The following is a 144179-nucleotide window of genomic DNA, read 5'->3' on the forward strand; positions in this document are numbered from 1 at the left end:
AGATCGAGTATCCGTGTGCAAATGTATAAACACACATGGGATACTCTGCAATTAACAGAGTTCTTAGCCTTGGTTCATAAATCATGCTAAACCATGAGTTGCTTAACTCTAGTTTATTGATTCGGCCCTAATTAGCTGGGTTCACATTAAACACTATGCAAAAAAAAGAGAGAGAGCATGATTTAAAAGCCACTATGAGCAATTGCGTACAAGGTCTAAATCTAAAGCTGAGTTATGCAAAATGCAACCCTCCAAATGTCATTGAGATCCAGCCCCTATCAACACTAATCAGGGGCTGACAGGGAGGCATAATTGGAGCTGTAATGCAGAAAATTCTAGAGGGTCATAAATTGTCCAAATTAAATTTTCTTTTATTTCTTAACTCCATAGTTTCTTCTTTCTTATCCCTATTTTCTGTAGCACATCCTTTTATTTCCTTTTTGATTGTTCTAATCAAGGTATCACTTAGCTGTGCATTCCTCCCAGGAATTAATGTAATTATTATTGTTTTTATGTGCCTTGGTGTATCTATAGGGCATGCATATTGTTTTAACAAGAGACTATTAGCAGGGTGGTTGTAGATATAATACAGAGGAAAAAGTTATACATTCACTATTAAGCTTAATTTTCATACACATACACACTGCCAAGGCAATTAACTTAGCACTGAAGCCTGTGTTAGAAATTCCAAATGTTTTTCTTTTGAAAATAAAAAGAAACAAAAGAAGATAACAGTATTTTCTATTTGTAGATTCATACAGACAAATGAAATACGGTTGGCTTTTAAAGCATAAGGCAAAAGCTGAGGCATTTTTTAAAAAAAACAGCAACTCCCTCTGCTTGGTTTGTTGTTTTGCTTGTGAACAGACAAGCTGTTGTCTTTCATAAGGTGAGAACAAACTGCTGAAAGGGAAAAAATAAAATAATCTCTCACAATAAAATGAGAAATATCTTGGCAGAATCTACCACCAATAATAATTTAAAGCCCAAGGGAGATTGAATGAAAGATCTCTTTAGTCAATAACGGTTGGTTCACTGTTAGACTGATAGTTGGAAACAATCCACAAAGCTTCTGGGGTTTGAAGCTTGCTGTCCACATTTATTGTTTGCCTCGAGGAGGCAATGGACAACTTTTTCATTTTACTGGCAAAGAGGAAACCAAAGGCCTCTGAGTTAAGAACTCATATGCATAGATATGGGTTTTATAAAAGTAGGCATGGGGTGGAGAAAGTGAGTCATTCCTTTTCCGCTTACCCCTCTCTCATCGCACTAGAACTCATTAGTAATAGAAATTGATGGGCAGTAGATGTAAGACAGAAAAAGGAATTTAACACAACCTAACATTCATTTACGGAATTCATTGCCATTCAGGAAGATGATTACATTGCTTTAAAATAATATTAGATTCGGCAGAAAAAATTGTCAACATTTTTCAGTCAATTCACTTCATAGAACAAGTTAACTTGAGGACAAAGGGAGAAGAATCTTGCTTTTGTGAACCTGATGGAGAAGCTTTTCAGAAGTGGGTAGTTGGAGCACTAGCTCCACAAAACAACTGAACTTCACTTTTAGCCAGTTTTTAAATAAACTACAGCTGGTTGTTTGATCATGCTGATCCATATACATGATGGTTGATTTCACACAAAATGTGAAACTCAGTGAAGTCCATACTATTTACAGAAATACAACAACATGATTTAATATTAAAATAGAATATTATTGCATTATTACTATTTATTAATATTTATTTTTATTGCATTTATTATTGGACTGTGAACCACCAAGAGATGATTGCAAATGAGGCAGTATACAGTCTTATAAATAAAACAAAACAAATCACCATATTACTTAGCATAATATGCAAACCACAGAAACAGAATGCCAGATGAAATTAAACTGGTCCAGTCTAGTCCATTTAAGGACTGGTCCATTTAAGGAGGATCTCCTTAAATGTGTGATTATTTCCTATAAAACAAATATAACATTTCCTCAAAAAAGATTTCATTTGGAATAGCCAGCTTAAAGAGCATCTCTATTGACCATAAGAACAAAAATCCATATTATGGCGACATTTTTATGTGGACAACTAAAATGCATAATATAATGAGTGAGTAAAAATGGAGACGAAACTATGGTTGATATTCAAAGGAGTGTCTAAGGTGGATCAAAAACTCAAAGTGGTAACCACAACTAAACCCACGAAGTATCTTCCTGTTCATATGTTGCTTCAATTCCAGTGTTTGGCCCATGACTGTATATTTTAATAGACTAATTTCCAGTCACACCTTTGCAACCATCTTGATTTTTTTTTAATTCCCTTGCAATATCTAGCCTCTGTTGCAGTATCATTCTATTTACCCATTTCTGACTTGCCTATGCCTATATTTTAAATTTCCTGCTTTTAAAATGGTGGCTTGATTTTGTTTGAGACACTGCATGGAGGGAAATAGAATTCTAAAACTTTGGCTAGTCAATTGTTACAGAAATTCAGTTCTGAGCTGTATGAGTCATCTTGATTACTAGTGATATTTGCAGGGATTTAAGGTTTAGAATATCTATAGGTTCCTCACCCCTTGTATATTGTAAGCTTTTTATATGTCAAATGACAATTTATATTTCCATGATATGCCTATGTGATTAACTTAGCCAGTGTTAATACTGGTACACTCTGCACAGCTCACAGGGGCTGAAATATATCACAAAACACTTCCAAAATAGCTTGGCATATAAAAGTTAGGCAGTAATACATGTTAGGTTCCAAAGTTCCATGGATACCAGTGTTTTCGCTAGACCTCCAAAAATATTACAGATCACAAATATAATTACATTCAAATTCTACTTCAAGACATTTTTCTTTAGCCAACAAAACTGCCATATATTTGTCAAAATAGGCTCTCTCTTTTTTAAAGCAGGCTTTTAAAAAATAACTAGAATTGAAATTAAGATTCCATTTATATTCATATTTGCTTCTGAGTTGCCAAAGATCAAATCTGTGGACACCCACAGGGTTATTTTTGACAACACAAACTGCAAATGTAATATAAAGATTTGTTGGATTCTAATTTGGTCCTGATTTTACAAAATGAAAACCTGAAATCTGAGTTCAGTATATTCTTTTGGGAAGCAGAATTGGAAAAGATGAAAACTATTTTTACCGAATATCGTAGACTAGTTGGAAGAAAAGTGCCCTGAGTTTCCCCAAAGAATCAAATAAATAGAAAGAACATTGCTTATTACCATCTTTGGATTTACAAGCGGGTTGTTTGTTTGTTAGGTAGGTAAACAAATAAATAAGGAACTAATTTATGCTTTACATAAATAAACCCTCCCTTTGTTGTGGGATTCAGCTCTCCCAACTGTTCATCTGGCTTACACCACTCTATGGTAGCACTAGCACAACACAAGCCATACAGGGAGAACTGCAATTTGGCTTTTGAAGGCAGACAGGAGGGGCATTGGTGGGAGGTTTATGAACAGTTTGCTGCAGCCCTGATCCTATCATTGCCAGATGGCTTCAGCTGTATCAATTACTGCTTTTTAAAAAAAAAAAAAAAAAAGGTACTGAATCCCACACTCTTCAGTTGATAAATGAAGCTTGAGGATAATACCACTACCAAATAATTATCCCTCTTCAAGGTAACGTTGATTAACCATTTAAAGGGATTTTGCAATAGACAAAATTGTATAGTGGGCTGCTAGACAGTTTGCTTTGGCCATAAAGGCACATTCTTCACCATCCACAGATGTACTGTCCCCTTTGATGAGGCTCCACGGATGATGGGCAAGATGATTAGATAAAATTTATTTCTACACGTGATCAAAGGTAATGGCTATAGCACTTTTTTTTGTAGTTTTAGAGTTGGAATGAGCTCCAGATTTTTGGAATGCAGCTCCATCATCCCTCAGCACCATAGCTATTCACGGAGTGTAATTAACACTGGATCAGAAATTGCCAAAATATGCTTTTATTGTTCATTTATTCTTGGATATTTAAGAATCTCCTTTCAAATTTATTCTGATGTTCTTGTACTTACTTATGGCTGGAACTACTACTTCAAGCATTGTTGCTTTGTTACACAACTTTCTAATATTTGGAAACCTGCCTGCTTGCCAATACTTCTCAATCAGAAAAATTGCATCAAAATATATTATTTTAATATTTAATTGGAACATGGAATGCTAAAGAGCCTATGAACTACCAGAGAGGAGAGGTGATTGAAAAATGTGAAATACAGTATTTGCTCTTTGGTGCAGCAATGTCACACACTATATAGGAAAATTTCTCCGAAAGTACCTCCTCTTTTTAGAGACATCTCGAAGTAAAAAAATGTATCAAGTTAATTAAGCAGTATTAACAGAGATATTTTTTTATGTGATACAAGCACACTGGGTTGCAGATCTATTCGAGTACATACATTATTCAAAGAACTCAAATATCTTTTTTGCTTGCTTTGTTGAACATGTCCTCCTTTCTCACTTAAATATTGATCTGGAGTTGTCCATGAGCAGTTCCTAAGCAGCTCGCTGAAATATAAAGATGCCCAGATGGATGTTCTCAGAACTACTGTACTGAACTTCTCCAACTTTGGATGCATTTTTCTCCAAAAGCTCAAAGTAATGCTACTTCTGGAAATATATCTGTTTACTCCATCTGTTTAAAGGAAAGGCTTAAGTTCAAGGGCAGAATCAAAAAGTCAGGATGATTTGTTTGTTCAGCATGAATCTTTCACAATGGTACTTTTATCTCTAGAGAATATAGGAAATGTTGGCCTGCTATGATCTCATGGAGAGCGTTTAGGCTGAATTGACCTTATCCTTAAACTTCCCATTCCTGATACTATCTAACATGCTAAGTCAGCAGATGGGTGGTGCCACTCTTTCCCAATTGATTGATGAGGGATGAAAACCAACAAGGAAAGGAAGGTACCAAGTTTGGGGAGGTTGCACTCTACATATATAATATCTTAAGATCACTTTACCAGAGTTACTGATCATTGCATGTTCCAAAGATCAAATTATCAAATGCCATCTTCCAGATGTCCTTACCAACTTGCTGTTTTTGTATATTTATTTTGCTTTTGGCTATTTGTATAATCTTGGATTGCTTTCTGACATTCTCCATGCCATTCAGAGAAGTTTGATTATGGATTGAATAGAAACGGAGTATAAATATATGGAATGTGATTTAAGTAATATCACTTCCTTCCCCCTTGCAATAATATATATATATCTATGTATTTTAGCACTTAAGACGTAAAACATCTGCCAAAGGAAACAGTAATACAGTATACAATTACTACTCAAAATTTGCCTTTTTGCCATATGAAAATGTATCTTCATCTATTGCCAGAAATGAGGCATAGAGCCACACTAAGTTCTTAGTGTTCCATGATCTGTTCATAGCTAAAACGAATAACATTCAATCCTTAGATAACACAATTTTTAAGATGGCTTTAAATGTGATTAAGCTTCCTGGAAAAGATCCATATTTTTTAACAGAGGTCTAGATGGTACAGATAGATTTGGTGCACTTTGGTCAATATTAAAGCTATTGTCAGTCCTGAATGATTTTTCTATTTTTTTCCTAATAACAATTATAGTATGAATAACAAAACCAAAGAATAGGGCATTCTATGTATCAAATATAATCACAATCATATATACATACACGTTATGCTATTGTTCTGATAATATGATGGCATAACTCTGGACAATTCTTGCCCTCCAACATCCTATTCTCTATTTTCTACTTTAAATCTGGAATATCTTTTAGAAAAACCAGTCATTTTTGTCATTTTGTTTGGGTTTTCATAGTACAGGTGTACTAAAGTTTCTACAGTGTTTAAATTTTAATTCCACTCCTTAAATTTGGTGAACAACTCTTAATATTTAAGTTCATTCTTCAAGAGCTAGAGTTCTAACAGTTGGGGGGGGCATTTGTAGACAACAATGAATACCAGGTTTCCTTAATTTTATACTAAGCAAAAAACAAGAAAGGTTTTCAAGTCCTTCCCTGTGGCAAATTTCTTATACATACTTATGCACCATCGACCACAGGTCCAAGGAAAATGGAACATCTCAAAAGCCTAAACGCACTGTGAACAGTGAATCAGATATATTCTTTTTGTATGTTCCACTTGGCTAGTAGGTAGTTTCAGCTCTTATTTTTCTGTATGTTCCCTTAGAATAATATAGCTGGAATAAGCCATTTAGATAGCAGAATCACATTCTCTATCCAGCATCAGTAACAGATGGTGACCAGTCTCTGCTTGAAAATGAGTCCACCATCTCATAACATAATTGGCTCTATTGTCAGACTGCTCTGATTGGACCTTTCTTCCTCTCCTGAGATCAATCATGCTTTTGCCTTCATTGTATATTATAATTTTAGCATCTAAAGTACACCATTCATAAGAAACCTTCTACTGCATAAGGAATATTCTACTAGATCGTTAGTTTTGTAGTGATTGACTTGGGATTATTAATCAGGACACAGCTTTGCTTATTTTGTTTACTAAAAATGTAGCTCTAAATGATGCCCCCTCCAATTCAGTGTTTGTTGCTACATGTATCTTCCCTTGGTACTTGCACAATGCACCCCATCAAGTCTTATTCCTGGTTAGAACACACAAAAGCATCTCATGCTGTGAATTAACAGAAAAGATAAGAGTTCAGAATAGAGCAAAAAAACAGCGTGAGAGCGCTAAAATAACAGCAGACTTATTTAAGCTTTGACTGCTTTACTTCCTAGTGTATTTTGTTAATTTTTTATGGATATGACAATTTTCTAAGTATGAGTCATAATGGGATAGGACAAAAGGTTGTCCTAGGCTACAACAGAACTGAGAAAACCAATACATTATTCTTGCTTGCAATTTAAGCATTTTATGTTTTATGACACAGGGCATTTTTTGGATATAGAAAAATAAGAAGCCTGGAAGCCTGCAATTATTTTTCCCTTTCCTGATTTTATCATTTAACACTCTTTCTTTATAGACAACAAGCTCCTGCCAGAACAGAAATAAGTGGCATTAATGAATCGGTGGACATGTTTGGTAGAATAAAACAATTTCTCCTCCTGTTCTGAATTGTCATCAAACCCTTGTCATCTTAGCTTTTTCTTATTGAGAAATGGACTTAGGTTAAGAGAAACAAATATGGATTCAAAAGTATGTTTTGGGCTATTTCCTATACTAATTGTACTTCTATTATCCCAGGCTACTATACTTCTGTTAAATGAACCATCCATCACTCTCCCTGATTAAAATGTGTCTCTTCGCTTGAAGTCACAGAAATAAAATTTTCCTTCCTTGCTTGGAAGCAGTCTCCTAAGTTACTCAGGATGCACATTCTTAGTCTTTTTCCTTTGGGGAAGAAAAGGCCACACAGATCCCTGAAGAGGTTGCCTTTCTTGCCCTTGAGCCTATGGCTCCCCCAGGGAGGTGATTGCCAAAACCAGCCTCGCTTTCCAGTCAAATGCCTCCCTGAAGAGAAGGCAAGGCTGGTGATGTCAAAGTCCGTTTAACTTCTTGCAAGAATGTCTGCATCTTCCAAGTAGAAGCTGAGGCAAGAGACTCCCTGAGCAGTTATAGCTGCTCTTGCAAATCCAATGGGGATGAAATCTTTGTCAAGTAACAGCAAACCTTTTGGTAAACAACCCAGCTTCTTTTCTTGGCGTAATTACAGCAACCCTTTTATTCATACCTAGAGAAGCAGATGTGATGCATTGCTAACAAATCTTGCTTTCTTATTCAAAATGCCGTTTTAAGCAGGGAAACTGGGTTTACTGGAATCTTGCCGAACATGAGTAGTGCAAGCCTAATGGATAAGGCTTCAAGCAAGTTTAAGATCTGAAAAATTGCTGTGATACGTAAAGGTTTCTTTGTCTTCCAAGGTCAAATGCAATGATTCCATGTTAATCTGTCTCTTACAATGGAAGATCCATAGTTGTAGTCTAAAGTGTTAGCCAAAATGCAGAAGCCATTAACTATTCCTTAAAATGCTAACAAGGGGCAAATCTATTTAGAAAGATGCCAGGAAAAATGGTATTTTAGCTGGCTACTAAAGTCAGTTTTTTTAGGCATCTTTGCTGTGACTGTGTTGATCAGTCTGTCATAAGTATGACAATTACTTTAGGCATCTTTTTAAAAATATTATAAAAAGGAAGTTGAACATTCCCACCTGAGTCACCACCACATATGTGTCATTTTTGGATCAAATTTTTTTGCTGAGAAAGAGTAAACATTACTGAGCTATAGATTTGTATTTGTATTTGTGTGTGTATGTGTGTGTGTGTGTGTCTGTGTTTTTTTAAAAGAAAAATCCCAGAACTCCTACAACACTGCAGGATAGATCAATATTATCCTCATCCAGTTCACAACAGGGATGATGGAAGGGCAATAAAACATAGCACATTTCTGTTGGAGGCAAGAATTTGCACAGGTTTCCAGAGTCTTAATTCAACTCTTTAACACTTGTCCACTAATAAGGATGATCATTTCACTCCTGTTTTCAGTATGGGCTACCAGTTCCAGCCTAAGTTAAGCTCAAACTGCTCTTCTTTCTTGGTATTTTCTATCTAAAGAATTTCCTTTTCTCTATACTTCTGCTTGTTAGTATATAGATCACTTGCTCATTAACTTCTTTTCTGGTTTGCTCTGCTTCATGATTAAGACTCGCCTATTTTCACCTTCTGGAAAACTTCTGCCAGATATAGGACCATTAACTGACACAGTTCTCTATTAAGGCCATTTAAAATTGAAACAGTTCTACCTGAAGGACTGTCCCATTTATCTGAACATAAAGATATTGGGCTCCACTTTCACTAGAGTTACCCCCTATTTCCATTTTATACGGCAGCCACAACTTCTCAAAAGAAATGAACATTTTCTAAAGCAAAGTCAAGGGAAGAGTGGAATCAAAACTTAAAACCAAGCCACTGGTAAAATAAAAGTGAGATAACAAGGAAAATTATTTGGGTCCAAAAGGCTAATTAAAGAATCCAGTGAAAGCAAAGCATGTCCACAAGCTATAAAAAGTTTAATCAGCTTGAAAAGAAAGACTGAAAACTGAAGTTGGTGAGCAGGGATATCAAATGGGAAAAATAAATGAAGCCCTAAAAAAGGAGCAAATTTAAATTTCTGTTCAGGTCCTCCTCATCACTGTGCCAACTAGGTGGCAGTATGTAACTGGCTGAAAAACTAGGTAGATTAAATCTGGTCAGTATTTCTGTGAAAGACCATCACAAAGCCAAAGTTTGTGCACAAAAAAATCTCCCAGAAACCATCTCTGTAATGGAGGAATATTTTATCTTTACTTCATTGCTCTAGTGAGGCTAGGCAACATTAGGCAAAGGAATTTGAGGACATGTCCAAAAAAGCGCTGCATCAACTGCACTCCCGTTGTCTAAAATGCAAATCTTATGCTTATCAACAGAGTAAATTGTTATAATTAAATTGGAGTAGTGTTCCTCCATATCATATTACTTCTCTGCTTTTCTTTAGGGATTTTTTTTCCTCAAGCTTAGAGATAAAATGAGGATCCCATAGGACAGACTCTATCCATCCCAAGTGGTATGCAGTATCTCTACTTGAGGTATCGATAGGTTGAGAGATTCAGATACTTATCTTTTGAGCCAATTTCCTTTGTAGAAAAGGAAAAAGATAAAAATACAAAAAATAAAATACTGAAGAACTAATACCTGCCTTCATGTCCCCAGAGAGGGCAACTCTCAGAGCAAGATCTTACCAAAGTATTAAACCAATACCTTAGCAGCTGCTCCTATCATCCCTGGATGTGAAATATTTGCATCAATAAAACAGACACATAGAACTAAATCTAAACTTGGAGAAAATGGTTTTAGAAAAAGAAAAGAAAAGAAAACCCATGAAGACAAGACATAGCAACGCACAGTACAAAAGAGTAATTATACACACAAACACACCCCAAAAAAAACTCAAAAGGAGAAAAAGAGCTTTACCACAATTTTGGAACATTTTACCTGTAACAGAAAATGGGCTTAAAATGAAACAGGACCAAATTTTCTACAAACCAGTAGATGAATACAAATACTCTGTTGTTTTTAGCAACTCAGAACAGAAATCTTTGACACGAGTATTCATGAACAATTATTTTAAAAAAAAAAAAAGATTTGTATGTGGAGGAGGAATCACGGGAGTCGAGAACCCAAAAAAAAAAAAAGGAGAGGAACAAAGCTCCCACAATATCTAAACAATTAACCATTGTTCTTGGATATCCCATTCCAAGTGAAGAGGAACCACAATGGTTCCTGAAAACTGATAATGGCTGTCTCCATCCTACCCCTGTCTTCCAGAAAGTATATCCTAGAGCAGTCCCTTTATCAGCATTTTTAAGAAGCTTTTTTAGACAAGATTTATTCATCTGCTTCTTTCTTTTCCATCCCAATTCATGTACAAGACACAGCAATCATCTCATCATGGCTGGACGGTAAATGCAGAAATCTCAGTAGGGTTGGAAGGTCTGTCCTTGTTTCAAAAATCTTTCAACAGAAATTCCACTGATGCTTCCTTTCATGGGATTTGGTTTGCCATGGCCAACTCATTTCCCCCATTCCCCACAATTGATTTCCCAAAGAAAGGAAAATGTCTTCTTTGCTCCAAGCATGCCAATTTCTTCTGTGCTATCAGATGAAGAAGCCTCTTGTAGTTTTTTTCACTTTAAATTCCATTTAAGATTGTGGAATTGTATGCCTAGTCAACTTTTAAGTTCTTGACTCAGCCATTCAAAGGAAAACACACAGAAAATGCAGCAACAGAAGGTTGAACAATCCCCTTTCCCAAAGCGTATCCCTCCCCCGTTTGTCCCAAAGTTGACTTGGTACTGGTTTTTGTTTTGTTTAGAAGTCTGCATGTCCCAAAACACTCTTTCTCCCAACCCTCCCTGACCCACCCAAAACAAAATAAAAAACTCCACAGGTTGCACCATCTACCTGATGGTCAAGTTTGGAGAAGCAACTGCTTCTGTTGCTACTTCAATTTTTTTTAAGAAAAAAACAGACAAGAGGGTTGTGCAGTGGGGACCCAGCCTTAGGATTGCTTCAGTCGTTTGCGTGGGGGTCCCAGAAAGGGGCACTGTGCAGAGGCCAGTGAACGGTATGCCTCTGCTACCAAATGAGGGTGAGATACTACCATCGACTTCCAGCCTGCAGTCTCCATGACATCAGAAGCATGGCTGAAAATAATAATTAAGAATTCAAGATTACCAGACTGAAAAATGTTAATGAAAATCAACTATATCTCAGCTAAATATTACCAGTCTAAAAATGTGTCTCGACACAAGAAACTGTATTTTGCACTACACACCTTTTGACATTATTCTTTAATAAAGATGTCTCTATTCCTGTACAACTATTTTGAGGCATATTTATTTATTTCTTTATTACATTTTTATGATCATCCAACTCAAATATTTGCGACTCTGACATACAATAAAACAAGGTAAACAAAAAAGGCAAATAATCTTAAAGGGATGAAGCAGAATTAGTATTACTGCTGTTGCCATCTTCCTTGGCAAAAACAGTTGAACAAAAATGTCCCTTTCCAAAAAGGAGCTTCATCTATATGTGCAGTAGAGCTGTTGGATGATAAATTCTGAGAGCTGCAGCTCTGACACAACTGGACAGAACCATCTTGAGGAATGCTGTAGTAAGAATCTGTTTATTCAAGACAAGAACAAACATTCGAACAGCTGCTGGCTATTTGCCATTTCTCCAGAGTTGACATCTTTAGGGTAGGAACAAATCTTGACACAGAACTTTTAGCTACTCTTAGACACAATCGTTTTCCCTGGTAGCCTGCAGAGGATCTGAATGTAGGTTTCATCATCCCCCTTTGCTAAGCTGAGAAGAAGAATAAGAGAATTCTAAGGTATCTCTAGGGTGCAGACTCTGGAAAGACATCCTAACTTAAATAAATAAAGAAAAAAAGGTTAAAGGTTTCCCCTGTCCAGTCGTGACCGACTCAAGGGGGCGGTGCTCATCTCCGATTCTCAGCCGAGGGAGCCTGCGTGGTCTGAGAGACGCTTCCGTCATCATGTGGCCTGCATGAAAGTACGGAACGCAGTAACCTTTCCCACCGAAGCGGTACCTATTTATCTACTCGCATTTGCATGCTTTCGAACTGCTAGGTTGACAGGAGCTGGTGTGAGTAATGAGAGCTCACCCCACTGCGCAGTGCTCAGATCTTGAACCCAGGCTATCAGCTTTCCAGCTGACAACCCCAGCATCATAATCGCTGAGTCATCGCTCCGCCCATCCTAACTTAAGTAAAATGCCAAACTTTGCTTTGAAGATTATCCTTGCTAGATTTAACTCACTAGAATAAATAAAAAAAGCCCACTTACTAGTTTATGAAGTCAACTGCCTGAGTTTTTAGCTGGTCAGCACTGTGTAGATCAGCCAGAATTAGGATCTCTGCTGCATTCTCCACTGACAAATTGCTGCACAAAGCATCTTCACACATCACTTTCAAACGTTCCAAAGCATACTGCAAAAAAAAAGAAAAAGAAAAAAAAAAAAGGACTGTTTAAACATGCATGCCAAGTTTTTCAAAACTTTCTGGCAACATGAAACAGCATCAGAATCCAGGCCACAAAGCATAGTGAGTTGGATAATCATACTTACAATATAACTAGTATATATATATGGGGATTTAAGTGGGGCTTCAGTAAACATCCATTTGGAGCTAATCCCATGCCACATTATATAATAGGAATCTCTAAGAACTAATACATGCACAGTCATGTATGCTAGGCATCAGTCACTGTTGCTCGTAAAGAATGAGAAACCATATTTCTTAAAGCAAATGACAACAAATTAAAAGCAGAAACAATGCTGCACTTCACATTGCTGTGTCTCTTTTTAACCACAAAATATTCAAATTAGGGCCAACTCTCGATCCCAGAACTAAAATTTAAAAAACACACTGATTAGTTAGCAGAAATTATTTTTTGGGCTGAACTTTGAAGAACTGAGCACAGGGAATATGCATGCTTACATGTGAACCTATATTAGTTCTTTAGGTACCACAGCATCTCAGGATCTCTTCCCATCCTCCTCATAAACATTGGAAAGACAAAAATGAACTCTCTAATCATATCTTCACCCAAGAGCCCAATGGCAGATCTCTGGGGTTTCAGATAGGCATTGCATTTTGTTTATAGAATAATTACGTATTTTTCCCAAGAGACTGGAGGAAGACAGAACAAACTGTTCCATAACCTCTTGGGCAAGTATTAAGAGGTTTTATGTGCTGCCATAAAAGGTTTTGCTTTCTGTTTTCAAAAAGACACCCAGAGATGTTTAGAAAAAGGGAACTATATAAAAAGTCACAAAACCTCTTCAACAATTAAGCCCCCATTCAGTACCACCACTCTACTCGTGTTATGTAAGTGTTGCTGCAGCTAAGTGGGTGTTAAACATATTTATTACAGAACCATGCTGGAAAACCAAGGTAGCTTTTGCTGTGCAAATACAAATGGATGAATGGTGGAAAAATATGTAGAAGAAAGGTTAGGGGGAGGAGTGTTCTTTAAAATGTTAACGCTTCAACTGCCATATTCTAAATTCATGTGTGCTTTCTTCTCTTAAAATATGGCTTGGATCTCCAGTGGTTTTTTTTTTAACTGATTACTAGAGAATACACAAATAATTCATGTTTCTGGAAACCCATCCTTCTCAGTTATATCTCTGCTTCTAGTTCCATACTTGCAGCCTGGCTATTTCCTGATGTGCTGGGATACAATTAAGTATACAAGTTGGAAATTCAGGGAGAATATTAGATTGGAGGCAGATAGCCAGCGTGGAGTTTGATCAGAACAATTTTAAGTTATTCACTGAAGTATATACAAAGAAAGAGAAATGTAACTTGGTTTCACTGATATCTACCAATTTAATCTTAGCACCAGAATATTGTGCTATGTGAAACAATGGTTACGTGGTTGCAGACCAGCACAGATGATTTGGAGGTTAGAATGTGCTGTGATGGGAATTTTACATGTTTTTTTAAATCCTGACTGGTCTCCTCTGCCTATGTTATCCTCTGACAATAGATTTATGGGTTTGCTACATTCTACTTCAATAGGGTCAGCTTGTAATATTGGGGTTCCAAAAGATAAAAACTTAAGACATGCCTACTCAAGATTATGAGCAGGTAGAGATAAACAAGAGCTAAGATGGATAATATAGAAATACCCCAAATACATTGACATCATGAGTCTATTCTAGCCTCTCCCAATTTTTATTTTTCTACAAGATAACAGCTAACTTTCCCTTTTACCTTGTCAGCAGCTGCAAGCAGATCGTCAGCCATTTTGTCAAGATTAGGTGCCTTTCCCGTATAAATGAAGCACATCATTTCTTTGAAAACTTCAGGTTCCACATCATTGATTTCAACTCGATTCTGTACCAGAGAGGAGAGGAAAGTTATTATTCTGAGGCAAGAGATACCTTTCCTAGCCTAAATCTCTCTTTCAGCAAGAATAACTCTGTATGCAGGGGTGCATCCCTATATTTATATTGCTGCTTATCTCATTTAGTGATTCTGGGTGTCTTCAGACCTTTTAGGTTGATGGCTGCACCTGACCTCAGGTGAATGACAACGATTGCCTTTCAAAAATATAAGTTAAGGTTAAGAAAACAGATTAAATTTAATTTTTGTATCTTATTAAAAGTCAAAATAACAGTTAATTTGTAAAAATATGTAATACTTTTCCCACTATATTACTGAAAAAATGAATTTGATGATAAATTTTGGAATGTTCTATGTGCCAGATCCAAGATTTAAGGGCCTGTATTTATAGAGTCTGCTGTAAACTATGTATATGCAAACATAGGTTAAGAATATGTGTCCCTTATAGCTCTACAAGAAGACAACTTCTGCAACTTCTTCCTTAGCCTGTTTTTTCCACCAAGTCTACCGGTAATAAAAGAAATCAATACAATGATACAATAGCAGAGTTGGAAGGGACCTTGGAGATCTTCTAGTCCAACCCCCCTGCCTAGGCAGGAAACCCTATATCGTTCCAGACAAATGGCTACCCAACATCTTCTTAAAGACTTCCAGTGTTGGGGCATTCACAACTTCTGGAGGCAAGCTGTTCCACTGATTAATTGTTCTAACTGTCAGGAAATTTCTTCTCAGTTCTAAGTTGCTTCTCTCCTTGATTAGTTTCCACCCATTGCTTCTTATTCTACCCTCAGGTGCCTTGGAGAATAGTTTGACTTCCCCTTCTTTGTGGCAACCTCTGAGATATTGGAACACTGTTATCATGTCTCCCCTAGTCCTTCTTTCTATTAAATTAGACATACCCAGTTCCTGCAACTGTTCTTCATATGTTTTAGTCTTTTAGTCTTTAGTCTTTCTCTTTTCTGCACTCTTTCTAGAGTCTCCATATCTTTTCTACACTGTGGCAACCAAAACTGAATGCAGTATTCCAAGTGTGGCCTTACCAGGGCATTATAAAGTGGTCTTGATTCTATCCCTCTGTTTATGCAGCCTAGAACTGTGTTGGCTTTTTTGGCAACACAGTTCTAAGCTACATAAACAGAGGGATAGAATCCATTGTTAGTGATATCACTAGCAATGGATGTTATAGAATCATTCTAAGCAGAAGACCAGCTTTTTTCCCAGTCACTTTGGAAAGGAAGATGAGCAGCATATAAATTTAATAAATAAGTAAACAAAATAAATACATTTCCTATGTGTTATTTTATTTAGTTGCTATTTTAAAGAATTATTTGCATTTTTTCCTTTCTCTATTTTCTCAAGAGTTTACACCATAAATTATATTATGCTTATCTCTACCATATCATATATATAACAAGTAAGGTGAAATGTTTATATATTTATTTAGACCCTGACTCTATTCAGTTTCACAGAGACTACAATCTCAGATTAGCATCCACTGCTTCAGATCTAACTGCTGGAAATAAAGAACTTAAAATCAATTGCCCAATAACACTGACAGTTTGTTTTCATGGGCAATGATGGATCTCTTGTCAACCCACTATAGAAAACTAACTATCCAAGTTGCAATCTAGATTCATATCTCTTCTCTGTTCCCAGAGCAAAATGCCTTGTCAACCTTGACACCTTAACAAGACTATATTTCATTGTGCCTCTCTTGTCTGAGCGGGACCTTTGTGAGTTGAGGTCAAAAGTCTGCAATACTTTTCAGTTATTAGCTAAGGTTTTCCTCCACAATATCTTCCTGTCTGGGCAGCTCTTCTTACCTTTTTACTTTCTTCCATCTCATGTTCAAACATTGCACTGAAAACTGGAGAGCGGGCTGTATGCATGGTGGATTGGCATAAGGAAAAATGGAAAAAAATACAGTGTTAAACAGATATTCTTTCTTTCTAGAGAGAAATTGATATATATCATCAGTTCTTCTAATTCAAGCAATGTATAAAATGGACAAGTAAAAAATAAACTGTATGCTTGCAAGAGAATCAAATCAAAATTTCTGCCCAAGGGAATATGCATATGTTTTCCCAGCAATTTATTCCCATCTATGCAATGAGACAAAGAGAAATCCTGGAATTCAACTATTTCAATTTTCAGGTTTCCTCAATTCCATTTCTTCTTGCTACAATATTAGAGATCCTTTTGTGTTGTTGTGCACTTATCAACATAGAATATAAATGCTTTGTGATACTGTACTAAATTAAGAAATAATCAAACACAATAAACATCCACATATATACTGTACCACCCAACATTTGCAATTTGGTGGCCAGGTGGTGGGAGAGAGGGAAACTGGGACACACTAGTGGTGGGCCAACATACACGTGCAAGTGCCCGTAAGCCTGCTGCTCATGCAAGTTGAGCTGTGTGTGTGCATGCATGTGCTCCATCCAGCCATTCACATGGACCAATTCCAAATAAGCCATGGCTTAATAATGTGCCGTGAGCTGGGAGTTGGGGACCCCTGCTGTACCAGATAGAGATGGATTCTGCAATCTACATAAAATATGGAAGCTGGAACATCTATCTTGCAAAATCTATTCTTATTTTGCAGCCACAAGGATAAATTCTATATAGAACCTAGAAATCTTCCAATAACTACAAACCTTAATCTTTTGATCTGTGGAATTTCAGAAGAATTTAAAACACAGAATTTAAAATAGTTATGGTCAGTCCATAAAACTGAAGTGCACGTGTGATCACATGATCAAAATTTGAGTGCTTGGCAGCCTGCTTACACTTATGACTATAGGGCACTTCAAGTCCTACCACCTACTTCCCTTCCATCTGTGGCCCCTGCAATCCGTGCTTCCTATAGTCCCACACTCTGCCACCTCAGTTGAAGTTTGCTGACTTCTTGCTCCTGCTGCTGACCATGCATGCCTGGCCTGACCTTCTGCGAAGCAAGTGTTGGACATGTGAGGCCTTCGTCTTGTGGTCATGAATAATAGTTTCTTCACGAGTCCTATTTTTTCCTTCTGCTCAATTATATCCAATTCTCAGAGACTGTTGGACAAGCCCCTGCAGTTTTCACAAGTGGTTTGCCATTGCTTCCTACTTAGGGTTGAAAGAAAGTGACTGGCCCAAGCTCACCCAGCTGCCTTTCTGCTCAAGGTGAGACTAGAACTCACACTCTCATGGTTTCTAGCCTGATGCCTTAAACACTATAACAAATTGTAGTCAATACCAACCTGCTAATATGGCTTTGTGAGCTTGAAACTCTTGGCCGGCTACACACAGGGAGCAGTCCGTGAAGCGAGAGTTTTCCCAGAGGCCTCCCAATTCATCAGCCAAGCGGCATTCAGGTACCTTCACCATGTTCATGGAATTCTGACCAGAGATGTTGACAGAATCCTGTACTACACTCACCTGCAAGGAAGTATAGAAGACCATGCTCTTTATAAACATACTGGTAATAGCAGTAAAAATATATAGAAAAACTTCCCCTATCAAGAACAAATTCCAGAGCAATACAGACCTTTTTGTAAGAGAACCCAGAAACACACAGGAAAAAAATTGAGTTTTCCCACCCCCCTCTCCAAACCACACTGAAATGAAGACAAATTATCAACCATTTCAAGACAATATATGAAATAAATCTACACATATATACAACATTGGGAAAAAACTCAGAGACAGCACAGAAAACCTATTTTATAGGTTTTACAACAACATATTCAATTTGCTATAATCCCTCTCTGCCTCTCCAACAGAAGACCTATCAGGTCTTCTATACCCCACCCCTAAATGGTCACTTAATAAATAGGGGATTGGTTCACACAATGCACTAGGTTAGATAAAATGAGTTCATGTAACTTATGGTTCAGGGTATTGTGGGAACCTACCTATTTATCAATCTATGTGAAGAAGCCTTTCAAATTAAGCCATAATATAGTCTGTATGAGCAGAGCATTTGGAGAATATAGCTGTTTCTACTGCAATCCTGGATTTAGAATGTTGTATGAATCTAAATAGTAAACTATCATATGTGCAGATAAATGAAAATTCAATTTTATGCTAGTTTGGGCCAAATCTCCCAAATGATTGATCAGATGTGGATGTGCATATCTTAAAATTCTTCTCCGTTAGGCAGCAAGTTAATACTAAAACAGCAGGCTGTGTTTATCACTAGTCACATGTCTTTCTGAGCTGGCGTACCATCTGATGGTCCCCAAGAAAGAACAAAACCCAGACTCCAGTAATGGAACACAGATTCACAAATTAAAAGCTAACTCATTTTTTAATATACAGAGGAAAAAATACTATCTCTAATCAAATCAAAAATCCATTTAGTCTGGCAGATTATGTTGCAGAATGCTTGATCTGTAGGAAGAACAAACTCAAAGCTAGGGTGAAAAAAAACCTGTTTTCCAACTGCCACTTCTCAGCCCAAAGTGTTCAGAACGTATGAAAAGGAAAGTGTCATTGTGACTGTTAGCTGTGATTTTACAACTATGAAGAAATCTGAAATCAATCTTATATTTGGTTCTTTTACAAAAGTATACCCAAGAAGCAGATCTGAAAGTTATTGAAAAGGTACCCACCCTTGGCAACTGCAACTGAGACCAGAATTTCTCCAAGTAATGCAGTTCTAAAGTGCAAATCATGTGAATGCATTGCTTAGCGAAGGCAATCCCAGCAGTCCCTTATTATTTTAATTAAAATGGTTAGGCCAACTTCAAGTCATCTCCATGATTTTAGAACCACATCCACGGAGTTTCTTAACAGCAATGTGGAAATGGCTTGCCACTGTATTCTTCCAGATACTCATTGTCCTTAGACTGGCATTCTCTGAATGAGTCCCGTTCAGTGCAAACCAGATCTGACCATCAGGGTTCCTGATGTTAGCTTTTGTTTTTCTTTACTGGTTGAAGTTGGGGAAATGTAATTATTAGAGAAAGTATTAAAGGGATGATATATATTTATTTAGAGTGGCTGCTTAGACTTTCTAGGAGTGGGGCAATTTGTTAAGAGTACTTTTAGAAGTCAATGAAAAAGTTTTGACTTGGGGGGAAAAAGTCTTAGTCAGTGTAGAACATTCTTCTCCATTTTGATAAACTGTAGATATACTACTAACCTGATATCTAATTCTGAGGCAGCACAAAAGCTGCCCTTGTTACCATGGAAATTTTGGAAGATGCTATCCCACATTTGGAAAAGGCTACAATAAAATATTATATCAATACTTTTGCTTGTTTTAAAGTAAATTTGTGCTTTAGAATACAATTTACTTATTTACTGCATAATTTACTTACATGGCATGTGGAAACCTTCCCAGAAAATGTATTTTTTTAAATTTTTAATTATATATTTCAAAATCTCAATTTCATTTTCAATATCTCAAAATATTCTCTGAGTACCACAGTGGTGTAACTATCTTAAGTGTTTTGATTTTCATATAAAGCTAGATAAAATTCAGCACTGAGAGGAGGGTGATTCCAAATAAAAGTTTATCCATCCCAACACAGTGGAGATATTTAAAGTTCCACCTCCCCCAAAAGTCAACTTTATGATGAACAAATTAGATTTATGATAGGAGCCAAGACAACAAACTATTTTTATGAACACCTTCCCAAATGAAACCATGAAGTTCTACATCTTTCCTTACCTCACAGAAGAGAGTGAGCTTGTCATCTGGAAGGAGCCCATTCGCCTCATCTAGGAGAAAATCTCTTCTGATAAACTTCTTGAATCCCCAATCTTTGCCTTGCACAAACCGATAGGCTCTCTGGCTCTCTGGCAATGTACAAAGAGGTTAGCAATTAAAAAAAATAGAATAAATAAAAAGAAATTTGAAGACACACCAAACAGAAGTCTTTATTTTTTGCTCTGTTTGGGTATGAATAAAATATAAGTACCCAGTTACTGGCTATGCATACCCATTGCTTTAGTTTCTTCTCCTTTTGCATTCAAAATAGAGAACTTGAATTTGGCTCGGACTTCACTCTTTGGACAACTGACCAGTAACAGATAGAGGGAAAGATAATCTTTACTTTCTTCATCCAAGCCCTTTGGGTTCACACGCAAACACCTGCAAAAGCAGAAAAAACATGTTCAATCTCTCTATATAAATGACTCAACTACAGTGAAACAACTTTCTATCTACAGATTTTCTTTTCAAAAATTGTATCATGAATTATGATTATGCTTATTACATTTTAGTCTGCATTTACTAAAGACTATTGAACAATGAAATTTTGATTTCTCGCAGTTGATCATAGAAAATTGCTAAGACACACTTACAAATGGGTAACTAAAATTCAAAAGTAAATGCAGCACTTTCTTTCCTCAACTGTTTCAAAACCAACTTCATCAATCCAGCCTTTTACTGACACATTTTTACAGGTGACAGTTCTGAAAAGTAGTATTAGTAAATTCAGCAATAGCTATCAATGAATATGAACCTAAAGTATAACTTTAAATCTAGCTTTGAGAACCAATGAATCTTCTGCTGCATCCTATCTGGCATTTAACTGGTCCTTACCATTTCAATTTATCATTAGCTCCTGATGAAAATGTTGAACTTTTGATGACCTCACCCATTTCCTCTCGACAAAAGCTGAAGTTATTGATGGTCCACATGTAGGAAAATTTGACCACTTTAATCTTTAAAAAGAACAGGAGAGAAGGGAAGTATTGGTTAGAAATTTGCATACATTGTTACAAAAAACAAGATCACCAAAAAGAACCCCCATGTTCGAGAATGAAGGAAAAATAAATTTAAAACTCCATCCTCTTGAAATATCATAAATATCTCTTTAAGAAACTGTAATATGTTGTTTATCAAAGGCTTTCTACAATATTTCTATTCTTGTCCTTCTCTATCAGAAGTCTGGAGGAAAATTTATAAGGTTATTAAGTTAGTATTTTTTGTCCGGCACGAATTTATGTGAAAAAGACAGGAGTATGTCCACTTTGAGAAAAGATTTGCTACTACTGAATTCTTTTGCAGTAGCCCTTTTTAATGACCTGTGATTTAGTGGATGTTCAAATTTATGATGGCACTCCTTATAGTTGTAGCGATCACGGAGTCCCCATGGTCACTTGACCGCAATTCCGGTACCTAGTAACCAGCTTCAATTATGACAGTCACAGTAACCCGAGGCCCTGTCTCAACTGGAGATGCCTCTTAGTCATACCACTCCAGGTGCAGGGAAAGATGTCCTTGACTCTGAATGTTATTTAGACTATATAACTCCCATACTCCAAATAATCCCCTCTCATTTTCCCACAGCATTTATTGTGGCAGGCCTGAATGCAAAATATGGCTTCCAGGCCTGACAGGTCACATGATCACCAATTGCAATCTTCACTACCGGCTTCCAACAAGGACTAGTTTGTCCCAACTCTATGGGATGCTAACGTCATGTGGGCTTTACCTAATAACACAATTGGGACTGCCATCATAGTTGATGGGGTCAGATATTGATGCATTTTTTGATCACATGTCTTAACAGAATTGCCAGTCCCTATTAATGTCAGTAAGCAAGGACTACTTGTACTTGCATTCATGAGGAGTACAATTTGATGAGTTTCATGTATCTTGATTCCAGAACGGAATAGGAAAAGCTTCCGTTCTGCCTGTCCCTTCACAACCCTTTGGTTGTGTTAAGAGGAGTTCTGATTTCAATGATTATTAATATGTGCACAAAAGATTACAGCATAACAATTGCTAACATAACTGCAGGTAGTCCTCAACTTATGACAACAATTGAGCCCAACATTTCTATTGTTAAGCAAGACAGTTAAGTGTGTTTGTCCCATTTTATGACCTTTCTTGCCAGTTGTTAAATGAATCACTGCAGTTGTTAGTTACATGGTTGTTAAATGAATCTCGCTTCCCCATTGACTTTGCTTATCAGATGATCGCAAAAGGTGATCATGACTCCGGGACACCGCAACCGTCATAAACATGAGTCAGTTGTCAAATGTTTGCATTCTGATGATATAACTATGTAAGAACAATCATAAGTGTGAAAAGTGATAAGGCATTTTTGAGTGCTGTTATAACTTTGAATGGTCACTAACTGTTGTAAGTTGAAGACTACCTTGAATGTATTTTTAATGCTAGGTAAATGTCAATGATAAAGAAGAAAATATAAAAAGCAAACCTATCACATTGGACCTTTCCTGTTTCAGTGTAAAGTACATTTGTGTAATATTCTAGTTATAAGGCCCCTCAAAAGTTGCTACCCAAGACAAAGATGGGCACAAAATGTTATTAATCTGATCCTCACTTGATTTTGTTGAGTGGATGGATATCTTAGCTATTCTAAACCTTAGATTGTTGGGAAAGCAACAACAATAACTGGCTTCATGCTCTGCAAGTCTGTTTTTTTGTGAACAATTTTCATATGCCAGAGGTTCTTTGAAAACCTAACATAGCTTCTAGATCAGTGTTTCTCAACTTGGTGACTTTAAGTCCTATGGACTTCAACTCCCAGAATCCCCCAGCCAGCATAGCTGGCTGGGGAATTCTGGGAGTTGAAGTCCACAGGACTTAAAGTCACCAAGGTTGAGAAACACTGATCTAGATGACCACATGGTTACCATCTATCCCTGAGAAATCTGGCAAGAACAATATATATAAATTTGGGAATTCCACACTTTCCAATTACAATTACTGTACAAATTACAATTACGCACAAATATTACAATTTATCAAGTTCAGTTATCTTGAAATCATGTCACTCTGTAAAACACTTGCTTGAATCCAATTGAAAAGAGAGGAAAATAAATGCCAGCTGATCTAAAGTCATTAGTTGATATTCCAAAGTGCAAGCATACTTGAGTGTAACACCAGCTCTCAGCAACAGGTCCGCTTGACATCTCTGCCGGAGGAGGAGGACTCGGTACCCTTGACATCGCCAGCTTGGAGATCAGATAGGATTTCACAGGTTAAAGAAATATGCCAATGTAATCTTCACCCTAATTGCACAGGAAGGGGGAGGGGGAGAGAAAGAGTTTAAATATGTAGCAATTTCTGTTTATACAGCAAGATACCAAACTTAGTTTATGGTGTTTCAGTTATGCAATACCAAATCATCTCCTTCTTGCTGTGTTTTTGTATGAACTGTATACTTCATTCTATACATGCCCTGTCAAATTGTTACACTTAATGAAATATCAAAATATGGTTGGCTGTTCCCCAGGCTTGGGACATTTTCCAATTTCCAAGTCCCTAAGATCTTCCTCTAACTTATTTACTATCCTCATTTAAAGAAAAAACAGAATTATTGCCCAAATAATACCATTAGAACTGAGGGCCAGGAAATCAACTGCTAATTGCCAAAATTGAGATAAGAGACTATTTAAAGGAAGTGTCACTCTCACTTAAGAATGATGGATATAGTAAAATGAATGTGGAATTGGTAGTGACCAAGGATGGAGTGGTTTGTCCACCCTTGGTCACTACCCATGTCTTTTTCAATTCTTCAGAAATGGTGACTTTTCTTCCATTCAGTTATCAATTTCCTTATCCTTCCATTATCAAATTCCTTACTCTCCATTAACAAATTCAGAATTCTTCCTTTGTTGCAAATATTTCCATGATGTAAATCCATGATAGGAGTGAAAACTTTGCAGTATTTACTCTGACATATTAGAGGTCAGAGTGACTTGGCCTTAAAAATGAGGTGATAAAGAGATTCAGCAAGATTGCACGATGTAACTCATTAACTGAACAGAGAACACAGAATAACCTTGAAAGGGACCTTGGAGGTCTTCCGGTCCAACCCCCTGCTCTAGCAGGACACCTTGCTCCAGTTATGAAGCACCCACAACTTCCAGAGATAAGGAATTTTACTGATTGTTCCCAATATCAGAAAATTTCTCTTTAGTTTTAAGTTGGATTTCTCTTTAATACTCTTCTAGCTGTTACTTCTTGTCTTGCTCTCAGATGCTTTGAGAAATAGGTTAGCCACCTCTTACCTGTAACAGGCTCTCAAATATTGGAAGACTGCTATCGTATCAACCCTAGTTTTTCTCTTTAATAAACTGGACATACCTAATTCCTCAATTGTTCATCATATAGTTTAGCCTCCAAATCCCTTATCATCTTTGTTAATCATCTCTGTACTGTTTCTAGGTCCCAACCTCTTTTTTAAAGAAGAAAATAATTTGAAAAGAAAAAAATAGTATGAGTAAAATGAGTTTGGGAGCACATAAATGTTGGGAAAGACTACCCTTCCTATGTATATATGACAGCTTGAAGTAACTTTATTATGTTCCTTTCAATGTATGTTGGTATTTCCTATGATCAAGCTATCATCAAAAAGACTTTTGACATCAATAGCAGCTTAATACATACAATTCAAATACATACTGAAAACAAAAGGAAGTTGACTTGAGCATGGGATATAATCATATAGTACTACAGTAATCACTGAAACTTTGGCCCACAACCTAGCTTACATTGGTTATCATAGTTAGAGGCATTCAGAAATAACTGTTTGTTGAACTTACATGACAAAACCTAAAATTGTTACCATTACCCTATTATTCAATATTAACATAACCCATAGCTAAACAAAATGAAATAATTTGGTTTTGTAAATCAGAGTTGGGTGACATTTGAGGCCAATAACCTCACTAGTGCTGTTGCCAAAAAAAGGCCAATGCAATCCTAGGCTGCATCAATAGAGGGACAGTTTCACAATCATGTGAAGTAATAGTACCACTTTATACTACATTGGTGAGACCACATTTGGAATACTGTGCTTTTAAAAAACCTGATTATTATCTATTATCCTTTCAGGTGTTATTACCATATCATTTCCAGGTAGAGTTCTTGGCCTCAAATGTCATCCAGCTCTGATAACCAAATTATTTCATTGGATTATGTCAATACTGAATAATATGGTAATGGTAACAATTTTAGATTTACTTCGTCATGTAACATCTAGCACACAAAACAATTCCAGTTATTGCTGAATACTTCTGACAAATATAACCACTGTGAGCTAGTGTGTGGACAAAGATTTTTTTAAGGTTTTAAGAGTTTATGGGGACCAGGGGGAGTTAATACAATAAGTGAATAAAGCCAACTAGAAATGAAACACCTATACAATCACCCATTTTTTAAAAAGTGGAAATTCACATCTCAGTAAAGCATAACTCATTGACTAAGTTAAGTAGGAAATTTTGAGGAGATTCTGAGATAATTAAAAAAAAAGGAATGGAACCAAATCAGAGTATGGATAGCCACCTCTTTTATAAAGCTTATGCAAAGCTCTTTCCATCCACCCGAAGTGGCAGCACGTTTTATAGCTGTGTAAATTGAACCAATGCGAAATGAGTCCTCTTTGGTTGAAGATTGATTTTAATAGGCTAATTTAAGAGCTTTGCCAGCTCCTACTGCATCTATAGTATACCCATGTGTACCATCAACCATATTTGTGAGAACTCACTGCACAGTGCAGAAAAAAAAAAGTAGGCAAAGGGAAAACGCTGAATTCCACTGGCAGATGAGAGAGTAGACAGTCAGATACCTAAATGGACTAAATAGAAATACAATTATTCTGAGAGGAAAAATTAATGCAGCATTGCAAATAATAAAGGAAAGGGTTCTTTAAACCATCCTGCAATCATTATTCAACATTTCCTAACCTTGCAACATTTCTAATGGCTTGGCTCTACGGAAAAGAAAAAAACTTACAGTAGAAGGTGACCGCAAGCTATTAGCTTAGGAGTACCTGATATCTGTTCCAGTTAGAAAGCGAAAAAGTGTGGCTGGATTCATGTATTTTAGATATCAGCCCGCTCCCACCACCTCCTCCCCATTCACATACTTTTAAAAAGTTTACACAGACCAAACAAAAAACCGTTCACTGCCTTGTGTAGCATCTGGCAAGATATGCATATCTACCAGCCCCGTAAAACTCTAAAATAAAAAAAATAAAAAATCAAGAATACTGCCACTAACATCAGAAGTGTGAGAGTTAAGCTAAGAAAAACAGATGCTACCGCAGAATTGTGCTTGAAAATGGGGGACGAAAGAGAAGAGAAATAAATATCGCTTTTGGAAAGCAAGCTTAAATATTTCTGCCCACTTCAAACGTGGGGGGGGGGGGAGGAAAGGGAATTCTTGTAAACTTTTCCAATATAATTGTAACATTTTTTATTTTGCACAACTCACATAAACTTATCTTTTCTAAATAGTAAAAATATCCTAAACACTTGAAATAATAGACATATAGCTATATGACAATTACCGCTCCTTAAAAGTTTCATTATCAAAAAGGCTGGCCACACAAACAGTCAATATTTGTACAATTTTTAAGATATAAAAAAGCAGACAATGCAACAATTCAAAATATTTAGGATTGGCTTCACACAACTGCATTAATTTCAAGTCTTAAAGTCAATCTCCATTAATTCTCTGCACTAATAGAAGGAAGAACTATACGAACCTTAACCACGAGCCACTTTCCCAAGAACTTTAGTCTTCTAACTCTGATCTGTAGCGGTCTTGCATTTAAGTCCCTTGTGAGCAGCAGATTCACTCATTTATTCATTCACTAGCCTATCATTTCAGAGGTCAGTGAAAGAGTACCGCCCCTTTTCCTTATTTCTGTATGCCTCTCCCCGCCTATTCAAGGACAGGAATTATTAGTATCTAGGTTTGTTATCTCCAGGTGTTTATAATAACCTTGGGAGTCAATCTCTCATATCCATTCAGTGCAATTTAATTTCTACATCCATATAGGGGCAGTCTACAGCAAGGATGAATAACCTGTGTTTTTCCAATTATTGCTGAACTCCCAGAAGCCCAGCCAGCATGGCTAATGATGAGGAATGAGGCTAGCTGTATTTCAGCAACATCTGGACTACAAAGAAGATACAAAGGCATAAATTACACGACAATTACACAGTTTAATGTGGGTTGTTCAGTTCTGGTCTCAACGGTTATGTGAACTCAACCATTGTAGCTTGTAATGTGTGATTTAAAACTTAATGTGCAGCCTGAACTCATCTGATTAAGTTTATTCAATAAACCATGAACGAACCATGGATTAGCATAACATGTAAACTTACTGAGATATACCTTTATATGATGGCATCACAGCATTTATTCTGCTAATATGCTTAACATAAGAAACTGCTGGTTCATGTGTAAATCTTTATTCTATGGTGGCTTAGTGGATGACTCTAAAAAGGTCATAAGAACGGATTGGAGTGTAATAACCTTCTTCTACTGTTGCTTCCCTGCAACCAGGTTTTAAGACAGCTGTGTGGGTTCAGCAAGTAGCAAAGAAACAAATGGTAGTAACTACTGATAGCTTAATGTTCCACAAACCTCTCCAGTCCTTTTTAAAACTTTCAAATCGGTTGCCACTGCAATTGTTGGCAATGGATTCCAGTTTAACAATGCACTGTATGGGGCAACATTTTCAGTGGTTCTTGTAACATTTCATATTCACTTCAAATATATAACCTTAAGATCCAATGTTGGGAGAGCAGAAGAATCCTTCACATTAATTATTCCTTGAATATTTACCTGTTGTATCGGCCATTATGCTCTTTTAAAATTAAAAAAATGTCTTTCCTTGTATAGGACTATTCCACTCTCCTGATCATTTTAATTGCCTCTTTTTTTGTAACTTTACTAGCTCAGTAGCATTCCTAAGGTGCAGCGATCAGAACTTCACACAGTCCCACCACAGATTTGTGAATTTGATTTATTAATACTACATACTACTATTTTGATACTTTAATGAACTGTCCCTTGTACTTCAAATCTCATTCTTGATCAATCATTGCCACCTGCCAATTGCATGGGGGTATCTGCCCTCTTATCCCAGGCAATTGCTAAGGAATTCTGGTAAGAACATCAGAATCCTTTAAAAAATTAAAATATTTTTCATTTGCTAGGTCACCCTTATCTAAATGCTTGTTGGTACATCTTAAAATCTACATTGGCAAGATAAGCCTTAATTTGTAGAAGCCATGTGGCTTCTTTTCCAACAGAGCTCATTTTGTATTTGCTTATTTTCCTTTTAATGCTATTTTCAACTTTTCCTCCTAATATTAATCCAAATTAGCCCATAGTTTTCAATCAGAATTCACACTGGCTGTTTTCTAGTCCTCAGGAATAGATCTCAAGCTCTTTGATGGAAACAGGACTTAAGGAATTATTTATATGTAAATTTATAAATTTATAAATTTGGCTTAGAATGTCATAGCTCTCTGTCCATTTCAGTTTATCTATTCAGTTTTTCCCTACTATGGGGGAAAAAAAACTGGGGGACAGGCAACTCTCCTACGTACCAACTTCCACCAAGATCAACAGCATAAGTTTATCCAATTTCTTTTCTAGTCCCTTATTCTCCTTTAGCATATGACTAATCTGTGTATGTTAACCCTTCAATGCACCCTTCATGTAAATACAGCAACATATTTATTACATTTTACTGTATTTTTAAAAATAATACTAACATGCAAATATGTTTGATTTTATCGACCATTTACATTTTTATTCCTGTGAGAAGTTGTCATAGGGGCCCAGTACACTGCTTTGCCCAGGGCCCATAATGCTGTTAAGACGGTCCTGCTCTGAATGATCTTCAAGCAATGTGGGAGGAAAATGTAAACCCTGATGCTTTCAACTTTCTTCATACAAATTTCTTCCTTTTCTTTTTTGTTCTTCTGAAATCATGTCACCAAGTTCCACTTTCTTAGTAAGCATCCATAGGTACGCATTCTGTTTCTAGAATTATAATTATTGTTCCCAAACAATTTATCATTTGAATTTTTGAATAAAAATTTGGGCACTACTCAAAATTAATTCCAGGGCTGTATTTTTATTTGTTGGTTCTATGAACAGCTATTTCAGAATACAATTCATTTATTGTTCCTAGAAATTTGATCTCATCATGCCCAGAATATACATTTCACAATCTATGTGAGAATAAATAAAGTCAATCATTATTAGCTCTTATCTATATACAACAGTCTAATTTCTTTTTCAGTCAGATGATAATATTTTGTTTCTTGGATATATGGTTTATTTGTATTATTGTATATCCATAGAATTAATTTCACCTATTTCTAAGCTATTCTTTAGGACACTACATGCTGCCTCTGATGAATAGGACAACTATGTTCTTAGTATGCCCTTTCCTTTCTTTTTTAACAGAGGTTACAGGGAGTCCTTGACTTATGACTGTGATGGAGCCTGGAAATTAAGGACCTAAGTCATGAAAGTCACATAACCAAACACATGTTTATGACCTTTTTATGACTCATTAAGTGAAGACAGCAGACATTAAATGAATCCATTATTCATTATAAGCTAGTTTTTGCCAAAAGTGGAAGTAAATGCCAGTTTCCAGCAAAACCTTTGTAAATCGCAGTCATATGACGGTGTGTGTGTGTGTTGCAAATGGGTCTACAGGCAGACCAAGTACCCAAATGCAGTCAGACATTAAGGATGGCTGTTAGAAATTCAAATCCAAGAAGTATATTCAGAGATAACTATACCCATTGGTTGCTTCCATTCTACTAGGTTTCTGTAGTAGTAAACAATTTGGGATCCCCCCCCCCCCGCCAGCACCAAGTACTCTAACTCTCCCATCTTAGATCAGAGGCACCTACTTGCACATAAGCACTCCCTCCGTTCTTTCTCCTCTTCTGTTTAATATTCATCTGAGGCTGCTAGATGAGATGATACATTAGTTTGGGGTGAGGTATCATTAATATGCAGATGATAGCCACTTTTCATCTCTCTTTGAGTTATGTTATGGATGTTCTATCTCAGTGTCTGGAGGCTGCTGGGGGACTGGATGGGGCAAAACGGGCTCCAGATCAACCTAGATAGATAGATTGGCTGTGGATATTTGGATTCTCCAGAAACAAGGTTCTTTCATTTAGTTTTCCTGGATGAGGTTGCAGCACCCTGACAAACCTAGTGTACAAGCTGGGGGTCCTCCTAGGCTCGCAACTCCTCAAAGAATAGGTTGAAGTTACAGCTAGGAGGGACTTTGCACATCTTCAAGTGGTATGCCAGTTGCATCCTATCTGGGCAAAGAGTAATCTCTTGTTTAGACTACTGCGGCACACTCTACATGGGGCTGCTCCTGAAGAGTATTCTGGTGGGTAGTGAAAGAGGTTAGATATATGGCACGTCATACTAATTCTGGATGAGCTGCACTGGTTACTGGTGTGTTTCTAGATCCTGGTGGTCATCTTACAGGGCTTCAGATCAGGTTACCTCAGGAATCAACTTTCCCAAGAGTCTCTACTCATCCAACTCAATCTAGCAGAATAGGCATGTTGCAGATGTCATCAGCCAGTGTCGGCTGGTAGGACAAGGGCTTTTTCCTGCAGTAGCTGCTTTTCTATGGAACATCCTTCCTTCAGAGATTAGAATGGCTCTAACACTGTTCAACTTTCTTAAGGCTCTAAAACCCTGGCTATGTTCCAGAGCCTGGAGTGCTGAAGGTGTTAAAGGTCCAGTTTCCTGGCTGTATTGTTAACGGACCAAGTATCTTGCTGCTATGTATATTTATTTTGAGTGTTTTTATTGTTTATTGTTTTAAGTGTTTTTAGTGTTTTGATTTTTTTTGAATTTTAAGATGCCAGTGTCATTGATTCATATGAGAGGCTATAGAAATTAAACAAACAAATGTATCATAGACATAGCATGCCCAGCACACTGTGCTATTTCTTTAGTCCCTGGGGATGGAGAGGAAGAGCTACCTCTTCATCCTTTAAATACTGTGGAAGGGATCCCTTTGCTCGTCATTGATGATTTCCAAATCACTTCTAGAACTGCAGAGGCATCGCAGCTGCTGAAGGCATCAGAGACTGAGATCGGCTACCTTATACTTGAAGGTTATCAACTTCTGCCTCTCTTTGTACCACCAAGGATATAGGTCTCAAAGGAATGAATTTACTTCCAAAGAATCAGGAAATTGCTGCAGAATCAGACAATAGTAACTTTTAGCCAAAGAAGAGATAGACAGGCATATCATATTTAGGGCAATACCGTTCCTGTTCATGTTCCTGCTTCTAAGTTGATATTTGTTATGATTAATGCTTAACGTTAGGCAAACTTATTTTTAGTTATAAAGAAGCACTGATGCTTTATCAGTCAGGATTCTCTTGTGCTTGAAAAACTAATTTCATTAAAAGCAATTGCAATAAATTTACAATAAAATTGTACTAAACCAATACAATTCAGTTAAACATTGTAAAAATAATCCTATAAAACAACAAAGGTTTAAAAGTGAGAAATCGGGTATAAAAAGTAAATAACATGGGAACCTTAGTGAAATAGATATGTCCCCGCATATAAAAAAGAGAAAACTGTAATAGGCAAATTCTACAATTTTAGGATACCAAATTGATCCCCCTTCTGATGTCTGCCAGTTTTATCTTCAGGCACCTCTGATGCCTGTCTTAAACAAGATATGGTCAAAGAAACTGGAAGAAGATGAGGGCATCAAAAGACTAACATTTATTAGATGGATCATTAATGTTAACTAATTAAAACATATTTAAATGTGTACTTTAATATTGCCAATATCTGATCAGGGGCATTGTCTGACCCAAACAAATTTCCACTCTGCTTTTAACCACTCTGCAAATCAATAATTAAGTCATAACAGACATCAGATAAATCGTTTGAAACCTTACATACATTTCCAGATACTATAGTTCCAGTAAAGTCAATAAAGTTGGTGAGAAGCATTTTGGCATCTAAAGGTAATGTCTAGATCTAAGGATATAACCAAAATAACATTCTGAGTTTTCAAAAGAAAGAGCACCCCATTTTAAATAAGTTATTTATATCTTGACTATTCTGTGCACAGTATGAAATTAAATTGCCGACTGCACAGTGCTTGCTATATCAGGTGCCTTAAAGTATTCATCCTGTTTACCTTCATAATAACCTTGTGAAACAGGTCATGATTATTTTCATTTTGCAAAACAGAACCTGAATAGGGAAGAAGTGCTTTCAAAAAAGACAAACAGAAATCCAACAACTTTAATCTGACTTTTCTATAGTCAATTTCAGAGAGTCAATATCATTCCCTTTTACACTAGAAGCTTCTGTTTTTCCAAATCCAGCCTCTTGGTTCCTCCATCAACATCTCTGCTGCCAATGAGGAGGCTGACTACAGATGAAATCTAATGGAAGATTCAGTATCTGATTTCACAGGATGGATGTATTGATATCAGTGAAAAAATATTTATATAAAACTGAGTTTTGACAATTGGTAATTTACATAATCTTATGAAAAAATACATTATTAAAATCGGTATCTCTCAGCAAACTGTAAAAAAATATATCCATGTCAACTAACAGAAGGTGTTAAAAAAACATAACAGAACAAATCTGCACGGACTGTAGCCAGTAAGCCAATAAGAGTATTATCAATACAACTCTGTATTGCCACAAGAAAATTGAATAGATTTTTCAAAAGACAACAAAGCTTTCAGAAACACTGCAGATATCAAGATTAGCCTAGCACAGAGAGATTAACATCATGTTTTGTTTCTCTCTACCCACCTTCGCGCGCTCTCTCCCCCCTCCCTCTGTGTGTATGTGTGTGTGAGAGAGAGAACAAGTTTTTATATACTATTACATTAGGGTATTACAACTTTGAAAGAATCATTAATTTGATTTTTCCTGTGGAGAACACTTCTAAAGCAGCAGTTCTAGCTTTTATACAACATTATGATATACAATTTATGGACACTTGCTGTGATTTAGCAATGAAGAAACAAAACTTGTATAAGCTCAGAGGTTAATCTCCTTGTACATCCAAGGTTCCATGGTGCTGACAAAGAGTTCCAATGATGACTGAAAATCTTTATAAGTACCAGAACACAGTTTGTTTGTAAGTGACTGTTCTCCATCCCAAATCCTGATAGACATACAATACAAAAAATTGATGCCCTACACTAGGCCATAATGTTCATCTGACTTTAACTCAGTGATTATTTCATTTTAAATTAGCATTATAAACGAAGCAGGCTTGTTTAAAAAAAACACAGTTAAATGTGCAATGTGAAAGCCAGTCACCCACAGCAATTTGGATTGCAGCTCTAAAATTCTATAGTATAGTATAGCATCTATAGTAACGTTTACCAGCAATGATGGAGCTGCAATAAAAAACACCCTGAAAGGAAATAATTGCCTATATTTGGACAATATTTTATATCTGGACATAAAATTCACAGAAAAACTCTAGATCAAGAATGCAGTTATAGTGATTGTCTATACTCACATACTTTACCCATTTACTACAGATACTTTAGTATTCAGGCTTTCAATTTGAAGCATTTATGCCAACCTGAATGGGACTCAATTGCAAATCAACTGGATGGTCTCTGAGCTGAGAGTCTATATAACCACCGTAGTTTATTGGTGACAGAAAGGGCGATAATGTACTAAAAGAGAACCAGCACATCTTCAAGTGAGGAACAAATGTAAACGTCTTTGGTACCTAATATAAGTAAATACTTATTTGATTCATATTTTCTTCCTTAATGTTTCATTGTTGGCTTTTACAACCATACAAAAACAGCTTCTCAAAAAAATAGCACCTAGCACTTAGCCTTATATACCATTCCATAGTGCTTTACAGCAGTCTCTGGGCAATTACAATGTCAGCCTATTGCCGCCAACAATAGAAGGTTGAGTAAACCTTAAACCCCATTATGATCGAACTCCATTCTGTGGGCAGAGTTTGCTTGCAATATGGCATTCTCACCATTGTGCCACCAGGACTCTTCTTAGGGTGTGGGAGAAGAATGTTCCTACTGCGCAATGCTCAAGGCTATTTCAAACACAATGATTTACCCACCTTCCCTGTTCTTCACATCCATCATCCATTGATCTATACATGTAAACAAACATGCCCATTTTTTCTTCCTCATCGAGGCCAGACTACCAATTCTTAGTCTATGAAACCTTAAATCTATGAAAAATAGCAAACTGTCCATGGGAAGCAAAAGACCTGCTTTGTAATACAGTGCAGTACAGGCCTTTAACAAATATAATAAAATTCAGATTTCAAAGTAACTTATGTGCTAGGCCCATTCTGAGTTGGGACCATGAGCTGGAAAGTCACCCAGATATTGAAAGTTAAGGGTAACTTCAAAGTGAGAGATAATATGAGAGGCCCTCCTTTGCATATGAGATAAGGAGAACAATTTGAACTTGAATGAGAGGAAGTTAAATGATAGGACAATGTATGGATTTTTCCATTTAATTTCACTATTTTAAATTACAATACAGATTCTGGTTCTGGTAATTATTTTTAAATTTAAATTGATTCCCTTAATGAAAAAAAAACCAGAAATGTAAAATATTAGATTCCATATCTACCACTATGCTGTTTCAAATGATAAACGGACAGATTCTAGAAGACAGTATTTTAAATATTAAGCTAAAATCAAGGACACAGGGGCATAACCCCAAATTGACAGAAGGGAAGTTCAGAAATAATGTTAGAAAGTATTACGTCACCGAAATAGTAGTGGAAGCTTGGATCCAATTTCCAGTAGAGGTAGTCAATCATCAGAAACTGAGTTCAAATGTCCTTGGGATAAACAGATGTGTATCGTCCCACAAAAAAATAATGAATGAATAAATATTTTTTTAAAAAAATCTTAAAAGGTAGACTTAATGAACTAGAAAAGTTTTTTTCTGCAGTCACCTTTCAATCTGTCTGTTTCTAGATTTCACTACTAAAATAACCAGGATTGGAAAAAATATGTGATAGTCCAGTTTGACAGGAATTTAGGCACATTGGATTTTCCAACTCCAACCAAAAAGCTGCCTTGCTATATTGTTGTCAATTAGCCAACATAATTCTCTATTTTTATGCCAGCTTTATATGTTTTTTTCCCTTCAAATTGACAACAAGCTCTTTCTACTATTTCCAGCACAGACCACTGGGCGGTGCATAATTCACAGTCCACACTAGTATCTTCATCATCTTGCTCAATTTTTTTATTTTTAAATATGCAGCTATCTACTTTAAATTAATGATGCCATAATATAACAGAGCCAATAAACATAGATCCAGTAGCTTGGCAAATGTGCTCCTTAATATCATGTTGCCACAATTCAGGGATTTAGAACATAAGTACAGTGTATAAATAGTTACACCTTTCCTATATTGGAAAAGCTAATTATTTACCTATAACTGGAATTATTTGAATTCCACCTATAGATTTATACATATAAGTATGATCCTGGAAAGAGACTGCTCAGAATCTACCAGAGTCCCACCTCGTTATGTGACTATAGATTGCCACTTCTGGAATACTCAGTTTCTATGAGATCCACACTGTAGGAACACAGACATCACCAACATGAGGTAGGTGGGCAAGATGTATGAATTCAGACAATCGCTTCAATTATTTTAGCTGCAAAAATTCTTACCAAAGTTTTTACAATTCAACAGAAGGGATGGTGATGGTATTTAGTTTATTATATGAAAAGTCTCATAGACATAAATGAGCCGAGGTGGCGCAGTGGATAGAGTGCAGTACTGCAGGCCACTTCAGCTGACTGCTAGTTCTGCAGCTCAGCGGTTCAAATCTCACCGGCTCAGGGTTGACTCAGCCTTCCATCCTTCCGAGGTGGGTAAAATGAGGACCCGGATTGTTGGGGGCAATATGCTGACTCTGTAAACCGCTTAGAGAGGGCTGAAAGCCCTATGAAGCGGTATATAAGTCTAACTGCTTTTGCTATTGCTATAAAGTGATTTTCTTAAAAGGACTGTCATCTCAAACAATGTATTCCTCTGGTAGGAAAGACAAAGATAATAACATGACTGCAAGTAAGATGCTAAGCCAAAATAACAGTTTGGCAAAGTTCAAATAGATAATACCATGAAGGAGGTTTTTATTTTTGTGAAATTTGACAAAGGTTTTAAACCTAGTTGTGTAAAAAGCTCTTACGAAGGCCTTGTAACAAGCCAGGAAGACCTCTTTTAGTTTGGCTGTCAAGATTTTGAGACAAGATCAACTTCAATGTTTATTTGTTTTTGTGAGTTATATCCAATCTTTTGTACAGGAGCTGTAGCAGAATGTCAACTAGCAATAAAATATTGTTGAGACTCTTCACAAGTGGTTCTGGTTGCTTTTGCCTGACATTAATTTCGGCTCCTCTTGATTTCTCTCTCTCCAGCCTAGTTGAAGAGTCTATCACAGGAGCTCAAGGTGCCTATATAATGCCCCCTCCATTTTCCCTCAACAGCCTTTAAGATAGGTTTGATTGAGAGAAATATAGAGGATAGACTAGAATCTGTGTCTCTACACTCCTGGACCAATATCTTAATCAATATGTGGCTTGGCTCACAAAGGCACTTGGTACAGAAAACAGCTGTGAACTGAAGTGAGTGACTCATTCAATGATTCATGAGTGACTGACTGGGTACAGTTGAGCTGGTCAATCAGAACACTTATGGTCTATTGTCTATAGTATGCCAAAATAAAAATGAAATGAGGAATACATCAGGGCCACATCTACAGTGAGATGTAAAAATGAAGCAGATTTTACATCAACTTTTTTATTGAATAGATAACCATAATATTGGCTAATACAATCAATCTACAGTTTGATCCAGAGGAAGCTTTTAAAAGCTTTGAATACCCTTAAACCATTAATAGATCCAGCCCACTGATATACTGAAATGCTCCCAGAACAGAATAAGCTCCTTGGAATAAGGATTCCCTTCTTGGACTACTGTAATGCGCTCTACATGGGGCAGCCCTTGAAGAGCATTCGGAGTCTTCAGCTTGTCCAGAATGCAGCCGCGTGAGCAACTGTGGGTGCATCTCGGTACACCCACGTTACACCTATCCTCCGCGAGCTGCACTGGCTGCCTGTTGGGACTCCGGATGCGCTTCAAGGTGCTAGTCGTTACCTTTAAAGCCCTACATGGTATTGGACCTGGGTACTTGAGAGACTGCCTCCTGCCGATTACCTCCCTACGACCAATCAGATCCCACAGATTAGGCCTCCTCCGGATACCATCAGCTAGCCAATGTCGACTGTCGACCCCCCGGGGGAGGGCCTTCTCTGTGGCTGCTCCGGCCCTCTGGAACGATCTCCCCGTGGAGATTCGGACCCTCACCACCTTCAGGCTTTCCGCAAAGCCGTCAAGACCTGGCTGTTCCGGCAGGCCTGGGGCTGATGAGTTCCCAGCCCCACTTGAATTGTTGCCATAGTTGTGTAGCTTTTAATCTGTTTCTTGTATCTTGTTTTTGTCTGTTCGTTTTTTGTATTTCCCCCTTCCCCACTTGTTTGTTAGCCGCCTTGAGTCCCTCGGGAATAGGGCGGCATACAAGTATAATAAACATAAACAAACATAAACACAAACATATAGAAATATATGTAATATCAGACATATATCAGAGAAGAAACACAAAGGTACAGCCAAGCCTTGGTAAGATTATCTGTGTTAATTATTGACACGAAGTTGAAGAAAGATACAAAATTAGTGATAACTGAATTTAAAGAGATGGTGTGCATGTACCAAACTTGTAAGGGGCAAATCTGAAGATGGGTGAAACACAGAAATACTTGGAAATCAACATAGTCCTTCTCCTGTTGTTGAGAAGATAAACATGGTTAGAAGGAAAGTGACTGTCCTGGAAGCACAGAAAAATTGCTCCTAAAGCCATTAGATTTCAACAAGGAACTTTATCAAAGGCTTTTTGAAAATTCAAGTATATAGTTCTGATGGAATTATCTTCATCCAATTGTATATAAACACTTTCAAAATCTCAAAGTTTGGTCACACAAGATTTTTTTTTGTAGAATCCATTTTTCTTCAGAAACACTTATTCTAGCAATTTATATAGAAGACACACTAACCTAACCAGCCTGTAATTCTCTGGGTTTTTCCAGGTCCCTTTTTAAAAACTAACGCCACACTATCTTCCAATTCTCAAGCATTTGAGAAATATTACCCAAGCAACCATTTTTAGACAGAATGTGACGCTAACAATTGCCCTGCCAGTTCTCATTATAGGACTAGTACAAGATTCTACAGAGTTACTATCATCTGCTTCCTAATTACAAAAGGAGCCTCAGATCCTCTTCAGTAAGACTTCTTGGATGGATTTTATGTCTAAGCAATAGAGGGAAATAAAGAGAAGACAGAACTGCTTCATTTTTTTTTATTTCGTTAATTGCTTGGGACTATGAGATAGAGTGAGACGGGGAACCTTTATCAATGATAGGTGACTGGAAGAAATTTGATGGGAGGGAGGAACTGAAGGAAAAAGTGGGCAGGACATAGGCTGACTTCCCTTACTGTCAGGTGGCCTCCTACCTTGGGAAGTCAAAGCAGGACACCAACCTAAAGGCAGTGCTTTGTAACTTCAAATTCAGCTGCTCCTAAAATATGCTTATATAGGATTTAATCCTGAATGACAGCACTGACCTGCTTTATGGAGATCTGGCTGAGTGAAGAGGAAAGAAATACCTTCTTATTATAGAGACATTTGGAATCTGCATTTCATCACTCCCCTTTTCCTCCCCCCCTTTTAGCAATTTCACCCTTTTTTACAGCCAAAAGGTGAAATTCAGGAAATGCTAGGAGTCTGAACACAGCTGAAGAAGCTATAATAGTTGTAGAATCCGCTGCTTAATAACTTTTCCCAAAGACTGGCTCACAAATGGATGAATTATTGCAATGAGTCTTTTTAGCAAATGTTTGCAGGGTAGACAGCAGTCTGCTGCACATTCTTTCTGAAAGCAGAATGGGGATAAAGACTGCCCATCCAAAGAAGGAATTGTATTTTCTTCCCTGCCAGACTTAGCCTAGCAAAGCAAAAGAAATGGAAGCTTGTTACTTGATCTCCATTTCCATTGACAAACAAGTCAATCAACAACTATTAAGCACAATAACTAAAGGAACTTGAAAGTTCAGAGGCAACACCCAGATACTAAAGACAAACAATATCCGGTTAGTTCCATTTAGACCCAATAGTAGTGTGCTTTCAGGCCTTGAGCTGCTATGGATAGAAAGTCTGGCCTAATTCAGCAACACACTTTTACAGGATGCGGATAGTGATATGCTCAACGTTTCTACAGCTATTTCAACAGCAAGAGAATCTCCTTCAGTTCACTGGTTATTCTGCAGGCAGAAGATACAGTTCTTGGTCTGTTCATGACACTACTTACCTGTTAGATTGCTCAACAGATTGATTCATAAGGCTATCTACAGATTCTGTCTTCTAATGACCCCTCCAATTTTCTCCTTTGCGGGTACAATTCCCACAATTCAAAAGGAGGAAGAAGGAAAGTCCCTATGAAGGAAAATTGTTGCTAGACTCTCAATTGATATTAATAACTATTGGATAGTGTCCAATAGTTGATACTTAGTCAAGGTAAAAAAGCAGCGCTCCAGCTGCAGCTCTCAGATGAAGAGATTATCTTGATCTTTCCCAGTTTCAGTTTAAATTTCAATATGGAAAGCAGATGTGCCCTTGAAGATATTGTTGAAAAACAGAACGAGAAAAGATAGGATTCTGGAAATTTCAGCTTTTCACCATGACCATGTTATATTGTAGGAATACATGGGAGGTCTTCTCTGTATTTATCTTTCTGGATGTAAACAGAAAATGAAAGACAATTTTCTGTATATTTTGTGACGCAACCTGGGAGGTTCTATCTTCAAGGCTCTATCTTGCCTCCACGTTATTCTCCTTCTAATAAAGTAACTAGGAAAGATCATTTGCAGGTTTGAAGGTAGTTGTCAATATGCCAAAAATACTCAGGTTTATTTTTCCTTTTCTGTGGATCCAGAGTTGGACATCTCCAAATTCCCATTGTCTCTAAACTACAAAGAACTCCTAAATAAATGGACAGGAGAGTTCAGGGAGCAGTTTATGAAGCAGTCCATAGCAAATTAACAATTGTCTTAATAAATAAATGATTTAAACCATAAATTTTTATCTCCTGAGGGAAAAAAACAAAAGGAAGTATAAGCCTTTAAAATGATGTGCCTTTACAAAACCAATGAATACCAATATGAGTTACAAAGCTTGTAGCACATTTGTGTTCCTTTCTTAGAACATTCAGACATATATTGGCAGTATCCCTTGAAAAAGAAATCAGAAGACTGGAGGAGTAAATGCTCACATTTTAACTTGTAAGAGAAAATGAAGTTTTATCTATTCAAAAGAAGGAGACTCTACAATAGAAACCAATAGTGCATCATTTCATAAGGAAGACAATCTAACAAAATAAGCCCACTGAATATGAATGAGAAAGAGATGCAAGAGATAGGCAAGATACTCTGCACCACTGGACTTTTGAAATGGCTCTAGGTCTTGGCAGAATAAGAGATGGGAGAAGTACCATATTTTTCGGAGTTAAGACGCACCAAGATTTTGAAGAGGTCATTTTTTAAAAACAGTTTTTTCCCTCCCCGGCCCCAGGAGTACACTGCAGGCCTCCCAAACCCTCTGAAAACTGAGGCATACAGAGAGTTTGGGAGATCTGCAAAGTGCTTCTGGGGGCCGTGGAGGGCAAAAACATGATGAATGGGGGCTCGATCATCCTAAAGGGTAAGCCTAAAGGGTAAACAAATCTTTCCGTGTTTTATTTTCCCCCCCTTTCCCCTCACCGGCAACCACACAAAGCTGCTTGGCCCAAGGAGCGGCAGTCATCTCATTCCTTCTCTTCTATGAGGAGAGAAAGACACATGGGGACTACTGAATGGCTACTGCTGCGCTCCATTGGGAACGGCCCATTGGGCGAGGAGGGGTGGATCCCTTCCATTTGGATTAAAGGTTCCTCGTGGTGGTGCCAGAGCAGCAAAAGGGAAGCCCAAAGAATACGACCTGGCAAGGCTGCCTCCTTGAAAAACCGAGCTTGTTCACAGCCCTCTTCCCAACCCCACTTCCTTAGTCTTGGCATAAAAGCAGGTGCCAGGCTCCCAGCTACCATATCTCTTTGCTGCATGATAGATCTGGCAGATTGGAGGTGGGGGTGGAGGAAGAGAAGAGGAGCAGTCTCCTCTCCATGAGGCTTTTCTCAGGAAAACTTGGAATGGGATACAATCAAGCTCCTGAGATAGCTTCACTGCCACCTCAAAACACTGTTACCACAATCTCTGCTGCCTGGAACTGTCCGAGAAGGGACAGGTGAAGTGGGTTCTGCAGAGATCGCTATAACAGCATTTTTGGGTGGCAGTGCAATGATCCAAAGCTAAAGCCTTTGAATCAGGTTTGATTGTACCCCATTCCAGGTTTTTAACTTCCCAATCTAGCGTCTCTGAGGCAAATGAGAAATCTAGCGTCTCTGAGGCACCTCTCATTTGCAGGAGAAGGAAGAGGGTGGCAGTAACTGGGAAAGAAAGCTGCGCCTGCAATCTGCTGAAAACTGCTGCCCAAAAAGCACGGCTTTCTTTCCCAGTTACTCGGAGGCTTTTGTAAATGCCACCCTCCTCCTCCTCCTGCAAATGAGAGCTGCCTCAGAGATGTTAGATTTCTCAGGATGTTTGATTGGGAAATTAAAAACCTGAAATTGGGTACAATCAAGTTTGATTCAAAGCCTTTGTCCCATGGAAAAAAGAGCAGCTCCACTCTCGCGCTCTTCCCACTGATGCTGCTCAGCCTGAAACATGAAGATCATGGAGGAAAGCATTTTCAGGCCGAGCAGCAGCAGCAGAGAGAACGCACACCTCCTGAGCTGTAGAAAGCGTCTGCCAGCGATGACCTCAGAGCGAAGACATTGTGAATGAAGAAGGCTCAACCCCTTCAGGAGCCACCAAGCCATTGCCACCTCTCTGACACCCATGAGGATCGTGGAGGAAAGCATTTCAGGCGGCGGATCCCCTCCCTGATTCAAAAAATAGTGCATTCGGAAGGCACTGCCACCTGAAAGCTCTTTCCTCCACGATCCTCACATTTCAGGTGGTGGATCTGGCCAGGAGAAAATAGAAGGCGTGTCTGCGGTGGGAGGAAACTCAGCGGATGTCAGAGGGGTGGCAAGCACCTGGCGGCTCCTGAGGGGGCCTTCAAAAGGCTTTCAATACAATTCCCTGGGCCGCTTTGGGAATCAGACTCTATGTGGAAGTGAGGATCCACGATGCCTGGAACCCCCCAAAAATCCGACGCACGGACAAGACTGGTGGGGCTACATTCGGAGTATAAGACACACCCAGATTTTCACCCTCTTTTGGGGAGTAAAAAGGTGCATCTTATACTCCAAAAAATATGGTACATTGCTGAAACATACTAACCATCTAGGACAGTAACAGATTCCTGGTTAGATGAAGACATCACGTCTTTGAAAAACAAACCGTAGATCTTTCAGAGGCATGAAATTGTAATAATAAGAAACTTCAACTATGCCACCAGCTTTTTGAAAACAAATGTGTTCTTTAGACAAAATTTTTATCTTAATGATAAACCTGCCTCACATATGTACCATATTTTCCTGCAAGTAAAACATTTCCAATACTGTTATTTGTGGCATATCACTGAAACTGAATTACAGCTAGGAACTGCATAGATGATAATATCATAGTACCATAAAAGCAATATACTATGTACTTACATAAAAGCTCATCCACCATGGATGCATATGCATAAAATTTACAAAACCACTCCAAAACTGTAAATAAAACCACTTAAAATGGACAAGAATCTGGTCAGTATTTTCCAAGTACGAAAATGGGAAAAGCTGGATAACAAGATCATGGACACCTAAAGTCAGTTATGTATCAACTGCCAAGTTCTATTTTTCATTGTGATTGACTTAAAATTGCTTATTGGGAAATTCTAATTCTTCTACTGCCCCTATAACAATGAAAACAAGTTTGTCAAACATTTAACTATTTGTAACCCTAGAATATTGTGGCCTACAGTAGGGACTGATTCCTATCTAAATACTATTAATAAAGAGTTTCTGATAATTTAATGAAAATAAACAGATAAATAACAAACAAAAAAATCAAATTCTTCACTGAACACACTGAATCAATATTTACTGGCCTTTTATGAGTATACAAAACTTACGATTTAATAACCAGTGGTATTTGGCCTATTGAACAATGCCTGCAGATATTTTGGCATTCCTGTTTAGACTATCCTACTTAAAATGCTTCATTCAAATTATGCCATAGATATCAGTTAACTTAAAGTTACAGTTTTGCTTTGGCTTTGTAAATGCAGTTTCTTCTGCTACATCCATTCAGTTTGATGAATTTGTGTATTTAAAATTATTGTCATGACAAAGGAGTCACATTTGTTTCAAGTTTACCTTTCAGACAATTACCCTGACATTCTCTTGTAGAATTTATTGGTGCAATCCATTAATTAATTATTCAGTTGGAAAAATGACAGAATGGACAAAGTTGTCATAGCTTGGTACAAAAGCAGCAGTGAAAAGCCTCTATTTCCTTTCTTCTTATATCTTTTCCAAACAAAAATGTCTAAGTACTATATATATCTGAAAAAAACTCTATTAGTAAATGCATACACAACAACAAAATTATTATTGTTCCATGCATTTCTGCCAGATGCTTAGTTTGGGTTTGATATTTGTGTCCACTTATCAAGTCCCTCCCAAATATCTTGGATTATTAAAGATTCTTTATAAAACACTAATAAAGACGGCCTTTATTCCAGTACTAAATTTAATTATGATGTTTATCACATCAATAACATTCCAATGGAAGATAATATTTGTAGCTCAGGACTAAACTGTGGAGTTGGTGCTCTCTGAGCTAGCTGTTTGTTTGCAAATATTTCATTACCTAATATAATTGATAAGGTTACCTAGTTTGGGTAATGAAATATCTGCAACCAAGCAGCCAAGATAAGAGCATTAAGAATTCTATCAATAACATTTTTGGCTTGATAAATTCAGAAGAATTAGCCCCTTGATTCAAGATGGATTGTGTATATATAGTACTAGCAAAAATTAAGGAATTTTCTTTTGCGAGGAATGTTCATTAAAAACAGAAGATATTCAGAAGTTCTAAACATGTAAAAAAATGGGAAAAGATGGTTCCCTAAATTAAATCCACAAAGTCACTTTTTCAATCTTCATGTTTCAGCATGCCTTCTATGATGAGTAAAATTAAACAATATCAGAATTGGGAGAGAAAATATGCCCATTAAAAATATATATATGATGGACCTATTTGGCTAAATCCATCATCTAAGACAGGGGTGTCAAACTCAAGGCCCGGGGGCCAGATCCAGCCCGCAGGGTACAGTGAAGGACTGCCTTGCAGTGCTTCTGCCAGCAAAAACAGACCTCCATTTTCACTGGCAGAGGGTTGCAGGAGGACATGGCAGCCAAAAATGGAACTCGGGTTCCTGTTTTCGTTGGCAGCTCGACATCATAAATGATGTCGAGCTGGCCATGCCCACCTCGGCCACACCCACCGTGGCCTCAATAAAATTGAGTTTGACACCCCTGGTCTAAGAAGACAAAGGAAAAACATTAATAAAATTACAACATTCTAAAGACAATGTTTTAGAATGGGTTGACAACATTCTAAAGACAACATTACAACATTCTAAAGACAATGTTTTAGAATGGGTTGACAACAATATAGGAATTAAATATAAAACATACATAGTATGATTTATGCTTATTCAACTGCCATAAAAAAGGAAAAAAAATGGTTTTAGCAAAAATAAAAAAAACTCATGGAAAACATTTCATAAATGTTATTTAATATCAAGAAAACTTAACATGGTGAATTTTACTGTAAATTTTATGTAATGGTGGAAATGTAGAGTAATATATACATATACGGTAATCTTGTAAATGTCCAACTGTCTGGGACTAAAATCTTTATTAAAGTAAGACAAATTGCAACTAAGAATATTAAATCCAAACCTAACTTTATTAAACTTTTTGATAATCCAAATGATACGTTAGAGTATAATTTTTAGATGGTTTTATTAATTACAGCCATAGAGGCTGTCTGTGTGGAACACAGGGAAGAATTTCAGGATCTCCATATGGTGGCAATTATGTTGGAAAACCACTCTAATTCAAAAGTTACCCAATAAAAGATATCAATATTATAAAAATATAGGTAAGAGTTAAAACGTATTTTCACCAGGCAAAATGAATGACTAGTATGCACTTCCAGTTTCCTAGATCAGTTAATTAAACAAGGCTAGATTCATATTGCATTCTTCACAGTATTGTAAATAAAATATTTAAAATGTAAACTGAATAAATTATATGGATGGATGGATGGATGGATGGATAGATAGATATTTAGATAGATAGATAGATAGAGAGAGAGAGAGAGAGAGAGAGAGAGAGAGAGAATAACTGCATTTATTCTAATTTAGATCAAAAACTCAATTTTAAGACCACTATGCTGAATTGACATTAATACTTGATTGAATGATTGTGTATTAAATTGTACATTTTGATACCTCGTTCATACATATTTAAACTTATTTTTCAGTGCCCCTTTGTAATTTTGTTAATAAAACATGTTATAGATCTTATTCTGTACAGAAGAAAATACCTATTATGACAAAAGTGAAATGACTACTTACATTCCATTTTGTTGCCATTATAAACTTTGTACCTTATGTCGCCTTTCCCTGTACTAATACACCTAGCAAAGAACAAAATCTTTGTATTTTTAATGACTTTGGGAGAAAACAAAAATCCTACTAAGGTTTAGTCCTTGCTTTTCATTTTAATTAAACAGGCTCACTTTGACCTGATTTTTTTTTATAAAATAACATATTTCTGCCTTATCCATAATCCTTATTTCTGTTAGTCAACTAAATTAACATTATTTTTCAATGTTGTAGTTTTTTAAAAAAATAAAAATAAAAAGCCTTGAAATTTCATATAAGATATTAAGCTTTCTAAAAGCCATCTAAACATTAAAACATTTTATTCCTGGAGTATTACATGAATTGTGTTAACTGAACAATAGATATTTTCTACTGCAGCATATTCACAGTATTCATTATTCAGGGGGCTAGATGTAAGATAAGAAAAAGAGAACCTTAATCAAAAACCACTTGCAAGATCTATAAAATGACATAAAATAGGTGGTTTTGGTGCCTAATGAGGGTAAGGAATACACTTCTTTACTTCACAAATTTCCAGCACTAACTTCAATACTAAAACAAGTTACTGATACAACTTCTTTTTAGTCATCTAAAAAGAAGCATATCTTAATGGCTGTAATGCTTCCAACCATATTGGAAAATATCGCTTCGTCCAGAAAAATTGACAAGAGAAGCGTGCCTTCATGGATTGCAATTTTATACATCTCTACTCAGAGTCCTATGGGCCTTACTTAAAAACAGAAGTGTAGTTGAACTTGTAATCCATAAATATGCATGCAAGCACACATACATATTAAGAAATATGCTACAATTTACAAAAGCTTATGCTTTTAATAACATTTGTTATTCTGAAAATGACCGTTGGCTTACCTGAATGGTCGTTCTCTAGGTGCTGTGGGAGTGTCCAAACAAGCATGGGTTAACTTCAGCTTGCTGCCCAAGGACTGAGTTTAAATATTTAGTGTAGCCATGCCTCTTGCTCCCTTTGGAGGTCAGTTTGAAAAACGAGGATGTGGAGTCCAGAAGATGTCATAAGAAGATGAACTATATCATCAGAAAAGGTGACTCGGCTCTGCTAGATTACCCCAGGGCGGGGTTGGACATTCCCACAGTGCCTAGAGAACAACCATTCAGGTAAGCCAACCGTCATTCTCCTAGGCGTTGCTTGGAGTGTCCAAGCATGGGACACACCCAAGCTATACAGTCCCAGGGTGGGAAGCAGAGATATCTCGTTGTTCTGGAGCCGCCAGGACCTGCTGCAGGACTCTCCTCCCAAAAGTGACCTCCGCAGCTGCAAAGGAGTCCAATTTGTAGTTACAAATAAATGGGGATGGCGAGTTCCAAGTTGCTGCCCTGCATATTTCTTGGATGGGCGCCTACATTGCCTATGCAGCTGAGGTTGTGGCGCTCCTCATGGAATGGGTGGATATGTGAGGAGCAACCGGCTGGGCCTGATGTTCGTAGGCCAGTTTTATGCAGGCATACAGCCAACGTCCGATAGTCGAGGAGGAAACCTTTCTGCCCATTGAAGCGGGCTGGAAGGAAATAAAGAAGGATTCGGACTTGCGGAAGGAGGCTGTTCCCTTCCTGTATATGCGTATTGTCCTTCGTACGTCCAGATTGTGCCAAACTCGCTCCCTGGGGTGCTGGCAAAAGTCAGGGAGAATCACCTCTTGCGACATGTGAAACAAGGTGTTAACTTTTGGGAGGAAGGAAGGGTCAAGACGAAGAATGACCCTGTCCAGATGCACAATGCAGAGGTCCTCCCTCACAGATAGGGCCGCCAGTTCAGAGATTCTGCGAGCCGAAGTGATTGCAATTAGAAAGCCAGTCTTAAATGATAAGTGGCGCAAAGTGATGGAACGAAGTGGTTCGAATGAAACTGAGGTCAATGTCTGCAAAACTACCACCAGGTCCCAAATTGGGTACTGGTGGACCGTCAGGGGACGTAAGTTGGTAGCTCCCTTCAGGAAGTTGCGATCCCTGGGGTGTCTGCTGAGTAGTGTACAGTCGTCTCTGGACAAGATGGTGGCCAAAGCAGCTGTCTGCCTCTGAAGAGTGCTGGGGGCAAGATCCTTGTCCAATCCGTCCTGAAGAAAGTCAAGAATCTGTGGAATAGTTGCTGCAGTGGCGACAATTCGACATGGCAGACACCAGAATGAAAAAGCAGTCCAGGTTGCGTCATAGATGTGCACTGTGGAGGGACGTCTGGATGCATGGATGGCCTGGATGACCTTGTCCGAGAAATTGTCTTCCCTCAGGAGGTCCCCCTCAAGTGCCAGATGGCCAACTGGAGCCACTGAGGGTCCGAGTGCTGAATGGCCCCCTGGCTGAGGGAGATCTGCTCCTGAGGAATGCGCTAGCATTTGGTCACTGACAGGTCGACAAGGTTGGTGAACCAGGATAGTCTCAGCCAGTGGGGTGCGACCAGCAGCACTTTGGCACCTTCCAACAGGATTTTCTTGATCACCTGGGGAATGATGTTGAGAGGCGGGAAGGCGCAAAGAAGAGCTGGAGGCCAGGAGCATCAGAGGGCATCCGCCCCTTACGCTCCGGGGTACTGAAATTGTGAAAAGAATTGGGGGAAGCTGCATGTTCCAAGGACTGGCGAACAGATCTACTGCCGGAAGGCTGAATCTCTCGGACAGTTGGTGAAAGGGAGATGGATGAAGTTGCCATTCTGAGTTGCTGATCGAAGTTCTGCTCAGCCAGTCTGCAGTTATATTCTCCTCCCTGGAGATGTGGTCCGCCTTCAGTGACCCGAGGTGGCGTTCGGCCCAACACCTGAGAGCCTCTGCCTCCAACATCAGGGCTTTCGATTGAGTGCCGCCCTGATGGTTTATGTACGCTTTGGTGACAATGTTGTCCATCAGTATTAGTACGTGTGTGCCCTCGACATGCTGTCAGAAGTGGCGAAGCACCAGCCTGGCTGCCCTAAGCTCCAGCCAATTTATATTGTGGGCGAGCTCCGCTAGCAACCATCTGCCCTGTGTCACATGAATCTAACAATGGGCACCCCAGGCTGGCATCCATCGTTATGACAAGGCGCTCTGGATCCTTTGCAAAGGATCCACCTGAGCGATGTGATGACTCTCGGAGGGACATTCACAATCCTTTTGGAATTGCTAGCCTTGTGTCGTTGAACCAGGAGTAAGAACCACTGGAGCTCCCATGCATGCATTCCAGCCCAGGGAACTACCACAATGCACGAGACCAGCTTCCCGAGAACGTCCCCTGGACGTCCTGATGCGTCGAGCAAGGGATGTAATGCTGTCCGCTCATTGCTGCGCAAGGAAGATCTTGCAAATGTTGGAGTCGATCACCATGCCCACATATTGAATTCTGGAGGTTGGAGTCAGGTGACTTGTCTCCCGGTTGACGGAAAAGCCATGCCGTTCGAGGGTGCGCATGGTGAGATTGAGTTCCCGATGTCCTTGTGGAACAGACGACGACAGCAGGAGTATGTCGTCCAGGTAGTAAACGAGTCATACAGATCAGGATCGAAGATTTGCTGTGACTGCGGCCAGGAGTTTTGTGAATGTCCTTGGGGCCGATGAGAGGCCGAAAAGGCCCTACACTGGTAATGATGGTCTGCAAACTGGAACTTCAAGAACTGGCAATGCGCTGGGTGTATGGCGATGTGCAGGTATGCCTCCTTCAAGTTGATCGATGTCATGAGATTGCCCTGCCTGATGCAACTTAAGATGGTCTGGAGCGATTGCATCTTGAAGCGCCTGTACGCTAGGTGGATGTTGAGTTTCTTGAGGTCCAGTATTGTTCTTACCCCCCTCCCCCCGATGCTTTGGGGGCCAGGAAGAGGATCGAGTAAAACTCCCTGCCCTCCTGACCCAGGGGTACCTGCTTGATGGCCGCTATCTCCAGTAAATGTCTGATCTCCGCCTGCATCAGCTGGTGCTTGAGGGGCGATTCGGGAATGGGACAGGGGATGAAGGTCCATGGGGGCATCGAAAGAAACTCTAGGGTCAGACCATGCCAAACCGTGTTCCGAACCCAAGCATCCATTGTCATCTCCTCCCATTGGTCGGCATACAACTGTAACAACCCCCAATGGGAGGGGACCGGTGATGGTCACTTAGTCTGCTGAAAGGAGTGGTTGGAATACCCCCCCAGAAGGCTCTGTGGTTCCCCTACTGCATATTCTTGTCCCTGAACGAAGACCTCTCATGGGAGCAGTCCTGCGTCTGGGCGTAAAGTCTGGTGTATCCCCCTGAGGAAGAAGGGGTGTCAGCATTACAAAAGGGCTGGCTACGAAAAAACAACTGTCCCTTCTGGTCCGGCTTTTTGGTAACAGCCTGCAAGACCTTGCGCTTATCCTTGGACTCAATTAAAACCGAGTCCAAGGCCTCCCCAAAAAGCTTGCCACCTTTTAATGGGGCAGAAGCAAGCTTCCACTTTGCCTTCATGTCCGCCTGCCAGTGACGAAGCCACAGCAGGCGACACGAGGTCACATTGGAGGCAAGGGCTCTGAGAATTTGGTGGCGTTAAGCTAAACATCGGCCGAATACTCGATCCCTGCAATTATTTTTGTTAACATCTTGGTGCGACCTAATGTCGCCAGCTGGGAGGTTGGACAGCAATTTGCACAGCCAAAATAGGGCCGCCCTACTGAAGTAGGAAGAGGAGGAGGAAGCCTTCATGGCCCACACTGTGGCAAATGAGGCCTTCTCCGCCCTCTTATCCTGTTTTGAGTCCTTCCAGCAGATCAGCTGGGAGGACCAAATTCGAGGTTAGGGCCACTATGGGGTCATCAACCTGGGGAAGCTTCAGGAGATCCTCTATGCCAGCTTCCATAGAATAAAGCTTCTTATGCACCCCACTGGGATTAGCCATGGAGCCCGGCTGGGCCCATTGGCATTGTATAAAGTCCAGCAATAATTGGGGAGCTAGGACCAGCTCCTGAGGAGGGGTGGTCTCCTTGAACAGCCCAGCACCTAGATCCTGAGATCCAGCAGTTGGCTTATTACCCTGTTCGGTAGAATTCTTAACAGATTGCGCGGGAAGCCCCATCTGAATAGAGGCCCTAGCCTTGGTAAGAATGGCCCGAAACATAGAAGGCTTGAATAACCCCGAGAAGATGGGAATGTCAGGGGCCAGATTCTTGTCCTCCGACAAATCTGGGGCATCCTGACCGCCCTCCTCCTTGTCAGATGCTTCACTGATGGCTGAGGAGGCAGGAGGGGAGACCCTGCCCTCTTGCTATGGGGGATTAGCAACGCTCGCTTTGGCTTTGGCTCGGCCTGGGAGAGGTAAGGTAAGGCCCAATTGCTGGATACCATCAGCAATCCCCTGAGAGATAGCCCTTGCAATCACCTCCTTCATAGCTGGGGATAGCTCAGGAGTGGAATCTTGGTTCTGGGGCAAATCCCTAGCTACAGCACCAGGAGGAGGAATTCTCTTTTCCAACAGGGAACAAGCCTCCTCCATGTATTCCTCCTCTAGAGATGAGGCTAAGGACCTGGGAGATGCCCTAGAGGGGTTAGGGGAGAACCCTAACCCCTCCTCTACTACAGATGGAGATTCTTCTGGTGGAAGATCTAAAATGGAGGGATTAGCAGGAGCCTCGGCAGGCACAGCGAGATCCTTTTCAAGCCCCTGGTTGCTCTGAGCCTTCTGAAATTGCTTTTCTAGGGCTCTCTGGCACCTCTCAGCCAGCCTTTCTTCTGCCCTGGACACCTTCCTTGGCTGTTTGCCTTTAGTTGGGCATGCTGCACTAACACCCTTGGCCGCAGGATTGGGCCTGCTGTGCTTACTGATGATAGGTCCTGCCTGCTCTGCAACCTTCTCCACACCTTTGCTGGCCATGATGGAACTTCCAGTCCCCAAACATCATTATTCAGAAAGGGTTTGGAGAAAATGGAGACCCAAGTTGTAATGAAATCCTGAGGCAACAGCTCCGGCAGGTGATGCAGCAACAAAATGGCGCCAAGAAAAAGCTCTTACAGCGCTTGCAGATCCGCGCTGGTAATATGAAGATAGGGAATGGCCTGGAAAGCCAAACTCCCTGTAGCTGCCAATCAAGGTCTTCAGAGGAAGGGGAAGCCTGCCTGGAGACCCAGAGCAAGGCCACTTGACCAACACCCCTCCCAGCGGCTGATCTGCTAAGGGACCAGGCTGCAGCACAGAAAAGAGAAAAAAGCGGCTTGGATTTAAAGCGCGCACTTCTTTTCTCTTCCAAAATGGCCACCACAAGTTTGGAGCAACACCGGGCTGCCGTTGGTGATCCGGAGTGCTCAGTAGAGCCTCCAGGACTAAGAGGGTCCTCCGACGGTTCACAGGGGCTCCTGACTCTCCTACCTGGACCCTAGGCTTGCCAGTAACCGCTGATGAGCCTCTCAGTGCTGTCAGAACCACATGGACGCACGAGAGGCTGGAACACTCCAAACAGCCTGATCCGTGCTGAGGAAGGTTAATTAGGCAAAATAACTTCTTTCAAGGGTAAAACAATAAACCTAGGTCTAACTAAGGCTACAACTGTGAAAACAAAAGGCTACACTAAACTAAGTAGGAGAAATCCAGCTTGATATCCAAGGACTGGAAATCCCCAATACATGAAATTATACGCCCCTCAGAGAGGGTCCGCAATTTGGGAGTCCTCCTGGATCCCCAGCTGACTTTAGAACACCATTTGTCGGCTGTGACCAGGGGGACCTTTGCCCAGGTTCACCTGGTGCACCAATTGCGACCCTACCTGGATCGGGAGCCCTTCAGACAGTCACTCACGCCCTTGTGACCTCAAGACTGAATTATTGTAACGCACTCTACATGGGGCTGCCCTTGAAGAGTGTTTGAAGACTTCAGTTAGTCCAGAACGCGGCCGCGCGAGCGATTGTGGGTGCACCCAGATACACCCACGTCACACCTATCCTCTGCGAGCTGCACTGGCTACCCATTAGTCTCTGGACCCGCTTCAAGGTGCTGGGCGTCACCTATAAAGCCCTACATGGCATCTGACCTGGGTACCTGAGAGACCGCCTCCTGCCGATTACCTCCCATAGACCGATTAGATCTCACAGGTTAGGTCTCCTCCGGATTCCATCTGCCAGCCAATGTCGGCTGGCGACTCCCCGCCTTCTCTGTTGCAGCTCCAGCCCTTTGGAACGACCTCCCCGTGGAGATCCGGACACTTACTACCCTCCCGGCCTTCCGCAAAGCCACCAAGTCCTGGCTGCTCCAGCAGGCCGGGGGGCTTGTGAAATATCCAGCCCCACGGTAACTGTGAATGTTGCGTATTTTAAGGTGTTGTCTTGTTTATTTATCCCCTTCCCTTGTTTATTGTAAGCCGCCCGGAGTCCTTCGGGAGTGGGCGGCATACAAGATCAATAAACTCAACTCAACCTCAACTCATCCTTTTAGGGCGACTGAGTTTTTCAAACTGACCTTCAAAGAGAGGAGGAGGCGTGGCTACACTAAACATTTAAACTCAGTCCTTGGGCAGCAAGCTGAAGTTAACCCATGCAGTGCCTAGGAGAATTTGCTTTCTTATTTCTTTTGATTTTTGACATACATATACAATAAATGGGTATGTAGCACCATTTACACAAAACAAGGCCCTAGTATAACATGAAATCATGTCAGAACACAAACAATCACTACCTTCTTTCTTACATGACCTTGCAATGTTAAACCTCTATCAGTAAATTTAGCTACATTTCAAATTTCAATAACAAGGGAATGGAGGGAAAATTTAACAGTTGGCAGCATTATGTTCTTCTCCGATGGAAGTTTGCCAAAGTTCAAGCGACAATATGTTGCCTAGAACATTTGAGAAAATCAACACAAGGCAAATTCCTCCAATGTAAATTTCATTTAAAAAACATTTCTTTTCAACTTGTATTATGCAGTAAGATTTTAGACTACCGTATCTTGTTCTGCACAACTTTAATTTAACACATGTCCTAGAACATAAAAGTTTTTACAGTTTATTGTGGAAGAGTATAAGGGGAAAATGCTGCCTATTTTAGATAACAATTGTAACTTGAGTCACTGCAGTGTAAGGTCTGCATTTTGTATCTTTATCTGTAAGATCTGAAGCAAAAGAAAAATAAGAAAGCCTTGATACCTTCTGCACCTGGTCAGCTGGGTCCATAGAATATTAGCAGACAGAAATGGAAATGGATCAGGGAGACACCCACGCCAGAGACAGCGATGTCACCTGTAATATCAAACCTTTAACAAAAGAGAAAGGTGTTAAAGAGATTTTAAAAATAGAAAAAAGTGGGAAAATTGCAAACTAACTAACTGCTACATACTACACAACCAGTAAAAAAAAATGGCAAAAAAAATTGAATATAATTTGTAGAAAATGCATACAGGGTAAAATAGGACAATCAAAATAGAAAATCAAGCTCTAAAAAATCCTAGGGCAGGGGAAAAAGAACAGTCACTTAATGAATTAGAAAGAAAAATAGTTATGATTTAAACAAAAAAAGAATTGCCAGAGCTTTATTAATTGCTAATGGGCAACTATATATTAGAGTAAGATAAAGTACACACACCTGGGTGCTTAAATGGCACTGAGGCAATATTCTGGAAGTTCTCTATGAAAATAGCAAAAATGAAAGTTTAGCAGCACTGCTTTTGACTGTTCTGAACTGAAGAAAACTAGACGGTGCTCAAAATAATATAGCCTTCCTGGGGAGACACATTTAGCTCCAAAATAGAAAGAATCAGAGTCAGACTGAACAGAGAGAAGACAAAAGCAATGAGTCAACTGCAAAGTACAACATTTCAAAATACATGCACAAGAATGAAGAATTGCTTTTTTAAGATTTTTAGAATTTGAGTCAATTATTAATATAATTAAATATACCATAATTTACAGCAGGAGAAGACAAGTGGGAAATTCCTTTCTTTACAAAAGATATTCTTTTAATCTCACACATATATCCTTTCAATACAGTGAAATACAACAATCCTTCCACTCCAATATCAACAGGCAAGGCAACACTATTATGTAGCGTAATATATATATATATATATATATATATATATATATATATATATATATATATATATATATATATATATATATATATATATATATATAGCGTATTATATACGCTATATATATATATAGAGAGATATCTATATATCTATATATCTATATATCTATATATCTATATATCTATATATCTATATATCTATATATCTATATATCTATATCTCTCTCTCTCTCTCTCTCTCTCTCTCTCTCTCTCTCTCTCTATATATATATATATATATATATATATATATATATATATATATATAGAGAGAGAGAGAGAGAGAGAGAGAGAGAGAGATAGATATATAGATATATATATATATATATATATATATATATATATATATATAGAGAGAGAGAGAGAGAGAGAGAGAGAGAGAGAGAGAAATATTATTTAAACAAAAGCATTTCCACTTCATAATCAATGTGCCAATCTGACAATGAAATGGATACATGCTCTCAAATTAACTCAGAGAACCAAAGTTAGAACTTGTCAAGATTCCACTTAACATAAAAATCATCAGCTCTTATTAATGACTACTGTACTATGTTAACTTCATATAAGTATATATGCAACTAAAATAATAATGCACATATGTACAGTGGAATCAGTAGCTATATGCATGCCTGAAATCCCTAGTATCAGGAGTAGCAGAAATATATTTTTTATTTGTAAATCTTCAAGTTAAAATATCTGCAGTATTTAGATTTCGAGTTTCTGGAGTCACAGACCATAGTCTTAAATCATGCATATTAAATTCTACAGAACCATCTTCTCAATGGCTGCAATTATTATTTGGTAGCATTTGCACCAATTTTCCCACCACCACCATCAAATCCCACAGACTAGCTTTAGATCAGAGGTAGTATTCAGCAGGTTCTGACCAGCTCTGGAGAACTGGTAGCGGAAATTTTGAGTAGTTCAGAGAACTGGCAAATACCACCTCTGATTGGCCCCACCCCCATCTATCCTCTGTCTCCCGAGTCCCGGATGATCGGGAGGAAATGACGATAGAGGTAGCCATCAGAACTAGATTATAAATACATGGGGAGGGGGGGTGTCGAATATAACTTCAAGATGTCACTAAGCAATCCATCGTAAATTGAGGATTACCTGTAGTTTTATTCACCAGGAATTTCTTCACCTGGTAAATATGGCCTGTTGCAAGAACTCCTTGCACTAAGTATATGTTAATAATCACTGAATCCTGGCAGATACCACTCAACTTTCTGAGTTACAATACCAGCATTCCAAGGGACAAGGTAAGTAAGCATGCCTAGGGTAACAAAGAGTAACAGAGTGTAAGGTCCTGCCTCACCAGTCTCAAGAAAGCAGAACTCTTGAAACAATTATCATTTCAAAAGGAACTTTTATTGAAAGACAGTGATAGCAAAGGAGATGCAGTATCTGAAGTTTCCCGCTCAAAGTTTTAGGTTAAACTACTATAAGCAAAGCCTCTCCTAATGTCCAGTTCAATATCGAATCAATCTCAAGTGCAAAGATGTTTTGAGAACCTTGGTAGAAAAAATGATAACTGTTAGTTCCCAGGCACTTGGTTTCTCTTTCTCTGGTGGTGAGATAAAGCAGATGGTTCAAAGCACATTCTTCTCTCTTTTCTTAACATAACCCGAGGCATATTCCTTTCCCCTCCCTATTTCCCACCAGGTAGAGCAAACCAAAGCAAATGAAATCCCATGCAGAGAATCTCCCCAAGTCTCCACCTCCCACTAAAATTGCAGCACCCTGATATGGGACTTTGGGACCCTGGCGCAGAGGTAATTTAGCGAAGACAGTCATAGGATTTCAGTTTTCATTTCTTATTCAACTGTCAAAAGGAACCACTTATAAAATTACTTTTTTGCTTACTTGGGGATAAAAAAGGTTGATTAGTGCACTATTGGTTTAGCAATGTAAATTAGTTATCCAATAGGAAGCTCCTGACTTAGAAAAGTAATTGTTAGCTTCTATGTAAGATAAATGATTCTTGGATTTCAGAAAATTCTCAGGCTTCTGCTGTGCCCACAACTAAACTTATGAGGTATAAGAAATCACGTCCAAGACTTTAGTTTTCAGAATAAAGGAAGCAAGGTAACTGTATGAAAGTTATAAGCTTTTAGTCTTTGTCATAGTATAAAGCATAATAAAATGAAATTACCATTTCCAAATTCAGTGACAGCTGGTAGTCAAAAAGCATCCTGAAACTGCATACCTTCCCTCTCTGAACATATCTCAAATAAGCATCATTTATTTCCAGAACGTAGATTTATCTTTAACAAAAACACTTTTGTCATGTCCAGATTTAATTTCAGCTTCTTCTCCCTCATCCAGCCATTATGAAGCTTAGGCAATCAAGTAATTGCTTCCATATAGCTACAAAGGAGGCTATACTAGTATTAGGTTTCATCAGCAAAAGTTCTCATGTATATATCAAACAACACAAAGACAAGTTGGGATTCTATGAAATACTGTGTAGGACAATTATGCAGGTATCAATGAATTAAAGACCCAGTTTGATCTAGTGGTTAAGGCACCAGGCTAGAAAGCAGGCAACCATGAGTCTATGTCCCACCTTAGCCAAGAAAGCCAGCTGGATAACTTTATGCCAGTCACTCTCTTCTCATCTTAACTCCCCTCACAGGATTTCTGCTGTGGGGAAAAATGAGGAAGAAGGTATGTCGGTATGTTTATCACGTTGTGATATTTTTAAAAATAATAAATGACAGGATACAAACAAATTAATATTAAATAGAAATCACTGCTGAGGACAGAACTTTTGCATTGGACTAGAACCACTGCAAAAGAAGGTTCTCAATGTCCAGACAGTCTAGAAGGATATCCTAGTTGGAAGTATCAAAACCCACCAAGATATCCTGTTAGTTCTAACTCCCCTCTCTATTTGTAGCACAGATCATCCATCGTGATGGTCAAAGTAGTCTCAGTACCATATGTTGAAGGAAACAATGTTTGAGGTTGATCCAGAAAACTGGAATTGCGAGGACACCACTTTCTCAAACAACTTCCCCAAGAATGGAATATATGAGATTAGTCTGTAATTAGAAAATCTGAGTCAAGGAGAATTTTTAAAATAAATATGCTATAATTATTTCCTTTTAGCTAGAAGGAACACATCATGCACTTAAAAAGGCATCTCACTTAACCATGGCCCTAGTAGCCAACCCCAAACAAGCTGGCTGAATCAGAAAGGAGGGTCAAAGGTTAATCAAGCTCTCATCTCTCTGCCTTCACAATATGGACAAGCAGAAAGAATCAATATGAATAGGTTATCCCTGATCTGCTATCCTCCACAATTCCATCTTTTACATATACTGTACAATATACAGTATATGACAGAAGTGAATACACCCCCTCACATTTTGGCTACAATATAAAGTAGTGAGTATACAGCTTGTATAAATGTAAATGTGCTGTCCCCCTCAAAATAACGCAACACACAGCCATTAATGTCTAAACTGCTGGCAACAAAAGTGAGTAGGCCCCTAGTGATAATGTCCAAATGGGGCCCAAATAGCTGGTTTCCCTCCCTGGTGTCATGAGATTCATTAGTGTTACAAAGTGTCAGGTGTGAAGGGAGAAAAGGTCTGTTAAATTTGGTGTTATCTTTCTCTCTCTCATACTGATCACTGGAAGTTCAACATGGCACCTCATGACAATGAACTCTCTGAGGATCTGAAAAAATCAATTGTTGCTCTACATAAAGATATACTTAAATACTTACAAAATATGAGGGGGGGTGTACTCACTTCTGTGGTATACTGTATATATTGGTACATCATTTTCAACAATTTTTGCAAAACTCTAATACACTAATCATTTTCTCAAGTTTTTTTTTTAAATCCAGAACAGCCAGTTCTTCTTTTCTTGAACTTAATATAGCACCTTCCTACTGTAAATCTAGTACTCAGGCTGTGGGACAAGTGTCTATTTCTATGAAAATATCACTGCAGGACAAAACTTTATTTTAGGAAGTCTGGCTAATTCCTCCTTTCACATCCTTGTTTTATGAACAATTTTTACCTAAGCACAGTGGATCATGATTTAAGATGCTATCTTAGCTGAGTTTAGATATCATATTAAGCCAAGCAAACTCAAATTATGTGTCCTGAGCAAACTGAGGGGACTACAAATTGGGGGGAGGGGAGGCTTGAATACACAGTTATCCAAGCAAAACCTGAAGCAAGTACCGACACAGTTCATTTTGTATATGCAAGCCTTTTGGCTCCCCCCCCCCCGCGTTGTCCAGAATAAATGCCCATCAGCCCAGATCCACAGTTTACACTACTCCATGTTCTCCCTACTAGTACACACCCATCTTAAAACAACAAGCTCCCTTTTGTCTGATTCCCTTTGCTTATTTCATTAGCAGTTATATGGAGATATGGAGGTACCAAAAAAAAAAAAAAAAAAGACCTGTGATCCCAATGCTTAGCAACTGAGTTAGAAGGAAGCTGCATCCAAAGCAGAGGCATTAGCAGCAGTTTTGAGGGAAAGATGGGGAGAGAGCACAATGATGGCCCAGTGGCAAACAATGGACTGTCACTACATCTGATCGATTTCCTCTGCTTAGGCTGGAAAATGAGTGTTCAACCCCAATCTAATTTCTAGGAATATTAAACATTTATAACTTGAAATGCCCCATGTTTATTGTACTTCCCAATGTACTGAAGTGCATCCTTCAATTTCAGATCAAGTTTCCACAATATGATTGTTTCCCATCCTCCAAATACCTATATTTTTTCCAGTGTCAAAGGAGATATATAATCCAAATATAGGTGCAAAATGATGGGGGAGGGAGGGGAGAGACTCCAAATATTACAATCACCTGCTTAATTTCACCTTGTAACCTAGAATCCTGCTCTTTTTTTGCACATACAGACATAAAACACACAACTACATATCCAGATCACAATAAGATGCAACACTGTTCTAACTAGAGCTAACACTAAATGATAGCTATGGCATTGGGCTAGGAACAAGGCGAACCTGGTTTCACTCTGACCTTAACGACAGAAACCCACTGGATGACTTTGGATCAGGTACTCTTTGATAGCTTTTTTTGTAGCTCAGATCTGGCAGCCCTAATTCTTATTCACACCAAATTCCAACTATTTGGGACTATTCAGCCTCATAATCAGGCAAATCTGTTAAAATATGCCAGCCAGCCAGTGCTTGTCATAGATAGAGAAGGTCCTTGTTGGTTGCAGGTCAAAGATAGTACTTGACTGCCAATTTATACTTTTTTTCCTGTTGGAAGTTGCTGCAGCAAACAGTTATAGAAACATCAAGTTAATTAGCTGTTGCTATCAACTGGCACAGTGCATTATCAGTAGAAGCAAATGTAAACCTTACTGTCATTCCTTTAGTTTTATGAAAGAGAAAGGGAATACAAGTTTCCTAAAACCTAGTCCACCAAAAAGATAAAAAAATATTGATATGAAGTGATCCATTCTGGGCCTTTGGGAAGGATCTCTGGTGGCAGATAGGCCTATCCTACTGAAGGCATGATTGAGTGGTCCTTCAGTCTTCAAACTCATTTGCAGCGGCAACTGTGTTTTGCTAAAAGGTGCATAGAAGCATTTCATATTCCTGCACTTGCTTGCATATTGGTTTGACTATTGTCAATGCCAACAAATCTTTTTAACAGAGCAACTTATTGAGGTTGTTTGGAATGATTACCCTAGACACAAGAGGTCTGGACTTCCCTTGAGCTTTCTGGGTTTGCTTTTCCCTAGGCATGAAGCCTGACAGATTTATCTGGCTTTGCTTGTAGAAGCCTGATGGCTTGCAAACACAAAGCTGAATTGCTATCTAAATTAGTTCTAGTTCTGCATGGACACATCAGATTTAAAGTTAGATTTTCTTTTTACAACTGTTTCCATAAACAACAAACATCAGTCCAAAATAAATGTTTTTATCTAAAAATAAAAGCTAGATTCCTTGAATTATGCAAATTAGTAAGTTTATCTTTTCCATTAAAAATGTTTTAAATTGAACTGTTTTATTGTTTATCTCACACTTGTGAGATTTTATCATTATTTCATCTGCTAAATATTAAAATTCAATTATGAATAGTGGTATATTTATTTAATACAAATGAATCATTACAGATTCATTTACCAATTTGAGGATTCCTAGTCCACATAATTTTAGAACCTTCACATTACGCCATAATCTAACTTGACTGGTTTTGGTTTAGATGCTGTATGAACTACATATTGTGTGAATGCCCAACCAATTCTAATTTATTCAGTAAGGCATGCAACTTAATGCAGTATGCAACCTTCATGTATACAGTAGGGAAAAGATAGAATACTATAGACAAAGCAGAGAAATAAGGATGTTTTAGAAATACTAGCATGAGCCATGGTGGCGCAGTAGAATGCAGTACTTAAGGCTACTTCTGGTGATTGCCAGCTGCCAGCAATATAGCAGTTCGATTCTTACCCGCTCAAGGTTGATTCCAACTTCCATCCTTCTGAGATTGATAAAATGAGTTCCTAGATCAATGATGGCTAACCTTTTTGTTGTCATGTGCTGAAAGCAGATGTGTGACAACACGCACACAGGTCCGCATCCATAATGCAATATGCATGCAACCCCCCGCGTGCCATGCCCCCTGCACATGCATGTGTGACCACCACCCCTCCACCCACCCCCCGCATTTTGGGCCTAGTAGGCCTCCCTGCAGCCTCCTGGGAGCAAAAATGGGTCATGAGCCACACACACACGCGCATGTGCGTGCACCCTCCCTCCGTGCATGCAGGTGCAATCCCCTGCCCCCATAGAGGCACCCCGCCCCCACATGACAGAGACCTGAAAATTAGCTGGCCGGCAGAAGGTGAGCAAGCATGTGCGGTGGAGCTGAGGTGGGTGACAGCTTGCATGTCCGCAGAGAAGGTTCTGCATGTCACTGTGGCATGCGTGACATAGGTTCTCCATCACAGTCCTAGATTGTTGGGGGAAATATGCTGACTCTGTAAACCTCTTAGAGAGGGCTATAAAAGCACTGTGAAGTCGTATGTAAGTCTAAATGATAAGGCATATTTATTTATTTATTTCTAGCCTGTCTTTATTATTTTTACAACTAACTCAAGGTGGTAATACACCTTTCTCCTATATTCCTCCCAACAACAACCCTGTGAGGTGTGTTGGACTAAGAGAATGTGACTGGCTCAAAATCACTCATCTGGCTTTCATGGCTAAGGCCAGACTATAATTCATAGTCTCCTGCTTTCTAGCTTTGTGTCTTAACCTTAGACCAAATTGGCTCTTAGCTAAGAATGTTGAAGAAACTGATAATTATGGTTAGGGTATGTAACATGCAATTCTAGGAAAGATGAACTAAATGTATTGGTTAAAAGTAACGGGGAAAAGCCAATAAGGCGGCTATTTTATTTTCGGAATTGTTTTTCCTTTAAATGCTAATGCCTGTTAGAGAGCCCACACAATTGTCAAAATTAATCTCAACCAATGTTTGTTCTGTCTGTTTGATTAACTGGTCCCTATGGAGGAACTAACTACTTTGACTCTTCAGTATAAACCTGAATGAAAGAATAGCAGAAAAGATATTTTAATTAAGGAGAAAATAAATGGGCTTTATCACTTCCCATTTTAAAGCATAATACAAATAGAACTATGGAGGGCTGATATGAGTAAATTATTTCCAATACATTCTTTACAAGTAGGTGTATGATTTGGCTCTAGTTTAGCTTTCACAATATAAAATACATTTCAAATTATAGCACTGCACCAAACTCTTTCCTTCCTAAAGCCTCGATTTTGGAAATGCCAAAAAGATAAACAAAACAAGTAGTCAGTGCAGAAATTTTCCCAAGATTGGTTAAAATATTGTCAATATTTTTGAGGAATGGATATGCATACTTTCCCTAAGATTAGAACTATATACACTTCTAAATGTAACAGAGAAGACAATTAAAAACTGAAAAATATATGTAGTAAATACTTTTTGAGCTTTTCTGAAATAAGTATAAATCAAATTAACAATGTTTTTATTTGTTTTGTCTGTTTCTCTTTAAAAAAAAAAGAATATCAAAGAATTTGCCTTGTGCCAAGTGAATTCTGGATGGGCATCTATTTGATTTTTTTTTAGATCTTATATTTTTATTAGAGCAGCTTTAATCAAGCAAATTGAGAGTTAAACAGCAACAAATAGTCCCTTAGGTTGATAAGCAACAAAAACTGATAAAAGCTTCTGAGAACTAGCAGCACAGGACAAACAAAGTTAAAATACTCTCCTAACACTGGGGAGGTCAATTTCTAGACCCAGCAGCTCACTGGATGACTTTGGGCCAATCACCAACTCTCAGCCCAACCATCCTCATAAGTTAGTCATAGTGAGAAAAATAATGATTGCGTAAGAATTTTGTAAAACCTACTACCATGGTTACCCAAAAATAAGGCAGGGTCTAATTTTCTTTTTACCCACAAAATATGGCTTGGGCCTTATTATCAGGGAAGGGCTTATTGTTTTGGGGTTGCCAGGTAGCTGCTCTCTTGCAAAGAGGCTCCCGAAGAGCTGGGCACAGCCTCGGGGGTGAACGGCTGTGTTGCGCTGTCGCAGCAGTGCAGCATAGCACAGCACAGCACAGCAGCCATGAAGCAACCACGCTCACAAGCAGCCACCAAGCAAACCCCCTTTCTAGCCAAGCACAGCGCCATTCACTGACCTAGGGGTATTGCCAAGCTGCGTGTCTGTTTGCCGCCACCCAGCTCCCGCTGCTTGGCGCCTTCGAAATGCTAGTGAATGGCGTTCTGCACGGCTGGAGAGGAGGGTTGTGTGAGCGGCTATTCCACTCCCGCGCCTCATGATGCCTTGACCAGCTCTCTCTGCAGAGCCAAAGAACCCCCGTCGCCACAGCCATCCCAGTATGGCTTTTTCGGCAGCTTCCAAACCAAGTCTTCCTGCAGTGGCTGCTCTGGGTGTATACTCTATGGTTGTACGCTCTGGGAGTACGCTCTGCCGGCAGCCTGACTACAACCATAGAGCGTATACCCAGAGTGGCCACTGCTGGAAGACTTGGTTTGGAAGCCGCCGAAAAAGTCATGCTGGGATGGCTGCGGCGGCAGCAGGAGGAGGTGCTCTGGCTCTGCAGGGAGAGCTGGGCCTGGGCATCATGAGGCTGGGAGGAGTGTGAGTGCGAGAGGGACAACTGCTCGAGCAACCCCCCTTCTCCAGCCATGCAGAGTGCCATTCACTGGCATTTCGAAGGCGCCAAGCCGTGGGAGCCACGGTGAACAGGCGCTCACGTGGCTGGGCGATACCCCCAGGTCAGTGAATGGCACTGTGCCCGGCTGGAAAGGGGGTTTGCTGGGTGGCTACTCATGAGCGTGGTCACTTCATGGCTGCTGTGCTGCGCTGCTGCGACAGCACAACAAAGCCATTCACCCAAGGCTGTGCCCGGCTCTTCGGGAGCCCGCTCGCAAGAGAGAAGCTGCCCGCCAACCCATCTCCAGCTGGGCACAGCACCGTTCACCAACCTAGTGGTATCCTGAAGGCGCCAAGCAACACGATCACTTTTGCCCATCCCCCGTTCCAACAGCTTGGCACCTTTGGGATTCCACTAGGTTGGTGAGTGGTGCTCTCTCTGTCCGGAGGTGGAGGGTTGTCCAGAGGGCTTATTTGCGGGGGAGGGCTTATATTTTTGCCCATCAGAAAAATGTGGAATGGCCTTATTATCAGGACATGTCATATTTTCGGGGAAACATGGTAATTTAGGGTGACAAATTTCATAAGTATTTGAAACTAAATATTTATATACTAACAAAGATATGTAAATGTGTTTCAGAGCAGCCTGTTTTTTAATTTAGGTTTATCTCATGTAACAAAATTCACAGCAATATATACATACATTTTTGTGGTAGATTGTTCTTATGCATGAAATATAGAAGACTGAGTTCTAGTCCAATTTAGTCATGAATACTGGGAGACCTTGGGCCAGTTATTTTCTCTCAGTCCAAAACACAAACACACAGACACCAGGTTTATTGTTGTAGATAAAATAAGAGGAGTATTTTGCATGTTTGCTGCCTTCATTTATTTATAAAAATAATAAAGGTGGGATAAAAATAAATAAATATATCAATGAAATTGACTTTTTTTATTTTCTGGTCTGGAATAACTTGCACATGGATATACAAATCTTTAACCTTAAAGTCTGATTGATTTTCTTTGAGAACGCTAAACAAAAACAATTTCCTAAACAGAACAATATCAAAAAAAGATATAGAAGATTCATCAATATAGTTTTTTTAGATCTCACGCTGGTTTCTTCAGAAAACATAAATTGATTATTCCAAAAGAAAATTAAAAAGTACTTAAGTATTCAATTTGCATTATTCAATACTTCTTTGATTAAACAATTCAGTTGCCTTATACTCTGATCAATTACTGTAGTCACCAAAGATGAAGATGAAAATTTGCTAAAATATTTACTTCTTTAGTCTACAGGACAGGTTCTATGTTTGAATCTCTTTTACTATATTCAGAACTATCAAATTCAAGGAAAGATTCTAGCTTAGTACAGGTAGTCCTCAACTAATGACCATAATTGAGTCTGGCAATTGTGATGGTGACAGTTGCAAAGCATGACCAACCAGATTTTATAACTTTTGTGGTGTTTAAGAGAACATAATGGTCGTTAAGCAAACGCCACAGTCATCAAACAAACCTATTGTTTACTATAGGATGTTTTTGTCAGAAACTGAAGTAACACCAGTTTTGGGCAACGACATCATAAATTGCAATCACGACTGCAGCAATGGTAGGACATTGCAAACAGCCATAAATGTAGGCCAGTTGCCAAGTGCCCAAAATGCAGTAACATGACTGACCATAATGTTCCTGGCAGTCGGAACTTCAGAACTGGATTGTTATAAGGAAGGGTTTTTGTTGATTCTTTTAACTTTGAACAGTCACTAAGTGACCGGTCTCAAGTCGAGGACTATTTGATGAATTGACCTCGTGACCACTTTGTATAGAATATGCTAGTCTTATTTCAAGTGGGATAACAGTGTAAAATTCCATATGTTATCTAAAATAGTAAGACTTAGCCAAAAAAATCCATTTGTTGGATCTTTGGTTTAATTTTTCAGACAGTATTTAAAAAGGAACATTGATTTGTATAGGTCCGGGATGGCGAACCTAAGGCACGTGTGCCTCAGGTGGCATGCAGAGCCATTTGTCAGGGCATGTGAGGCGTTGCCCTGTCAGCTAGCCAGCATGCATGTGCACGCTGGCTAGCTGAGTTAAGCCTTTTTTAATACCATTTTCACCCTCTCCAGGCTCCAAAGGCTTTAGAGGAGCCTGGGGAGGGCGAAAAGAGCCCCACCACCCCACCCCCGGAGGCTTCAGAAGCTTCCCTGAAGCCTCCGGAGCACAAAAAAACAACCCTATGGGCAAACTGGATGTTTGGGAACGGACTCCCGGTTTGCTCATAGGGCCAGTTTAAGCCATCTGGGGCCTTCAGGAGGCTTCCCTGAAGGCTCCGGAGAACTAAAAATGACCCTATGAAAATAGAAGGAAGCCTCTTGAAGGTCCCTGAAGGCTCCAGAAGACTAAAAACGGCCCCTGAAGGCTCCGGAAGGCTTAAATGTCCGGTTTGCCCTTCAGGGAAGCTCCTGAAGCCTCCGGAGGACCTCCGGGGGATGCTGTTTTTGCCCTCCCAAGGCTCCTATAAAGCCTCTGGAGCCTGGGGACGGCCAAAAAAGCATGCAAAAATGACTCATTATCTCTCCATGTAGCATGCAATATACCAGGGATGTCAAACTCAAGGCCCACGGGCCGGATCTGGCCCACAATGTAGTTGGATCCAGCCCGCGGGGCTATCTTGGTTTACTCAGTGCGGAGAGGAAAGATCAGGCCAGCATAACTTCTGCCTGGTTTACCCAATGCAAAGAGGAAAGATCAGGCCAGCATAGCTTCAGCCCAATCTACCCAATGCAAAGAGGAAACATGCCAGCAGTTTGGGGAGTGTTGTCAAGCTAGCCACAACCACGCAGTTGGCCATGGCCACCCAGTCACCCGAAGTCCACCACAGCCCTGATGCAGCCCTCAATGAAATTGAGTTTGACATCTCTGCAATATACCATTTCACAGCGGCCATTATTTTGGATTACTAAGGCTGTCTTGCATATTAACTTTTCAAAAATTACTAGTATTTTAGTATATGTATGTGTGTGTGTGTGTATGTATATATGTGTGTGTGTGTGCGTGTGTGTATACACACACACACACACATATATATACATACACATATTTACTAATGTCTAAGAAATAAGCAAAAAAAGAGCAATTTAAAAAGGTTTCCTGATAATCATTTTAAACATTCATACCTCTTATATTTTACCACTGACTAGTATTTTACTTTTAAAGTCTTATCACTTCCAAACAAACCTTATTGCGGTCTCTACCTTCAGTGGATAATCTATTTTAAGGCTAGCAAACTCAAAAACACAGATAATTTGCGACCGCAAAGAAACTTAAAAAACTCAAAAAGAGATAATTTGTGGACTGCAGAGAAACGTTAAAAATGTCTGTTCTTTGATGCCTTCCAGTTGTTATCCAGAGTTTTGCAGCACTGTTGTATTACTTTTAACCTATTCAGAAGTCTCCTCATCGCACTCAAAATTGCTTACAGCATTATATAATGTTTCATATCATTCCAGTTCTTGAAATATTTTGCCCTCTAACTCTTTTCCTCTACTCATTATCAATATATGAATAGGAATTGAGCAACTTCCCCCCAAAATTGAATTATTACCTTCCTTAACAGTTGTAATAAATTGCTGATAAAACTCACATCCACCCAATAGCTCTAGAACAGGAGTGTCAAACTCGATTTCATTGAGGGCTGCATCAGGGTTGTGCTTTACCTTGGGAGGGGGGATCATGGCGGGGGGGGGATAGCCAGTTTGACATCACATATGTCGGGGTGGTGACCCGAGCACTCTGCCAGCAAAAATGGGCTCCTGAAATACGTTTTTGGCTGCAACGGCCTCCTGCAATGCTTTGCCAGCGAAAAGGGAGCCCAGGAGAACTGCATGCAGTCCTCACAAGTTCCATTTTCAGCTGCAATGGTCTTCTGCAACCCTCTGCCAGCAAAAACAGAGCTTGGGAAGGCCATGTACAGCCCTCCTGAGCTCCGTTTTCATTGCCAGAGGCACCGGGGGCCAGTACTTTGCTGTTTCCAGGGTGGTCCCGCAGGCCAGATCTAAGCAGCCCGTGGGCTGGATCTTGCCCCCAGGTCTTGACACCTCTGCTCTAGAGCTTGCCCCCTTATACATTCAAGATCAAGCCTCAAAACAGGAAACACATTTATTGAAGCAAGTTACCATGAATAACTAATAGGCACACTTCTAGTAATAGGAGAGAAGGACATAAAAGAAAACCAGTTTGCTCTAGTGGTTAAGACACCACACTAGAAACCAGACAACTGTGAGTTCTAGTACCACTTTAATCATGAAAGCCAGTTGGATGACTCTGGGCCAGTCACTCTCAACCTACGACATCAAGATTGAGGAACAATCTGATCATTCAATTCTTGTCATAACTAATGGATCAACACTCTACGGGTAATCTTTGATTTACAACCACAACTGAGCCCAAAATTTCTGTTTTTAAGTAAGATGTTGAGTGAGTTTTGCCCCATTTTATGACCTTTCTTGTCATATTTGTTAGTGAATCACTGCAGTTGTAACATGGTTACTTAGTGAATCTGGCGTCCCCGTTGACTTTGGTTGTCAGAAGGTTGCAGAAGATGATCACATGATCCCAGGACACTACAACTGCCATAAATGAGCTAGCTGCTGAGTATCCAAACTTTGATCACATGACCATGGGGATGTTGCAAAGGCTGAAAAACAGTCATAAATCATTTTTTTTTCCAGTGCCGTTTTAACTTTTGTCACTAAATAAAAGATTGTAAGAATAGGATCACTTGTATTGATTTTTTAAAAGCACTTGCAAGAAATAGCCGTGTTGGAACAGTTCAAAGTCAGATTTCTCAGAGTCCCCAACCATATGATTATGAATTATTGCAAATAGGCAACCAAGACATTTTATTTTCCCTGTGCTGATCCCCTTCCACTAGTATTGGGGAGCATCTGAATTCAACCAGAATTAAAAGTGAGCCTTGTATCACTTGATTAGATTCGTTCTTCATGAATTCAGCCCTCTTTTTAAAGCTATACAAAAAGTGGCCATCACCAGTCTACTGGTAATGAGTTCTAGAGATTAATTACTTGTTCTGTAAAGGAGTTCTTGCCTGTTCTAAAACATCTAAATCAGCATCATCAGATGATACCTTGCCATAATATTTTAAAAAGGAAAAAGTTTCCTGTCTATTTTTTCAATATCCTATCTCAATCATAACTCTACCCTTGGGCCAAGCTGAAATCTAAAATATTCTAATCTTTTCTCACATAAAGAATCTTGCTGATTAGTCATATTTTTGTGTGTCCTTTTGTATTTTTTTGAGTTTATATTTGTACCTTAAATGTGGTGAACAGAACTTGTATACATCATACTAGATGCAGATTTGCAGTAGATCTATATAATGACATTACAAAATTAGCAGTTTTATTTTCAAATTCCTTTCCTAATGATTTCTACTATAGCATTTGCTTTTTTTCATCACTACTGCACACTGATTCTTCACTGAGCTATTTACTATATATCCCAAGATCACTTTACACTTCTTAAATTAAACTGCATTTATCACTTGGTTGACCATTTACCATGCTTAAAGAAGTTCTACTGGAACTTTTCAAATGACTTTTGGATTTTACCATCCTGTATAGCTTCCTATTGTCCACAAACATGATCAGTGCTTAGTTTTAAATCAAGTCACTTTACTTTTAAACATTTAGCTATTTTAAATGTTAATCAATCTAAGCATTGACAGTTTATGTACTCATTTGTTAGACTAATATCCTATTTATTCTTCAGGAGCAAAAAGCAGTATAAGCAGCATCCTCTCTAAGCTTTCTGCACAACAGGTAATATTTGCATGATACACTCACAGTTATCTATGTTATGCTTGAATACATTGCCTAACTTTTTTAGTTTGTATGGTATTACTGTGCCATAAACTATCCACAGAGGCTGAGTTCATGTAACATACTCAGTTGATAAATTTGTGAATCAATGTGTCACATGATACAGACACTATCTGGTCACATGAGCTTCTATGCTAAGAATGGATTTGAACCTATATTCTAATCCAATACTTTAATGCTTATAGTCTCTTGTAATCAGATTCCCTTTAATTCAAATCTATACTTTTGACTTATTGGACTTTAACAATGCTGGAACATTTTATTTGCTAAGTTACAAATATGCTAATAAAACATACAAGGGGGGGGGCAAAAACATTAAGCAAGATGATGGACAGCATCTATGTTTAAAGAGCTTCTTTGCCATTACTACTGGCAAGTTCAAAACAAGGTCCTCATGATTTCAAAAGCTGCAGAGCACGAGATTGTGGCAGGCAAAACTTTGCAGATTTTTGACAACTTTGTAGTGCTGTCAAGTTAACTACACCTGCTAGTTCTCTTCCAAGGCATATCACAGAAACCACATCTCTTAATCTAGAAACCCACTTACCTGTTATCTAAGATAATTTCTGAATAATAACTATGTACATCAACATATAGCTACTGTCCCTTTCAACTGTCTACTTTTCTGCAAAATCATTATTCATTGCACCCATTGAGCATTCCAAAAAGTTTTGCACATTTATCGCACCTCGGACTGAAAAGCCAAGGCACTGAATATGGACAGATGTTTAGATTATCAACATGCTTTATATTAAAAGGTTTTCAAGTGCAAATTTAAAGAAACTATACATCCTGTGAACAGGAAAAACTATATAGAAATATTTAAGAATCATCTTGTACAGATTTCTATTCTTCTCAACAGCATTAACTGTGAGGTAAAGTTGCTTTAAGCTTACAAAATGTGCAAAACTTATTATTTTACTGATGAGAAAACAGCAAGTTTCTTGCCTATAGCATGCCCAGGTTCGATTCTCATCAAACTTCATCAGAATATAAAGCTGCCTTCTTTAGTCACAGTTATCATATTAGACTGATGAGCTTTAGCATCATTTCACCTTTTACCAATTATTCAACCTAATTCTTTGCCTTCCAGAAAGGGGATCAGGATGAAGACTCTTACCTGTTGGCCTCAGTAAATAACTTCTGCCACTTTGTTCTTTATCAAGATATATAGGAATAAATCAATGACCCGGACAGTATAGTGGGCAGGGATCATTACAGAAACAGAATAAGGTAACATCTCTCCCCACTCCATTATCATTCTTGGTCCCTTCTACTTGTTTTCCCCTTTGAAAAGCAGCAACAGCACTCACAGCTCACTATTTGGCAGCATCTCTCCGTCTTGCAATCCTTTCCCCCTTACGCAGCTGCACCAGGATCATTATTCCGCAAGGCCCCTGCAGCAACATTATACGCAGGCGCAAGAGAAGAGGGGTGGGAGGAGAAGGAAAGAAAAGCCAGGAAGCTGCAGGATGTGACTGTTCCTCTTTCATTCCCTTCAGCGCAGGCGCAAAGGAGCGGCATGCCACAAACTTTTTGCACCGCATGCGTGCCCTAGAATTAACCTGGACCTCCCTCTCTCCCTCCCACGACGACTTCAGGCAAGGCGCCTGCGCAATCTCTGCCAGCCTTTGAATGAAGGCGCATGGGCTACACTCCGAACGGACGAGACTACATCATAGCGCATGCGCGACCCTCAACCGAGGTTTTTAGCCTTCCGCCCCGCCCCTTCTTCTTGCGTCAGGGCCTTTGGCTCATTATTTTGCAATCAGTTTCGTATCAGCGTTATATATTGCTCCCTTTGTCCCTATGATGTGGTGAGTTATACCTGTCACCCGTTCCATCTCACCTGCAAACGATACGCAGTAGCTGCAGCCGTCCCCTTGTGGTCTCTCCATAACGCCCTGACCTGACACATCCGGGACTTTTAGTGACGTTGCCACGACGCCTCGTTCATTCAACGGCAGACGGGGGAGGAGACTGGGAGGTAGTGCCATTGCGCAGGCGCAAGAGGGATCGATCACACCAAAAACGGCGGGAAAGAAGTAACGTCGAGGCTTCTCTTTAGGGTGATCAACACGCTATTTTGAGTAGTACAGGAGATATCAGGAACGAAGGAAAATAATCAAAGGTGGGGTTATGTTTCGGCATTATTATCAAAAGTAGTATTCAACAGGCCTATTAAAAGCACATTAAAAGATTTTAATGCAAGGGTTGCTATGACGCTGTTACAAATAAGGTGCTCTCCAAATACAATTCATGAACACGTTTTTAATTATCTTCCAATAACATTTCAGATATTGGATGCCAAAGATCATGCTGCCACCGAGAAGAGAAGGGGAACAAAGCAAGATCCTGTCTTCCCTATGGAACAACCTCTACCTGAAAGAGGGCAGTCCCTATGCCAATGGCTTTTGGCAAGGCTGTAAAGACCTGGCTCTTCTCCCAGGAATTTGTGTCTGGATATTAACATCTGTAACTAATAGCTTTGGAGTTTTATTGAACCTTGGTGTATTGTCCTAAATTTTAGGCTTCATTATTAGCATTTTAAAAGGTGATGGTAATTTAAACATGGCTGTCTAAGTCCTTTTTTAAACTTCAGAAAAACATGCATTTTTCTTGCATAGTCCTTGCAATCAGAAGCTAATTGTAATAATCTCATGACCTTTTTCTTATAGTCTGACTATGAAACAAAATTAACCCTTTTAAGAGTACTTGAAGAAACATCATTGTTCAGCATTCTGATGAAACTCGTGATTCATTTCATACCAAGGATTGAAAGAATTTTCAAGCGTGCAAAGCTTAATATTAAAAAGTGAAAAAGACTTTAAAGCTATAGCATTTTCCTTTTTGTGAATAAATTTGTCACAGACCTTTGTATTTTTTCCTTAAATATTGCTCAAGTTGGAGTAATAAGCCAAATGAAAACAATTGGATGAACATTACAATACTAATTTGATGCTAATAGAAGATTTGGTATCCAAATGCCGCTACTGTGATACTATGCTATTACAATCACAATCTTTGTTTTATTTTTAAGAATAAATTTGTCTTTGTTTACCTGTTGAATGGTTTTCTTCAATTCCACATAAACATCCCTACTTGTGTAATAGAGTCATATTCTTTCCCCAGCTGAAAAATGAGGAGGAAAAATTCCTGTGTCCCTGTAGGGCAGGGAAGAGGTTTTGTAGTTACATTATCAATGTTAAGGCATTACTGCTACAGTTGGATCCTGTTTCATGTGAAGCAGTAGTTGCTTAAAAGCTTTGGCTACTGCTGTCCTTTCTGTTCAAATATCAAAAGACTTGGTTATGGGTTTTCCATAAATTAAAGTTTGTTTTTTGTTTCTCATGGTTCTCTCCTGAACAGAACCCTTATTACCTTCCTTGGGAGCCTGAATAGGTGAATTAATAGCTAAAGTCTTAATTCATGTTTGTTGTATTGCCACAGACAAAACTATCAATATCTTCATTGATTCTATATATGATTTTGATGTTTGGATGCACTTCTCTGTTTTATGAAAGGCAATCACTTTGCTGATCTGAATGCTAATTAATCTTTCCATCTATGTTTAAAGTTATCTCTGCTATTGCTTATGGGAAGTTTTTTTTCAGATGCTGGGATTGTCACTTGCAATGTCTTTAGAATAGAGTAGAATACTTTATCGGCCAAGTATGATTGGACACACAAGGAATTTTTCTTCAGTGCATAACCTCTCAGTATACATAAAAGCTATATGTGCATTTTGGTATGGTTCTGCATGGTTCCCAATTTCCCTATATACTTTTTTTCATCTTCTGACTCACCAATTAAGTGTGAAAGGGCATTGTGGTAATGAAACTGATAGACTGGCTTGTTCCTGGAACCTTTGTGGAAATTTCTAGAAGCTTCTAGCTGAAGTGGGGGTGGGGAGCTGCTTCTCTGCTAGTTTAGTGCATCCATGACTGAGGAAATGAATTAACTGCCAAGCAGTTTCTATCCTTACAGAAGCAGCACTGAGAGCTGTGGACAGCAATAGGAGCTACAGTTGCCCTGAGTTCCATCAGGGAGAATTTATGCTGCTTAAAATTTCCATCACAATCCAATCTTGGAGAGTGCACTCCAGATTTTTTGCTATCCAACCCACTGTCCTTGGGGAAGAAAAAGGTCCTTGGATTCCTCACAGGTGGCGATTGTCAGATTCTTAGAACTTGCAACAAATAATATTTGTGGACTTACTCCTTTTAAAAAAATGGTTTCCTTGGACTTTTGCTTATGTTGCTACTTTTACAATAGTTTTACTTTTCATCAGGTTCTGATCAGTTCTAGAGAACCGGTAACAAATTTTGAGTAGTTTGAAGAACTGGTAAATACCACCTCTGACTGGTCCCGCCCCCATCTATTCTCTGCCTCCCGAGCCCCAGCTGATCAGGAGGGAATGAGGATTTTGCAGTAACTTTCCCGTGGAGTGGGGAGGGAATGAAAATTTTACAGTAGCCTTCCCCTGGCATGCCCACCAAATCACATCACGCCCACCAAGCTATGCCCACAGAACCAGCATGTGATTGATAATTCTGGCCTGTAAAATAGAATTGTATTACTTCTTAGAGGTGAAATATCCTCTCTTTCTTGTGCTGTAAGTACTGATTGGTGGGTAAATTACATTATTGCATTTGATTTCAATATACTGTAGTTTTCTGAATATAAGACGCACCAAGATTTTGAAGAGGCATTTTTTTTTAAAAAAAAAAGCTTTTGCACTCTGCAAACCTCCCCAAAACAGACTGTTTTTCACTCATTTCCGCCCTCCCCAATCCCCAGGAGCACTCTGGAAACCTAAAGGTTATGCATGGCCATTTTGATGAAAGAGGTGACATTTCAGGAGGCAAAAAAATGCTGTATTCAGTGTGTAAGATGCACCCAGATTTTCAGCCTCTTTTGAGGGAAAAAGGTGAGTCTTATACTCTGAAAAATACGGTAATGCAGGAAAACTCCAATGCCTTAATTTATTTTCAAAGGACATCAGTTGCCTAAATATGCAGAAAATTGTCTTTGTAGAACTAAACAATAGAGAACTTCTGAAAGTCGTGATATATACTTGCAAGTTTTAAGAAAGATAAAACTCAGCTGGAAAAGATAATTTGTTTCTTGTATATGTTATCTAGAATCATGTTTCCTATTCAAATCTTAATGCAATGAGCATCTTTTACCGTTTGATTATTTGTTTTCTGACTTATCGCATATACCAAATGTACATATTATATATTTCTGTACATTATAAAAAGACTTGGCATCCCCCTTAATAAATGCTTTGCTTGAATTACTTTGTAATTATATATTTTGGGGTGTAAAGTGTCCCTTTGAGTAGGTCACTCAAATTTAGGGTGCCTGAGTTTGGATGCACTAGGTGCAGTTTTTGTTTCAATGAAATTCTGTTTTTATTTTGTTTGATGCCATTTTTGGATCGGGGATGGCCATATAAATTGGATAATATGCAGGAATAGTACAAATTTACACACACACACACACACACACACACACAATTTTTTTAGCGGAAATGTCTCTGGCAGTGACTTACCTGTACAGCAGTGATTGTCAAGGTTGCTTAGTGAAGTTCTTTAACTAGAACACACCTTGCCTTCCTTTTATGACTGCAATGGGATTTTCAAAGCATGCAAATGAATGTACTTAGTGTGTGCTCTGAATCCAAGCCATGGATTTCCAAATCACAGTTTATGGTGGGGCTACTATATTGACTGCAAATATTCAGAGGATTGTTAGAAGGAAGCAGTGAGTTGAGTTTACAGTATGTATCTGCTGCCATTCACTGACTAGATTTTTGTAATAGTGAAAGCCTCCACTCACTCATGTTTATTTAAATTCATGCTAAATTAAAATATGAAATATACCAGAGTTATATTACTCCATGTCAAAGTAGAATTAAATTATTTTTGTAAAAGTTTACCATTTAAAAATAATTAAATGACAACTGATGGGAAACTGTGTTTAAAACCTTAAAGACCATTATAGATGGCATCTTCTCACATAGTATTGGAAAGAAAGTTTCAGCTGACAATGGCAACAAAAGAAAATTCAGTCGGATAGGGCAAATTCACCACTTCTTTGCCTGAAAGAGACTCGGAACTCACCATTTCTTAGTTTCTAGGCCAGCATCTTAACCTTTACAATACACCAAATTACATCATTTGCATCACTTTGAATTATTTGCATAATTGACATAAGAGACATCATAGGAGAAATCTGTTAAATGAGAGTACAGTATTACATATGTGTGTGTGTGCACGTGTGCACACAAACACAGTATATAACATTTGGAAAAATTGGCATCCTGTGCAAAGATTTCAAAAATCTGGACAGCAGCATTTTGCGTTAGTTTCCACATCCTATATAACAACAACGTTATATTAAGCACAATGTAGAAATCAATACCCCATATTTCTATGTTATTTATTCCTTGTTTAATTATTTGAATTTAATATATGCCTAAGTACAGAAGCAATTCTATGCTTATTTACTTTGGAATAAGTCTTAGGTAAATACAGGTACTCCTCAACTTACAAAAGTTTATTTAGTGATCATTCAAAGTTACAACGGCACTGAAAAGAGTGACTTATGACCATTTCTCACACTTATAACCGTTGCAGCATCCCCATAGTCATGTGATCAAAATTCAGATGCTGGGCAACTTACTCATATTTATAACAATTTCAGTGTCCTGGGGTCATGGGACAAACCTTTGCAAATTGACAAGCAAAATTAATGGGGAAGCCAGATTCATTTAACAACTACTACTAATTTAACAAGTGCAGTGACTCATATTTATGATGGTTGCAGTGTCCCAGGACTATTCACCTTTGGCAATCACCTGACCACCAAAGTCAATGGGGAAGCCAGATTCACGTAACAACCGTGTTCCTAACTTAACAGCTGTAATGATTCACTTAACAGCTGTGGCAAGGTAGGCCATAAAATGGAGCAAAAATCAACGTAACAAATATTTCACTTAGCAACATAAATTTTGGTCTCAGTTGTGATCATAAGTTGAGAACTACCTGTATGTGGGGAGACTGACAAATCTGATATTTATCTGATTAAGAAGATAAAGACACTCCCAAATTATGTTTGATTCCTGGCAACCATATCCAAACAGTTTTCTTAACATTGTTATGGAAATACTATTCCATTGGGATATTTTTCTTTTCTTTTTTAATGACTCCAGTTCTGACTAAAAGTGCTGAGGAATTGCCAGGCGATCCCAAGTACTAAAGCTTATGCCATTTGTAGTTTATGAGATCTTTCCGATCTGCCTAGTCCTGCAATTTGCTAAGGCTATTTATCTAAATAATTGTCAACAGAGAACCTTGTTATCTTTATTTATAGGATTTTGACAGGACTATAATTGTCATAACCAGAAAAAAATGCTTTCAGTTCAGTAGTGATCAAAGGATGAATTCTTTACCCATATCTGTTTATAGTAATAGAAACTTCTACTGAATACAATGCAACTTGCTTCTATATAGACGTGTGTTGGATTGAGTAATTAGTCATCATGCAACCAGAAAGTTCAAGTGCCATTTTTATACTAAATAATGAAAAATATTTTTGACGTACCCAGTTTTTGTGCTGCACTGCGCCAGTTTTGTACGTTACTGTTTCTGTCTTTTATGGAAATATTAGAAGTTCATCTGGAATTTAAGTTAGGATTATCAGATTTAAATTTGCTTGATACTAACCTTTTGCTACTCCACAATAAAATGTTACAATAAGACAACTGAGACGTATTTCATTTTTATAAGAATGTATATATGATTTGACTTAAGGCAACCTTCCAAGCTGAATTGTTCCAGAGACTTGAGGAAAAATGATATAATTTCTTCATTATTGGATAATTTGTCACTGGAATCTAAGGATATGTATCACCAAGTCGTTTTTTGACTTCTGCAGATTACATAGAATTTTTCCATGATGATTAATCTCTAACCTGTCCTTTCAGGTCTTTCAACAATGTCAACAACAAGGTTATTTATAATCCTCAATCAATTTATTGTTTTGACCATTGGTCAAAATAACCTGCTTAAATGTCAAACATTAATTAAATATAGGAAAATGTTAAAAAAATCAGTAAAAACACTAAAACAGTACTATACTATTAGAAAACATTGGAAACTTTTGCTAAAGTATTATGTTTAGCAACTGGCTTTGAAACCTTGCTAATTTCCATGGCCTTGTCTTGTCTAAGTTCATTGGCTATTCAATTTTTATGAATCAGGCTAAAATTATTTTCTTATCAATGGGAGCTCTAAAATTTTTGACTTGCTGAAACTGAAATAGGACAATGAAATAAATAATCTATAAATTTCCTTGGAGTAAAGGTAGAAGCATATATTATATGGGGTTTTGGGAAATCTACTTGCTAATGCCATTTGCTGAAGTTGTAATTTTGTAAGATTTTATTTATATTTATTTTTCTTCTGCTTTCTCAAAAGGTCATTAATGATGTTTACAATAACAATTGTATAATAAATTAAACCATAAAATAACACAGAAGCAAATAGTTGGTTGATTGTATGCCATTAAGTCAGTGTAAGCTAAATTATGTATGTGATATGTCCTAAGTTATCTGTGTACCCGTCACCAGTGTAACTGAGTCCATCCTTCTTGCTGCTGGTCATTCTTTCCTTCTCTTTCCTGCATCTTTCTCAGCATTAGAACATTCTCCAAAGAGCTAGATCTTTGCATGATGTCCACATTAAGATAATTTGAGCCTAGTCATTTGTTCCTCAAGTAAAAAATCTGAGTTGATTTATGCAATGATGCATTGGTTTGTTTTCTTGTTGTCCATAGTATTCCCAGGAATCTTCACCAAAACCAAACTTCAAAACAGTCTTTCTATTCTGTTATCTCAAAACTTTTGCTTCTATAGACTTACTGGAAATACCGTTGCTTACAATATTCTGATCTTTATAGATCTAGACTCATCACAGCATCTGAATGTCTTTTCCAAAACTTTCATGGCTACTCTGCCAAGTGCTAGTCTGCTGGGTACTTCTTGACCAAGTCAGGCTTATTTTCATTATACAATACAATATAAAGCCAGTATCTATAGTATCTCAGTCTCCATTGAGAATCATTGCAAACAGTATTTAAAAAATGTAAAAATAAAATGATCCCACACAAAGACTTTGCATGTTAAAAATGGAGAAAATGTGTATTTCTACACACGTTGATACAATACATATATCAGAGGGTGCCATATATTGCGAACTTTTAAAGTTACTCATGGTTGTTCAAAAGACAGACTGAGAAGAAGTGATTAACACCTACCTTCCTGACAGCAAAATCCTTGCAAATGCTTGAGGGTAGAACAAGAAGCAATGGGTGGAAACTAATCAAGAAGAGAAGTAATTTAGAACTGAGGAGAAATTTCCTGACAGTTAGAACAATTAATCAGTGGAACAACTTGCCTCCAGAAGTTGTGAATGCCCCAACACTGGAAGTCTTTAAGATGTTGAATAGCCATTTGTCTGAAACGGTATAGGGTTTCCTGCCTAGGCAGGAAAGGCAGGTTGGACTAGAAGACCTCCAAGGTCCCTTCGAACTTTGCTGTTGTATTGTATTATTGTATTAAATCATTTTTGTTTGCTGTACATGAGGTAGGACTAAATAGAGATGGCCTATAGGCCAGTAGGAGAATGACAAGGACCCTTTTCCATACTATATTGGAATTTTCCCCCAAAAAAATTCAGGCTGTGGAACTTTTAGTTAAAAAAGAAAAAAAATCCACCTCTCTAAACAAGCAGCAATGAATCCTTATGAATGGAAACAATCAAGAAATGGACATTGGATCAGCTGCTGAATGTTAGGTGACAAGACTGGATGTACTTTTGAGAAACTGCTGTGGACAATTGGTGTCCACATGGGAGCCAACAAAATCTTCTATTTCCTGCTTCCTATCCTGTGACTGGCATTTGTAAATGATCATCTAAGCAATATGAGGCATGTACTGTAGATGGTTTGAAAAATTGCAGCAAACTTTGTGAACTTTGACATGTCTCCTGTTATAGCAGTTTGACAGCTTTTTGTGTCCTTAAATTTATTTCCAAATCAATGTCCTTGAAAGCTATAGTATGCATGGGTTTTTAACATCTCCTTCTTAATATTCACTTTCTCTTCAGTTTTTAATTATTTTCTTTCTCCATTTTTCCCTTTCAATTTGCTAAAAACGTAGAAATGTAATTAGATGAACGCTGGGCTGCAAGAAAGCTGCCAGCAGTTCTACATCATGATTAAATATATCAGCCCTTTCTTTACTGACCAAAAAAAAAAAAAGAATTCAAACAGATTTCTTGCAATTATCTCCCTGTTATCCAGGAAAGAATCAGTAACACGTACAGATAGTCTTATTGAAAATGCAGCACTAATTAAAAACTCATATAAGCTCCTGATGATCAAGGCAATACAAAAACCATAGTTATTTAATTATTTCCTCTATTTGCTAATCTTTGTTTTAGCAAAACAGGGGGAAAAAATCCAAACAAAACCACACTGCTTTCACTGGAGGGACTTGATAGGACTTTTATCTATGCAACAGTCAAAACAATGGAAGCTCAATTTGATTCACCTCTTATGGGAAATTTTTGCAGGTTATTTTCTGAAGGTAATCTTAAAAAGGAATGTTTTGCTATATTCAAAAACAGCTTTCAGGAAACATTTTCATTTTAGATACACTTCCCTCCCCATCCTAGTGCTTAATTTCTAAAAAGAGGTGCAATGTAAGCCATATTATAAGTGCCTAAAGGATCTCACCTGTTTTTTTTACCTTCATATGTTACAAAACTGATGATCAAATAAACCACATATCAGATTAGCTGTACTTTATTTCCATGACATTCCATGCTAATGTCAGATCCACCCTAGACATTTCAAGGATTTACTGTAGGTGTACTTTTACAGAAATTGCAATCTGGATAATCCCATGACATTGGGCAATGGATATTCTGAGTGTTCGGGGAAAGGTTCAATGTCAGAATGACCCATTTGGGGAACATTCTGTTTACCCTTATTTGCAATGGTTCAGGCAAATTCTGATTTCTCAGATTTTGCTGAACTGTTATTCTCAGTATCCTTTACTGCCAAATACAATGAGAGGATTTGCTGGGACTCAAAGTTCTTCAACTTTTGCAGTGCTGTAGCTGCACTGACTGATGATAGATCTTCTGGATTTCAGAATGAAATTGTTCCCAATCCTATCTGCTAGAAATTGAATAAAAGTTCTGCTGTATCTAAAAAGTTTTTTCATTTTCATTGTTGCTAAAAGTAGCCCTTTGATAACAACTATTATTCCCTTTAGCCCAAATACAGTTATTTTTAATATTGCAGTTATTTTCTATTTTAGTTTTGTTTCACTAACCCAGACATTTTACAGGTTGATTAGTCAATCTGTACAAATATTGTAATTAATATGTTTAATATGTTTATGTGCAAGTACACACACACACATACATACAAACTCCAAATCTTGGAGGAATTATTTTGCATAATGCAGCCCACAACATATTTTCAAAATTCCAAATGTGCCTACCAGCCAACTAAATTTAGGGAATATTAGACTGAGTTGACTCAGACTAATGTTTTTATAGATGTCTTATAGATGGCTTTGATCCCCAAAGGTTAAGCAGGATCAGATCTGTTAGGATTTGAAAGAGAATCTACTAGAGAAAAATAGAATGGAAAGGTTAAAAGATAGCTTTTACGAGAAGACTCTTGCTTTATCCCTGTAATTACCGGTAGTTGGGCATGATTTGAAAGAATATTTTTTTAGAGTTCACTTGAAATTTATGCCAATGACTCTGAAAATAACAGGAAGATATGGGAAATTGTGCACTTTTTTGATTAAAAATAGATTGATATGAATCTGGACGGATTCCCATTTTCTATCAATTATAATATTTTCTAGAGGTTGCTTTTTGTATTTCAACAAGTATTTAGCAGTAAGGGTTTCATTTAAAAAGCTAATTAGAAATTTGGAATAGTCTACATGCTCAACTTTCCTTTTTTCTCTTTTGTAAAGTAAAATAACTTTTAATTTTAGTAATGTAATTATATAACAATCTGAGATTAATTTTATATCATAGTAACATTGCATTCTTTTTTTATCCATTACAGCAATGTTTAAGAAACATGTGGCCAAAACATATTATCAATTAATGGTTTGACTTATCATGTGTGAAGGCAATCAATACCTATCTACTATAAAATCCATTTTCACAACTGGGTCTATCAATATTAAAGCAAGAAAGTAGCAAAAAAATTGCAAGACAGAGCCCCAAACTAGATTTTCACACTATGCAAGATTATAATATGGTTTATTTGGCTTTGGGTCAGTATATTGTGAATGTAATTTGTGATTCATTCAGAAAACCATTGTTTTCATGCGAGAGATAGAAATTCACATTAAAGAATCGGTAACTGGATTTACACATTGCACAAAGCTAGGACCAAACACTGCAGAGGTGGGTTCCTACCAGTTCGCACCTATTCGGTAGAACCGGTTCGTCAAATCTACCAAACCGGTTGGAAGAGGTTCCAAATTTTTTTGAAACCCACCACTGGTCCTTGGATATGATTATTCTACACTATCATGCTCATATTTATAAAACTCAGTGCCTCTGTGAAAGGCAAGGATGACTACTGCGTTTGTGGTGCAATTAGAACATTGCGTGTGTTGAAGTTGTTTTAACGCAAACCAAAAATGCCTTTTAAAAAACAAGTTTACATCATATTCTTATGCATGCCAGTGCTGTGTGTGAGGTAATTTAAGGTGGTTCATAAAAGTGTCATCAGCATCTTCATATCTGGTCACATGGGCGGCAAGCCACTCCCATCTGGTCACATGGGTGACAAGCCACTCCCACAAAAGAGGCCACACCCACAGAGTAGGTTCGAACGATTTTTGAAACCCACCACTGAATCACTGGTCTTGAATCCAGGTTCAAAACTCAGTTGGGCATGTTTGCAAATTTGCTGAATATAACTTAGTATTAAGAGTAAAAAGAATATCAGTGCTGTTGGTGGAACACATTATTTTTAGCGGATATGATTTGGTAGTTCCATCCTCTCCAAATAATATACCAGGCACCTTCTGTGGATTTTTTTTTCAAAAGAGAAAAGTGGGGAGGTGTGGGGGGGGGAATACAAGCATATTTGTTTTCTAGCAGGCTATTTGCTTAACCATAACTAGCTAGCATTCTGGGTCAGACAAGGTATAGATCTATGCTTGATTGATTAAGCCATGTCATTTCTACTGATTAGGGTCTGGGCATTCTGTATTAACACAATATTGAGGAAGCTATAGATTTAGTTTATGGACAAAACCCATTAACAATGCAATATAGGTATAGCCATTCTTTCAATCTGTATGTTGAACTAGTCTATGCTGAGTGGATGGCAGGATTCATTGAGTTACTGTTTATTTAAAGCATGGGTGCTTTGAACCCCTCCTTTACCACACACTTGAATTAATCCTGCTGAGCCCAAGCCACAAGCACTGATGAAAAGGGAGGTGAGCACAGTGAGCAAACATCTTATTAAACCATCAAGGTCAGCATTTCCAACTGTGGAACTTTGCATTGCAGATGCTAAGATTAAAATGTCTAGAACGTATTGCCTGCAGGCATGGCAAGAGATGAAACTGGCTTTGTTAAATTGACCCGTGAGAAATTTGGGTTCTTTATTTTTATCATGTTTAATATGATCTGGGGATTTTAATTGGCTGTGGTTCAGATGAAACCTTTAGGTACACCTATGGGTTGCAGACATTGAAGAATATTTTTTGAGAGAAATGAAAATTATACTTTAAAATGTGTAATTCTGAGGCATTAATTCTTATGCCTCAGAGTCTGTTTCTTGTTTCTCGTTAGAAGCATCTTTATCCTCAGTTCCCTGGTGAGCCTGTCTCTTGTTTTCAGTGGCTAGTTGCCTTGAAGATATGTTTGATCCTACATTCATTAAAATTTGATCCTGCTGCTTCCCAACAGCCTTAATGGTATGTGAAATTATTTCCTTTCGCCCCCCCCCCCTCCGCCCTGAAAGATACCACTAACTCGGTCACTGTCCACAGGGCCAAGGAACACAACGAACATGTGCTTGCTCACTCATGCATACCGTACTGTACTTGTCAAAAGCCTCCTTGATTTATTCAAATCTGCTTTCCACCACAGAAAGAGAAATTAATCTTCGGACTTATCTGGGCAATTTGCTTTCCACAAAGGAGAAGCAGAAGATGACTGGAAGTAGTCTGAAGGCTTTTATTGGGAAGTTTTCTTTCCATCCAGAGCAGGATAATTGGCCAAAAAGCATGGTAGTTGAAGAAAAGGGTGATCTATCTAGTATGACAAGTGGCAAGAAATAATGAAAGCACAACACTTACCGATGCCGCCACAGCAACAAATGAAGACAAGGAAAAAGTATGCCATAATGGAAGGACAGATGATGAATGAACGAAGACATGAATGGTGCAAGCTGGAGACAGCTACTACTTTGCAGATGCCAGGGAATGAAAGAGAAGCATGTTTATAAAAGCAACATTTATTTTAAAAGCTGTGTACCCAGAGTATTATTAAGGATTACAGAGCAATTTGCAAGCCACATGCCTCTGCAAGAAAGATACCTTAGATACCTTCCAGAATATATTCTACTGTATCTGCTGCGTAACTAAATCTCATTGCTTCCATTCCTTTCTAAAAGGACTATATATGATGCATATAATAATATGAAATATGTTCAACCTTCATATTATGTTATGGTCAGCTTAACCATGGTTTACTGAATCACCAATGCTTGGCTGAGTTTACATGGCATAGCTGTCAACAGTGTTTACAAACAACAGGGTATAACATATCCTTAAACCAAAACCAACAGATCCCTTGTATTCTTTTTATACATACCTTCAACTAACTTGTTGCATACTTGGGAGTTATAGTTTGACAACATCTGGAGAGGTACTGATTCATTCTGCCTCTAATTTGCTCCATGGTAACGTTTTACAAGATGCTTTGCTCCCTCAATGCAAAAGAGGAAAGGAAAAAAGTTAGGGTTATTATTTAGCAGCAAGGGAAATGTCAAGTGTAATCCTTGGATTGCTTACATAGAAATGTGTTGGGTTTTATGAGCTTTATTTTCAGTGAAGCATGTTTCAGATTAAATATTCCAAAGCATTATTATTATTTTCTTCCACACTAAGTGATACCATAGCCTTTATTCTTTTCATTTATTGAAATAATTTGATAATTGGTGAAGCCATATGTTTTGATGATGATTATATGGTTTTTGACTGCCTCCTTCCTCCTCATCTGTAAATAATAGTGAAAGTATCACTGCCTGGTGATTTACCCATTCTGTTTGGAAACATGGTTTGAGACTACTGGAAGAGACAAGCAATCAATAATAGCAACTGGCAGAGGAGGCTACACTTGAAAATTGGATCTGGTTAAGGTATATGGTAGGAAAATTGTAACCAAATTGTTTGGGCAGATAAGCAGAAAAAATCCACAAGCCAAAACAAACAAATAGGATTCAAAAATTTTACACCCAGTCAAGACAGCTGTCTATCATTACATCTGTTCTGTCCTTTAAAAAATATTAGCTTAGTGTAGTGATTAAAAATGCTGATCTAGAAACTTGGAGAGTGTGAGTTCTGCCCACTTAGGCATGAAAGTTGGCTGGGTGACTTGGCCAGTCATTTTCTCTCAGCCCAACAACACCTCAAAGTCTATTATTGTGAGGAAAATAGAACGAGGAAGGAGTATTATGTATCTTCATCACCCTAGGGTGTTTATAAAGTAATAGAGGCAGGATAAAAATCTAATAAATAAAATTACAGAAAATAAATGTGTAGATTGCTACTAAGTATAATTATGTTTTTCGTTGACTGTTTGTGAACACACGTCATAATGAACATGCTTAAATTACAATATATACTTTTAACAATAAGTCTCAGTGAAAACAGGAAAAGTTTCCTGAGGGGGGAAAAATTACAGAAAGTCTACTCATACTGCTTATTCTCAGTTTTTTTTTTACCTTTAGATGCACCCATAATTAAACTTGTAACATGACTATTTGATTGTCACTGGGTTATGAGAAAAATGCCATTGGGCAGTGTGGGCAGTATTTTCCTAGGTTGTACCTGATTTAATGAAACTATGTATTTCTTCCTGAAATTAAATGAACAAAAATAATTACAACTTTTCTCCAAAGGTTTCTACAGCATTTTGGTCAGCAAACATTCTTTCTGGAATATTCTTAGCATGTTGTGAATATCATTTCCTCGCCAATAGGCATTCCCAATATAACATCCACTTGTCTGCAGAGAAAATCCAAGTCCTTAAGTGGGGGTCCACTCTTGATCATTTGCAAAGTCAGATTGCCCAGCTCTTCCCTGTGTTGGAGATAGGAAAAGTAAAAGTTTAGTCTTTTGAAAAACAAAGGACAGAAGTCTATGAATTGGGTCTATGGAAGGGTTTGGTTCATTGTTCTCCCCAGCAGCTGATTAAAATGGAATTTTTCCAAAACCTGGAAGAAGTCCATATAAATGGAGCATAAAAGATTCTGCTTCAAAAGATTGCTGTTTGGAAAACTAATCTAGCTAATATTTCCATTTTCTTTCTTTCATTTTTCTATGTGTTGGTTTCTATTTCCTTTTGCAGCAGAGAATAATAGTATGTGCTTTCAACCAATATTGCATAATTCATTTTCATGATTTTATTTTTAGAAAACTTGGAATCATATATTTTTCTTAGACTCTCTCTGTACTCTTATATTCTAATTTGAGAACTCTGCAATTTTTTATCCTTTAATCTCACTGCCCCCTTTTTTTTGAGCAATTCTGTATTATTTACCTTTCATCAGTGAAGTTGTCACCACTGGTTAAATTTAAATTTTAACAAATTTAACTTTAAAAGGACTTTTATCTTTTTGAAGATATTTTTGAAGTTTTTAAAATTTTGCATGTCTCTTGTGATATTGGGCTATCTCCCAAGGGTAGCAGGGAGGAATCTTCTAGCCAGTTGACATACTGGAATTGATTCATTTCTTACATTTGTGTGTGTATGCGCGTGCACGTGTGCATGTGTGGGCGTGTACATGTGCCTTTAAGTATTGACTCCTAGTGACTGCCTGGGCTAGTTCTTGTAGTTCTCTTGATAAAATTTTGGGAGTGGTTTTGCCTCTTTCCTACAGCAGACAAAGTGACTGGCTCAAGATCACCCAGCTGGACTAGAACTTGTGGCTTCTTATTTCCTAGCCTCATGCCTTAGCCACTTCACCAAACTGGGTGTACTTCAGAGGTAGGTTCCTACCAGTTTGGACCCGTTTGGCCAAGTAGGTAGTAACTCAGCCTGCCACGTCCCTGGACAAGTTCTCCCCATAGGCGCCACCATCATGGTTTTTAGCTTCTGAGCATGTGCAGAAGCATTTATTTAGTACTGTGCATGTGCGGGCAGCGCATCCCTGAGCAAACTGGCAGTAACAGCAGCCGGAAACCACCCCTGGTGTACTTACATTGTAATTGCCAAGAAAACAGAAGAAGGTGCTCTCTCGTGCACACCGGATGTAGTGGAAAGATGGAAGGTTCCAGAGGGCTATTGAGATTCCACCTTCCACTTTAAGGACACAGCCATTCTGGTACTCTGGACTATTGCTTTAAGCGCCATGATAATGCAACAATTAATTTAAGCAATAAAGTACCCACAGCACAGGCCTTCACTTACAAGCAGTTTGATCACTAAATGAGGCAGACATTAAATGAGACATGCCCAATTTTATTACCTTTTGGTTGCTGTTGGTAAACGAATTGTTAAATGAATCATAAGGGGGTTAAACAAATTTGGCTTCCCCAATTGACTTCACTTGTTAGAAGTCAGATCGAAAAATCATAAATGTCAATTACTTGTCCCAAGGACACTGTAGCCATCAAAAATATACAGGCCAGTTGCCAAAAGCCCAAATTTTGATCGTGTTACCATGGAGACACTGCAACAGTCCTAAATATGAGAACCAGTTATAAATCATGTTTTTCACCATCATTATAACATTGAATAGTCACTAATTGAATGGTTCTATAAGTTGAGAACTATCTATATAAACCAGTTTCTTGCTACGGATCTTAAAAACAAAACGAGAAAATACAAGAGCACAAGGGCTGTTTTTAGTCCAACAACAGGGGAAAACTATTGAGTGTACAGGTAGTCCTTGAGGTACAACCTTAATGGGGTCTGCTCATTAAGGTCGCAAGTCAAAAACTTTATAAAATGAATTACACTAATTTTTATGACATTTTTTTATCACGCTCATTAAGCAAATCAATGGGGCTTGCTGTTTGCTTCAGTTTGTTAAATGACCTCTGCCATCATTAAATGAACTGAGAAGCTAGAGAATTTGCAGGGGTCTCCAGCTGGAGCCTGTGGAGGGAATGTTGCCAACCACGCATCAGCTCTACTGGCAAGCCCAGGCAGCTCTCTGCCTCCAAGCAGTGCTCAGGCATAAGTGTGTGTGTGTGTGTGTGTGTGCGTGTGCACACGAAGTGTGTCAGTGAGAATTTGCAGATCTCCAGGTGGAACTTCTGGAGGGAACCACTGCCATCCGCCCATCAACTGTTCTATAAGCAATCTGTAGCAATACACTAATTCCCAAAGCAAAAGCAAATAAGCACAGCACCGTAAAATGCAAGGATCTTTCTGCAAGCAATTTCGAACTACATGCAAACAAACAGTCCCAAAGATGCTTTTTCAGGATGCCTTTTCCAGAAAAAAACAAGAAAGTCCAGTTGCCCCCTGAAAAGGCACCTTTGGGACAACTATGACCTGGGTGACTGAGAATCTCTACAGACTTTTATGCAAATAAACTGTACAGTACAGGGGTGGGTTCTGGCCAGCTTTCTGTCGGTTCGCTCATGTTCACGCGTTACACGTACATGTGCATGCGCAGTTCAATTAAACTTGTTGTGTGCATTCACAGAACTCAAAAACAAGATGGCAGTGATGGGGAACCAGTTCAGGGGTGTGGTAGGTCTGGGTAGCTGCCGGTTCCAGTGACCCAGGCAGCCATACCACTACCAGTTCGGCCAAACCGGGCCGAACTGGTAGGAACCCACCTCTGGTACAGTAGAATGCAAAGTAATTTTACAATATTAAATCTGCTTTCTGTTGATGCTGGCTAGTAGTGCTGCAAGCAATCCCAAAGCAAACACAAACGAACACAGTAATGAAAAAAGTAAAGTACTTACAAACAAACAAAGCAGTTTATAAAGAACTGGCAAACAAACAGTACTATAAGAAAAGAAAAAGAAAAATCTAAGGTACTTACAAAGGCAACTAGCAGTGCTCCAGTTCTCAAGGCAACAACTACAAAACAAGCCACAAGGCAGAAATGAAAGATTTAGTCCTCTAATCCTCCACCTGGGAGTAATGAGGAGTGGAAAAAAAAATGAGGCCTGCTGGAACTTGACTGTCATATGACCGGGGGTGGGTTGGGGGAACATGCACCATATGGACCTCAGAAATTACCTGTTGGAACAGTGGGCAACAAAGAACAGTCACTGCTTCAGGAGTGACTGAATCCAGGTCCCATGACTGCAGGGGCCTCTTGTGGTTGCAATTTTGAACCCTTGTTGTAAGTACATTTTGGGAACACATTTGTAACTTCAAACAGTTGTTAAATGGCTGTTCAGATCTTGAGGAACCCCTGTAACAAATTCACTGTGCCTGAATATATCTAGTATATTATATAGCAAAAGCCTTGTCCTCCTGCTATATGATTTTATCAAATAAAATGAACTCTTTAATATGGTCTTAGACCAACATAAGGTAGGGGGAATATAGTAGTTAAAAACATAAAAGACGCATCAAGAATAAAAACAAAAATCTAGAATATTATGAAAAACTAGATGCTATAAAGGATACATAAATTAAAGACAAAAGAAAGGGTTGGGATTTACCGTAAATGGGTTTGTGGAGCATAAAAGCTTAGTACAGTGTGTGAAAGACTATATCACAGTACAAAGCAGTAAGGTGGTTAATTAATTGCTCATTAAATTTAATTTATAGCACAGACCATCAACTGACATATTTTGAGCAGTACTATGCTGAACCTGGCGTCATTGTATGTTGTAGCAGGACTTGGTATTTGAAAGCTAAAGAGTGGTGTAAAATTGTTCTGTATGCTTTGTGCATCTATAACTTACCTTTTGTATAGATTTTTTTTACAGTACAGTTGATGTTCACCATTCCATGAAGTTTCTTAAGGTCAGAGTCATCAAAGACAAAGATGAATCGCATAGCTGATAAAAAATATTTTAAAAAAGGATAGCTGTATCCAATTAGCTGACATCTTGGCTGATTTTGAAAAGCTAAACCATACCTGATCTGGTTAGTATTGGAAGACTATTAGGAAATCTCAGAGTTAGGAAGCATACTAGAAGAATGCAGTCACAAATTATTTCATTGATTGATTTATATAGCCTTTATATATTTATAGCTGCTATGTCCACCTGAATCACCAGAAATGATGCGTATCTCAAAGGAGCTTGATGGCAATTGAGAACCAGCCAATGTATGAAGCACAAGGCAGCTTTATTTTCCTCTACAGTTATGCTAATCATGAAACATCTTTCCCATTTCCCATTGTCAAAAGCAGCTCAAGAGTGTTGCAGTCCTAATATTCACTCTAAGTTACGGGTGACAAACTTGATCGCGTCACTGGCCAGATCGTGATGTAGCGCAACATTTTTGCCTTTGTAGAGCCAAGGGTAGGTATGGCCTGCTCTAACTCATGCCAATCCTCCTCTGCTTTGTGTTTTCTTTTTTCTTCCCTTTAAAAAATTCTGACCAATTTTATTTATTAATAAAATATATCTGCATTGAGAACTAGTTGAGACAGGGAAAAAAATGAAAAAGGGATGAAATACACTGCAATTCTTCCCCCCCCACAAATATGCATCAAGTGGAAGAAAAAATTCAGCTTTTTAAAGCCAATTTATCAAATGGCCTTTTTCTAACGGTCAGTAATACCATTATCTGCAGGTTGGTTTGGTAGTTGTGTGAATAACCCACTCTTATTTCTGAGAGCTGAGAAGTTGCCTCAAATGGATTTCAACAGGAGTGCCTTTTCAATAATAAAGTACTGAACACAGTAAGCATGAACAGCACCTCAAAGTAACTCATTTTATACAACAGAACAGGCTGGTGTAATACAATTGACTAGCCTTCTTCAAGTACTCCAAAAACTACAACTGCCAAATTTCTATTGACTTATCTTGGCTGTGAATTCTGGGAAGTGTCATTCCAAAATTTCTAGAGAGAACCTTGGGTGGCATAGAAAACCGAATATAGACAAAATAAGCATTTATCTACCTGAATGAAATATTCATCAATGAAAAGCTATCTTAGGATATTCAAAAACTGGCTTAATCAGCTTCCTGCAATTCTTGAATTATCTTTAGAATTTGTACCATGGATACTAAAGAGGTTCCAGGCCTGGGGAGACTTCCAATGAAGAAATGGCAAACTGACATCCTATGATCAGTAAGAGACAACTGGAAATGGCAGCTGAATCATGGATTTGGACCACCAAAATCTGTTAGAAGAAAGGCGAGACCTTGTGATCAGCCCTATGTATTCTGGGCAGCTGGGGTGTGTATAAATAGAGAGCAGAATATTTTTTTTTACAGTTGCTTGCAAACAGTTGGGAGTTGTGGGATTCCATGAAGCTCAAAGCCATCAATGAAGCCTTCACAGACTCAGGTTTCAATCTCTTCTGAATCACTTTGGATTTTACTTTTTGTTCTACCCCTTTTTAAAGATAGAGGACCTTCAAGTTAAACATATTTACTGTGTGAGTTTTTTTCAATCCTTTAAGAAAGGAGTTTTAATTAGAAGTTTAAAATTTTGCAAATATGTATGTATTTATGTGTTGTTTGTGTGTATGCAAAACTTTACACTTCTAATTTAATTGTGTAAATATGATACTTACAAAAGGGTGTTTACCATGCTGATTTTAAAAAGTTTAAATAGATTGGGGTCAGATGGACTTGAATTAGAAGTATCCTCATGGGAAACTTGTTATGTTTACACCTGGAACTGATGACTTTGAAAGTTGGTCACTAAAGGGTCCAGAAGGAAATAAATAAATCAGTAGACCTCATAATTGAGGTTTGTGATTTAGGATTGGAATTCTTTTAAAGTTATCTGCTCTTATAGAAAAATCAGATGATGTCATCCAAGAAGAACAAGTTCCATTGAATAAACCTGAAATTGATTTGAATGTGGATTTTAAAATTACACCCTATAAGAAGGTGATGGGAGAAGATGAATTATTACATTTACAAATGAAACCAATGGATTTCACAATTAAAAATGATACGCAAATAGTAAACTTGAAGAGTGATGTGGATAACATCTCTGCATTGGATTTACAAAAAGGACTGTTGAAGTTGTCCGTGATTTCACAAGAAAAGACAGTGAGAATGTGAAAAGTGATTTGGATAAGCTTTTTATACTGGAATTACAAAAAAGGGATTATTAAAAATGCAAACAATTCTGGGAGAAGAGATAAAGCATGAAAAGAAAGCAAATGTTAGGATGTTTTGAGGGAACCAAAAGATTGCTGTGAGAAAGAGAAAAGAATATAAAATCTGTTTATTTGACTAAGGCTAAAATAAACAGTTTGCTATTTTTGGTAATATTTAATGAATTTTTATTGATCGGGAACAGATAATGTTTCAAAGTTTTGTTTCTTTGAAGAGAGGAGATGGGGCAGTTTCTTTAAACAGAAAAGAAGATATAAATGTAAAAGGAAGGATTCAAGCTGCCTATATCAGACATTGTTTACAACTGTTTTGTTATTTCAGATAACCATCAATGGACATTTGCTTATTAAAAGGGGGGAGAGGTGAAACTTTAAAAATTGACTTACCGAAAATTGAGATATGAGATGAAGAAATGGTTAGTTGTATTTTAAAAGATAGTGATTAATTGTTCATGTTATTTACATTAGATGGGAAAGAAGGGGGATGTTTCTTTTTTTTCCTTTGCACTTTTTATATTTTTTCTTTTTAATATTTATATACTATATTGATGGTATTTGTTTTTGTTTGTATAACTCTTTAATAAAAATTACTAAAAAGGAAACAAAAAAGTGCCAGGAGTGAAACAAACAGCACAATTATTTATATTGTTTCCATTAATTACTTACAGCACCTAGGAACCCTTCCTCAATGTGCTATGTGGGCCCAAATGGTGAGGATGGTCTCCAGAATTTGATTCACAAAGGGGATTTGCTTTGATTGAGCAAGTTCTAGGTCCCTGCAGCTTGCAAATTCTCCTCCTCCTGCCACCCAGTTCCTCAGTTTGGGTATCAGAAAGGGAAGGATAGATATTAATGAGTATTAAGTGCCTACCAGGCATTGGACACTTGTTATGATAAAAGAGGGAAGTAATTATCAGATTGTGGCTAAAGCTGGAAGTTTTGCTATCACAAGCTTGCAGGAGTAAATAGGAGGAACTAGCTTGTCTAAGCAGCCTCTCTTCCAGGTGTTAATTGAAAAATGCAAGTCACAGGACACAGACTTGGGCACAACCCACTAAGTAATTCCTCACATTTCTTTTTATGCTATTCAACACTGTCATACCCAATTATGACTGCACTAGACAGATCTTCTGATTGGAGAGACCTTTTGGAGACCAGGGCACAATGTAACAATTGTGGATTAGAGGACCAAAATGGGAGATGATACCAGAAGCTGATGGAAATGGTACACAAGTGAATACAGGTAGAATTGTTTGATTATTTGTGTTTCTTAAGTTATGTCTATTAAGGAAGGCAAATTGATGCCAATTTTCTGCAGTTGAAGAAAGAGGGAACTTTGAAGACTACCATTTGTAACCAGAAGCTAAAATGGTATATTGATCCAGACACATTGCAGCAACTAGTAGTATAGTAGTATAGCTCTATTCAATAGATGCAAGTAATGTTGGATATGTCAATTCTGGAAATGGAGCCAAGTTTATGGCACTCCAGTTTTTGGCCAGAAGCCACTCAGTGGTGCAATGAAGTAATTTTAATAGTATTATGGCAGAAAGTGTTTTCTAGATTGGAACTGGTGAAGTTTACCATTAGTATCACCATACTATCAGAGGCTGGATGACATCATTGAGGATCCTCTACCAAAACTCTATCCTTATAGGCTGTTATCTCCCTAACTCTACAGGTAAAAAAGAAGAGGCCTCTTTTGGTCATAACCCAGTGCCAGTCTTCAGACTCTGAACCTGAAGAAGCTGCCGGAATGAGAGCTATAGAAATTACCAAACCAAGAATCACATGAAGTTGCCCAAAAACAGACAATACCTGGACAGTTGGAGCAGTCAGATCTGGGTGATATAAAGCCTACCAGCTCCCACACCCATTGAGTAGAGGAGAGCAGAGCTATCCTACGAATTATATTATGAATATTCTATGATGTTTTACGAATATTTGTTTCTTGTCAAACAAGGCAGTGCATTTCTTGATTAGCAACAACTGATTGAAGTCTGATTTAAGAGATAGCCCTGATCTACATTCCTTTGATGATGGAAACAATTGTTGATCTTCAGCTCTTGCATATGTGTATGGGTTCCGCCTGTGAAATTCTGTTTGGAATGGCTGACAAGCCTAACCTGATCTTGGAACTTTGGACTGATTTTGAGCTATTCTATGCAGTTCAGTTATTCATGCAAGTATCTGTCAAGATACTGTTTAGGTTTGCACACTCTGACCATTGTTATCTCTTTGACTTTGACTAAACTGTGAACTTTTAATTGGGCCATTGTATTGTCTATGGAGATTATCAGTCATTCAGGTCATGGTTGTCCCAAAGGTGCTTTTTCAAGAGACAACTGGACTTTCCGATTTTTATTCTCATCCAAGCGGAACGTCTTCAAAGAAAAACCAGGAAGTCCAGTTGCCTCTTGAAAAAGCACCTTTGAGACTACCATTGCAATTGTGTGTGAGTCAGTGTTTGGAACAAGAAGCAGGAAACTAGGCTGCAGCTAGATGGATAGGGAGTTTTACAGTTTGAAACTATCCCATAGTTGCAACATTAGTTCGTAATCTTATAGTGAACACCTCATGTTTTTTTTTGGTGAAGGGAAGCTCTTCCCAGCTTTCTCCTGAAGAGCTCACAGTGAAATGCTGGCTGATGTATTTTCCAAGTTGATGGATGTGCCATGCTCTTTATTTTCTTCCAACCTCTGGGAAATCATTGACTGACTGGGCGGCAAGTGGTGCATGAAAGATCCTTCCACATAGCATGCCTTTCCCAGCTGCTTACCAAATGAGCCACTGAGAATCTAGTAGCACATGCTGAAGCTGTTCAACATGGGATTTTCTTTGGTAAGTACTGGGAAGAGTGAAATGAATCTTCTCCTACAGCACTGGTAAGGGCTGTTCCAGATTTAGCAGCTCTTCTCTTTGCGGGGAATTATGCTGTCATGCTTCATAGGATGGAGATGCAATAAAAGATGTCTATCTTGGTCATGTCCAGGTTATTCCTTATTTATTGAATTTATTACTGAGATTTAAGAGGATTTTGCAAGGTAGTTACAGTTTAAAGATAGTAATGCCCAAATGTGGAAGATATTAATTTATTTAGCAGCACAGTAGTAGAATCTGAATTTGCAAGAATTCCAAAATGTAATATTGAAAGCAGGGTTTGCCAATATTGACACCAAGGGTCAATGGGATTATCCATTCTTTTTATTATTATAGCTTGTCACACAGCCAGATGTTTAGGCTGGACTTGGCATTTTTATCTCTGCCTATACCTATGGAGCTCTTCCTGAGGACTTGGGATAGGTTGGTACTATTGTTTAATAATATTAAAGATATTGTTCCACAATGGAAAAAGCTGCTTTTTGCAATTGACTGGTGTTGCCAGTCCTGATGGTGTTCAAGGGATGCTTCAGATTATTCTTATTTGTAGTACTATTAGTTAAACTGGTATTAAGAATGCAGTACTTATGGCGCTTGGCACCTCAAGGTTGACTCAGCCTTCCGAGGTTGGTAAAATGAGGATCTGGATTGGGGGCAATATGCTGACTCTGTCAACTTTTTAGAGAGGGCTGCAAAGCATTATGAAGTAGTATATAAGTCTGAGTGCTATTATTATTTATTAAATTATTGTCATATAATAAATATTTGGGAAATCAATGAACAACCTTAAATTTCATTACTAGGTCAATGAGGTGAAGCATTTGGGGACCTCTGATTAAAACAATTGTTAGATTAAAAGCAAATGACCTATAATAGCCACCCAAAACCTCTCTGGTGTAATACATTTTTAACTCTCTCCCGAATTAGAAAAGGGGTTGGAGCCATCTGCTGCCTTAGGTAAGGTATTCCATAAGTGGGAGACACCACCAAGAAGGAGTCCATCTGTTTGTACTCCATGTGCCTCCTGAGGGGGGACACTGAACAAGACACTTTCTAGAGGATTATACGAGAAGAGCAGATTTTCTTTTGGCACTGCAATTCCTGGTATTTATAAAGAGGTCTGGACATATTGTGCCTGAACAGCTGCAGAAAAAATGATTATGTATTCCTGGCAAGATACCTGGATACCAGATTCAAAAAACTTAACAAAATATGCCAACACTGCCTTTGAATTGGCTCTTGATCAATGCAAGGGAAAGGCCAGGCAGCATGATCCTGTGTAGTCAAGGTTCAATTTATTGTTAAAAATAGTTTTTATACAAAACAATTTTCTTGTCATCTCCTCCAGTTATGTTAGTTCTTGTCTAGGTGTTTCTGTTAATTGCATTTCAACTCTATTCACAAGACTTTTTTTTAAAAAAAACAACCATCTACATTTCATTATTTCTTTTTAAACAACATTATTGTTATTATTATTTCACCTGGTGGATTGTCTATTAAAAAGCCTCTCTAGCCAATCTACTCAGTCATGAAGCCTGGAAAATTGCTACGGTATCAATTAAAAATGGTTGACGCAGGAGGAGGAGATGATGATCATGTTGATGATGATGATGATTGCTAGGAGCTTTAGGCTGGTATTCTTCAGCCCACAGTATTGGGTTTCTTAATCTTTTTTGTACCAACAGTTGGGAGAAGACAAGCAGCATGAAACAAATTGCAGGCTCTCTATGGCACAGTTGTCCAGCCTCAGAGACTTCTTGGCATGATATAAGCAATCCTGAATCCTCCAAGATAGGGAGGGCTTTGTCCAACAGTAGGAGAACAGCTTGAGAGAAGCCTTCTTCCATAACACTGGCCTGAACTGATTAAAGAACACACCATTTGCTTCTTTGAAGCAAAGCCAGTCGGATCACCTCAGGGCTAAAACCACTTATCACTTACTTCACAATGTGGATAGCCAACCCTTCCTCATGGGATGACCTCCAGCTCATTCTTCTAAATGAGAATATGCCTAATAGTTGTATGATGGCTTTGCTGGAGCCGCTATAATTCTTCTGGCTACTCCAGAGTCATGTAAAAGCAATGGAGAAAATTTGTAATAACTAACTTGTGTGATGCTTAAAATTTGTGAACCCTTTTGGATTTTCAATGTTTCTGCAAAAATATGACATAAAAATATGTTCTCTACACAAACTCTAAAACTGGATAAAGTGAACCTCATTAAATAAGTGAATCAAAGACATACTTGTTCATGTATTGAGGGAAATGAAAGCTACATATTTGTATGTGGCAAAAGTATGTGAGCCTTCAAAATCATTGTTATTAATTTCTCACATGAACTGCTTGCTTTATGTCTTCTTTCACCATTTCTAAAGGATTAAGACCAGGACTTTGATTTGCCCATTCCAAAACATTAACTTTCTTCAGCTATTATCATTCTTTGGTCATATGACTTGTCTGCTTTGGGTTTTTGTCCCTAGAGTATTACATGCCTCACACTTGTATGGCCTTGATTGGTCAACCACACCCTCAGGGAGGGTAGCAGTAGGGTTGAGAATTGATTGATGAAATGCAAACTCTTTGGAAATAAGTTTGTAACTTTTTCCAGCCCGCTGAGCATAATCAGCTTATTTTTTTTTGGTGGGGGGGAGGGAAGAATTGGAGGTCCCCAGAAATATGCTGTTTTTGAGTCATAACACATTTTCACATACCTAAGGTATGAAGATGAGCCTTTGATTGTGAATATCCCAAATTCTGTTTTTAAAAAAAATATAAAGCAGGACCTCTCGTATTCATACCTGATTGATTGATTGAAACCAGATTCTAAATTTCCCCTTTAAATGCACTGATAAACTTGGAGAGTTCACATACTTTTTCCAGTAAAAATATGTAGTTTGAAATAATTTTCTTCAATAAATGAAAGAATATAAAGTTTTTTATTCATTTTTTAAAAGAAATTCTCCATACCTAGTTTTAAGACTTGAGAAGAAAATAAATCACATTCTTGACAAATATTGGACATTCAAAGGGATTCAGAAACATTTAAGCATCACCGTATATATTTGGGTTTGGTTTGATTTTCCTTGAGTTTTTGCTATTAACTGAGTGCTTCAATAATAACTACATAAAATACCCAATCCTACTCTTTTGAATTCCCTCTGCCCCTTCTTGGGAAGTCAGTGAACATCCATCGCTGCTCTTATGGCTGAAATCAGAGATGAGAAATAAATAATTAGATCAAATTTATCAGTGAGTTTTTATTTCTAATATTCTAAATTTAAAAAGGACACTTAGGACATTTATCACAAAACAACAACAGACAGGTTTTTAAAATCACTTCAGCTAGACAATTTTGAATTGAAATGTGTTTTCTTTTTGCAAGTATACCCAGTATAATGTAGCCTTGCTAAGAAAAGGATGACGCTTTTTCCATGAGACACTGAACCACAAACTAACCAACTGCATTTTAGATCAACATGTCATGCAAAATCAGACAGTGTGGCTAACACATAGTACAATATGCAGTAAAAGACCAGCAACAGGTACAACCATATAGTCTAGCCCTGTGATGGCGAACCTATGGCATGCGTGCCAGAGATGGCATGCAGAACCCTCTCTGTGGGCATGCACTATTGCCAGCTGCTCTTCTGGTTTCTGGCACGCACATGCACTCCGACTGACCAGCTGGTCTTTGCAGGAGCTGTAGCACCAGAAAACAGACTGAAAATGGTCTCAAAAAACAGGCCATTTTCCAGGCCATCTTTTTGGCCGTTTGGGGGGCATTTTTCGGGCTCGAAAAATGGCCTGAAAACCAGCTAAAAACTAGGCATTCATGTGCCAGCCAGCTGGTCTTCGGGTTTCCAGTGCTCTGATGCACGGACGTTCCGGTTTGGGCACTTGGTGCTGAAAAGGTTCGCTATCACTGGTCTAGCCTATAACCATGTTATGCAGAGTTAGTTAGTAGATTGGATTCAGTTCTTAGTGCAAGGATCAATGGCATAATTTTCTAGCAAAAATGTTTGGACATTTGAAAATCAACACAAGAAAGGAATGTAATCCTAATCAAGAAAAATTAAGGACGGGATCTTGTACAAGGGAGCTTGAGGAGAAGAAATATATAGGGTATACCAAAAGCCAGGCCCTATAGGCCAATTATAATGTTTGATAGGTAGACCTTGATTTATAACCATTTGCTTAGCGACCGTTCAAAGTTACAATGTCACTAAAAAAAGTGATTTACAACCAGTCCCCTCTGCTTAACTACTGTTGCAGCATCCCCAATTTTGGGCGCTGGGAAACAGGCATGTATTTACAACAGTGCCTGGAGTTATGCAATCACCATCTGCAATTTTTTTTAAGTCAGCTTCCAACAAACGAAGTCAATGGGGAAACTGGATTTGCTTAACAACCATAAGGTTCACTTACAACTGCAGTGATATAGAGTGATCTTAACCACTTTAGCAAAAAAAACAAACAAACAAAAAACTGGTCATAAAATCAGGCATGACTCACTTAATAATGACCTTGCTTAAGTAACTGAAATCTGGTCCCAATTGTGGCCGTGAGTTGAGAACTGCTTGTGTTAATTATTTTTCTAGAAAAAAAATGTTACCGGAATTAGAAATGCTGAAAGATTGTGTGTCACATGAATAGGGAAGTGTTTAGAAGAAATAACCCATTCAAGCATTTAAGTTAATGTATGTAAGGCATTATCTATATGGGGGCTTGACTTTTGGTAGACCCTGTATTATTTATCTTTGCTTTCCTAAGCGCCATGTAAAGCTACAAATACAGCTTCAGGAATTTGATTAGTTGAGTAGTCAATTCATACTCTTTTAGATGGCTTTCTTTTGCATCCAACTATTGAGTGACCTTACAATGAGGACAGTCCAGCTGCATGTTCACTATCATTTAAGCACTGAGATCCTCATTAAGCCCTTCTCTGGTGGAGGAGATAGAGGTAATCCTCAACTTAAAACAGTTCATTTAGTGACCCTTTAAAGTTGCATCAGTCCTGAAAAAGATGGCTTGTTTATCACGCTAATGATGATCATTGCAGCATCCCCACCATCCTGTGGTCAAAAAGGCAGGTGCTTGCAGCTGACTCATATTTCTGATTGTTTGCAGCATGCCGGGGGTCATGTGATCACCTTTTGCGAACTTCTGACAAGCAACGTCAATGCTTTGGAAGCCCAATCCATTTAACAACCACATTGCTAACTTTGCAACTACAGTGATTCTCTTAACAACTGTTGCACGAAAACTCATAAAACGCGGCAAAGTTCACTTAACAAATGTCTTGCTTAGCAACAGAAGTTTTGGACTCAATTGTAGTCGTGAGTCGAGGACTACCTGTAGTTGCCCCTGCCCTCTTCTCTACTGAATCGCCTTCACAGGATTGTTGTGGGGCCGAACAGCAGGCTGCATTATTGGATTTATTAGAAATAAAAGCTCCCTGGCATGATTATGTTCTCTCCCAACAGATGCTTTTTATATGTTTGATCACTTCTGTTATGTCTATATGTGTTTGATCACTTCTGTTACAATTTTTTAAAAAGAATAACAAATGTCTTTTGTATCCCAGAGTTATTGGAATTTGGCCAGCATACAAGTTTAAAAACAAAACAAAAAACACCACACAGGCTGGGCATGACAAGAGCTACCTCTCTCCTCCAATTGTTTTTACAATTTTATATAAAAAGGGGGTTGCTTTTACATCCACTCCAAGGAAGCCATCGTTTGCAGAATTCACTAAAGAAAGAAATTGCCTTTTCTCTCCCCCCCCCCCCCTCTGGTTGACTTTTAGGAAAATAAGGAACAGGATTACAATAATGCCTCCCGGCCCAATGTTCCAATACTGCAAAAGGTCTAATTTTGGAAAGAAAGGGGGGAGAAGGGGGGGCAGAGAACAAGCCCATCCAAAAAGATCAATGTAACCATCAGTTGAAGGCTGAAGAGAAATTGGAAAAGATGGGGACCAGAGAGGAAAGAGCACATTTGCCAGCACCACCAAGGAAAGGAGATCAAGGTCCCATCTGGAAGGGCGAGAGGCCAAAAGCACAGAGCAGATGGAGCCTGGTTGCGACAGCTGGTGGAGACGCGCTTTCATGTGTAAAGTTTGCTCCATGGAGACCTCAGTCTATGAGCTTCCAAGGCAGCCTTATGTTAACTGCCCGCCCTCTTCCCATGCTAGGAAACTCAAAGGAGTACGCCTGGCGCAGCTCTCGGGGGCTATTGCTTAATTAAAACAGGGGGCTTTTTAAACATTTTATAATGCAGGTCTTAGAAGTTCAGGGAAGCATCGCTGGGAAGGAAAAGAAATGAGTTTCTTTAGCAATACAGTCTAACTATTCCTCTAGGCAAGATGAAAATGGTGGTGAAAAGCATCGCCCAATATAGAACAATGTTATTGATTTCAAGCAGTCATCTTTAAACTTTCCCACATTAGTTTACACTGTTAAAAAGATGAATGTTAGGCAAATTCCTTAAGACGTTTGCCCTCCTTCAAGTACCCTATTTATTGTGAATAATAGTGCCTGCACTGCCCCTTCATTGCTGCGGGTGGCAGCAGATAGGCAGCCTTGGCTGATTTAGAAAACTGACCTCACAAGCCACTGAGTATTTAGATAAGAGACCTTCCTTTTCCCCCTGGTTGTAAATCAGATTGGGAAGAAGGTTCGTTTGTTTTTAAATTAGAAAAATAGCAAAGTATTTCAATAAAGCAATGAAGTTGTCTATGGGGTCCTGAGGCACCAAGCTTCACTGAAGGAAGATATGACCTCTCTATGCTTTTGTAACTTGCCTTTCTTTCAGATACAGAAAGAAAACGTTCATAGTTGCTATTTACCAATATTAGGAAAGCAAACATTCCCTGTGGTTTCATGATTAATGACCTTTAGAAAATGATTTTTTTTTCATTATGAGCTTCATCAGCAAGTTCCAAATACTCTTATCAACTCATCCTTTTAAAGAAGGATAGGCCAATTACTACCTGTTTTTATGCCAAATAATCCAAGCACTAAATGAACATTTTTGGAACTAGCCACTGCAATTCCTTCCTGTGCCCAGGCAATTTCTGCATATGTGCTCGTAAGAATCAATATATGACTTAGTCAAAAGAAAAATCTATGACTCCTCTTGGCACTCTGTGCCAGTTCCAGAGTACAGAAACCAGAATCATGAGCAATCTGGGATAAGATGCAGAAAATCACAGCTCCCAAAAGTGGCTGCTTATTTTTGTGTCATGCCAGTTCAGTATTAAGTATTGGAAAACTATATCCATAATAATTTCACCCTTTGTTTACAAAAATATCACATTGTTTTTATTTGCAACACAAATCTGGAAGCAAATAAAGGGAGATGTGCAAGATGAAAATTGTTTGTGGCTCTTAAATTCTACCAAGTTCTCTCTGATTCTGTTTATATGCCCCCAGTCCTATTATCAGAAGCTTCCACTTTAGCACAATAATATCCCCTCAAGAGAATATGAAATTGACATTCCCTGACCAGGCATATTCTGCCAGCCTGCCCCTCACAATTTCCACATAGCTACCCTTTCTATACTCTCCTGGTTCTTGAGTTTTTCCCGTTTTCCCTGACTCAATACTATATTACAGTCCTGGATTAAAATTTTGAAACAAATGTATTGGTTTGATCTGGACCATCCAAATCCAAGCATACTTTCAAATGTTGAAATATATTTTGGACATTTTGCATACCCCTAGGATCTAGTTATCTGAATCAAATAATTTTAATTTGCTAAAATTATATCAACTTTATCATGTTAAAAAAATAGCCAAATTTTAAAGGTTTTATTGAGATTTCAGTCATTTTTAAAAATGTATTGTGTAATGGTGATCACTTTCTGAAAAGTTTGCTGATGTCTGGTTATTTGAATATAGACTGGGAAGTACCTACTATTCCTAAGCAAGAGGTGAACTTGAAAGGCATCCGAATGTTCAGGGCCGCGAGGCAGCTGAACTTTCTGGTACCTCTATCCCAGTGGTGGGTTTCAAATTTTTTTAGAACCCCTTCTGTAGGTGTGGCCTGCTTTGTGGAAGTAGCTTGCTGGCCATGTGACTAGATGGGAGTGGCTTGCCGGCCATGTGACCGGGTGGGAGTAACTTGCCAGCTATGTTACTGAGTGGGAGTGGCTTGGCAGTCATGTGACTGAGTGGGCATGGCCAAATTGTAAAATGTGGTGAAACTCACTTAACAACGCTCTTGCTTAGAAACCAAAATGTTGGCTCAGAAACTCTGGCATTTGAAGCATGCAAGTCTTAAAGCTGTCAAGTTACAAGACCCTTGCACCCCTAACCCTTTAGAAAAAAACCCAGGAGTGTTCAAACTTGACAGCTGTAAGACTTGTGGACTTCAACTCCCAGAATTCCTCCTCTCGCTCTTCATCTTGATGTGTGGACAGGCGGGGGGAGGGAGCTGGACCCGGTTCTAAATGGCACTGTAGATTTGTGGAACCTCTTCTATAGAAGAGGTTAGAATTGGCAGGAACCCACCCCTGCTCTATCCTCTTCAGATTCAAATAACCCAGATGAAGCTGAGCATGTTCATATAAGAAGAAAACTCTACCAAACCTACCAAAATAATTGCTAAACCAGGGGTGTCAAACTCAAGGCCCATAGGCCGGAAGTGGCCGTGATATGGTTGGATCCAGCCCACAGGGCTGTCCTTGTCTACCCAGTGTGAAGTGGAGAGATCAAGCTAGTGTAGTTTTGTGCCAGTCTACCCAGTGCAAAGAGAAAAGATTGGGCCAGCATGGTTTTGGCCCGGTCTACCCAATGTGAAAAGGAAACATGCCAGCAGTTTGGGGAGTGGCTTCAAGCTGGACATGCCCACCTAATCAGCCACGCCCACCTAGTCCCCTGAGGTCAAACACAGCCCTGATGCAGCCCTCAATGAAATTTTAGTTTGACACCCCTGTGCTAAAGCATAACATTATTTATTTGCTTTTCGCTTAGTGTGATATAAGAATTAATCTATTATGATTTACAAAGCCATGATGGATTGATTGTTCTATAAACAAGCTTTTAAATTACCAAGGTAGCATTGTGTGAGAATGTAATATTGGATAACTACCTTCACTGTATTCTGGAGGGACAGTGCTTCTCCATGAAGTAGTTTCAGTGCTCTATCATAAGCTACGCTACCAAACCAATGTAGAACACCTCTTGTTAGAAGACTCACAATGCTTATTTTTAATTTATCTGATTAAGTTTTGTAATATAGTATGTATGTAGGGTTTTTATTGGTTTGATTGGACCCATATACTCAAGTGCAGGCTCTTAGTGCATACCAACAAGTTGTGTAAATGAAGAGACAAAGAGCACCTCAGCCCATCTGCTGGTATGTTAGTTACTACCAGAAGCATGTACTGATAATAGCAATACTGACTTATATACCGCCTCACAGTGCTTTATAGCTCTCTTTAAGTGGTTTACAGAGTCAGCATATTACCCCCAATAATCTGGCTCTCATTTTACCGACCTCGGAAGGATGGGAGGCTGAGTCAACTTTGAGCCAGTGAGACTCGAAAAGTCAAATTGCTGGCAGTCAGAAAATAATGACTTAGATTTGGCCAATGACAAAGCCAAGAAAGTGGCTTCATTCTGGGGTCAAAAGTTTGATCTAGATACAGAAAAAGAACATTGATTGGTCTATGATGACTGTTTTATCCTATGATAGATATTTATGGTTACTGTACTGTTAAACTGCTCTGAGTCTCTAAGATAGGCAGTATACAACTATTGTATAAATAGAAAAAACTAAATACCATAACACTTTCCTTTCCACCTCACCAAGGCACAAGAGATGGAAAATAAATTTTAAAACATAAACATATAGGTTTTTCTCTTGTCCCTCCTTTTATTTCACATAAAGCATTTGTCCTATTTCACCAAGAATTTTTTTTTGCCATCCATTAACTACAGTTTAGATTCCTCAGTAGAAATGGAAAAGCTACTTCTTTGATTTTTAGTAAAATAAAGCTACCATTAAAAAAAAATCAAACACATTTTGAATAAAAACAATCCCATTCCTATGCTGTCCCCTTTCCCCAAGCATTCATCCTGAGCCAAATTCCCAGTTATGGGAAATAAGACAATAAGTTAATAATTCCTTATGCTTAAAAGTTTTCAAGAGAAACACAAAAATCTTCTTAGTGTGAAGTTTTCTTCGATGTTTTCCCAAATTTGGCATCTAGGCCAAGTCCTGCAGAAAAACAAATAGGAACATTAACTGTGGTTGGAAATGATGCTACAGGGCAAAGTGTTGGTTGGGGATGACTTTGAGTAAAAGAGGATGGCTGAACAAGGCTTCTAACTTGGGATAATTTTGGAACATATCAAGCTACCCTAGCAGCTTAGAAGCAGATTTTCAGCTTACAAGAATGTCCCAGAAAAGATGAGATAGTTTTAAAAGCATCTCACTTAATAGTTCTCTGTACAAGTAATTATTATCTGTGGGAGTACAGTATGAAGCAGATTTTAAATCTGCTGAGCTAAGACAGAATAATTGCTGAACCCTGGCACAACCACTAAAAGTATTGTTATTGTGAAAAGGAGAATATGTGATAACAAGCAAAACACAACCAAACAGTGTAATGTATCTTAAAACAAATTGAAGGTGCAGAAGAAGCAAAACAGAATAGGTTAAAACCAGTTGGGAAAATATTATTTAGTTTAAAAATTGCAATACTTTGACTATCAGCATCTTTAGTTCAGATTTTCCCAACCTAGGCAGTCTCTAGATTTCAATCCCCAGAATTCTTCAGTCAAAATAATCATTACTTAGAATTCTGAGAACTGAAATCCACAGTTGCAAAATATCTAATTGCATCAGCCCATTATCAGGTACTCCTAACACCCGTGCTTAAGCAAGGAAAAGTCTTCTCTTTGGTCATGGTGTCTCACATAGAAATACTATTTTCAACTCTTCAGGCATTTGAGCATCAACAAATTCTTTCTGCTTTTTTTATCGCCAAACTTCCAGCATATTAAATGAGTTTTGCCTAATCTTTACTATAATTGAACCAGTGGAGACTAGATTTGGTGAAGTACAGTTTGAGGAACTGTAGGAAAAAGTGTACATCACTGTAGGCTGCTAAGGACCCTATAAATAGATTTAAGTTAATTAAAACTAATTAAACCCCTACACTTGCTTAGATAAGCAAGAAGTCCAGTGAAACAGCTAACCAGGTTTATATTCTGCAGGAAATCATACTCTGGAACTAAGACTGACATTTCCCAAATAATAAAGACAAAAGAAGCTGGACTCTTACCAAGGAATACCAGGATGGTGCCCATCCACTGTAAATTACTGATAGGATTGGCAAATAGAATAACTGAAGCCAAAATAGTGAAGAACTTGCGAGTCGTGGTGACAATAGAGCAGGTCAGAGGCCCAAAATAGACCACAGTCATGAAAATGAAAGTCTGCAATAATTAAAAAAAAAAAGGGGGGGGAGGAGGGAAACATGCAGGCTTGTTCAGAAATGTCTTGCATCACTTTGATCTTGTAGCCTCTCTGTAGAGACATCTTCCCTCCAACTGTTTACCATAGATTATCTTTTTTTTGTATTGAGCTTGCATAAGGCAACTTATAATTATGAGAAAGTTTGAAAGAAAAATTGCAGACAATCTTGGAATATAAAGTAACCCACCCCCACCCCACTCCCACACCTTTGTCCCTTAAATCACAGCAATGAGGCAGAAGGTCTAATAATCCTTTTCAAAAGCAATGTCCTTTGTATTGTCCTCAACAAATATAAAGGAAAACAAAAGCAGGGCCATTTCCCTTTTTCGGGCAAAGGCGAAAGACAGAAAGAAAGCAGTACTTTAAATCTTCTGAACTGGTAACGCAACAAAAACATGCAACCTTGGAAACAGCATAGAAGGAAGAAGACAAAAAACAAAGAAAATCCATTTCAAGCAAAGAGACTGAGGTGAAATTTATAATGGTAACAGCACCACAGTAGGAAATTTATTATGTGATTGGAAAAATTGTTTCAAATAATAAATAGTCTCTGGTATTTCTGGAAGGCTTTCTTTAATCATGCCTTTATTTCATATATCACTTTAAATGATTCTGTGAATTAGAAGGCTTTTAATTTTGTATAAAAAAAATTAGCCAAACATGAAAAGGAGAATTTGGGGACATAACCAAAGCAATAATTAAAGTCATCCAAAGCCATCTAAAATTTGTGAGCCGATAATAAACTCTGGGTTAAAGCAGATGATTCTGGATTGTTTTGGCTTACATAATTATCCTGCAATCAGATAGCAAGTAAAAAAAAATCATCCTCCTTATCCACTTTAAGGTTGGACAACTTGCATATGCACCATATAATTTAGTTGCAGTGTTTTGTTAAACCAATATTCATGATTTTATGTGGCCAGTTTGAATACACCAAAATGTATTTCACACAAGAAAATCTTATGAGGAACAGAGTTATATTTTTGGAAGGGATGAATGAAGTATTCTACCCTGATATAATCTCACAAATAAGTCATATGAGAGAGGGGGGCATCAACCTACAGGTAGTCCTCGACTTATAACAATTTGTTTAGTGACTGTTCAAAGTTACAACAGCACTGAAAAAAGTGATTTATGACTGTTTTTCACACTTACAACTGGTGCAGCATTTCCATGTCACATGAATGAAATTGAAATGTTTGGCAAACGATTCATATTTATGACGGTTTGCAGAGTCCCAGAGTCATGTGATCCCTTTGATGATCTTCTGACAAGCAAAGTCAAAGGGGGAGCCAGATTCACTGAACAACCACGGCAAGAGAGGTCGTAAAATGGGACAAAGTTCACTTAAAAGAAATTTGGGGCTCAATTGTGGTCATAACGTGAGGATTACCTGTATTTGAGAAATAGCTGGTAACATCTTCCTTGTAACTACATAGCATACAACTTCCTTGTACGACATAGCACATACCGCATTTACATCCGTGGTACAGCATAATGTTGGCAGTTAAAGCACCACATTGGCTTAACAGAAAAAACTAGTTGCTTACCTGACCTAAAGCACTGGTTAGGCCAAAGAGAAGGATATTATAGATGATGGTAGGATAACGCTCAGTGAAACTCAAGAATTCCCAAAGCTCACCTGTAAAGAGAATACCTAGGAAAAAGAAAGTATCATGAGAAAATAGAACAGAATAATAAAATCTCTCCCTGTGCTTTGACCATCTGGTGACCAGTCCTATTTGGCTCCCCAACCATATTCTTTTTAACTGGACATGTTCGACACAAGCAGTGAAATTCAGGATAATGCAACCTTGCAAGGTACAGATTCACTAATACATCTCAGCATTCCCAGCATTCCCAGCATGGCTTCCTCTTAGGCTAGAGAGGAAAAGTCAACTCTTGACTGCTGTCCTGAAACACAGGATGGAACTGGTAGACCTGATTTCCTCAGGGGAAGTGATAGAAAAAGGCCTGTTTCCTAGGAGTTATCAAAAGCCATTCTCAAATAGATGGGACCTGGAGAGAGCTGACCCTATTTGAGCCGATTGGTTAGGAAGATCAGTATGGGAGAGGGTGAATGCAGATGACCTTGCTGAAAACCCTACAGGGCCTTAAATATGCAATCAGCATCTTGGAAATTCCTGGAAGCCAACTGGTGACCAATGCAGCTTGTGCAGTAAAAGGAAGAGAAAGACCCTTTTTTCTCTAAAACAGATTTCCTGGAGAAATGGGGAATCTGAAGTCTTCTGGATGGGGTGACCAGATGCTTCTAATCATTTATAGCCAGCCAATATGCATATGGCCAGGGATGATGGGAGTTGCAGCTCACAAATTTTGAAGGTAGTAAGAGAGGGAGGATTTTATCAAGGATGTTCTCATAAAATAGAAGAGATCGATAATCTGATGCTAGAAAAGTTTGCTTTTACAGAACTGGACAGATTGGACCTTTCATTTAGCTGTGCACACTTCTCGCAGATCCCCGCCCGGGTCAGAAGGCACTGGGGCATTATTTCTGCATCTTTTAGTCAATTCAGAAGCCGACTGGTACCTTGCTTCCTGGACACTTTAACATAAAGAAGACCAGCCGATCAGCACACAAACCCTTTTTACAGCTTCTGCTGAATTGCACTCCACACTATTTCTGTAAATGCCAGTTGATTGAAAAGAGGGGAACAATTGCTCTCCAAATTACTTTGGCTGCAAGGGCTGCTCCTTTTCATTAATTATCCAATCTTTTCTCCTAAGGTAGTCTCTCTGGAGAGGATCTAACCATCGCACACAAAAATAAAGGGTATGGCTTAACTCTTTGCAGTCAAAGGAAATCAGAACCATGTCTATATTCCTGGAACAAGGGAGACACCAAATGGAGGAACAAAGAGTTACTGCCAACCTGCATTGGGATTCCCACATACCCCAAACTGGCCAGGAACAGTTTTTGGGAGAGAAGGGGTTGCCAGATGGCTGCTGCAGGAGCAACAAAACACCACTGCTTGCCCTTCTCGAGAAGAGCTATCACATTTCTGAAAGAAGACAAGATTGGGTGAGGTATGAATTGTGATATTAAAGCAAAATAGGGGCACATGCAAGTTCTACTAGGGTAGCTGTCACTATGATGTTATTTTAAACAAGCTTCCTGAATAATTGAGCATTATACAAGGCAATATTTACCCTAATCAAATTAACAGCAATCTATGTGTAGAAACAACTTTAATTAGGTGAATATACAGTACCATAAAACATTATATATGAAGATAGAAGGAGATACTGTCTACCAATTAGGCAACTGATGCTCCAAACTTTACAACCCAAGGATTCCCACAAGTCTCTAAAGTATTATACTTTGATTCCTTATGCGTGCATGGGTGTGTGCACACACACACAAAGAGTAACATATGCATAGCTTCCCATTTTTCTTCTGCAAAATTACTGAATTCAAATCAGCGATATTTTTCTTCTGCTGAATCAAAATAATATTCTTACCAGCACCCAGGACCAAAGTGGACCATAGATTAACATTTAACATCATATGATTGGAACCAGTCTGGTAGTGAGCTCTCATATGGTCTTGAGACACCCCAGTTAAACCATCCAGAGTCAAAGACAGCAACTAAAAATGATGAAGGGAAGAGAATCAAAGTCTAATGTTGATGAAGAAAAATACTACTGCTTTGAACAATATATACCCCCTGCAACCTCACAAAAATGTGAAAATACTGTCCTTTGGGTTCAGATATTAATAGCATTTGCAAATTCTATTAACTGAGTTCTGTTCAGTTTAGTTTAGCCCCTTAACTGACATGTAAGGATGGAAAGTTGTCATTCTTAAAAATTCATCTTGCTGGAAAACTTCCAGAATAATTTTGATGGTAAATTTACATTTATATTTTAGTAGGGATTGCTTTCAGGAAAATAAATAATTCTATTGGTCGTCTTTTCCTGACTGTTGGAAATACAAACTTGGACAAAGCCTGATGTTTGCAAATTTGCACATGAACCAATCACATCCTACTAGTCACCTAATATCAACAATCATTATTTTCTTTTTTCTTCCTTTCCTTTTTTTCCGTTAAACTCATTGTGGATGTCTAACCTTTAGAAGCAAACAAATTAATATTAGAAACAGAAAACTGATGGCAGAAAAAAGTTTAAAAGTAGATATCATACACTTAGAAACTGCATTTTTTTTAACCAATTTTCCAGCAATGCCAAATCATTTTCCATGTTATAAATTACCCACTGAACATCAACTCTATTACACACTTTTGCATCATCGGCAAAAAGACAAACCTTACCTAGCAATCCTTCTATTATTATATCACCAACCAACATAGCAAGCAAAACAGGACCTACGACTGAGCCTTTTGGCAAAATTACCTACCTGTGACTGGTCTGTGTTCAGATATTGCCCCATTATCAATTAGACAATGGGATCTATTCCTGAGCTACCTTCCTATCCACTGAACCACCCAATGGTTAATCCCTAATCGATACAACTTTTTAATGAGTTCATTATATGGAACTGTATCAAATGCTTTGCTAAAATCCAGATAAGCTACATCCACAGCATTACTTTCATCCAAAACATTTGTGACATGATTAAAAAGTCAATCAGATTAGTTTGACATGACATGCATTCAATAAAGCCATGTTGCTTTGAGTCCATTGAGTTGTGCACTTTTAAACATTAACAACTTGATGGAATATTGATATTGCTAGATAAAGAAGTGTATATTTTGCTTGGCTACACCCACAGCAGCTTAAATTTACTAACACATCAATAACTGGATTTTTCTTTCTTGGGAGATGGCCAAAAGAATCACTATTAATCCTCCCTATGTTTTTAGCCTTCCAAAGGACCAAAAATCTGCCTTTCCCCCAAGCATTGAAGTAGGATGCTGATTGAACTGGGAGGCTGTTGGGTCTGGCGCCTGGGGTGGGTATCTATTTTTATGAGCCTTTTGTTAGCTGACTAGAATCATTATATGAAATAGGCAGCCATATAACTCCTATAAATAACATTAAATAAATACATGCAATATTGGAAAGGCAAAAAAGGACCTGACTCACAGCAAGGATTTGAATTACCTTTCTAAAAGAAAAAAGAAAAAAAGCATTTTGGGTTGGGGGATTTGGTTTTTTTTTTTAATTTGCTACAGAACTCATTCCCAGACTTTCTTTTTACTTTCTTCAGGCCCCTGCCCCCTTTTTTGGTAGATGTTAAATCATACATTACTTATTAACTCTTATTTTGTTAGTAGGATGGAAGCTTGATTAATTGTTCCATGCAATAAAATATTTTAAAGAAATATTTACAGTTCAGTAAGTCACTGGAAGCTTAATGAAACATGCAAATAAAAATGCCAAGTGCCAAGGTAACTAAAGATTATGTTCTTGAGAGGTATCCCTCCCACTTCTCTACAAAATATAATTTAGCACCTGGCAATTTTTCTAATAGTTTGTTTTGTTTTGCTTTTTAAGAATTTAGAACTTACCAGCAGGAGTTCCCCATAACCGAAAATATGCTCATCCCCAACACTTCCTACATTTTTTGGCTTGTACATAAACAGGGCCACACCTGTGACAATCAGTAAGACGCATAAATATTTGGACAATGGATATTTCTTCTTCAGCACTGTCACCCCCAGGAGCATGACTAGAAAAGGAAAAGAAATGTTGGAAAAAGCACTCTCAATAGTCCTGATAAGAAATTTAATTAACTAATGACCACTGCATATTATTTTGCAAATTGAAATCATATGAATAATTTCCCACAGGTCATTCTTAAGAATTCTGTGGAGTCTTCAATCCTGAACCTAAAGCTGCTAATCTATCTCACCTCACTCAGATAAGCAGCTGGTACTTTCAGATCTGAACATGAAGTGATCCAACCCTACTAGCCACACAGTATCAACAGCCATTGCTTTCCATTTTTCCTACTCTTCCGCTTCCCCGAATACCACCTTAAACTATTATGGAATTTCAACTTTAGAAGCCAATAAAGTTACATTAAATAATCAGGTTCAATTGATGTGGGCAATGTATCTGAAAAGTTCCCTGCCACGCATGGTTTTCAGTATAGGATCAGGGATTTCATACCTGGGATGGGTTTACAGGACTTTCCAAGGACCTAAGAAAGTTAAAAAAGAAAGGAAGAAAGAGATTCACTTGGCTATAATCACTTAAATCTCTGGCACTTGAAGATTGTGAATAACTCAGGGGGTGGGGGGACTAGCTGCTTAAGGTGCAGAAGTTCATTATTTTCTAAGTAGAAGCCACACACTTTTATAAGCTGAATATTTCCTCTTTTCTTTATAAAGCCATTACATTCTGTGTTTATTTTAAAGCTGTGGTAGTTCCTTCTGAAGCTCTTCACTCCCACAGCTATTTTTTCCTATTTTTCCCCTTTCTTTGCTACCTCTTTACTTCCTATTCAGTTTTCTCTTTTATACAAAGAATCACATTTGGCCACTCTTTTTCTCCTATAGGCACTGTGTGTTCTGTTGGTCTTGGGGTCATAGTAAGTGAACAACTCTACCACATCTGGAACCGGTCCTTCCACATCTAACACATATTTTAAAGGCAGATATATATATATATATATGTATGTATGTATGTGTTGTATTTCTGCTGATAAATAAATAAAGGGAGACTAGTATAGATCTATTTCAAGCTATTTAGCTCTCATCAGCTAGCCACACCCTTACTGGGATTAGAACCTGTGCTATATGGCATCTTAGGTAGATGTGTTAACCATTAAACCACAAGGTTCTTCTCCTTATCAGCTGAGCCAGGGAGAAAGGTATATATTTAAAGTCACAACACCTGGTATGCCCAAATATGGGAGGAAATTCACTGTTTCCATTCTCTGTCCATCGGCTCATCACAAGAGACCATCCAGACAGAAACCCAATATTTTTACTGTTGCCTTTGTTACATTTGTGCTGTATTTGTGCTGATAAATAAATAAAGCTATTTAGCTCTCATCAGCTAGCCGTACCATAATCCCATAATCTCTATTTATTTATCAGCACAAATACAACATATATACATATATACATATATATATTTATGTTGTATTTGTGCTGTGTCTTGTGACGAGCTGATAGACAGATAATGGAAGCAGTTAGCTTCCTCCCATAATTGGAGCATACCAGGGGTTGTGACACTATGTATGTATGTATGTATGTATGTATGTATGTATGTATATGTGTGTGTGTGTATATATATACATATATATATATATATACACGCATGCGCGCGCGCACACACACACACACACACACACACACACATATATATATATATAAAGATTTTTACAACCCCTGGTAAGCCCCAATTATGGGAGGAAGCTAACTGCTTCCATCATCTGTCAATCGGCTCGTCACAAGAGTCCATCACGACAGAAACCCAATATTTTTACTGTTGCCTTTGTTATATTTGTGTTTTTTTAAATTTGTGCTGATAAATAAATAAAGGGAGACTAGTATAGATCTATTTCAAGCTATTTAGCTCTCATCAGCTAGCCATACCCTTACAGGGATTTGAACCTGTGGCCTAATGGCTAAGAACTCTGCCTAGTATGCAATTTAGCCCAGGTTCAAATCCCTGTAAGGGTATGGCTAGCTGATGAGAGCTAAATAGCTTGAAATAGATCTATACTAGTCTCCCTTTATTTATTTATCAGCACAAATAAAACACACACACACACACACACACACACACACACACACACACACACACACACACACACACACACATATATATATATATATATATATATATATATATATATATATATATATATATATATATATATATATATACACACTTGACAAACTACTGAGTTGAAGAGTTGAAAAACATGTTCATACATCAATGCCTGGTTCCTTTAACAATATTCAAAATGTTATTTATTGGGGTTTAGCAAAAGAGCGTAAACATTCTCTTCAATAAAACAAATCATGCTGGGGAGTGGGAATGGGCAAAAGGTCCTTCATTTGTCCTATAATCTTCTGTCCTTGGAGATTCCCTCCAGATACACCAAGGGAACCATCTGTGGAGATGGAGACCATTGTGCACTCCTACAGGGTCCCACTGACAGTCTCTCATGAACAACCATAGGATATTCCACTGGCAGCAGAACTGCTCAGCTTTATAAGACCTTCAACCAGGACTGCAAGAAATGGCTAATGGGAGCTCCAGAGCAAAGCAACATACATCTTTTTAGTAGTGTTTTATTTTTGGACTCCCAGGCGGTGGTATGGTAAAATAAACACATCTCTGACTGAGACAAAGACCATGGAAAGCTTTTTGGAACCACTCAAGATGAAAATATAATCAAAAATAAATGGAAAAAAAGGCAAGATTTTGATTTAAGAAGGCTATAAATAAATTAAAAGTCCAGGCAGCTTTGGAACAGCTTTTATTATAGGATTTATTTATTTTATTCATTTATAAAATGTATTGGCTGTCCATCTTACAACAGCGTAATATGATAATATTTTGGAAGTAATTATATAATTTCTGAGAATTCAAATGTTTTTGTCTATCTTAAGTCAAAACAGAAACTTAAGACTTTATTTCAGGAACTGAATACTAAAGGTAATTAAAGATAACCATGCAGAAAACAAAAAAAGTGTATGATTTTTTTTATTTTTAGTTAGTATGAGGATTTACAAAATGACACAAAATTCTGTAACATTAAAAATATTTCAAGAGGGGAGGGGAAATAAGAAAATATCAAAATGTAAATATACAAGCAGAAAAATGATATGAATTGGCATATGTTAAATAACAATTATAAGAATGTATATTTAAGAGTGAATTTGAAAGGAAAAATAAAAAACTTTTTACAAAAAAAAAATATTTCAAGAGATTTTCAAGCTGGGTCAAACATTAGTAGCTACAACATCAGAAAAACAATGATGTCTAGTTTTATGGATAGACCGTATCCAAAAGAAATACCTGAATTACTGCAGAAATACCTTAATCAGAAATGCTAGATTTTTTTTTTAAGTATGGTTTATAAAATAAGAGGAGATAGCTAAAGTAGAATTAAAAATGACAAGCCAAGAGAATGATCCTGAGGAGCACTTTTTATTCGATACACAAAAGAAGCGGATTGAAGTTTTGAAAATCAAAGTGGAAATACAAAATAAAGTAGATTACAAGAGAGGAGACAGTGAGAGTGAAATTATACCTCATAAGCCAAGAGAATCCCCCTATTAAGGTTTTTTTATTGGATATAGAAAAGAAGCTAGATAAAAATTTAAAAATAAAACTACAAATACAAATGGCAAACAAGACTATGACCTGGATGCTGATTTTTTTTACTGGATTTTAAAAAAATGTTTGGTAAAGTTAGAAGACTCTGCCATGGGAAAAAGAAAAATTATAGACACCTTATTTTGACATTTGAATTAATTAAAAATCTAGATTGTTAGGTAAATTAAAACATCTTTTTATAAAGCTGTGGTAACTCTTTATAGACTTTTTCTGACACCAGGATTGAAAAGTTGATGATTTCAGGGTTTTTCTATTGATTAGGGATGGGTTAAAGAAAGAAGAGGTAAATCTATAGAGGGTGAGTGTTATCAAATTAGTTTTTACTTGTGATAAATATTAGAAGATCAAAAGTCATTTCTTTATATATTTCTGTTTCTTTAATATATGCTTTCTCTTTATTTTTCTTTGGAATCCTTGGTATTCTCGTGAGCTAAATTGTTTGAAGATATTTCATTACCCAATTAGGTAACATCATCAATCCCTTCTTTCTGTGTACTTTTTTTCTATTTCTTTTGCTTTTTCTGAGTTTAGTTTGTATTTACTTTTATTAGTCTAATTAAAATAATAATATTTTCCCCTGTTCTATAAGAATGCTTCTAGTAGTTGTTGCTGTTTTAAACTGACTACAATCATATCTCAATATTTGACTGTTTGAAATTCATCAAATTTGGTACTCAACGAAACGAAAATTTAGTCCTAACACTCGTTGTTTGATTGGTACTTGACACACAAGTTGGAACTGGTCGGTGTCATCTGCTCCATGACTCACTACCCTTTCCAGCCAAAACAAAGGGTGATGTGTTAGTTACATGGTTTGTTTGATACCTGTAGTTAAATAAGTTGTGGTTGTTTAGTATGAATCGCACCTCCGGAACTAATTAATGATGAGTACTGAGATATCACTGTATATATTATGTAAATAACAGTTATATATTAAGGAATTATATGCCACTCAGATTTGGGAGACTGGAGTAGCCTGCATACCCTATAGCTAAGTAAGTAAATCAACCTCTTAATCTTAAAAAAGCAGGGAATTTTTCTGTTTAGCAAAAAGCTTTGAGGGAATATAAAATTCTGTTGAAGTAATCTCTCTGAGCCTTGACAAAACTGTAATCTGAAAATACTGAAATTAAGCCTAGAATTTCTTAGTTCTCCTTCCAATACAACAAATTCTGAATAACCATGGCAATATAATGCCATTAATATAAGCAATATGGGAATTAATTATCTGGCTCTTTTCTACACTATTATATGATTTTAAGTAAAATAAGATGCCAAGCTCTTCATTAGCAAAAAGGAAGAGATATCCCTTTTCCTATCTAATCTCCCACCAGCCATCAAGCACCCACACCTACTCTCTTCTCTTTTTTACTCTTTGCTCTTTTTCACCTGAGTTGGGTAGTTGACAAACTGAAGTGCTGAGTTGCTGGACACCATTGCTCCTAGATAGGAGAGAGAACAAGCTGCGTAGAGCCAATTCTGAGTCCGGTCCACCTTGACAGCATCAAAAAACTGGATCACTGGTAGGAAAAGTTTACATTAAACAAAAATATGTTTATTTTGGGGACAGCAAAAGGTAAAACAATTTCCTTCCTTCTGAGGGAGAATATTTGCAGCTCAATGCTGAGCTGTAGAGCTCTTGGTATTGTTCGAAGATGTTTCATTAGCCAATGAAATTGATAAGATTATTTTTGGGTAATGAAACACTTGAAAGCAAACAATCAAGCTCAGAGAGCCCTAAGAACTCCATAATTTTCTGTTTTCAAGATCTCCTCCCAAAAAAGGGAGGGGGGGGGGAGTGAGAAGATGATCTGACTATAAAGTACTTTTATGTTGTTTGCCAAGTTAGCAACAATCTAACATTCATTCAAATAAAAATGAAATAAAGCTAAAATTAAATTTAAATCTTTTCCTGGCAAGAATTCTTTCAGCCAAAGAGAATACAGAAAGTCCTCAACTTACGACCAATCACTTAAGACCATGAAAAATTACAACAGACCTCTCAAAGGTTAACACTGTTATGCTACAGCACCATCACAGTCATTTGCCGTATCACTGGCTGCAAAGACTCTCCAGGATGCCCCCACCGGCCTAATCATCTCCACTACCCATCCTGCCCTGCCAAGCAAAGGCCTGTTTGCTATCCCGCTAGATTCCACATAGTCCTCCCCACTTTGGTCACCAATCACTCACTTACTTTTCAAGGATCTCCAGAGCTGAGGTAGTCAGGGTAGGAAAGAATGGCAGGCTGCTCCGCTGCTGGGCCACATGGCTATCTTTTTCTGTGTGCAGCTATAAACACTTTGACCCTGCAACCTGTGCTGGTGCACGGTGTGATTGTAGAAGCATTGGCTTGGAAAATGACAGTCACTTGTGGGATTCAAGCAACAGAGTGTTTCGTTTTCCAAAGAAAAAGTAAGTTCTTCATATATAGGAATGTCCATTTTGCTCCAATGGCATTACTGAATTGTTTGGGAGCCAAACCTTCATTCACTGGCAAAGAAAGCTGCTTTCTCTCCCCATTGTGCTAACACGATGCTAATCAGGAAGGGGAGCCAGTTGTCTTTACTGGTGGATTAAGGTTTGGATCCTAAAGAGCTCACTAATGCAGGCAGAGCCAAACAGACCTCCATTTAAGGGAGCTTTTCTTTTCTATAAGTGGTTGTCATTTTCCAAGCTGGTCCTTCCATGATCAGGCTGTGCAGCCGCAAACTGCTTCATTGCTAGGCTGCATAGGTTGCTGGTTCAAAGCAGTTTATGGCTGCACTCAGAGAAAGACTGCCACTTACTGATTTTGCCATGTGGCCCAGCAACAGAATGGCCTATCCCACTTCCCTACCCCAATTCCCTGAACTTTGGGGGTCTGCAAAAGTATGTGATTCTAACAGGGGAAAGGAGAGTGGGATGGCCAAGCAGCTGTGGGAACTCCCAGGGTGGGAAGTGAGACATGTGATATCTTGGAGTGTGGGGGAAGCCTTGGGAGATCTGAAGCAGTTTGGGTTGTGCCTGAAGTAGGTCTCAAGTACTCGCCCAAGAACCCCATGTTCCACCTAATGACCTGCATGTTCATTTAACAATTGCATCAGGGAAAGCAGGGATGGAGATTTATTAAGTGAAATGGGTCACTTAAAGGATGTCACAGCTTCCAACTATAATGGGCAGACTCCGTTATGATTGTAACTCGAAGACGACTTGTGTTATATGTGATCCCCCACCCCCAGTATTCTTTAATGCTTTCTTTCCAGAAGATGTAAATAAGTTTGATGTTAGGAGCAGCCAGTAAAAAATGAAAGAAAAAGTGGGTGCTCTTCAGACCTATAGACATCCCTCGTCTTATAACCACAATTTAGACTGGAGCTTCTGTTGCTAAGTGGTGCAACTCATTAAAGGAGTTACACTCAGTTTTATGACTATTTTCACATGGTTTTTAAGCAAATCACTGTGACTGTTAAGCAAATCCAATTTTGCCTTTTGCCTTTACTTCTAGGAGGCTGACTAAGAAAATGATCACATGACTGTGAAGGGCCCAAATTGGCTTTTCCCTATACAAGGATGCTAAGATGGTCATAAATGCAAGAACCAGTCATAAGGCACTTTTTTAGCATCTAACTTTCAGTGGTCATTAAATGAATCGCCATAAGTTGAGGACTACCTGAATTACCTGCTGTTCTGAGTTTGTTGTTTTAGGCTCAGAACATCCTATAAGGTTAAACAAAAAACAATAGCAGAACATTTACAGTATAGTCAGACAATTACATTGGGTAGGAAGCAGTTCAACTCAAAATGATTAGCATACCTCTAATTGTAATATGTATGTAGAATACTTCGTTTTACCTAATCTCCAACTACAATTAAGTAATAGGGGGAAAATTAAAAAGGACTATGCCTCTTACCTGTGGTTATGTTTAAACACAAAGGAGGCAATCAGATTTATCTATTGTGGCTACTTTTCAGTGCTATGTATCATGGAGATTCACAAAATTGGTTAGTTCAATAACCCTGCATAAACATATTAATGAAATTTTGATAGAAAGGGACACTCAAGAAAATGCCAAGAGTAAGGTACGAGAGATGTCTGTACAAATCTCTAACTCCCCACATGTCTCTGCAAATTATTATTTTCTATTGTCATTTTGCTTGCAGCAGTAGAAGGGGACAATAAAAAGTAAAGGAATTTACAAACATATATTTGAGAGGATTCCGATGAAGAATGAAAAGGAATGGGCAATATGTTGTAATTAAGGAGAAAATAACTTTATTTTTTTCTTTTGTCCAAATATAATGTGCTGCTTTCATTGGGATGGGAAATATAAGACCACATAAATTATTTTTCATACATTTTAACAAAACATATGAGAAGAAAAAAATATAGCTGTTCTTTAATGTAGCTTTTCTTTAAAAACACATAAACAACAGCATGCTTCTCTATATTTACCCATCCATTATGCTAATCATCAATGGATTTCAATAGATATAGCTAGAGAAGAGTGTCTTTTTTAATGTGGAATGGGAGGGAGGGGAGGGAAATAAAGGAATTCTTTAGCATGGTTGTCCCATTCTTCTCTTTCTAAGAAGAACCACCAGAGAACAATGACTCCTGCCACAATAAGCAGCAGAAAAGAGAGATTGAAGTTTATGCATGAATTTGAAATAGCCAGGCAAATCAAATCACAGCCAGCAGTGTCCTCTGGTGGGAAGGAGCATGGTTCTCAAAAACACCAAGAAAGTGGTATGATATAACTTATGCCTACCACCTTGTTTTTCCTGCCCTGCTTATAGATTTCACTAGTTATAGTACATTGTGTACACACATACACACAAATGGTGTTTGGAGTTGGAGTCTTATAACAGAATCCAGAATCAAGAAAATGTAAAACAGATAATTTGCTGGTTTATTTTTTAATGTACTTACTTAGCTTAGCGAAAATGGCATTCATCACACACTGAATAAAGACTAAAGACAGAGCATATCTGAATTTCTCCTGCTTTGCTCCTTCCCCATATTTGCCTCTTGTACTGTAGGGGGGAAAACACATAGGAGGAAGAATCAGTTGCCAAAGATGCCATACATAGAAAGGCATCCACACTACTTTCATGTATGGATTTAAAATTGCGAGACTCAGAGAACATTTGTCCCCATCCATAGGTTCCACCAATGAGTCAAAGGCAATTATCTACAATCTTTTCTCTGGAAGTTACACTCACTAAAAGAAAACTCAGCACTAAGCAAATGCCCTTGTTGGACAACCTTTGTCCTTTCACAAGAATATGCAAATTATTGCTTTTATTATATTGATGAGATTTTCCCAGCAGGACCACTAGATAGCAGCGTGCTAACAAAAGAAATATATTGAAAGATCATATATCATCTGTTTAAGGTGGAGGAGGAAATAAAAAGAAATGATTTAAGATCAGAGAGAGAATCCTATATTGGAAGAGTAATATAAAATCTCAAACCTCTTACAAATTAACTAGAAAAATCAAAGTAGTTATTATAACTCACATTTTTAGAGCAGCTTGAAAACGGCACTTATTTTTATACCATGAAATTGTAATTTACTTTTTATATTTTTAAGTAAATAATTCTAAAAATAATAATGACTTGAGGTAAACCCAATATGAAAAAAATGGAATTAAGTTCACTGAACACAAACATACTTAAAGAACTTTTTATTAGCACAGTGAAATTCTATGTGAAGTATGACTGTTCAATTGTTATTCCTAAATAAGTACAGCAAGAACTATAGCTTAAGGCTATATTACAGATTACATATAATTCTGTATTTATTTTAAACCATTAACCTTAATCATTTTACTGATCAGTTAAATCTCTGCATGTAACACAGAAATAATAAACAAATGTTACAAAATTAGGGCTCTATTTTTAAAGAAACAACTGACTGGAATGTGCTTCGCTATAAAATACTGCACTAATCTCTGAAAGATACGTGACCAAGCCGAAACCCCTTCCTTAGTTTCAATTGGTCATCTATAAACTCTAATAAATAGCTTAAAATCTCAGTGAGGCATTAATACACATATACTGCCAAATTCCATTTGTAGGAAAATTTCTATACTTTTAATAACCATAAAACGGAAAAAGTCTGTATAATTATGTTTTTGTCCACTATCCATCTATAAGCAATAGTAAATCATACTCATCTATGGGATTTCTATCTGATGCACAACTGTTAAACTTTTACTCTAGATTTAATTGGACAGGATCCATTGATTCAATAGATCGTATTTGGATTACCGTAAATTCTGCGGTTATGTAGATAGTCTGATTTTTTTCTATAGTCCGGATATAGCACATTTAACAATATGATCTTGATAAAATGAAGCAGAGGCTGTAAGAAAGAACGACAGCAGATTTCGAAAGAGGAATGGGGAACCTGCATGTCGTTATCTCGGTCACAATAACCCAAGTGTTTTTTTAATCAGGTAAGGAGCTTAGACGGAGTGATCAAAGGGACAATATCTATTAGGAACGACAGCAATTGGGAAGGAAGAGGTTTCTCAGAGGATACAGTGAAGTCTCCGCCAGCCAGAACCAAAAGCATCCCTGTCAGCCCTGCAAAAAAGCGTTCTCCTCAAGTGACTTACATTGTCTCTTGCAGGACGCCGTACCAGAAGTAACACACGAAGACACCCAGACAGCAGACAGGCAACCGTAGCCGTTCGGAGAAAAACCAAGCCCCTCTGCCTCCTGACCCCCCGGTCGTCCCCATGACCGACAGCGCAGTAGTTTCAGGTCCAGATACTCTCAGTGGTGATAGCTCCACGCACTCATCCCGCACCGGTAACGACGGTGGCGGAAAAGAGGGCCTCATAAAGGCGGCTGCGCCGTGTACTAAAAAGGACCTTTCCAATTCCACGTGGAGTTATCTAGCACGCTGCCTGACTAGCCTAGCCCTGCTGAAGAGAAACTGCCGGACGAAAAAAGGATTTCGGCATCCTTTTTTTTCTTTTTCCCATGCAGTGCTATGGGTTCGTTTGCTTTTCTGTGCTGGAAAGGCACCTCTACGCGCCACGAATTTATATAGGGGCTTAGAACGAACAGGGCGATTGTTTTAGACGTCATCAAACGCGCCTGCCGTGATTACCCGGCCGAGTCGAACTTCGTGTCATGTTTTCATTGCTGGTGGGAAGGGGTGGGAATGACGTTCCCGAGAGCAACGGTTGTTGGGGGCCGAACGGGGAAATAAAGATGGCAACGAAGCTGCCTGAAGGGCATTCGCTTTGTTCCTCTAGCAAATTGCTTCATATGTAGCAGATTTTATTTGCTTACAGTTTAATTTAATTTTATTATTTTTATTTTATTTTATTATTTTATACTTACTTACTTACTGCCCATCTCCATCAAAGAGTAACTGTGGGTGGTGCACAATAAAATATCAAAATATAATTTCAAAATTAGTTTTTTAAGAAGGGGGTAAGAATATTTATGGCCCATTAAAAATCATTTGAAAAGTCGAAAGAGGGCTCTTTGGACTCCAGCCAACCCCATGGCTGTGTGAACTTTCAGGCAACGCCTCATCCTCATAAAGGAGAGTATTGCACAAGGTGGGGAGCAATGGCAGAATTAAAAGAATTTTGACTGATGAGGTCTGCAGCACACCTTACTTGGTAATGGGACAAAAATGGTAGTCTGTCCCCATGCCATGTGGAATATATTGCAACCAATACGTTGAATTTGACCCAGAACCAAACTGGTACCACCTCTGGGCATTCAATATAGCTCACTTGGCTATATTCTGTACAAGCCGAAGCATATGTATACCTTTCAAGAGTAGATCCACATACATTGCATTGCAATAGTCCGAACGGGAAATGACTAGGGCATGAGTGACTGAGCAGAGAATCTCCCTATCCAGAAAAGGACGTAACTGGTGTACAACAGAGTCAAGCAACAGTTCTGGCTTCAAGCAAGTCTTTATGTGCATGACTGCATTTCCACTCATGCTAGTAATACTATTACTAAATTTGCAGATGATTCAACCCCGGGGAGGGAATGAATCTGCCTATCAAGATGAGGTGTAACAGTTGCTTTCGTGGTGTGGAGACAATAACTTGATCCTTAACACAAATAAGACCGAAGAGCTTATAGTGGACTGTAGAAGAAATAGATCAGACATCCAGCCCTTGCTTATCAATGGAGACTGAGTGAAGCAAGTGGCCAGTTTTAAGTTTCTGTGTGTTATCTTTAAAAAGGACCTTACCTGGGGCTCTCACATTGCAGCACTGGTCAAAAGGACCCAGCAGAGAATAAACTATCTGAGATTTCTCGAGAAACAATGAAAAACTGCTGTTGACCTACCTCTGCACCATAGAGAGTATTCTAACTTACTGCATCTATGTATGGTTTGCCAATTTTAGTGACAGATAGGACTGCATTCCAGAGGGTCAATATTGCCCAGAGGATCATTGGTTGCCCTTTCCCCTCTTTGGAAGAGCTTTATAGCTCCCGCTACCTTAAGAAAGTTCAAAACATTTCAAAGAGCCATCTCATCCTGGGCACTTTTTTTTTTGAACTATTACCATTTGGCAGATGGTACAAGATAATAAAAACAAGAACAAACAGGCTGAAAAACAGCTTCTATCTCAGGGCAATAACCATATTGAATTCTATGGTATAATGCAATATTGGGTTTTCAATTTCAATTATATAGAATGTAAAAGATGTATGCTTGTGTTTTATTTTTATAATTGTAATGTATACTGAAGATGGCATTTAATTTCGTTGTACCATATGCAATGACAAAGTAAACTAAAGTTAACTAAGAGTTGTGAGTTCAAGAGACTCCCCCAGGTTGTGCACTGAGTCTGTCTGGAGTAATGCAACCACATCCAAGGTCAAAGATGATTGGCTCCTGGATATAGAGGACCCCACCATAGCCAGGACTTACCACGGTTTAGTGAAGTGCTGATCCATTGATTCTTGCTCTGCTTTCAGTTTCAATGGGACCAAGTTTGCCTTTGGCAACCTTTTTTAAATATTGCAAACCACTCCACCTTTCCCTACAGCAGGAGTGTCAAACTCAAGGCCTGCGGGCTGCATATGGCCCATGGAGTGCTTAGGTCTGGCCCCCAGGGCTGCCCTGGAAACAGCGAAGGACCAGTCCACGATGCCTCTACCAGCTGGCAGAGGGTTAGAGGAGCTCTGTTTTCGTTGGTAGAGGGTTGCAGAAGACCGTTGCAAGGTGAAACAGAGAGGGTTAGGATTAGAAGTCCTAAGGGATGGCAAGGAGGACAAGAGTTTGGCACTCTCCCTGGTCTCACTTTTTTCCATTAGAAACATTGGATTCCTCCCCAGCCCTGCCTGGGCCACCACACGCACCGACATGAGTGACCACACCACACCTCAGCCACACACAACCCCCCACCCCAAGGTCAAACACAACCCTGATGCAGCCCTCAATAAAATCGAGTTTGAAATCCCTTCTCTAGAGCAGCTTCTCAATTCAACTGCCCAAATTCCTAGCCAGCCACACATTTCAAAATTAGCAAAAGTTGAGAAACCTTGCTCTGGACTTTTCTTATGCAAGCTCCTTTAACTATTTCTCATAGGGTTTAATTATCAGACTTCTTGATACCTCATTTGATCCTGTCCAGCCAAAGTTGGACATCATACAACAGACACATCCAATGAAAGTTCAACTGTTACTATCTGGACTAATTGCTTTGGTTCTGCAATTGAGACCGCACTGGATGTTTTTTGCTGCTGTCACATTGATTGCTGATGTTTTAACAAGTGATTCAGTGGCATTCTAATGATAGTTCCTTCTCATATGCAGTCACCAAGCTAAATTTCTTTAATCCTGTACCCATAAAATTGATTTTCCTACCTGGATGGACCATCCTTAGATTTCATGCATTGTTCAACTATTATTTTGAATTGTGATTTTGACCTTCAAAGTATTTTAATTTGCCCTGCTTGATATCATATGCTAATATGATAAACATCTGTTCAGAATGTTATTTTATAAATATAGCACTGGATTAAGAACATAGGCCACTTTACTATTTCCCCCCTTAAGTATTGTTGCAAAGCCATTTACTAACATTCTTGGTGTGGTTCAGTCAATTCCAAATCTATCAGAGTGCAAAACAGTCTAACCCACATCAATCCATTTTATCGATAGTGATAACTTTGGGATACCAAACTAGACACTATCATAAAGCCTGCACAATTGCTGCAGGCTTGAGATACTAGAATTATCTATCTGTCTGTCTGTCTGCCTATATCTATCTATCTATCTATCTATCTATCTATCTATCTATCTATCTATCTATCTATCTATCTATCATCATTATCTACTGGTATATAAGTGGTTGTGTGTGTGTTTGTTTATGTGTGTGTGTATGTTCCAGCATAACTCTGTAACGCCTCAGCAATTTCTACCAAACTTGGTACATAGATGACACTCTCTGGAGAAAAATACTGTGGGGTAAGACACCCCTCCCGGGGGGCGGGGGAGTGTTTCTGTTAAGATACAGCCTGTTGTACTGTATTGCCATACTAGCTTTTATTGTACAGCACAGTGGTGTTGCTATGGTTACGGCTTCACGGTACTCCACAAAGGGGCTCCATCTGGTAAGGGGGAAATCCAACATTAGAAATTATATTTGGTCCAGACATTTTCTCCCTATAAATAAATTTCTGGACAATGTCGGGTTATTGGTTAGTATTCTCTAAAAATCTTTTTACTTTTCAAACTGCAACAAGGTTGCTATTTATCCATGTAGCTTTCTTAAAATTTTAAATCCTAATGGGGATTGTTCAAGTCTGTGCATACATTTTTAGGCTCTCCAATTCCTCTAACTTGTTTAATTATAATTTTAAGACCTAGTATTTGTTTATCTTTTTAAAATCTGCTTTCCTGGAATCCAAGATACATGAATGATTTCTCAGCAGTTAAACTAGTAGTAGGTAATTTGAACCCAACATGATTTTCTCTGTCTCCTTTTGCCCTCTTAATTCCTATTAGATAGCTAGCCCCCTTGTTTCTTCTTTCATCATCTGAAAAATACAATTCTCAGCAAAGCAGATAATAAACTTACATATTTGTGGCTGATAGTTTTCTGCAAAAGATGAGTTATTACCACTATAACATGATGAGTTGGATTACAAAGGCATTGTTCACATAGTCTACTGGATTTAAAAAACAGGCAAATGTATTGGCTAAAGTACCAGGCTGGAAACCTGGAGATGTGGGAGATCCATCTTAGCATGAAAGCCACCTGGGTGGCTTTGGGCCAGTCACTCTCTCTCAGCCCACCTCACAGGATTGCTAGTGTGTGGAAAATAGGAGGGAGTATTAGATATGTTCACTCCTTCAAGTTATTTGTAAAAATAATAAAGGCAGGATTAAAAAATGGAATTTACATAAATAAATGGCCTATAAGAAATTCCTACAATGGAGTATCCCTTTTATTTCTTGCTCCTTTTAATTTTATCCAGATACCTTCAACGGGATATTGAGGGACTTTAATTTCTTTCCAGGCATATGGCTTAAAAAAAACTCCCTAAAAACCACTCCATCTTTTTGTTCTACTTCTTTTGAACAAATAATATATTATGAATATTGTGTTCCACTCTTGATTCTCATCCCATTAGGTTTCTGTGAAACTTAAGTCTTGTTTACTCAGTTAGGCTTTCTCCTGTTTGTTACTTATGCATTAGGGAACAATACCATTCTTATTTGCAAATTCTTCGGTGTTCTTAAAATAAAGTGGTTGGAGGCTACCAAAGATCTAGCCTGGGCAGGGGAGTTAAGTTACAAGGATGGTATATTGCAGGGGCTATATAACCAGCAAGAAAAACCATACTAATTTATCTTCTGGTAACTGGATGTTTTATGACTGGCCTATTTATCATGGCAGCCAGTATGAATATACAGACATTTTCTGAGTGTAAGCACAAACATTCTCAAAATTTTAAATGTTACCAGTGGCTAAATGAAAAAAGTAATAGCTTAATGTATCTGAGATAGGGATAGATAATATATCACCACTCAATCCTTTAGACAGTTCTCATTCAGTTTTGTAAGGCTATAAATAATACAACTGCAAATATGAAAATCAATCCAAGCTATTTTACCATTACCTTCTCCTTTTTTTAAACATAATGCAGTATAAACATACTTGATACTCAAAATTTTTATGGTTATTTTAATTGTTTAAACACCAAGAATCTGCAAAAAAAAACCCTTTCAATTCAAGATGCAATGAACCTCTGAGGCTAAGATTGTTTCATTAAGCTTTTCATGGTGCATACAGTACATTAACATTTACAAAAAACTTCAAAAGTAGCTGCAAAAATACTGTCTTCAAAAGAAAATATAGTTTCTCTCTCAATTTCATAAAACCCTCCTAGTACAATCCATAAACTTAAGAACAAAATATGACTTCCAAATACACTTTGAAATCAAGGCATCACCAGGTTTAAGGCCTTTCTACTGAAGGGGTTGCTAGAGGTATAAGATGAAGATGTAGGTGAACATAGGATCTTTGGAGTCTTCTTAAAATGAATAAAAAGCTGAGTGTATTTCCACTCATGGGCTAAAAGGGTTGTAGTGTCAAGATGCAACTGCCGAGTTCAATTTATTATAATAAAGAAAAATAATATGTTCCATTGGCAGCTGCATCCCTCAAGAATGGCTTGGGCTTCAATTTCATTTTGAAAAGTTCTTTGAAAAAAATAATAATTTTAGGAGGTCCATTTGGAAAAACCGCAAATAGGACATTCCTCCTTTGCTGTTCCTTCTTATGAAGGGACTCAAGATCTTTATCTCTAAGACACACCTTGAATAATTTACTTACTCAATTATCTGGTGCGGCATAATCATTAGGAAAGAAAATACTTCAAAGCATTTAACTGATTGTATTCCAGTGATGTGAGTGCCATACAGTGCAGAGCAAGATATGAAAAGAATCTTAACAGGGTTTTGCAGACTTGAGACCCCATGAAACACTACTCTGCTCAGTTTTTACCCAGTAACATCAACTGTTCAATCAGCATACATAAGTTCTGGCATTTTATATTCATTATATACTCTATTCTGTAGAAACCTTGAGAAACATCTCTAGGAACATTTAAACACCGTCAATGAGCTCTTGCCTCACACAGCAAGCAGAGAGAAAGACAATCCTTGTAATTAACTGTCTTATGTATTCCAAATGAGAAGATGCTATCTTTGCTCTTTGGATACCAGAGTAGCAGAACGACATTGACAGAGATGCTTAAGGAAAGAAGTGCTCCTTGAAAGGAGTCCAATAGCAATCTTTACTTTAAGGCTGTTGCTGGGATCCCTCAGTTTCCCAGCATCAAGGCACTTTTTTTGTACAGGCCTTAGAAGGACCATGAATTTATTTTGCCTCTACTCCACTCCCTGTTCTTCAGACAGCTACAGAACTATGAAAGAGGGCAGCGTCTTCAGGTTGGTGCCGTTTCCAGGACTCCAAACCTAATGGAGATTTTGGATTTTCACTGAAGTTGTCTCCACTCAAGTCTTTCTGTAAAGTGAGGATGGGGACAGCGGTAGTGGCTTGGCAAGAAGAAAATGTGCCTGAGGACTTTGGGTTGGGAGAGGAAGAGAAGTCTCTGTACGGGATATTTACTTTGGGAATAAGAGGCTTCACCAGACTAAACTGGCAGAAGGCAGAGCCTGTTGGTTTGAAGTAGACTTTGTTCTTATCAGGACAAGAAGGCAGGACAGGCTGATCAGGCCTAAAAATAAAAATCAGAATTAAAAGGTATGTAAGAATTAATGCTAACAACTATTTTAGATTTTGATAGGTTACAGGATGACAGTACAAGAAGACATTTTTTAAAAATAAGCATGGACTGTTGTGTCTTTCAGCAAAAATGTGGGAGCTGCTCACTAAGAGCCTGGTGCAACAGACATGGTGCTTTGTGGGAAAACATTACCGGATTTTAACGTTTTCAGTTTACAATGTACAAATTCTTTATTACAGTGTCATAAACCCACTAATGTGCACAGTAGTCCATCCAAAAGACACTATGATTGCCAAGAAAGAAATAGAATGCAAGTATCAAAGCATCTAATTACTTTTCAACCCTAAATATTATCATCCCAAATCAATTTTGTATATAGAATCATTGAACTGATTTGGCAATGAAACAAATAGATGGATTGCATTCATACATTTGAAACTCTCCTCTAACCTTGTCTCAGAATAAACTCAGTCCACACCACAAATGGGTTAGATTATGGGTTGATAAGCTAGAACAGAAAAGATTTCTAAATGATTTTTTAAAAAAAACGTATATTAGAAATCAGATAACACCTACATTTTGTTTTTATTATTGTCTGCTTTGCACTTGAAATGCGTAGCATAGCAATGTATTTAGCAAAATAGGCGTCATCAGAGCAGGAGTGGAGAGAACAAGACTACCTTGAATCAATCCTGATCTTAAGATCAGCTTTTCTCTCAAGATTACTATAAGAATAAGATGTGGGCAGATTGTAAGACAATCTCTTTGAAAGACATTTAGTATAAAGATGACAAATACATGTCTATCAGTGCTTTGTGGAGCTGTTTGCATGCAACCCAGAATTGGTTCTTACTTTTATCAGCATTATATGGAGGGCAGTTCTGTACTTGACCTGCAATTTTTTGCTCTATCATCTGTAGTTGCAAACATTAAGGGTGGCCTCTTACTTACACTACTTCCTCAGAAGCATGGATTTTTTCACAGCCCTCTGGACGCTCTCGCTTGAATACATAGGTGTGGTTGGGATGAGGAGACAGGGCAAAAGAAAGGTCTGGAGAAGTGCTGCCATTTTCTGAAAGAGGAAAATTAGGGAAGAGAACCGATTCAGTCCGATTCAGTCAAATAAACTTAGAAACAATGAAAGCTCAGTTAATATGCTACCTTTATCATATACCAGCAGGATTTATGTTCCTCAGATAGAACTATATACAAGTAGAGTTATATATCTGATACAACTGAAATACAGAAATGAAATGGTATCATGGATTTCACGGGATTTGGGACAGGCTGCCAAAGCAGTTTGCCTATCTATCAGATAGGTAGATAGCAGAGGTGGTGTTCAGCTGGTTCTGACCAGTTCTGGAGAACCAGTAGCAGAAATTTTGAGTAGTTTGGAGAACCGGCAAATACCACCTTTAGATGGCCCTGCCCCCGATCTATTCGCTGCCTCCTGAGTCCCAGCTGATTGGCTGGGTCTTCTTTTGTTGCCCTGCACAGGAGAACGGAACTAGGAATCAGGTTAGTGGGGTGGGGAGGAAATGGGGATTTTCCAGTAACCTTCTCCTGCCACGCCCACCAAGCCATGCCCATAGAACTGGTAGTAAATTTTTTTGAATCCCACCACAGGTAGACAGACAGACAGACAGATATCATTTATTTAAAACGTTTATAAAGCTGCCCATTTTCAACCAGCTCTGGGCAGCTCCCAATTAGAAAAACTCAAATCAGAAAAACTGGAATGTTTATATGAAAAACTTGATGGGGAAAAAATAATCAGTTCTGAAAGAAGCAAACATTGTCTCATCATTTCAAGGATGTCCATAAGGTATGGTTTAAAAAAAAAGTGAAGGTAGTGGCCATGACACACAATGCACATAAAAAAAACAGGTGGAGCTTTGCCCTTGTAACACTCTGCAGAGCAACCTCTGCCCACAGTTGCCAAAAATTGATAGCAGAACTTCTTGCAATTTGTGGGGGGGGAAAACCCTTGTTCTAAAATAGGCTTCACTATTTATAAAACTCAGAAGAAAAAAAATCACATTACCTCCAATATTCCAAGGGAAGGGGATCACATTTTGTCTTCCAGCTACTATGCATCATCATTTTGGCCACATCCAAAATGTTAAGTCCCCAGCCGTCAAAACATTGTCCATCCAATAGAAATAATTGGATCAAATTATTTATGCTAGGGGTGTCAAACTCGCAGCCCTCAAGCTGGATGCATCACATACTGGCCATGCCCACCCCCGGTTTAGTAAAGAGGGGGGGGGGGGAAGTCATGATACATCACATAACATGAGTTTGATACCCCTGGTTTACACTAACATAACTGCAATTTTATTTATATTTGTTTACATATAAGAGAGATCTCTTTTTCATTCTTAACCCTTCCAGAATGCATCCCTCAGTTGCTGAACGTTGAAAACCATTTAAAACAACAAGCCAGTAACACACACATACCCAATTCAATCCTTCAAAGCTTTGTACAACAGCAGACTGCTACTAACCTAACCAACTTACCTCTACCTTTGTTCTCCAATACTAGCTTTGCTAAAAACCTGGGCAAATCTTCATCAGTTATCATCCGGGTAGGAGAAGGTGAGGATTGTTGAAGACCATCTGAAGGGGATGGAGAAAGAGAAAGGCTGCTGCAGGGGCTACTGTTGTTTTCCAGTCGTGGCAACCAGGAATCTTCAGTATTTCTTTGGAAAGGAAGTGGAGCTCTGTGCCCATCTGGTACCTCCAAGACCTAAAAGAAAGCACACCCAAAGAAGCAGGCAGGAATGAGCAGAGTCATGGGGAGACCCAGACAACGTTTTAAAATATTTAAACCATTTTATCCCTCTTCTTCCCAAAACATCACTCTAGCAATTTATATAACATAAATATTGGCAAAAGTATAGTCTATAAGCAGTCTTATATAGTTACCAATAAAAATTATTTAGGGAGAAGAGAAACTAAATGAAGCTAGCTCTTTCATAACTCGATGAAATATAGATATGCTTCAGAAATAATGGTATGAAGGGCAGAGAGCTAGAAAACTCGAAGGAATAAAAATAATTTCCCCCACATATATCATATCCCATAGATAGGACTATCCATAATTTAGATTAGATGGCAATAATAGATTTGGTGTATGGCAAAGAGTGAGGTGCGATGATGATGAAATTTGACAGAAATATGCTTTTATAAGTGAGCAATAACTAAAGCACTCTAATTCAATTTTGTGAAAAAGACAGCAGAAGGTTAAAGACCATATTTATCAATCCTCAACGAGGGTGGCCTAGGTCAGTATTTGCTACCAGTACTGGACACAACCTTTGAAAAGAGTCAATAAGGACAAAATGCCCTACAGGTGTATGTGAAAAAACTCTCCTACTCCTCCCCCCCACACTTTACTAAGAAATCATTGGAGACTTATTTTTTTCTCATAGGGACACTATTATAAGTTCTATTGCAAAACCTCCTTGCTTTGGAGGTATTTGTGTGTATTTTTGGAACCCCTTTGTTTTGCTGCTATCAATAAAACCCCTTGGAAAATTCAATTTTTTTAAAAAAATTCTATTCAACACCTGCAACTTTAAGATATGCAAACTTCAATCCTAAAATCTCCCGGCCCCCATTGCCATCGTTAAGAAATCTAGAAGCTGAAATTTGCGTATATTATAGTTGCTGATGTTAGCAAACACTGCTGTAATTTATTGTAACTGAATGGAAGGCAGGGAAGACATTGGTTGGTTAACATAGGAACGTACTGAACATATTAGTTTCTATTAAGAAACTAATAATGGTGTTTAGAACAGATATATCTACAGTGGGGCAAAAAAGTATTTAATCAGCCATCAATTGTGCAAGTTCTCCCACTTAAAAAGATGAGAGAGGCCTGTAATTGACATCATAGCTATGAGAGACAAAATGAGAAAACAAATCCAGACAATCACTTTGTCTGATTTGGAAAGAATTTTTTTACAAATTATGGTGGAAAATAAGTATTTGGTCACCTACAAATAAGCAAGATTTCTGGCTCTCATAGACCTGTAACTTCTTCTTTAAGAGGCTTCTCTGTCCTCCACTCATTACCTGTATTAATGGCACTTGTTTGAACTTGTTAGCAGTATAAAAGACACCTGTCCACAACCTCAAACAGTCACATTCCAAACTCCATTATGGTGAAGACCAATGAGCTGAAGGACACCAGAAACAAAATTGTAGACCTGCGCCAGGCTGAGAAGACTGAATCTGCAATAGGCAAGCAGCTTGGTGTGAAGAAATCAACTGTGGGAGCAATAATTAGAAAATGGAAGACATACAAGACCACTGATAATCTCCCTTGATCTTGGGCTCCACGCAAGATCTCACCCCGTGGAGTCAAAATGATCACAAGAACGGTGAGCACAAATCCCAGAACCACATGGGGGCACCTAGTGAATGACCTGCAGAGAGCTGGGACCAACGTAACAAAGGCTACCATCAGTAACACACTACGCCGCCAGGGACTGCAGTGCCAGACGTGTCCCCCTGCTTAAGCCAGTACATGTCCGGGCCCATCTGAAGTTTGCTAGAGAGCATTTGGATGATCCAGAAGAGGATTGGGAGAATGTCATATGGTCAGATGAAACCAAAGTAGAACTGTTTGGTATAAACACAACTTGTCGTGTTTGGAGGAGAAAGAATGCTGAGTTGCATCCAAAGAACACCATACCTACTGTGAAGCACGGGGGTGGCAACATCATGCTTTGGGGCTATTTCTCTGCAAAGGGACCAGGACGACTGATCCGTGTACAGGAAAGAATGAATGGGGCCACGTATCATGAGATTTTGAGTGCAAACCTCCTTCCATCAGCAAGGGCATTGAAGATGAAACTTGGCTGGGTCTTTCAGCATGACAATGATCCCAAACACACCGCCGGGCAACGAAGGAGTGGCTTTGTACGAAGCATTTCAAGGTCCTGAAGTGCCTAGCCAGTCTCCAGATCTCAACCCCATAGAAAACCTTTGGAGGGAGTTAAAAGTCCGTGTTGCCCAGCAACAGCCCCAACACATCACTGCTCTAGAGGAGATCTGCATGGAGGAATGGGCCAACATAACAGCAACAATGTGTGCCAACCTTGTGAAGTTTTACAGATGTTTGGCCTCTGTTATTGCCAACAAAGGATATATAACAAAGTATTGAGATGAACTTTTGATATTGACCAAATACTTATTTTCCACTATAATTTGCAAAAAAATTCTTTCCAAATCAGTCAATGTGATTGTCTGGATTTGTTTTCTCATTTTGTCTCATAGTTGAGGTCTACCTATGATGTCAATTACAGGCCTCTCTCATCTTTTTAAGTGGGAGAACTTGCACAATTGATGGCTGACTAAATACTTTTTTGCCCCACTGTATTTTGCTAATTATATATACTGTATTTTTCAGACGATAAGATGCTCCAAAGTATAAGACGCACCTAGCTTTTGGGGAGGAGAACAAGAAAAAAAATCTGTCTCTGCCTCCCAGCAATTTGCCTCCTTGCAGCAAACAGCATGGTCAGCTTCAGCACAGTCTGATTTAACACAAGCAGCTGACTGGTGGTTGGATCAGCCTCCCGAATATCACCAATCAGCTGTTCCAGGCTGTGGGGATTGCTGCCGCCTATTGGCACCGCGGAGGCTGATACCAGTATGTGCAGAGATCCAAAAATGAGGTGCGTGGAGGCCGTGATAGGTGGCAGTGGCAATGGATAGCATTGACGCCAATGGACAGCGGCAATCTCCGCAGCCTGGAACAGCTGATTGATGGTATTCTGAGAGGCAGATCCAACCGCCAATGAGCTGCTTGTGCTAAATCAGGCTGTGCTGAAGCTGACCAGACTGTTTGCTGTTTCCTGCAAGGAAGCAAATTGCTGGGAGGCAGAAGCTGAAGGATGCGGGGGTGGCAGGTAGGTGGGACTTCAATAACATTCGCTGTATAAGATGCACAGACATTTCCACCCACTTCTGTGGATGGGGGGGGGGGAGGAGTGCATGTTATATTCTGAAAAATATGGTACCTTGTAAATATAAGCATAGAACCCTAAAATAATTTTTAACTTTGTCTCCCAAACAGTGCTAAGTATTCTCAGGCTGAGATTCAGGTTGGAATCTCTTTCAGACCTGGGTTTCAACCCATTTCCCCAAGATTCCGTTCTCCAAGTTCCTTCTCTCTGCTGGGCTACACAGTGCGATGCCCACAGTTGCTATTTTCTAACTGGCAGTTCTATCTCAGAATCATCACAATCTCCTGCAAAAGAAAACACAATTTGTCCTCAAAAGTGGACGTATTTGCCTGTGAAGGACAATGCAGTGTATTTCTCTATGAAATATATATTTGTTCTTCATAGCTAGAAGAAACTTTGACAGCCAGAACTTCCCTTTCCTCATTATACAAATTTCAAAGTAGAGAATCCAAATCATGCATGGAAAAGCATGCCCTTGTTTTTGGATAGGAGTTTGGTAATTAAAATTAGCAGCGAAGACTGTGTAAACATCCAGCAAAAAATTGACATGTTCTGAGTTCCAGATAAGGTTACACTCATATCTCACCCCACCAGCCATAACTCACTCTGAGGAGTTCCTCGTCTCCTTGCTCCTTTACAAATATCTCTTCCAATTCCTGATTGATACTCTCCAAACTGTTGTGCAAAGAAGAACTGCTCGATACAGTGCTCGGTGCTGGAAAAGATGCAAATGGGGTACCCTACAAACAAGGACATGCAGTGTTGTATCAAGAAGCCACTAACACCTTGGTGCAAGCATAGAATATTCTCCAAGGTGGATGGATAGTACATAATTTTGTGGATCAACATGCCCCCAACTGTTATGAACATACGAAGTACTTTAAAATTTGGCAATTACTCCACTGATCCCCAATAGCTTGACAGCTGCTCTTATTTCATGACTTAATGGACTATACTTGCTAATGTCATTCCAATTTTTCAAATTTTTGCAACATGCTGAATTATAATTTACCTGCAGGGATCACATACTATAGCTAAGCTAATATATGGTTGGCTTTGTGTAGGGCTTTTTGTTTCATGTAAATATAGCCAATTGTTCTTACAGATGTTGCTTCAGACACTGAGGCTAGGACCACCTGCATATCAATAAGATTCTTACACTGAGCAATAGACCTTTGTCCTCTAATTTTCAATGAAAATGGTAATTGGGAGAGAACTGGGAAATGGATTGGTAAAGATATGGCTGATATACTCTGATGTGTCTACTTTGGGTGTCAGAAACCCATGGCTTCAGAGCTGCAAAAGGCTCTTTCATCCCCCCCCCCCCCCAGCTGCGGCTCCCTGTTGCCCTGTCGCAGCAGAGGGATGAAGGAGCTGTCGCCCTGTTGCGATGGTGGTGATGGCCGTAGCCTTAGTGCAGGAGCGAAGCGACCCTGCACTTGCCTTTGTCGTGGTACATTTGCTGTTGCGGCCTCCATGGCCTGCCCGCTGCTCTCGCAGCGCCTTATGCAGCAGCATGCTTCACAATGGGGGAGACTGGTTCCCTTCCTCCTGGAGCCCATTACAACACGGAGTCCCAATGGGACCTTATGTAGTCGTTGGCTCACTCTTGCCTCCCAGATGTCAGTTGCTTTTCCTGCAGAGCTGCCAGTGTTGTGATGCCCTGTCTCCCCACCAGCCAGCTGATCATCGTTGTGCTGCTGCTGGACTCGTTGGCCTCTGGTGTCAGAGTCCTACCACCCAGCACCAGTTCAGGGGTTCATTCCCCCCCCACCAGGAAAGAAGAGGGGAGGGAGGGAAAGAGAGAGAGGGAGAGAGAAGAAGAGAGACAAGAGAGAGGGAGGAGGGAAAGAGAGAGGGAGGGATATTGTGTATTTTAAAGGTGAAATATGTCCCTGAAAGTCCTTGAAGTAGTTTTGCCATTTTGCTCAGCAACTCATTGAGAGAAAGAGAGGCAGGGGGGTGGGAGAGGAAGGAAAGAGAGATGGAAGAGAGGGAGGGAGGGAGGGATGAAGGGAGGGAGGGAGAGAGAGAGAGAGATGTTGTGCATTTTAAGAGTGAAATGTCTCCCTGAAAGTAGTTTTTCCATTTTGCTCATCAACTCATTGAGAGAAAGAGAGGCAGGGGGGTGGGAGAGGAAGGAAAGAGAGATGGAAGAGAGGGAGGGAGGGATGAAGGGAGGGAGGGAGAGAGAGAGAGAGATGTTGTGCATTTTAAGAGTGAAATGTCTCCCTGAAAGTAGTTTTTCCATTTTGCTCTCATTGAGAGAAAGAGAGGCAGGGGGATGGGAGAGGAAGGAAAGAGAGATGGAGAAGGAGAGGGAGGGAGGGAGGGAGATAGATGTTGTGTATTTTAAGAGTGAAATGTCTCCCTGAAAGTAGTTTTTCCATTTTGCTTATCAACTCATTGAGAGAAAGAGAGGCAGGGCGGTGGGAGAGGAACGAAAGAGAGAGGAAGGAGAGGGAGGGAGGGGGAGAGAGGGGGAGAGAGGGGGAGAGAGAGAGAGAGAGAGAGAGAGAGAGAGAGAGAGAGAGAGAGAGAGAGAGAGAGAGAGAGAGAGAGAGAGAGAGAGAGAGAGAGAGAGATGTTGTGTATTTTAAGAGTGAAATGTCTCCCTGAAAGTAGTTTTGCCATTTTGCTCATCAACTCATTAAGAGAAAGAGAGGCAGGGGGTGGGAGAGGAAGGAAAGAGATATGGAGAAGGAGAGGGAGGGAGGGAGAGAGAGCGTGACCCGACAAAAGGACGAACGACAAAACCGTGCCCGACTAAACTGCGTCGCTAAAACTGTGATGTCATCAACGCGCTGACAACAGCGCAGCGACAGAAGGGCGCTTTACAACAGCCCGTCGACAGAAAGCCGATTTAACTTAAGGTAAGGGTTAGGTTTAGGGTTAGGATTAGCGTTACGTTTAGGGTTAGGGTTAGGGTGTTTAGTTTTACAGCACGTTTCTGTCGCAGTGCTGTTGTCAGCGCGATTCAGCGCTCATTTGTCGGAGCACTTTAGAACACGCAGTTTTGTCACCGCAGTTTAGTCGGGCACGGTTTTATCGTTCACCCTTTTGTCAGTGAACCGAGAGAGAGATGTTGTGTATTTTAAGAGTGAAATGTCTCCCTGAAAGTAGTTTTGCCATTTTGCTCATCAACTCATTGAAAGAAAGAGGGGGGAGGGAGAGAGAGAAAGATGAACAATATTTTTACAGAACTATAAATATGTTGAGGACTTTGAGGTGATTAGCCAGGAGGTGAGTTCAGGTGTAACAAGAGATGGCTGGGAGGGGAGGCTTAGGCGAGCTGGGCATTGCATATAATTTAACAGTTCTCTGCCCTAGTGACCGGATACACAGGCGTGGCTGGGGGGAGGTCATGTGACTGGGTGGGAATGAGTAACGTCGAGTTAGCCATGCCCACCCAGGTTTTGTGGCTCCCGGTGTTTTCTGTGGGAAATGGGTCCAAAAGGCTCTTTGAGTGTTTAAGGTTGCAGACCTCTGTTCATGCTGCATCTTAACTATGAATTCTAGTGAAGCTTTAAAAAGAAGCCATGCACAATCTCAATACACAATTCCAATATAATAACAGACATACAAAAATATCCATATTCCTTATATTATGCCTTAAGTTGAAGGAAAATAATTGCTCCAGCTTCCCTATACAAGCCATTTAGAATTGAATACTTACTTTAGACAAAAAAAAAAAATCTCAATAAAACTTTCCTTCCCTCAGTCCAAGAGAGTTTCTGTTTCCTGCCATTTTCTAATAGGAACTTTACAGAAAAGATGCCAAAAAGAAGAAGATACCTTGGTTGATGGGGCCATGCTATGATTGCCTTGGGTGGAAAAGCTCTGGTCTTTCTCTTTGCTATTCCAAACAGCAAGCTTTGTTCGCTGGAGCTGTTGCTTCAGTTTAGCAATCTAGAGAATGAAAAGTTACTAGTTTTTCGTAGAGTAATGGATGAGGTTTGTTTTTTAATTTATTTTTATTCCACCATTATTATTTTTATAAGTAATTCAAGGTTGCAGGCATACCTAATACTCCTTATTTATCCCATTTTCCCCTTAACAATAACCTTGTGAGTTGAGTTGGGCTGAGAACAGAGTAATTGGGCCCAAAGACACCCAGCCAACTTTCATGCCTAAAGCAGGACTAGAACTCACAGGCTCCCAGTTTCTAGTTTGGTGTCTTAATCAGTAGACCAAACAAATTAATAAACTGAGATGCAGTCCATAAAAGACAGATGTATTGATGGTGGGCAATTCCTCTGTTCATTTAAATGAGTTCTGGAGGATTGCACTCTCTCTGATCAACTGCAGAGAGAAGGAGTATAGACATTTCAAGGCTTGCTAGTTTTACTGAACTCCATCATTATTACCTCAGGAATTCTTCTTTGTGAAATGCTACTGATTTATTATGGTTTAAAGTATTTTTTAAATTTTTTATTATGTATTTGGTTTTCGTAAGGCCTTGAAAAGTATGATAGACAAAACCAAGTATCCCAGTGTTCGTTAGGTAATAGACAAATAAACAAAAATAAATATATGCAGATGAGGTTATCAGAGCATAGGAAATCTAATGTTTTAATTTTTTAAATCTTGTAAAGAAATTTCATCTCTGAATCCCTGTTCTTAAGGGTCATCAGTTCTGATTTTGTGTTATATTCTCTTTTAAAGAGTGATCATAAAGTGCACTTCTACAATTAGCTTAACATTGAGTGTGAATAGAATGTATGATTTTTAAGATAAAATAAAAAAATAAAATAAACCTACCTGCACTAAACCTACCTGAAGAGTAACCATTCTTGTTTTAGAGAAAAGAATAGAAAATAATGTTGCTAAAAAAAGAAGAACTCTGGCAATTTAATCATTTTTGCACATTACATAGTGGTAAGATAAATGGCACTTGACATATCAAGTGATTATCTTACCTCTCTACGATGATCCATATTATGCCATGAGGCAGATCGCTTATGATCTGCAACTTTTCCCACCTCTGACTCATGCCAAGATACTGGAGTCTGCAAAGAGGGAGGAAGGGATGAGCTATCAATATCTGATCAACATTTTGAAGTTTAGAGAGATTAGTTCCAATGTGGCAATCTTCTTCCTAGGAGCTATTCTGAAAGAATACTGATAGTTAAATTATTCCAAAAGTACAGAATCAAAAATATGAATCTTTTCCCTGTACAGAAAAAAGCTCAAATTAAAGATTTCATAACTTTTCCTTCAAGAAAATAATCCTAGAACTGATTTTAGAGAAGATAATCGTGCATAATTACTTGAAGCACTGATATCCAGAAAGAGCTGGTTCCATCAGCACTTTATGCCCTGAGTGTTTTAAAGTTATGTCTTATTGGGCATCTTAGCAAAAAGGCTGGATATTTCATGTTCTCTCAGATGTGTGGATTTCAACTTCCAGAATTTTCCAGCCAGCATGTTAGGACATTCTAGTCATAGTGGCGAGAAATTCTGGGAACTAGTCCTGGCATATATAAAGAGTGCTAAGATTGAGAAAAACTATACTAAATAAACAACACTATATGTATAGGAGTCCAAATATATTTCACATCTCACTCCATTTTTGCAGGTACTTTGTGATAGGTGGTCACTCTTGGACCCAGAGATGAGAGATTACATGGAGTAAGAAAGCTCACATAAGCTCAGGCCTCAGTGGCAGTCTCAACGTAAGGACAGCCTTCCTCTTTGGGATCTTGGTTGAGTAAGCATGGAGTTGAACTCCAAAATGCTTGGAGACACTCAGACTGAGGATGGCTGATATAAGAAGAACATTGTTTGAAGTACTCATTGCACTGAAAGGTGACAGTGACACTGATAATTATTATTCATTATCAGTAATTATCTGTAAGAAAATATACACTCAATTCCATTAAGCAGATTTGCCCTTCGCTGCAACTGATGTCAAGTAGCTTGCCATGCAATTATGCTAACAGGTACATTCAGTGGCGAATGTTGGATTGCACAGAAGTGAAGATAATTATAATATTGAAAAGTCAGAGTACTTCCAGGCGAAGTACTTGCCAGCTTAGGCATTCTGTACTTCGCATTTACAATATAAACTAAGGGACAAATATTCTACCAACAGTATAGAAGATTGAGCTGCTAAAACATTTGTATTTCCTTGTTTCTAAGTATATATTACCTGTCACAATTAAGTATCAAGATTTTCTCTTTTGGTTCTCTTCACCCTGATCCTCTAATTTCACAACTACCAGAAGTAATTTTAGGAGGATTCATTTTGTACCCCATGTTTCTATTAGACAGACTGCAAAAAAATCCTAAGGGGCCTATCCAGAACACAAAATTGATCTTCAATAGAGTACTTGTTATAAAATAGGAGACTAGCAGCTACTTCTGCAAGCACTATTTTGAAGAACCTTGGAGAGACAATGGATGGCATAGCCTCAACAGCTGAGCAACTATAAAAGTTTAGGAGTTAAGGAACAACATTCCCAGTGAAAAGGCTTAGCAAAAGTAAGGAGAAGAGCTGCAGAGGAGTTGCAGGCAAGGGCTAAATACTGTTTGCAAAGGTCCCTCCTCTGCTAGAAATGCTGTGTGAAAAGTGACCTTTTTGTTTAGCAAGCATTTTGGGGCAGAAGCACATAATCAGCCACACTTCTAGTGAACTGAAAAAAAAAGTCATTAGCTAATTGTCAGCCCTGGTAGACAATTCCACCAAAACAAACAAGGGATCCAGGCTCATACCAGGCTATAGAAGTGTGATTAAAAAAAAAAAACTTTCTGGCCATGATCCCTGCCTCAGATGAGTGTAGGACAGTTTCCTGTCCCAGTGACTAGCTTCCAAGCTACTAAGCTAGCCTCTATGAAGAAAACATACAGCATGCTACGGAAGATAGGCAAAGTTGTATCTGAAGTTTATTTTTTTGTTTCTATGAATGCAAAGATGGAATCCTCAAGAATAGCCAGTTCCCCATCTATTCCTCCACCCTAGGCTTCCTTGAGAAAAAAGTCTGAGAACAAAAACAGTATCACTATGCTGAGTTTATCCAAGGCTTCAAGAAACAACCTCAATTCAGTTCAACCTTATTTCACTCCCCATATAAATTTATCTGGAATATGTATTTTAATTGAAGACTAAGTTGAACTGGTGGAAATCTTAGCTGAACTGGTGTAGGAGACTGCATAATGGGCGGTACAAAACTATTTCTGTATTAAAATCCATTAAAACCTTTGAGTGCATCCGATGTTCAAAATGTACTGGATGGAGACAGAAAATAAATCTTAATATTTATGTACAGCAGAACCTCTGGTCATGAACGCTTCTGACCACGACCAAATTGGGTTCCGACCAAAAAATTCCCATATTTTTTTTGCAAGCGCCAATTTTCCAAAATTAGGTTTGGGTCATGACCAAATCAGTTTGCGACCAAAGTCACAGAACAAATTATGACCGGAGGTTCTACTATATATTTGTAAGGGTTCCAAGTAATACCCTTAACAAAAGAAGACTCCGGGCTTGAAGTTCCTCCAAGTTTCATTTTATTAGAGATGTCATATTGGCACATCCGGGAAAACCCAAATCTGAAAGTTTACAGGTTTTGCCCACCCAAAAGAAAGTGCAAGTCCCTGCCAAGCACCCATATATGTCCATCACATGATCCAATCAGGCACCATCCAAAACTGGAGATGCCTCTCAGTTACATCAGGGCAGCTGCAGGGCAAGGTGTCCTTGACTCTCTGAGAAAAGAATATTATTTTGACTATGTATCAGTCATACTCTAAATAATCCCCCCTCCCATTTTCCCACAGTAGAAAATGTTGCAGGGCTGAAGGCCCAATGTAAAAGATGGGCTTTCAGATTTGACAATATTTTTTTGATTTTATCATAAAAGGTAAAATACAAAACAGAAAAATGATCAAACAAAACAATGGCATACATCCAGAACTAATAACAAAAATTGGTGTACAAAAAAGAGAAAGATGAGCCACATACAAAATAAATCTAATATTTAACATATAGAATCTACCCTGACTGGATGCTGAAAAAGGGCAAAAAACTATAATTAACCCCTTTACAAACACACACAGACACAGACACACACACACT

At 38.5% G+C, this 144179-nt stretch overlaps 3 protein-coding genes and 1 long non-coding RNA gene across 13 annotated transcripts in view; 1 reads left to right on the top strand and 3 right to left on the bottom strand.

The window, feature by feature from the left end:
- Nucleotides 1–9974: 9974 nt before the first annotated feature.
- On the bottom strand, nucleotides 9975–86733 carry SPOP (speckle type BTB/POZ protein). Of its 7 annotated transcripts, none has more exons than XM_087713616.1 (17): nucleotides 86390–86733; nucleotides 85096–85210; nucleotides 84579–84683; nucleotides 79475–79535; nucleotides 77762–77835; nucleotides 73212–73314; nucleotides 72000–72231; nucleotides 54133–54239; nucleotides 23292–23432; nucleotides 20989–21110; nucleotides 20384–20535; nucleotides 20113–20240; nucleotides 17696–17873; nucleotides 16271–16326; nucleotides 14316–14438; nucleotides 12382–12524; nucleotides 9975–11211 (listed from the first exon to the last, which is right to left on the bottom strand). In XM_087713616.1, exons 9-17 carry the CDS (start codon nucleotides 23367–23369, stop codon nucleotides 11067–11069), a joined length of 1125 nt encoding a protein of 374 aa, XP_087569742.1. In that variant the 5' UTR covers nucleotides 23370–23432; nucleotides 54133–54239; nucleotides 72000–72231; nucleotides 73212–73314; nucleotides 77762–77835; nucleotides 79475–79535; nucleotides 84579–84683; nucleotides 85096–85210; nucleotides 86390–86733; the 3' UTR covers nucleotides 9975–11066. The 7 variants fall into 7 exon arrangements, with proteins under 7 accessions (XP_087569742.1, XP_013930572.1, XP_013930595.1 ...); XM_014075097.2 differs by lacking the exon at nucleotides 86390–86733 and adding an exon at nucleotides 54569–54610 and having other exon boundaries at nucleotides 85096–85227; XM_087713618.1 differs by lacking the exons at nucleotides 9975–11211; nucleotides 86390–86733 and adding an exon at nucleotides 11344–11878 and having other exon boundaries at nucleotides 85096–85228.
- LOC148046007 (uncharacterized) lies at nucleotides 72141–73210 on the top strand. Its single transcript, XR_015696442.1, has 2 exons — nucleotides 72141–72281; nucleotides 72448–73210. It is a non-coding gene; the product is annotated as an uncharacterized LOC148046007 (long non-coding RNA).
- A 10148-nt stretch (nucleotides 86734–96881) lies between the features above and the next one.
- SLC35B1 (solute carrier family 35 member B1) lies at nucleotides 96882–123390 on the bottom strand. The gene is made up of 9 exons (XM_014075131.2): nucleotides 122990–123390; nucleotides 121296–121399; nucleotides 117773–117903; nucleotides 113195–113225; nucleotides 112591–112751; nucleotides 110579–110705; nucleotides 108646–108752; nucleotides 106902–107055; nucleotides 96882–105832 (listed from the first exon to the last, which is right to left on the bottom strand). Exons 1-9 carry the CDS (start codon nucleotides 123214–123216, stop codon nucleotides 105780–105782), a joined length of 1095 nt encoding a protein of 364 aa, XP_013930606.1. The 5' UTR covers nucleotides 123217–123390; the 3' UTR covers nucleotides 96882–105779.
- A 5076-nt stretch (nucleotides 123391–128466) lies between these two features.
- The window catches only part of FAM117A (family with sequence similarity 117 member A), a 37060-nt gene continuing 21347 nt past the window's right edge, over nucleotides 128467–144179 (bottom strand). The window contains exons 3-8 of one of the 4 annotated variants that reach the window (XM_014075149.2): nucleotides 141022–141111; nucleotides 139898–140011; nucleotides 136708–136842; nucleotides 132645–132873; nucleotides 131076–131196; nucleotides 128467–130115 (exon numbers count right to left, since the gene is read on the bottom strand). In XM_014075149.2, coding sequence (XP_013930624.2) covers nucleotides 129785–130115; nucleotides 131076–131196; nucleotides 132645–132873; nucleotides 136708–136842; nucleotides 139898–140011; nucleotides 141022–141111 — 1020 coding nt within the window. In that variant the 3' untranslated portion in view covers nucleotides 128467–129784. The remainder of the gene's footprint in view (nucleotides 130116–131075; nucleotides 131197–132644; nucleotides 132874–136707; nucleotides 136843–139897; nucleotides 140012–141021; nucleotides 141112–144179) is intronic. The other 3 variants (XM_014075165.2, XM_014075158.2, XM_087713620.1) reach the window with 3 other exon arrangements.

Source organism: Thamnophis sirtalis, unplaced genomic scaffold (assembly GCF_051295495.1).
Source record: "Thamnophis sirtalis isolate CommonGarterSnake01/CBP01778 unplaced genomic scaffold, rThaSir2_p1.2 scaffold_4, whole genome shotgun sequence".
Classification (NCBI taxonomy): domain Eukaryota; kingdom Metazoa; phylum Chordata; class Lepidosauria; order Squamata; family Natricidae; genus Thamnophis; species Thamnophis sirtalis.

Bases quoted from the DNA above. Each gene is read 5' to 3' on its own strand.
- SLC35B1 (XM_014075131.2), bottom strand. From the start codon at position 123,216: ATGAGGCCCTCTTTTCCGCCACCGTCGTTACCGGTGCGGGATGAGTGC. The intron at 112,752-113,194 runs GTATGAAATCCC...TTCCTTTTCTAG, and splicing joins GTCCTGTAAACCCATCCCAG to TCATGCTCCTGGGGGTGACA. The intron at 108,753-110,578 runs GTAAGAATATTA...TCTTTTTCCTAG, and splicing joins CACTTTGGTCCTGGGTGCTG to GTATTCTCTTTACAGGTGAG.
- SPOP (XM_087713616.1), bottom strand. From the start codon at position 23,369: ATGTCAAGGGTACCGAGTCCTCCTCCTCCGGCAGAGATGTCAAGCGGA. The intron at 21,111-23,291 runs GTATGCTTGCAC...TTCTTTTTAAAG, and splicing joins AGAGCTGGTGTTACACTCAA to ATTAAAGTGGTCAAATTTTC. The intron at 14,439-16,270 runs GTAAGAAGAGCT...TCTCTGGTACAG, and splicing joins AGATGGAAGAAAGTAAAAAG to AATCGAGTTGAAATCAATGA.